The sequence below is a fragment of the Psittacula echo genome (genome assembly GCF_963264785.1).
Source record: "Psittacula echo genome assembly, chromosome: Z".
NCBI lineage: Eukaryota > Metazoa > Chordata > Aves > Psittaciformes > Psittacidae > Psittacula > Psittacula echo.
In genome coordinates, this window is record NC_137742.1 from 95,250,961 (window position 1) to 95,376,701 (window position 125,741).

The window sequence follows — 125,741 nt, forward strand, 5'->3', positions numbered from 1 at the left end:
TGCAGAAGCTGAAAATAGCCTCAGTAAATTAATGAGAAGACTCAGATCTCTCTGAGATCCCAAGAATGTGTATAAAATTAAGTCATGAAACTTGGCAGATACTATATTCAACTATGCATCCTGAAAGCAGAATATATACAGCTAATATAAAATACCAAGGATTTGTTGTAACAACATCAGCTGGGTATTGAGTGTTTCTTAGCCTCAGCAAGAAATTGGAATTTGAAGATGGATAATTCATTATTTTCAATTAAGAAGAAAAAGACTAAGGCCTAGATCCTACCTCGTACTACACCTGTGCAAATGAGGGACTGGGGGTCCCCACAAGTCCTTTCCTATGAGGCACACTCTGCCAGGCAGCACAGCAAGCAGCAGTGCTCAGGAAGAACCACTGGCTGAGCTGCCAGCCTGCAATCTGCTCTCCTGCAGTGTTTGGTCTTCTTCCCCAGCACACTGGTACCGCATCTTGCCATTTGCAGCATGTGCTGGCCAAAAGGTGGCATTTGGGTACAACTGCGCTACAGAAGTCCTGCAAAATAAATTGACTCAGCCTGTCTGTCAGAAGAAAGTCGTCTACCAAAGGATACCCTTCGTCAGACATTGACAGCCTTGCAGAGGACAGACACACTTAGGAAACCTGCTTTCACATCCTGCACCATGAGAAATTTCCTCTGTGACCTTGAACAAGTTATTGGCTTGTATGTGTCTTGATTTGCTGCCTTAAAAATATTTGCAGAGGTTCTTGAGGGTAAGATTGCAAAGCCCTCAAATACAATGGTACCGAGGAGCAGAAAAGTGGACAACTTTTTTTGGAAACACAGATTTCTACTTCAACTATCAAAAAACCCAACTGTCCCAGACTTCAAGTATGGGGGTCAAAAAAGGCTGTGATAACAGAGAGCCTTCCAGCTCTCCTCTTGGGTAATGAACATGTCTTCTGACACTTAAACAGCCGCTGCTGACTGATAAACAATGCAGCATCTTGCCCTTTTAGCCTACAGAAAGGGTCATCACCATGTGCAGGGCCTTTGAGTTGTTTTGGGAAGCACAGATCTTAGAAGACTACACGAACAACGATACGGTTCAGTGTTATATAATTATCATTTCTCCTCTAAGATACACAGCTCACAGACAGTGACGTTCTCTGACTTTCCTCACGTGAGAGTCACAGTGCTCTTTGTGCAGCATTGCTCCTAGAGCTCACGGTTCAGTAACTTTCTATCTGCCTTGATTGTAAGTGGCTGTGTCAACACTCATGCCAAGAATAAACCATCCTGTCGAATGACATGGATACTCCACAGGCTTAGAAGCATCTTTTTATAGCAACCCTTTGATTTAAGATACCAAACATTTGCTATTTTTGGCACAGAGGCTTGGAGAAACTTTGATGATCTTTAGCCTACACGACTACTTTTGCACATAGCTCAGGTGCTGTCAGAGGACTTGTGTTTTTTCTTAGAGATAGGGAAATATGTTTATTCTACTGGCTATTTGTACTCACTAAAGGAACAGCTGACCTAGAAAATAGAGACTGTGCTATCATGTGAGGTTTTCCAAATCATTGCAGGGGTATTAAGGACTTGTCACTTCAAGAAGTTCTGAGATGCCTGATGGTCTGATACTTAATGTAACTGAAAATACTTTTAATTGAATTAATTAGAAATGAAACATAACCATGGGATGACTCTGATACATTTCCTCATTTAATGACCTGGAGACAAGATATATATTTATTTATTTTAATAAGAAAATGTGGTACTAATGACAGATGCCAAATTCACCCTCTGGCAGATAGAAGCTCCCTATTTATTCATAGTGCAGATTGAAGATGTCCTTATTCAAACATATTTTTTTTTAAGTCATGATTTCCCACTAACACAACTTTACCAGCCATAAACAGCACCAGAAGCTAGTGCGTAGGCAGAGCTCCTGTTATTTTACCTCACATCATTCAGCACAACTAGATAACAGAACAGTAACATTTTGGCAGCACCACCCAATTTAGTCATTGCTATCAACATTATAGTGAATTGTTTTTCTGATATTTACTATTGTAGTCGGAGCCAAATCTCAGGGAAATGTGTATTGCTACTAAATGTTCTGTAGCTTAAAAAATGCTTCACAAATTAGACCTAGTTTACCACAGTACATACAGAATCTGGAAGGTAATTTAATTTTCCCATCCTTGTAAATCTTAATATCACTGGTAAGATTTTTCAAACAATCATTACCATTTTCATGATGATGGTGTCATTTGCAGCTGACTAAATGCAAGCCCAGACTATCAACTTTTACCTAGGAAAACAAAATACCAGGAAACGGAAACAAGTAGATACTGTGGAAGGACAACTTGAAGAGAGAGAAGAAGCCATGTGAGCAGCCACATCTGGCATATTGTGTCCAGTTTTGGGTCTTTCAGCTCTCTCCATTGGAAAGAGTAGAGTGGAGAGCCACAAGGATGGCAGAGGGCTTGAACACATAATGTGTAAGAAGAGGGTGATGGAATGGGGTTTGTTTAGCTTGGAGAAAAGAAGGCCATAAGGGAATTTAAGAGTTGTCTTCTGCTGTCTACAGGTGGGGCTTATACAGAAGACGGTGACAGACTATACCCAAACGAATGACACAAAAGCATAAAAAGCAGTAGTCACAGGTTGCAGCAAGGGAAAGGCATAAGACAAATATTCTTTATAACAAGGGTGGTTAAGAAAAGTAAGAGATTACCCAGAGAGGTTTGAAAATCTCCAAGGCCATGAATTCAGCTGGCAAAGACCCACATCAGCCTATAGAGTTACAGTAGTTCCTTTGTTGTTAAAACCTGTTAGTTGCCAAACCTGGTGATTTCCAACAAGCACTTTTTTAAATTGTGTCAGAAATTCCATGTTTTATGAGGTCTCATTTCAGCACTGCTTCAGTTCTATGGGACTGAAGATTTGCTTTCAGCTTGCCTTCAGACTTAGCTGTAGCGCAAGTTACAGGTATGGTTTGCTATTCTTTCATGCCTGCAGTTTAGTCTCTAGCCCTTGCACTTGGCGCCATACAGACCTAGAAGAAAGAGAGGAGTCCTTATACATCATTCAGGCCAGACAAACAGTGGGAAGATAAAAACAAATCCGTGGCTCATCATCCAAAAAAAATGGAACAGATCCCCAGGTCTCCTTTTAATGCTTTATTTCCATTGAAGTTTCTTGTTCCTGTTCTCTTTTTCATCAATATGACTTAACAGTAAATCTATGTAATAAAAGTATAGGGGAAAAAAAATCAGTGTATGGACACTTTACCAATATTTGAAATAATTTTAAAAGTTAATTTCACAAGAAATCTGTGAATGGAGACTTATTTCTTCTATAAATAAATATGGTCCTAAATACCAGTGAATTAAGGCTGCTTAAGCCTGCAAGTAGGATGATTCCAAATTGTCCTATTTTAGCAGGGCATACTCAAGGTACACTTTTTAAGACTACTGAATGCAATTCATTTCACAATTACTTTGAAAGGATTGAAAGCTGACCAGATTAGATTCAAAGCCTGGCAGCAATTGCTACAGCTGAATACGGACCTATCTATCTTAGTTGCTCACTGATGTTGATATCCACTGGTCATTAAGTAAAAATTCAGTCCCTTAGACTTTCCCCTCTAAGGCATGCTAATGAATTTATTCATTAATGTTAATCCATCTAGTAAATTGTTCCTCCTCTCCCCCTGTACATAATATCCCTTTCCTTTAGCATTTGACCATTTCAGATGCTGCAAGAGAGACTACAGGCTCCCATGGAAAGCTTTCCTTGTAAACACTAAAATGAAAAGAACAAAAGAAAACAAAAATATTGAAAAGTTACCATGGTTTTAGATGAGGCAAGTGAAAAGAGTGATTTTTATTTCTAAAAGCTGTCATACAATGCTTATGTCTATATACCTATGTTTTAGCAATATCTTCTTTGCCTTTTTCAGGTATCCACAGCCAGGCCTGACTACAGGAAACAGCCCATGGAAGACTATGCATTTTCTCGTACCATATCTGCGAGACTGCTTTATTTGAGAAAACAACACAAAACAGGCTCAAATAAAATTAATAAAAAGTCATAACTTACCTTGTCCACCAGAATACAGGCATCAGAAAAATATATAGTAAAACAATGAGCAGCTTTTATGTAGCAAAACGTTCCCTTCCTTTACCTTAGAAATTTAACAGTGATTTTTAATTCTGACACCTATTAGAAAAAAGCTAAAATCCTACTAAGTATCAGAGCTTGAGAGATGAAGTCATTATCAGAAAGGAGCTGCATTATCATACACCAGATCTCTCTCATTTTTGTTAATGTTATAAAATCTGAAAGTTAGAAAATTTAAGTACAATAAAACTCTCTTGCTGAACTCTTCTAGGGCAGACTGAGGAGTGACTAACAGGCTTGTCTACAGTATGATCACTAAGCCAGGGTAAAGAAATATTACTTCTTACCATTTTTCACTACCTCCTGTGTGCAAACACTTCAAAAAGAAAAAACAATCCACATGCACAAGGACGCTCTGAACTGAAAACATGCCTTCCCCTAAAGAATCTGTACTAAGAAATAGATGGACTAGAAACACTTTTTTGCCTTCCCCTTAAAATGAAAGTGATGCAGACCTCCTTCAGCAAGCTGTGGCCAGACACAAAGTCAAGCAGTCATACACAGCACTCTACAAAGGTCCCACCAACAGTTTTTTTTAACTAAGCAGCAGCATTGCACTCCAGTAACTATTTGCTGTATTTGGAGTCAGAGCTGGTCACTTGTTTAGTATATATATTATTCAGTGAATGGTGGTGTATTCCACTGCACAACACCTTTAACTGAAGAACTGTCTGTAGCAAAATAGCCAGCAGGCAATGAGTACCATTAACGTGCAGTAATATACTTTGTAAACAAACTCAGGTTCAGACTACTACTCATCTTACTATTGGCTTACCTGCCTACATACGTACTTTAAAGGATGACAGTTATAACCTGCTGCACATTACACTTGTGTGGATCAGTGATCCCAAGAATTTTCTGGACTGATCCCCAAACAAGAGGTCAAAGCCCTAATTCTATTCTCTTTCTACTGGCTTGGTTGTCTGTTTTTAACTAGAAACACTATTTGTGTATCTTAAACACATAAGGTTTATGATTACATTACTCAGCCTGAGTTAGATAAGCAATAAGAATATTGGAACAATGCACAGCTTGCAGTTGACAGCATGTTACCAGGTAGAGGGGAATTGTTCTGAATTCATTTCAAGCCTGAAATAATGCCGAAAATGAGGAATGACATTATACAAGCTACAGACAACTCATAATTAATACCTGAAATCACCTTGTAATTTAGTCTTTAAAGGTGAAGAATTGAAACAACTATCAATTATAAAGACCACAGGGCAATATTAGACTGTTTTTATGCATAAATGTTATTGGTTTACTTCTAAGGTTTTTTAAAAACCTTGGTGTCAAATGTGAGCACCGCCATCCCATGCAAATTGTCAAGTACATAATCCTTAGGGAGGCTTTTCTCATCCCCAGTTTGATGTGCTAGGTGGAAATGAGGACTCTGCTGACAGCAGGCCAGATAAAGTACACATCTAGCATTGAGTCAAATGCTCCACAATCCCAACACGCACGCTTGACAGACAGAGACATTTGTGTAATTAACATTTGGCGAGAGGCAGATAACTCGGCGGTTTCCCGGGAACTGAATAGTTCTGGTCATCTGTGTAGTATGTGCACCAGCTGTCAGTCAGAGCTGGGTGGGGTCTCTTTAGCCCAGTGGAGTCACATGTGTTCACCTTTTCTCAGCTCACAGACAAAAACCCTCCCTTTCCAGAAACAGACATAAATAGACTTTTCAGCAGACACGGGTGCAGTTGAGATTAGCAGATTTCTAAATACATAAGGTAAGGACTGGAATCACAGTGAACTTCTCCAGTTTAAAGTATTTCCTTAGTCAGAAAGTATCTGTACTGTAAAAGTCTAAAGAACCTGTACTAAAAAAATTAGATGCACTAGAAACACATTTTTGGTTAAAGTTCTCATTAAGGCTCCTTCCTTGTTTTCCCTTGCTAACAACCAAGAGAAGTCCTGTAGATGAAGCCCTACACACTGTCAGCAAAGGGTGCAAACCCAGAATATTTTTAGCTTTTCTTGGAGACAAGCATCTCTGAATACAGTAACTCTGCTCCTCTTACCTCCAGATTTCAACAGTAGATTTACTGCCTCTCTTCTGGAAGAGCTGTGATATTTTTACTGTAAAGCAGACAATGCTCAGCATCACATTTCAAACAAGCTGTCTTGCCCAAATGCTCTGAGCTGGGAGGCAAAGCAACCTACTTGTTTCCTGAAGCAAAAATCTGGAAAGATGCCTTTGTTCCAAGACAGTGAGGCTTTCTTCCTTTGATTAGCACATAGAGCCTAGAAACTCTACCCATCATTTACATGGTTCCTTTTTGTATCGTTACAACTTCGTATGCCTCCAGTTGTATTTTTAACTGAAACATACCTTCTGAACTGTAAACAAATTATCTTCTGTTTGTGCCATTTTCCTGACTTTTTCTGGACACCTGTTGATTTGAAACTGAGTTTGGCGTTAAATATAATGAGAACAACCCAAAACCTATTCTAGAATTAAGGTTTAAAATCCTTTGTCCATTAGGTTACAGGCACTATTAGTACATCTTACTACTTTGCCATTGCCAATACCTTGTAAAAGATAAGATTATCTCATTAATCCTATTGTGCGCCCTCTAAGAAGGTGAAACACTAGATAAAAGAACACAGAAATAAGGCAGTTGGTAAATGGTGTCTAATATTAAAAGTATTGGAGCAAAGCTGTGCGTACTGCCAAAGCATCTCTAAAGTTCAGATTAAAATCAGGGATCTTCACATTCTGCGGCTTCCAGCTGGACACAAACATAAGAACAGTTCTTTTTGCTCAGTCTAAAGTGTGGTAGAAAACAGTCTTGTTTCACTCACTGCTGCCGTTACCCTCTAACTTTTTTGATAAATGTTTCACAGTCCTCAGAGAAAACGATGCCTCAAGTCAAAGACAAACGATAAAAGATAGCTTAAAATACATATATATATTTATAAATAGATATGAGCCTGTTTTCTTTCCTACCCTCCTAACACTTTCATCTTGACAGCAATTACTATTTGAGAAGACAATAATGAAAGGTGAAACATCTAATATCAATTAGCTGTATTTACATAAAAGAAATGCAGAGAGGATTGTAAGAAAAGAAAGTTAGAAAGATGTAGACTGCATAGTTCCTGTCATAGGTACTGCTAAAGTAACTATGTGTTAAGGGTTACAACAATAGGAGGAGAATAACCTACCTTTTAAGCTTGATTGTATGGCCTTTGGACAGAAGTACATCCTGAAGACACAGTATCTGAAAGCTGATAATGGATTTACTTTTACCCATGAAAACCCCATGTTTTAACATTGTCTTTTCATCCACTCCCGACACATTACAACTAAGAAGAAACAGTAATTTCTAACAATCATTTCGTATCAATAGGGAAAGCTTTCTGTCCTAATGACCAGGACAAATCTCTTCTTAGATAATTACTTCACAGTACCATTGGTATAAATTCCATTAGCTCAAAACACAGTGGCTTCTGCAAAGTTGCTAAGATCTGTCTCAGCAGTCACAATCTCCAAAAGAGGTATGTTCAGTAAGGGAGAACTAATAGTTACTGCTTGCCAAAGACTATCTGAAAGTTAACAAAGCATTTTGGATGAAATTATGGGAATAACAAATGATAAATGTCAGATTTGCTTTTACAATCACTTTTCTTATTATGAATAAAAATTTGTAAGTCAGTTCCTCTAATCTTGAGATGCCAAAGAACATTCACAATCTGATGCCACTCATCAGCTCCGCTCTCCCAGCATTATGCCAGATCCCTGGAATTCTCAGACAATTCAGCAAAATGAGCACTATTTTACCCACAACAATCTCCCCACAGACCCCCTCACCATTACCTATTAGTGACCATTCATAAAAGGATTCATAAAGCAACCTTTCCATATGGAATGAACCAAACTTCTACTATGCAGGAAGGAAGCAGCACGTTTCAAACCCAGTTAGGGCACAAGCAGCAAGGTTCTTCACAAGGTAAGAAGGAACAAATGTGACCTTAAAGACTAATGGCATTGTGTTGTCATGATTCAACCTGAGTTGGTCTGCTCAAGTTATAGACAGTGAAACTTTAAAAATTAATACTTCATTTCATCTAAGCTGTCCCTGAATAAGTCATTTAACTTTAAAAGGTGCTGACAGAAGTTCTGAATTGCTTTTTCATAGAAATTAAGAGTTTTCATCCCTTCCCTGAGGAAAACAAAAATAATTGCAGGGTTTATTTTCTGGTAAAATTTGTTGATTACCTCCAAACATTCCAATTTTTATTGAGTGAAAATTAGTGTGTGAGGCTAAAATGTGTGACTACAAAACCTTTCCATTTAGCTGAATGAACACAAAATTATTGCATTTTTTATTTTTGAATGAAAGCTTGAGTCCTATATGCTACTGAAAAGGCTGTGAATGCTTTGAAACCTTTTCTTTATCTTTAAGGAAAACTTTTTCATAAATTAAAAATGACCACTTTAAATCACTTCATCTAGAGATTGCTCTAATGCTGTAGCTTAGCAGGTTATAGGTTTTTACAGGCAAGCTATAAATTCTCCAAGTAGACATCAATAATAGAAATAATTGCAGTCTTTACAAAGCAGTATGAACAATTATCCCACAATATAAAAATCTATTTCCACTGTAACCAGCGATGAATCAGATGCCCATTAATGAATAAAGGTTGTGAATCATCATTACTAAAAGATTTAAGACTATGAGATGTAACAGTTTCTTAAAATTGGCTTGCTAGCTTGTCCCTGTTAACAACTGCATGACCAGAGATGAGATGGTTAGTGCTACCCTTGGTGTTTGTCTCATGTGCACCAAGTTGTTTTGGTGTGGCTTTGAGATCAGCCAACTCACAAGGACACAGGCCTTCTGCTAGTGCATTGGGAAAGAGCTGTGCTTTCACCTAGACCGTGCAGCATCACACTTGTCAGCAAGGCTCCTTCACAAAGTGAAAGGGCCTAGTTCAACACAACAACATCTGTAAGCAGTTTCTTATTTTATCTCAAACAGTTCATTCATCCATCAGTATGCAGTTATATGCAGGATGAGTCAGATGATAGCACAATACCAGCTGCTGGTAACTAATGAGGCAGGTCAACATCTATACATCAAATTATGAACTAAAGGTGATTGGCAGCTTTGATTAGAGACAGTGAGCACAGTATATACTTTTTAGGGGTGTGTATTATTATATTTAATCCACTAACATTATATTTCACAGTCTTCTTATTTAAAGCACAATAATTTTAAACATGTAAGTTATTAAGAAAATCATGTCATTAATTTCTGTGATAAACTGTTGGTTCTAGAGGCAACACATGGACTCAACTGGTTTCAGTACACAGTAAAAAAGCTAAAATTAATATGTCTTGGGAGAACTGTAGATAACAGTGAGATAAATAAATATATAGAACAAATATCCTAGAAAAACTGTCCACAGCTACTTCTCAGTTACTTATTGTGTCTCACATAGGGTCTTCTCCTACCCAGTGTGCTTTGTTCCTCAGTAAGGAAGGAGGAAGTAGAGACATTAGTTAGGATGTTATTTAACGATAACAAAACAAACTGACTTAGCTTGGCATCCAACCATGTTTGAAGCCTGCCACTAAGGGAAGAATTAGGGCAAAGTCTTCATGCATGTCCCAATACCAGAGTTCCAGCTTCCGAAAGGCACAGTGTGCCAGACACTCAGAGCAGAACGTGCACACAGTTACTGTCAGTGTTCTCAGAGGACATATTTCTGGCTGAGGCAGTAAGCCTTCAGTCTTCCATGACACTAGATAGTTTGAGGATTCATGCATTTTCCATTAGTAATTCTACTTGAGATATTGAAATAGTCGCATACCCATAAATTGACTTGACCACTTCAGCACCAAGTGCTGATAGAGGAGACACGACTGCCTCTTACATATGAACAAGATAGCGGAGGTTGACAAGATTTTAATTTTCATCTGAAGAAGGTAGCTCAGAACACCAAAATATACCAAAGTCATTTGTTTACCCAATGTATACATGTCATATATTTTCTATAACTACCCTAGTTTTACTCCTTTCTTTCCAATGTATGCTGCCTTTAATCTCTTTTCCAGATGGTTTCTATCACCCTTAACAGAAATACAAAAATAGCCCTTTCATAACATAAAGGTTTAGAACCAGTTAGCTAGGTCTTTGCTTTTGTTTCATCAGCTCAAAACTTCTCTACATCAGATCACATTGTTCCAGATGAGATCCTAATGAGATGGAATTTCTTATTTTGGTGGCCCCTAAATTCTATTTTTAGAGTCCTGTCCAACAACGAATTCATTTGTTCAGAAAACAAGTCCTGACTGTGCTATAAAATAAGTTGTAACAAGCCATGTCAGCAAACACTAGATGCAGGTAGTGCTGAAAGAGGGAAATGAATACTTCAAGCTCATTTATGATTTATGAGGTCAGGGTTGAAATGGAAATGACACATAATAATGAACAATGGAAATACCTCTTGTTTGGAGAGTGAAGATGAATAGAACATTGAGCTTGAATAGGTTATTAATAGGTTATTGATCTAATCATTTCTGCTACAGAAACAAAAAGCAAAGTTCAAAAACTGGTCAGCAATAAACAAAAATACACTGTATCAGCCAATAGGCAAAATACTCCTGCACAGCTATAAGAACACAGATCTGTAATCATCAGCCATGGGCATTACACATCTAAAACTGCATCTCATTTGCAGTTAGAATGTACACGTCCAGGGGTTCACACTTTTTACTCCTTCCAAGTTTTCAAGGAGAGGTCAATTGCCTCTGGACTGAGTCCCAGGATGTTATGGTAGTGAAATCTTACTTGAGCTCAAGGAAAACACGACAGTGTATTTCCTATTCCAGGCCACGGAATCAGATGTTCCATAATTTTTCAGAGGTGGACATTCGGTTATTTTCTACTCTACCGTTTTAATCCACTGCCAGAACTCAGAGGATAATGATCCTATTGACCAGTGCCCCCAGAGATCTGACTTCAGAGGCAATGCTACATCATTGGCATGATTGGTTTTAATTCAACACTATCTTGAAAATCAGAGCCAGACTTTGACGTACTCCTGAGGAACGTGTCAGAAACATGCAGTCATGCCTCTGATTAAGGTCATGGAAGAGCTCTTGAAGCAGCTGAACTTTCATCTAGTCAAGTATAAAGAACTTTTTCAGATAGAAGTTTAACTGGATGCATATTCATACTTCTCCTTTCTCTTCACAAAGCATAAAAATCACATCTTCATATCACACACATACACTTAAAGTAGCAGGATCCTTGTACTCATGACTGTCCAGGACAGTAGTTTGCCTACAGTTCCTGCTTTTCATCTGTAGGCCAAATGACAGGGTTTAGATACACTTATATAGAATATATAAAGCTGCATAAATGAGTTGGTCTGGTTCAAAACCTGTTTCAAATGCATTTGGTAATGTTGTTAAATGTTTATGTAGATATGTAGGCTCCTGCAACAATTTACAGTTTTTACAAAACATGTTTACAAAATACAACCGGAGGAAGATTGTTTGAATTACAGAAAAGTTATGTGCTAGTTTCTAAATAAAGAGGTATGGCAATTAAAGCTGAGATCATGCTGTCAATAACTTGCATAAACTAGCAATTTCCACTCAAGCATAAAGAAAGAATTACCACTTAGCTGAGTTTCCACTGAATTTTCAGCTTGATTGAGCTGGACGCCACTGAATAGTGCTATCTCCCCAGGCTCCTACATAAACACACTCTTACCTTAGATAGAAAGAGCAGAGTCAGTATTGTGGGCCCTTCCTTTTTTTCCATTAATAAACATTGCCAAATAGTTTATTCTCAGCTCCAATTCCCAAGACAAAAAACTTCACAAGTACCCACGTGTGGTTCCACTGCCATAAAGCAAGAGCACCAGCAACTGTTGACTAAGGACTTGAGGTCCAGCTGCACCAATCCACACCTCTGAAGTTAGAAGGGTAGAAGAACAGCCAAGTCTTTATTTTGGTACAACGTTGGCATTTTTGCAAAAAGAACATAATAGCCTGTAATAAAAACAGGTTCAAATGTCGCTACATTGACCATGTTGCGTACTTTCTCTTGCTTTAATTAAACATCAGAACTTCATAATTCCTAACTTCAAAAGTGTGTAACAAGGCCATAGAAAATTCACGCTAAGCTGCTAAAGGATCCATTACTTTCATTGTTGGTAAGTTTTTGAACTCTTTTGGCAATGGAAGTTTCATGAGAGATTGTTTTCATCAGCAGGATGAATAAAAGATGAGTTGGCAGGTGAATAAGGTAGAAATATTTATTACCAGCATTCACTGAAAACAACACTAGAATGCCTCTAAAAGCCTGACTGGAAAAAATAGAATAGAAAATTAATTTGCACTCCAGAAAAGGGAATGAAGATACCCAAGTACACCTACTTTTATGTCGGGTGGTTGGAAAACTACATGGAAAAATGTCAAAAGGAAATTGAAACCCCTTTTGCTTTTAGTAAGATGGATGTCAAAGGGCAGCAATGGCACATAGCTTTTGCTGGTTTTACAGAGGGTTTTGCACTCTCTTACATCATGTCACCAAGGGAACTTTCAGGCTATTCACTACTGCAATCTGCTCTACTGTAGCCAAAGATTCCGAAGACACAGGGCCTGCTGTAAGCAAAGTCATAATAAAAATAAACTAACCTTTCCAGCACTGTTAGACATGTTCTTTAAAAAGGAACAGTGTCATTCGGGATTTACTCTCTACTATTATCACAGTCTGGAAAATACAGAATTATCTCCTACTTAAAAACATAGCTCTGCAAGTGAGAGACAGGTCCTATGTACATGCTGTAGGAGTTCACAGGGAATAGCACAGCAAGCAAAGCCACTGTTTCTTAAAGCATGGCACCATCAGAACAGCGGATGGATGCAGAGCTTTTATCTCCTTTACGTATGCTTGAGAACAGTAAGACATGACAATTCTGTTTTGTTTAAAAAAAATGATGCAATGTGAGCCCCAACCCTGGAAGATTTTATTCATGACCTAGTTTCTCTGAAAATCCAGCCAAATGACTACATTTCACGTTTAATAGATCAGCAAGGATTTGATTAGCAAATATACCAGATGGGTTTGAAATCAGAACCTGACCCAAGCCCATGTGTGAAGAAGGTCCGTGGAGGATCAGCTCTGTAACCCAAACACATCAGCTTTATTCTGCCCCACTACCACCTATTGTTCTAATCTTTCAGTTGAGTTGCCAGTATTGTCTGATTATTTCACTTTCATAGTCAGTGGCCTAGAAACAGAGACTCAAACATAGGCTGAATTTTTGGATTAAAAAGTAAAGTTGGTCTACAAGAAGGTTGCATCACTTACCTGTGATAACAACGAGGACAAAGCAATTGCTCTGTATCACCCAGCACTCCAGCAGTTTTGTTATTTGCTGTGCTGTACTGTATTGCTGGAAAAAGCCTTTTTGTAGCACTGTAAGATCACCCACATATGCCCCCAGCTGAAAGCACGTCTTGCCACGCTAGAGAATTCCCTCAGTGCTGTGTGTGGAAGACACAGTACCAAAATCGGGAGTACTAATAAATCACATAGAATTTTTAAGATGTGTGTAGGTGATTTGTGGGGTTTTGAAACTCAATTTTTCAGCAGCACCTAAAATTCAAGTTATAAACACCACATAGATAATATAGCAGTGTTCGCAGCACAGCTCGCCTCTTGCAAAGCTCAGATGACATCTTCTGGCCAACCTCGGTTCTGCACGTCCGAAATCAAAGATTAGTCGGCAACGCACTGAAACTGCTATCGTTTTTAAGAAAAACGCTGCAGAAGTGTGGAGCATGAAGAGTGATGCAAGAGCCACCTCAAAGCGACAAAGGCCATTTCGGAGAGCACGAAGCAAAGCAAACTGAACAAGAACAGAAAAGAGCACTCTGATGGCTCCATCGAAGGTCGGAAACCCCTGCCTGAGAGCAAGGTGCGTGTTTCTAGTGCACTTCATAGCCTGCAGGAAAAAGATTCTACAGGCAGCATCTTGGCTGATCAGAGAGAAGTCAGAGACTGAACTAACCAACCTATTCTAGAGCAAGGCCCTGTAGTGCTGGCTGCAAAATATCTGCAGGGAGGAAGGAAGTACACTTTACAATCCACTTTGCTGCCTAGGGTTCTCTTTAAGCATTGCTTGTTGATCACATTTTCCCCTTCTGGCTTGTTTCTAATTCAAATAAGCTCACCAGAAGGCAAAAAACATAGTTGGGTTTTTTTTTTGCTTTTCTAAAAGAAAAGCGAAGTGCCACCTTAGCTTCGTTTAACCCAAATAGAAAACACAATAGTTTTGCTTCCTTTCCACAATTGCTTGGCTCCTAGTCAACTTTCTTTCAAGTTGTTCTAGAGCTTCAGCCAAAGCACTGAGAGTATCCAATAGCACAGACTCAAAGCAGCCAAACCCTAGTAGCTGCCCCACTGCCTGTTAGCGTGGTGCTGTAGTGCAGACCAGGAGGCTGTAAAGTCCTTGAGCAGCAATTAACTAATGCAATGAGAAACAACAGGCTGACAGTTACATGACTAACAGCTGGAGAGATCTGACAGTAGCAGTTTGAGTCAGTTCTTCAGGATAGAGACAGAGATTTAGTGAAATTTCCTGTGTTTTATTTGGCAACAATACTTCTCTGAAGGTTAACCTCCCACAAGAGATATGAAGAAGGAAAACCTTTTTTTGATGTCACATCATGCTTTGTAACCCCAAGAGAAGCACACTTGGTTCACTACTGAACTATTAAGCCTGTGGTAATAAAGAGCAGACACCACCAGCGTGATCAATTGATATGTGACAAAACCAGAAAGCATGCACAGTTTACTTTCAGTTTTCAGTACAATTGTAGCTCTGAACAGAGAACCTCGCTTTGACTAAAACAGTACCAAAAAGCTCGTCCTCAATGTTTAGATGAATACATTCTTTCTTGGGGGAAAAAACCCCAAACAAACTAAAAAAAAAAACCAAACCAAACCAAACCAAAACCAAATCAACCAAACAAAAAAAGCCCCACACAAAACCTACAAAACAAGACAACAACCAGCCACACAAAAAACAACCCCAAACCCACTTAGAATTAATGGAAATAAAGTTTAGCCTCGAAGACTAAGGACCTGAACACTTGCCTTATGACTGGTCTGTTGTAGTTCAAGGATTTAATCAATGTTTCTATAGATGATGTATTTGTAGGGGGGGTTGCATTATTTTTAAGACAATTGCAACACACACCTGATGTGAATGTTACAGTGATGTTCTCACTGCTGATGAACACATACGTGTACGTGAACATGAACACGTATGTGCATGTGAGCCTATCCACACTAAAATGCAATATATATTAATGTAGATTGTCAAATTAACTGGAGCGCAGCTCAGATATTTTGGTGAGCAGACTCGTGCTCCCTCTACTGACTGATTAATTTGTTGGAACTTCAGTACTACCAAGATGCCCTTTCTTGTGCATATTAACAATGATTTCCATTGTGTGGAAACCACTGAACTAAAAGCCACAGAGCAAACTTGCAATGCCTCCTCAAACTATTCACTTTTACCTCAGTTTGAACATTCATGCTTTCTGAGCTGGAATCTAATGTCCTTTAATACGAGCATTCAGCAGAAAGAATGACAGATTCCAGTCCAGCAGCCAAAATACTTCCTTTTATTGATTTAATAAAAACTAGTTTTGAGTGTAAAATGAATGTTTTTGTAAAAACATTGTAAAAACTTGTAAAAACAAAGAAGTTATTAAAAAAAAACCCAAAAAAAGAGCAAACACCTCACCTCAAAAAAAAAAAAAAAAAAAAAAACAAAAAAAAAAAAAAAACACCAAAAAAAAACCCTCCAAATATAAGCAAGCTTCATAATTTAAGAATATGGAATAAGAGTTCTAGAGTAGAAAAAATAAAGTGATGTATTTCAACCCAAGGTTTAAGTTCTAAGAAGAAAATAGTCTTTTTTCTTCTATTCACATCAGTGCTTAACCTCAGATATTTTACGTCAGAGTCATAATGCCCGTAATTCCACTTTTGAGAAACAGAATTTGTGTAACTTTTGGACTATTGCTTTCTGGATTACTATGAAATAAAGAAAACAAACACCAAGCAGAATGATCTAACCTAAACCAAACAGACTGCCGCAAACACGTGTGCAATATTATCCCAATATTGCAGGACTTGGATCTAAACATGCTATCAAATCTTCACATCACTGTGCTTGCAGGAGCAGATTAATGCATTTAGTTCACTCATTTAAACCCTGTTGATTCTCCAGATCACAGAGTACTACTTTTATTAATGCCTATTAGCTGTGTTTACAGTTAGGATATGAAAATGTCTATGATCCAGAGCAAATGAGGGGAATCATTATTTTCCTTACCAGACATACAGATAAGTTGCTTTCATTGGCCTGCAACAAATTGCAGGGAGCATGCAGTCAAATTCGTTATTTGCAATTTAAAAAAAAAGAAACAAAACACAAACCCCTAACTAGTTTAACATTATCCTTATCCACGGTAGGATAATTATAGTGTTGTGTGTTAAGCTGGGCAAAACTAACATGAAAGTCTAAATAGAACCTTCCCTACTTTCAAACATGTTACCCAAAACTATCACTATCAAGTTGCAGTTACAACAACCTACAATCAATAACATATCCAGGAGTAACACTTAAATAATGCAGTGCCACAAGGACTCGTCCAAGAGACACCCTAGATTTCACCTCTGGGTGGTGAAAAGAACAACACAGCTTGTTTTTATTTTATTGCTAGATAAAAATGTAGCTGGTTTGCTACATTACTTTGGTAGCTGCATGTTTACATCAAAAGTTTTCTAGATCATCTTCATTAAAAATGTATCATTTCATATCAGCAACAGCGTGGGTTAGCCCCTTTGTTTCTCTAGCTACATTGTTAAGTAATTTCTCTATGAAGAGGTAGTCTTCTTTTACTGCTTTATCTTTATTAAGCATTGAGGCATGGAACTAATCGTGCGAAAGGCTTTGTAAGAGTGAATAGAAACAGCCCACTTAAAGCCACAAGGGTTTTGGAATGCTGCTCTCCCCTCCTCACTCAATCGCCTTGTAGGTAGACCAGACCCCTCCTGAGGTGAACACAAGGCCTGACCTTCATTCCTTGCTGCTGGCAGATGAAGCCTCTCATCCCACAGGACCAGCCTCACAGATGAGGGCACACTGTACAGTAACTCTACTTACTGTAAGAAACCCAACAAGAATTTCAGCAGCCTCTGTAACATCTTACACATACCTAAAGTCTTCCTGCAGTCCCTGTCACCAAGATCTGTCAGGTTTCTTGAGGCAATCCTGTTTTGTTGTTATCAAAGGGAACAGGCTTATTCGTTTTGTCTGAAAAGTAGCGCTACGTGCCTTCAGGCTGCTGGATGTACTCCAACATGTACTAGCTGAAAAAACTAAGAGTAAATTAGTTTTCCAGAACAGAGGGTTTTATAAGGATGCATTCAGTGATAGTAATTGTAGCACCGAATTACAAGTCAATCCTGACTAGTCAAAAACATGGCCACTTTTTCAGGTTTTAGTTTCCTTCTAAATAATATTTAAAACAAATTATTTAAATGCCTGAAAAAGCAGTGAGAACTTTTATCCAGAGGAAAAGTATACAAAAAGCCCCAAATCCACAACTGCTACCTATTTATGCCCCAAGATATCATCTACTTAAGATCTTGGGAAAAATTTAAGTACCCAACATACAGCAGAAGAAGTTTTTGAGAAAGGGAGGAAAACAATCCAAATCCTGCTGAAAGCTGGTTTTGCCATAAAATGGAGTAAGGTCAAGGGACCTGCACAGGAGATTCAGTTTTGGGGAATAAAATGGCAAGGTGGACATCGCCAGATCCCCACAGATGTGATCAACGAGATAACAGAAAACAACGACACCTCCCCATACTTGTACTTCAGCCATTGTCCTCCATACCAAAAAGGCTTTAACCATTTAGCTTGCTTAATTGCAGCACATGTTTCACAATCGTGAATAACCTGGGCAATAGTGTCCATTGTCAAGTCCACCCTCGATCACGGGCCCATCTGTATGTTGCATCTCTGCCCTGATGGCCTGAAGTGTCATGGGCCCACCAGGCCAAAAATAATTCACCTTTATGTTGCCAATCTAAGTCCATCTGAGCCACTTCAATCTTAGCAGCTTTATCCACTTGTTGGTTGTTCTGGTGTTCCTCAGTGGCCCGACTCTTGGGTACATGGGCGTCTACATGGCGTACCTTCACCACCAGGTTCTGCACCCGGGCAGCGCTATCTTGCCACAGTGCAGCAGCCCAGATGGGTTTACCTCTGCGTTGCCAGTTGCTCTGCTTCCATTGCTGCAACCACCCCCACAGGGCATTTGCCACCATCCATGAGTCAGTATAGAGATAAAGTACTGGCCACTTTTCTCATTCAGCAATGTCCAGGGCCAGCTGGATGGCTTTCACCTCGGCAAACTGACTCGATTCACCCTCTCCTTCAGCAGTTTCTGCAACTTGTCATCAAGGACTCCATACGGCTGCCTTCCATCTCCGATGCTTTCCCACAATACGGCAGGACCCATCAGTAAACAAGGCATACTGCTTTTCACTTTCTGACAGTTTATTATATGGTGGGGCCTCTTCAGCACGCATCACCTCCTCCTCTGGTGACATTCCAAAATCTTTGCCCTCTGGCCAGTCCATGATGACTTCTAGAATTCCTGGACGACTGGGATTTCCTATTGGAGCTTGTTGTGTAATTCCCATTTACTTCACATAGCATCGGTTGCATGATGTGTAGAGGAGACCCTGCCTTTGAACATCCAGCCCAGCACAGCCAACCGGGGTGCCAGGAGGAGCTGTGCTTCAGTGCCAATCACCCCCGAAGCAGCTCGAACCCCTTCATAGGCTGCCAGTATCTCTTTCTCAGTTGGGGTATAGCTGGCCTCAGATCCTTTGTATCCCCGACTCCAAAAGCCGAGGGGTCGACCTCGAGTCTCCCCTGGAGCTTTCTGCCAAAGGCTCCAGGTAGGACCATTCTCCCCAGCTGTGGTGTAGAGCACATTGGTCACCTCTGGCCCAGTCCGCACTGGTCCAAGAGCTACTGCATGAACTATCTCACGTTTAATTTGCTTAAAGGCTTGTTGTTGCTCAGGGCCCCATTTAAAATCATTCTTCGTCCGTGTCCCATGGTAGAGAGAGCTTACAATCGAACTGTAATTTGGGATGTGCATTCTCCAGAACCCCACAGCACCCAAGAAAGCTTGTGTTTCTTTCTTATTAGTTGATGGAGAAATTGCTGTTATTTTGTTGATCACATCTGTGGGGATCTGGCAATGTCCATCTTGCCATTTTATTCCCAGAAATTGAATCTCCTGGGCAGGTCCCTTGACCTTACTCCATTTATGGCAAAACCGGCTTTCAGCAGGATTTGGATTGTTTTCCTCCCTTTCTCAAAGACTTCATCTGCTGTATCACCCCACACAATAATGTCATCAATGTACTGCAGGTGTTCTGGAGCTTGCCCCTGTTCCAGTGCAGTCTGGATCAGTCCATGGCAGATGGTAGGGCTGTGTTTCCACCCCTGGGGCAGTTGGTTCCAAGTGTACTGGACGCCTCTCCAAGTAAAAGCAAACTGTGGCCTGCACTCTGCTGCCAAAGGAATTGAGAAGAATGCATTGGCAATATCAGTCGTGGCATACCACTTGGCTGCCTTTGACTGCAGTTCACACTGAAGTTGTAGCATGTCCGTTACAGCAGCACTCAATGGTGGTGTGACTTCATTCAGGCCACAGTAGTCTACTGTTAGTCTCCACTCTCCGTTAGACTTTCGCACCGGCCATATGGGGCTATTAAAGGGTGAGTGGGTCCTGCTGATCACTCCCTGGCTCTCCAGGCTATGGATCAGCTTATGGATGGGAATCAGGGAGTCCCGGTTGGTGCGACACTGCTGCCGGTGCAATGTTGTGGTCACTATTGGCACTTGTTGTTCTTCGACCTTCAGCAGCCCCACAACAGAAGGATCCTCTGAGAGACCAGGCAAGGTGGACAGCTGCTCATTTTCCTCAGTCTCCAAAGCAGCAACACCGAAAGCCCATCGGTACCCTTTTGGGTCTTTGAAGTACCCTCTTCTGAGGTAGTCTATGCCGAGGATGCATGGAGCCTCTGGACCAGTCACAATGGGGTGTTTTCGCCACTTCCTCCCAGTCGGCTGATTTCAGTCTCCAGTACAGTCAACTCTTGGGATCCTCCTGTCACTCCAGAAATATAGATGGGTTCCACCCCTTGATAGCTTGATGGCATCAGGTTACACTGTGTACCAGTATCTACTAGAGCCTTATACTTCTGTGGGACTGATATGCCAGGCCATCTGATCCACATAGTCCAGTAAATCCTATTGTCCCCTACCTCCACCTGGCTGGAGGCAGGCCCCCCCGATAGTGACCATAAGGTTGTCCACTTAAATCTTGTAGAATGGAATTAGTCTTCTTTATCACAGGAGCTGGAGTAAAATCAGCTCTTCCACTCCATCTGGGAACCTGCTCACCAGAGACTGAAGCCGCAGTTTTCAAGGGATGATCATCCTTGACCTTTGCTCCCCTCTTCAATTCACACACCTGCTCCTCCAAAGCTGAAGTAGGTTTTCCATCCCACTTCTTCATGTCTTCTCCGTGATCCCACAGGTAAAACCATAGGGTGGCCCATGGCATATACCTCCTGTATCTTCTCTCTCAGGCAGTAGGACACCTTTTGTTAATAGCTGAGATGTGTGTTGGTATATGTGGGGAGCTGGATAGATCAGATAGATTGTCTCTCAATTGTTTGAACTCCTGGGACAGTTTTTCCACAGATGAAATGATGGAAGGGGTGACACTGTCTTCGAACTCTCAGAGTTGACGAATCACTTCATCTGCTGTTGGTGGTGCTACATCATGCCAGGTTACTGATGCCAATGAGTGGGCATATGGTGATTGATGGTGCACTCTATGTAAATTTCTGCCACATGGGTTGTGTACATTTGACTTCATCTGGATCTACAGATGCATTCCCAGCATCTAGCCTGCAACAGATCATCTCTACAATGGCTGATGCCCTCACAGACTGGATGCCTTTCTCTAGAGTGGTCCAGTTGGCCGAACGACTCACATTGTCCTTGTACGGAAACCTTTCTTTCACAGCTGCCAAGAGCCGCCTCCAAAGACTGAGGGACCATTTCTTTTTTGCAATCGCTTTGTCAATTCCCCCTTCCCTAGCAGATGATCCCAGCTGCTTGGCTTCCCTGCCTTCTAGTTCGTGACTGTCACCCCCATTGTTCCAGCATCAGAGGAACCAGGTGATGATGTGCTCCCTTGGATGATGGGTAAAATCTTTTCGCATATTTTGTTGCTTGGTTGAGGTCCGGAGTCAAGAAGTCACCTCTTTTTCTTCCTCTTCCTCTGATCCACACACTAATAACTTGTCCAGATGCTGTCCGACATAGTAAGTGCATTGGTTCTTCATCTTTCTTCACTGTACGGGTTGCTTTTCGTGCTTCTTGTTTGCTTTTTCCCTTGCTACAGCGGCAACCAACACCGGCAAGAACTGGTGCTTTGGTTTAGCTGCAGTGATTATCACTGTGGTTGGAGGGGCTGCAGTATCTGTTGTTGGGGTTGGTGCAGCCGCTGTGCTTGGGGTTTGAGTAGCACCAGCAGCTGCACTATCTGTTGCTGTCAGGGTTTAAGTAGCTGCTGTAGTTGTCGCAGGGGTTGGTGTAGCTGCTGCTGTTGGAGGTGGAGTAGCTGTGTTGTCTGCTGCTTTGCCAGCAGATCCAGAGACATCTTCTTCCTTTGGAAGGTGCTGGATACTGTTGAACAGGGCTCTGTAAGCACAGGCCAAGCCCCAGCACTTTGCCATGATTTGTCCCTCTATGGTATGACCAGGATGACAACATACCTCATTTAAGTGTTTTGCTAATTTTTCTGGATTTTGCACTTGTTCAATGGTGAAATTCCAAAGCACTGGAGGGGCCCACTGGCCTAGATACTTGCCCATACTATCCCATACACACTGCCACTCATGGCTGTCCAGCCTCGGGGAAAATCTCCCGGTCCTTCTGTTGTCATCTAACTCTAGCAAAGACCCAAACCTGACTCTGCTTAACTTTCGAGATCAGGTGAAATGGTCGTGGGTAAAACACACTCTGTATGTGTGCCAACATGGTATCCCCATCACAATCAGCAGGCAGGTCTCAAGGGTACCCAAGGCCATTCAAAACCTTCAGAACTCTCAAGTGATGCTGTAAACGGTCTAGAGGGGGGGGCTGGAAGCGTAAGGGAATGTCTCCTTCATAGGTTGATCACCCAAGGAGTAAAAAAAAGATGTGTAATTGCTAAACACTTCCATTATATACCTCCCAAAGTATAGTGGTGATGACCACACTGGGAATGCAAGCCAGATCAGTTTCATGATCAATGAATGTATTGTATTACAAGTCATTACCATAAAGTACAGAGAAACAAGAACCTTAGCTCAAGCCCCCCCAGCTGATAAACACTAAAACAGCAAATACCAGCTGTAAGTAAGGTATGACATGCTGAAACTGTGAGATCAAGAGCAACAACTTTGAGAGCCAATGAATCAGCATTGTGACAAGTGACTATTGAGCTAAAACAATAAATGCTTATCACAAACATGCTTAGACACACTCTGGTCAGATCTGTCATTATCTCAACCCTTCGTGCTTCACGTTGGGCGCCAAAAAGAACTGAACTGTCATGGTTTAAGCCCAGCTGGTAACTCAGAACCATGCAGCTGCTTGCTTACTCCCCTCCTTCCTCCCCCCGCTCCAGGAGGGATGGGGAGGAGAATCGAAATAATGTAACTGCCATGGGTTGAGATAAGAACAGTCCAGTAACTAAGGTATAACACAAACCACTACTGCTACCACCAATAATAATAATGATAAGGGAAATAACAAGGGAAGAGAATACAGCCGCTCACCACCTGCCAACCAATACCCAGCCTGACCGAGCAGTCACCTAGCCCTTCCAGGTAACTGCCCCCAGTTTGTATAGTGGGCATGATGTGCTGTGGTATGGAATACCTCTTTGGTTATTTTGTGTCAGGTGTCCTGTCTCTGCTTCCTCCCGGCTTCCCCTCCTGCCTGGCAGAGCATGAGACTCAGAAAGTCCTTGGTCACAGTAAACATTACTGAGCAACAACTGAAAACATCAGTGTTATCAGCCCTGTTCCCAGGCTGAAAGTCAAAACCACAGCAAGAAACTAAGAAGGAGAAAAATGACTGCTACTGCTGAACCCAGGACAATGTCAGACAATCCCAGGGCTCTGTGAAGCAGTTTAGTGTTGTCTTCATATATATAAAGCAATTTGTTAAAGTATGTAACACATCAAATAGATGTTTGATAGTTTATTTATTTAATTCAATACAGTGCTTCAATAGGATGCTACTCATTTTCCACAAGAGCAGAGCCTTTCTTATACTCCATGCAGCTACAAGTATTATCCATCTCTTAAATTGCACCAGTCTCAGTATAATTTCTCTCTTTTGTTCATTTGGAAAGGTTTACCAGTGGTTCCCATGGAATCAGAACTGGGTCAGCAATCTTGAGTTCAGTTACATTTTGGTGAACTTTTATCAAAACTCTTTTCTTCAGTATGTACAGACCTGGAAAGCCAGGGAACTTTCAAATTCACTTCTATGAAGTTACTTTCAAGACTAGTAAGTAATAAAAAGATTTCGGAACTTCCAGACCACAACACTGGCAACAGCTTGACTATTGGAGAAAGACAGAAATGTATCAAAGTTGTGGTATAGAACAGCAACAGTGCAGGTCTACTTACTGTTTCTGTAGTAATTTTCAATTGTTTCTGAATTAAAATACACCACGGTAACTGTGATATCATCTCTGTACATTCTTGCAAGGTCTTCAGGCAGTGTCAGCATTGCGGCAAGTTTCTCTTGGTCCACCTCCCCATACTCATTACTTCCAATTGCATGCCTTATTAAATGAGTAGCTATGTTCTGGTCAAGTGAGGCAATGCCTTTGTTTTTCCTCTGAAGTAACAAACTGTGCATGTAACCCAAATTAACTGGTTTCTCAAAAGCCAGTTGTGGTTTCTGCACATTAAGCTCTGAAAGGTGTCCAGCAACAAGTTTTACAACCTTCTCATTACTTAACATCTCCCACAGTCCATCTGAAGCAATAACTAGAAACTTATCCTTGCTTCTTAATTTGTGGTATGTGACTTCAGGCTCTGCAGTTAAATATGGGGGTGTATGGTAGTTTGGAGGAACGTACTGGTAAATATTTAAATCCTCAATATCACAGCTATTCTCAAGAACGCTATGCTGCAATTCCTTACTCCACTTTAATTGCACATCTCCAAAAGCCCTGGAAGGCATAAGAATCCCCAATAACCTGTCATTCACAAATAGTGTTTTCTCCTCAGATCCAGGATGTTCCCTTTTCAGTCTTTTAATTTCAAACTCGTCAACGGCATTGTGGTCTCGGGTCAGAGGGAGAGTAGACCACGTCCCATCTTCTTCATGAACCCCTAAAATTGCTCTGCAATCACCGGTGTTTGCAACATGTAAGTGAACACCATCAATGTGTGCTACGCAGGCTGTTGCACCAGAAAAAGCTACTTGAAGGGCAACATTTCTCATCAACTCATTTTCCTGGGGTGCCTGAACTTCCAGTGATATGTCTGAATCTAACCTTTTGAATGCACATATCATGGCTTCTTCTAAACTGAACCCTGGCTCACTGTCTAGGTCCAGTAAATGCTGCCAGTAAACCCGGAGGTTTTCAAAATATTGTGAAGTTATTTCTCGATACTCTACATCATTAGGATGCTTGTGCCACTGCAGGATAGGCAGAACTGGTTTCATGCACTCCACAGCAAGCTCAAGCTCTTCCAAGGTTTGCCGAGACATGAGAGAAACTGCTATATAATGAAGGAGCCTGTCACTCACTGCCTGAGCACATGCAGAACCTGCATGACCATCAAAGACCCCAAACATCATCCCTTTGGTCTGCAAACAAGTGGCTGCACTTCTGCGATCTTCTATAGGGGTGTTGGATGCCAACTGGTTACTTTCAAACCTCAACACAGAATTTGCATTTTTACCATTGAAAGTCAGTATTTTATGGGATAATTCCCCTGCTCTGAGTATATCATTGATTTGTGATGGAGACAACTGGAAAGAAAAATGCTCTTCTTCAGTAGAAGTGTGTCGGAATGCTTTTAAGGAGAAGACATTGTCTAAACTGCTGCTTCCAGCAGGGTACAGCTGTGTTTTGGAAAAAACAAGCTTCCATTTTATCTTGTTTCTGTTTGGGATACAGATGGAGTACAAACGTCCTTTTCCTTGTAAAACAATGCCATTTCTTGCTGAGCTTAAGATCCAGGATGATACAGTTCTTGACATCGTAAGTCACTCCACAAACAGCAGCACTGTCCTTCAGTCACACAGAATATCCTGATGGCCTGGAATATAAGAAAAGGAAAGACATAAAACTTAGAAGGTTCACAAGAAGCTTCCTACATAGTGATACAAAACAAAACCTAGAGCTCACAGAAATTTTCAGAGCACTTTTTCCCCAGAAGACTGCTATAGAAGCATCTTAAAAGTGATACAACTTCCATCACATAATTATAACCTTAGGAAAGGACTGTCCCTCTCCAGTTAACTCATTGTGAAAGCTAACTTATCTTCCAGGCATATTTTTCCTCATTGTGGCAAGGCTAAGGAGAAATTGCAACATTACAAGGAATGTAATTGTAAACTGCAACAGAGAAAAGCCTTATCTAACAGAACAAGAACAAACAGATCCAACGAGTTTGAAAACAGGAACTTCAATGACAACGTGCAACCTCAAAAAGCCTGACAGAGCACAACTCTGTTAATACACTCCAGATACCAAAACCAAGAGAAGGTCAGCACTTAGATCCTCCGGAGAAATGGAAAGATGTGGGAAATTAATTATTTGTATGGATTGCCATGATCCTGACATCTAGAACAAGCTAGTCTACCTTTCCAGCTCTGTTCCAGCTTATAAGCTTGACTGGTTTTCTATTGTTGGCTTTGTTTTGGCTTTGGTATATTTTTACCTTCAAGGTCATAACCAACCTTGACACAGGTAGGACTTTTTGTGCAGCTGAAGGTAGACTCCACTGCTAGCTAATTAATGCATTTATCACAGCATTATGAACTTTGATGCAGTGATAGATACAGCACAGTTACATTGACAGCTTTTAGAATTTTTCTTGTCCATTAGGGGTGTGATTATTACAAGCAGCTGTGAAGAGCCCTGCTGCCAACATCACTAAAACCCAGGGCACTCAAACAGCAGAAAAACTTCAGTTGCCATGGGAGATGTCTATCATATTGTCTCCTACTTTGAATAAACTATTCAAGCTGTGGGTAATGGCTAAGTACAACCACATGGTTACTCCACAACACAATTTTGCCCCATTGATTTCAAAGCTGACTGTATAGTAACACTGCGAGTACAATTACTCCCAAAAGATCACTGCAGCAGCCAGTTAGAACAATACAGCTTTCTGTAAGCTCTGAACCACTTCCAGGTGGCCTGCAGTACAACATGCTCTAGGACTCTGGCCAAAGGTGCTACTACCACTGCAGTATTGTTCTTTTTAGCAGGGCATTTCATGAGAAACAAGCAGCCAGCCCTGCTGTTGCATTAAAGTGTTTTTCAGAACTCAGCAAGAGCTAAAAACAAACTTGAACTATTCTAAACAAAAGACCTACTGATAGGACCCAAGGACTTTACTGAAATTCCATTTGGAAAACAAAAGCAACGTGCAACAAAATATCCCTGAAGTGCATCACCCATGCTTCAGAAAAGACGAGCCATTCCAACAAGGATCCCACCACTACCATTCTGGGACCCTATGAGGACAGGCAAAGGCACAGCATAACTTTACTGCCGATGTCAAGAGAGACAGAAACAATGATGACTTCAAGGCTCCTGAATAAAAAAGCCAATAAAAACAGTGTTTTAAGCAAACTTATCTTGCTCACATCAGCTGACTGACAGACACTGCAAGATAGCATTTTTTTTCCTAGAAGCAGAGTTGCCCAATACCCCAGAGGCATGTGTTTGCCTAAGGTCAGGTAGCATTGATCAGTCCTGGAGCACATTTCTGAACTCGCTGCCATAACTACATCTTCACATCCTTGGATTCCTATCCAAGCACAGTTTGCAGACCCCACTGCTTCTGCTCAGGACACCCACCCGCATCCATTAGCCACTGCAGCACAAGTGTGTTAAAACACAGTAGCTCTGCTAATAAAAGCAATGTGCTAAAGACCATTATGTAAGTGCCCATTATATAAAGCTTATGCTCCCCACGCGTCACACCTACCACTTCAACACTTCCTCATCAGATGAATTAGTGTAATCACTGAAACCCAAACTGCCACCGCAACACAGCCTGCCAGCTGTTGGTTAGCCGGGGTACACACCGGGGGCTCGCAGGAGGGAGGCGTTCACGCTGTGCACTAAATAAAAGACACCCATTACATTCAGCTCTACAGCCCTGCAGCAACTCCCACGTGTAGCGCCCAACACCCCGTGCTCCCCTCGCTCCCGACACTGCCTACACAGCCCCTACACACCCAACCTTACCCCACACACATCCCACACGCACCAACCCCACCACACGATCTCCCACAAGCTGCTCACCGACCCCTCACGCCCCATCGTGCACACACAGCTCCAGCCGCACATCTCCCCGCAGGCTTCTCCCCACAGACCCTCCCCGCGGCCTCCCCGTCCGCACCGCTCCGCGCTCCCGCTGCCGAGAGGCTGCCCCTTCAGCAATCTCATCAAGCCAGGCCCTGCTCCGCTCCCTTTAGCCCCCGCTGCATCGCCTCCCTCCCGGCTCAGCCAGTGCCGCGGCGGAAGAGCCGGCGGCCACCGCCCAGGCGAGCCCCCGCGGCGCAGCGCTGGCCGGCGCGGCTCACCCGGCACGGCACCGACACCCACTCCCTTCCCGCGCCGCACTGAAGCAGCCACTGCCCCGCTCTTGCACTCACCGCCCGCAGCCGCCTGCAGGTTCCGGGGTGTCCGGCGCGGCAGGAGAGGACCGACGGCACTGACTGACGGCCCCGCAGCCCAACCCGCGGCCCCGCCGCCAGCCCCGCCCCCGGCGACCCGCCTCCGGTAAGTGCCGCGCCCGGGGCGGCGCGCGGGGTCCTGTCAGGACGCGGCCGGGCGCGTGAAGCACGCGGGGCCGAGCGCGGCCTCCCGCCCCTCCCGCCCGCCTTTCCCTTCCTCCGCCATGTTCTCCTCAGCGCCTGCCTTCGCAAGGCGAGCTCAGGCACGGCTGCGGAGCTGCCGCCCAGGCCCAGCGAGGAGCAGGGATCCTCGGAACGGGGCCCGGCGCCTCTTGTCACCTCAGCTGCTCGCGCTGGTCTGCAGAGCTTGACTGCCTCACGGCTGAGGTGCTGAGAGCCGGCCCCACGACCCCGACCTCCGCTTCTCCCTTTCCTGCGTGCTTTTAAGTAGGGTAATAACGTGAGTGATAAAAGCAAGCAGATGAGATGTGTTAAGGGAAATAAAATAAACCATTAGCATCATTTCTTTTCCTTATGGGTAAAGGTCAAAAACCGATATTCTCTTGAGGCAGGGTTCTTAGGATTTTTGTTTGCTTCGTTTAATACAATTCCACAGTCTTCAGTGCTGAGGCCACCAGATGATGAACCTCAAACTTGAAAAGGTCCTCTGGAAATGATCATATAAATTATCATAGAATCATAGAATAGTTAGGGTAGGAAAGGACCTTAAGATCATCAAGTTTCAACCACCCTGCCATGGGCAGGGACACCTCACACTAAACCATGCCACCAAAGGCTCTGTCCAACCTGGCCTTGAACACCACCAAGGATGGAGCATTCACAACCTCCCTGGGCAACCCATTCCAGTGCCTCACCACCCTCACAGTAAAGAACTTCCTCCTTATATCCAATCTAAACTTCCCCTGTTTAAGTTTGAACCTGTTACCCGTTGTCCTGTCACTACAATCCCTGATGAAGAGTCCATCCCCAGCATCCTTTTAGGCCCCCTTCAGATACTGGAAGGCTGCTATGAGGTCTCCACGCAGCTTCTCTTCTCCAGGCTGAACAGCCCCAACTTTCTCAGCCTATCTTCATACGGGAGATGCTCCAGTCCCCTGATCATCCTCGTGGCCCTCCTCTGGACTTGTTCCAACAGTTCCATGTCCTTTTTATGTTGAGGACACCAGAACTGCACACAATGCTCCAGGTGAGGTCTCACGAGAGCAGAGTAGAGGGGCAGGATCACCTCCTTCGACCTGCTGGTCACGCTGCTTTTGATGCAGCCCAGGATACAGTTGGTTTCTGGGCTGCGAGCGCACACTGCAGCCGGCTCATGTTAAGTTTCTCATGGGCCAACACCCCCAAGTCCTTCTCTGCAGGGCTGCTCTGAATCTCTTCTCTGCCCAACCTGTAGCTGTGCCTGGGGTTGCTCTGACCCAGGTGTAGGACCTTGCACTTGGCATGGTTAAACTTCATCAGGTTGGCATCAGCCCACCTCACAAGCGTGTCGAGGTCCCTCTGCATGGCATCCCTTCCCTCCAGCGTATCAACCGAACCACACAGCTTGGTGTCATCGACAAACTTGCTGAGGGCGCACTCAATCCCACTGTCCATGTCACCAACAAAGATGTTGAGGGGGGTGGGAACTAGATGATCTTAAGGTTCTTTCCAACCCTAAGTATTCTATGATTCTATGATTCTAAGACCGATCGCAACATGTATCCCTGAGGGACACCACTCATAACAGGTCTTCAGCTGGACATCGAGCCATTGACCACAACTCTTTGCGTGCGGCCATCCAGCCAGTTCTTTATCCATCGAGTGGTCCACCCATCAAATTGATGTCTCTCCAATTTAGAGACAAGGATGTCGTGTGGGACTGTGTCGAACGCTTTGCACAAGTCCAGGTAGATGACATCAACTGCTCTACCCCTGTCCATCAGTTTCGTAGCCCCATTATAGAAGGCCACCAAATTGGTCAGGCAGGATTTGCCCATAGTGAAGCCATGCTGGCTGTCACCAACCACCTCCTTGTTTTTCATGTGCCTTAGCATGCCTTCCAGGAGAATCTGCTGCAAGATTTTGCCAGGCACAGAGGTGAGACTGACTGGTCTGTAATTCCCCAGGTCATCCATTTTCCGTTCTTGAAAATGGGGGTTATATTTCCCTTTTTCCAGTCGTCGGGAACTTCACCTGACTGCCATGATTTTTCTAATATGATGGCCAGTGGCTTAGCAACTTCATCCGCCAGCTCCTTCAGGATCCGCAGATGGATTTCATCAGGTCCCATGGACTTGTGTACGTTTAGGTTTTTAAGATGGTCTTGAACCAGATCCTCTCCTACAGTGGGCCCAGGGTCTTCATTCTCACAGTCCCTGCACCTGCCTTCCAAGACTTGGGTGGTGCAGTCTATGGAGAGCAAAAGTTAAAGGCTCATTTTGAGGCTCCTCCTTTGGGGTTTGGTGGTTTGTTTTTTTTTTTTTTGGACGATTCATGCAACTGCTTCTCCCAGTTAAAATTTCTACCGAGTGGTTTTATACCATGTAGCAAGACAAGGTACAGGCCCAAAGTGCATGGTGGTTAATAAGTTATTGTGTATTATGGATTGGTTACTATGTACTCCTTGCTTTAACCTGGCATGATGTTTTAGGCAAAAACGGAGGCTCATAAGTCACAAGAGGCTTTGATTTTAATAGTGCATTTTTTTATTCTCCTGGCTTCTTGTACTAAAGATTGTTTTATCCGAATAACATGTTGCAGGTATCCTAGATTAGATCAACGTGTTCCCAGGCTATCTCAAGTGGAAGGACGTGCTATCATCTCCATGAGTCTGAGAGTTCATTTGTTTCTTGTTTTTATTAACACAATGAAACATAGTTTCATGTCAAATGGAAACCCAAACCAAGGAAAGAAAATTAAATAGAAGATCATTTTAAAGAAAAATTCGAGGACAGTATTTTAACACACATGAAAAAAAAATTAAAATCTTAAGTTTGACATAATTATTTTGTCTGACAAATCTGCTGAACTAGTGCAGCCCTTAACCTGCACCTTTTCGCTTTGCTCCACTGCACAGGTATAGGAGCAGTCATTTCTGGGTCTCAAAGCACTCCTTACTCTCACCTACTAATTATTTTCAGCTTTTGTACTATTCACAACAGTGATAAAGCCTCACAGAGCGGCCTGAAAACTAACTTGACTGCTCAGAGGTTTTGTGCTCCCAACATGTTTAAATGCTTATTTTCAGCTGAAAGCTATTACTTGTCTCTCACTTCATGCAGTAATTCCATAAACTCATATGCATAAGCTGAAGTGATTTTGGAAATGTGTTAAGAAGGTGAAACAATTAACAGTCCTCCAGAAGAAGGTGTTGCTTTCATTCCCTGTTTTCTAAACACAAAAAGGAATACTGTATTGGAGGCTTCCAAGAAACTTAATGTATTTCAGTGTTAATATCCAGTACTTGACAGAACTGGATATGAAATTGAACTGAGACTTAGATCCTGCTTGGGAGTGTTTGGTTATGCTGATGAGCCAGAGCGACATGTGATTAAAGATTTTAAAAGTAGAAATGCTACTCCTTGTATGATTTGAAGAAAGAAACAATATTGCACAAGCTTTTAATATTTGTGTCTTCAGGAATATCTAATTAAAATGGTAAATTTCTGTGGCAACAGTGTCTTGGTTGCCATAGTGCTCTATCTTGTTAGTTTGTATCGAAAAAACTGTAACTCAAGTTTCTTTAAATAAAACTAGGATTTGGCTTTGACTTCCCTGTTTATAGGTAAACTAACACTCAGTATTGAGTATCTTCTGCCAGGAGAGAAGTTCTTACCAGTATTTATAGGCAAATGACCCTAATTCCCAGGGCATTGCACTAAGGTGCAGGGATAGGTTAAAACATAGAAATGCTATATTTAGATTTTTTCGAGGTTTAATTTTGTCTGTGGACTTGTAGTGTCAGCAGCTTTGATTTTCCTTGCAAACACATTTTCATGCTTATTTCTGTGTTGCTTGTTTAGGCCATGATCCAGCTCCTAGTGAAGGCTTCAATGGGGTCCAGACTAAGTGAAATATTTATTTGAGCCTAAGAGGTCTGCATGACACAGGTTGCAGTGAGGACACTCAAGTACATGATGACTTTAATTCTGACCTAAAGTTACTACCTCAGGAGTTGCTAAGCAGCTAAATTCTACCAGGTGTCTGAGGCAGGAGTACACTGCTTAAGTTTGTTCAACCAACTTGTAAGTCTGTATGAATGGAGAAGTGTGAGACTGTGAAAGAGACTTCATTAGTTTCATTGCATGTTTTTAATTTTTCATGTACTTTAATAAAAGGAGGCTAATTCCATGACTAACCTGACAGGGAAACCTGAAGTTTTCTGTCTGACTTTCCTTACACTGACACTGCACTATTTGGGACTTCCTTGGAAATTTCCTTCCATGGAACATTACCTTTTTTTTTTTTTTTCTCTCCACTTGCATGCTTGGGCAACTGGCTGTGGCTGATTTGGTGTGATACATACCGCTTCTGCTACCAGAAGCTGCAGATGCTTCTCAGTTCTCGCTGCCTTCACAGCAGGTGCTATGATGGCTTACTTTCCATTAATTAATTTATATTCATTAGAGGTGGGGGACTATTAGTGCTTTGTAAACATTTCTTCTTATGGGGACCACAAAGAGCAGAACTGTTAAATAAGCCTGATGTTCCTAAGAAATCAAGTTAAAAATCAGAATAATATTTCTATCAAACAACTAATAATTTTCGCAAAAGCTGACTAGTAATAAACACAATTTGAACTCAAAGAAAAGTAGTTTACTAGAAGTTTTCCTGAAGTGGAAAGACTTAGTCTAGTGATACACATCAGAAAATGGCCATAGATTCAAACATGTGCCTAACCACCATGCAGAGGAAGGCAAGTCTCTGGAATGAATTGACTCATCCAACTTAGAAAATACAGATTGAGTTGGAACTTGCCTTTGACAAAGAGCACAACAATCTAGCTAACCAGCTTCTGAACGGAAATGAATTTAACAGCAGCCTACAAAACACTTAGATATCTTCCTGCTGAAAGCCTTTTAAAAGTGTCAGCTGTTTACTGTGTGCATTGTGCCCTGTGAATAATGGCATACATTTAATTTGCTGTATATCATATTTCGAATTTTCACAGAAGGCTGATTAGCACCTTAGATCCAGAGATTTCTTGTTGAGACAGAAAAACAGATTTCCTCTAAGTCTGACAAAGCAATTGCATTTTCCTATTTTGGTTACAGCAAATTCCAGTCTTTGATCTGCCTATATAATCTAAAACAAATACTCAAGTGCTAGGAAAGCAAACAAGCTGCAAATGTCAATGAACAGAGGTAAACACAATGAACAACTGTAGGAAAAATGCCATTCCAAATCTCCAACTTCCTTTAACCTCTGCTGCAACAGCAGAGGCTGTTAGTGTGTCTACATACAAAGTTGCAGGGCTTAAACTGAAGATCCAGTTTAAGTTAATGTAATTGCACTAAGGAAAAGGCCTTTCTAGTTGCTGTAACTGGATCTGAACTCCATATATAAAATTGTTACTGGACGTTGCTTGCAAACTGGTTTGTTAAACTGAGATACATGCTCAGTTAAGGTTCTGTACCACTGTAAAAGTAAGTTTTCTTGAGGAATTTCTTGGGGACAGCTTACAAGTGCAGGGAAGTCTCATATCTTGGTCTAAAGTGCTCATGTGTAGAAAAGGAATTACATTCCTTTCCTCCCTGTCCTCCTTCCACCTTCTTTCCTCCAGCAGATGAACAGGCTGAGTTAACTCCTGAATTGCTTCATTTAACATTCCACTATACTCATGTGAAATGAAGCAAAATGATGGTTTGCATTACTATGTTGCTGTTCACTACCTGGAGTGAGGGGCTGAAATTTTACAAAAATCATAGAATTACAGAATAATTAGAGTTGGAAAGGACCTTAAGATCATCAAGTTCCAACCCCCCTGCCATGGGCAGGGACACCTCACACTAAACCGTGTCACCCAAGGCTCCCTCCAACCCAGCCTTGAACACTCCTGGGGATGGAGCATTCACAACTTCCTTGGGCAACCAAAAATGTAAACACAAAATTCAAATGTAATGCAAGTAATAGTATAAATGGAACATCAGAGGAATAAGCACTATCTGCCTTACAGCCATGTAAATTGAGAATATTTATGTTAAACTCAGTCAGATATCATCAGTATACAGTAGTTCCTTTAGGGTGAGGAAAAAACTTGAGACCCTTCTTACAGGCAGCATAGAGCAAGATGCTTCCATACACAGTGTCTTTACTAAATGGTCACTTATACATGAAGAAGAAATTCAGAGAGGAAAACGGCTAAGGTATAAGATAACATCCCTCCCCCACTTTTTTTTTTTTTTTTCCCCCAAGGTTTATCTTTGCCTTTTTTCCCCTGAAATCCTCCCTTTTTTTTTTTTTTATCTTTTTTTATCTTTCTGACCTTTGAACACCACCAAAAGGACCACCCAGTGACAAGACACCTTGCAACACTTTTTCCCTGATGCTTATATTTGAGTTAATTTGCACTCATAATGAAATTATAAATAAAATCATTATGAATGTATCATTATAAATCACTGCTACATCATATCAACTGTATCACTGAAACAGCCTAAAAAAATTTCTGTTTGCAGAGCATGGGAAAAAAAAAAAAAAGGAAACCCAAGCCAACTAAACTCAAAACCCAAAACTAAGTTGGACCTTAACTATAGCTATTAAAGTTAAGATAGTGTGCAGTTTACCAAGCAGATGCTATCTTCACTCTATCAGCGAAGAGAGGAATAAAAAATTGGAACTAATTTGTTGAGTTTCTTTTCTAAGATTAATTTTTATCTAATAAAGGTATTTTAATGAGTGGATATGCAAAGCCAGGCCAGGGATTTAATTACACTCACCTGTACCTTTAAAACTGATTGTTGTCAAAGGTAATTTGCCCATCTGTTGTGTTTTGACTGAATCGGCCTCAGAAATTGTTCCAAGCGCTGCGGTAAACAGACAGCCACTAGATGGCATGTCTATCTTGCATTTACAGCTGTGCAATTTCCGTCACTGCGCTAAATACAAGGCCTCGTGTTCTCTTAGTCGTGACAACTGTGATCTTATTAGAAGTTGAGCTAAGTCTTGCTGGAGTACTTAAAGTCAACTGCTGTTTTTCCTTTAACGTAGCTGGTAGAAGATGGATGACCAAGGTTTCAAGAAGCTAAGAATCTAAAGGGCTTCCTTTTATGTTTTGCTTTACCATGATAAAAATAGATCATGTTCCTTGATTCAAATGAAAAACAAAACAAAAGAAAACACACACACACACAAAAACCACCAACACAACCATAAAACCAAAAACCCACCCTGTAAACAAGATAAAATTTATTTCTGAAGGAAGGTATAATCCAGTTTCTCCCAGGAGCTGCACACCTTGGGAGGTTTCAGCATTTAAAGCTCCTTACAGTAGCTAAGCTTTTACAATAACTTTGAGAGCTAACCATTATCCTTCTGTTATACATGATTAAGCCACCCTTAAGGAAACTTAAGTACTGCGTTCAAGATCACAAAATGGACACATTCTGTGGATAAATAAGATATTTACTTTATTAAACTGCTTGTAGCTGGCAAGTAAACGACAAAGTGTTGGTATAAAAACTCTCTTTACCTTTCATGAGAGGGTGAGTGAGCAGAAATCCCCTAATACACCTAGAATGAGAAAATTTAAAATATTGACCAGTGACTTGTCCTGTGAAAGTGTGTACTCATACTAATGCAGCAGTACACAATTAAGCTATCTATGGTGAGTAATATTAGTTACACTTTAATAAGGAAAGTATTTTAATTTACCCCTAATAAAATGTATTTGGATTATCCAATATGTAGAGATTCTTTTAAAAGACCTTTTACATTTTACAGTTTGTCTCTTTGTGAGGTTTTAATTTTAACAGGGACATAAGAGTCATGAAAATCATAATCTAACTGACCAGGCAAGAAGTCAGAATCTCTTGAGTAAAAGCTTTAAGCTGAAAAAAATATCCTGTTTAGCCCAGAAGATGACAACACTATATAGATGAAAAATAGTTTTTAAACAGAGGTAGGGTTTGTGGAAATTAAAAAAGCCCAGAAGTTTTGAGGGCATAACTTATCTGTCCTTGGATCATTCTACTGTAGCATAATCAAGGCTTCCATGAAACTGAAGGTAAACAATCAAAGCACTTGATCAAAATTAGATGCACCAGTTGAAGATACCAAACAGTGTTTCTGTTAATGAAAGTCTGAGAAAAACAGTGCTGTAACTAGGGAGAGGTAGGTTTAATCAAAACAAAGGACAGAGATGCTCACTCATTTCTTTCATTTGTAAAAGAAATTAAATTGATTTTCTGCAATATCAGTTTGCATTACTAGCAAATTTACATTCATAATAGCTAAACACATTGCATTTTGTAATGATTTTCTGTTTCCCTTTCATCTACTATGTAAGAATTTTACACTTAAAACAATGCTGGATTAGCCCTCACAACATCTTTGTGAGGTAGGTCAATATTACCCTCCTTTTCACAGAATGGTTTGGGTTGGAAAGGGCCTTGATATCATCTACTTCCAACCCGTCTGCCATGGGCAGGGACACCTCACTCTAGACCATGTCACCCAAGGCTCTGTCCAACCTGGCCTTGAACACTGCCAGGAATGGAGCATTTACCACTTCTTTGGGCAACCTGTTCCAGAGGCTCATCACTCTCAAAATAAAGAACTTCTTCCTGATACCTAACCTGAACTTCCCGCGTGTAAGTTCGAACCCATTCATTAGCCCTTGTCCTGTCACTATAGTCCCTGAGGATGAGTCTATCTCTGTATCCTTGTAGGCCACCTTCAGATACTGGAAGGCTGCTGTGAGGTCTTTTATATAAAAGGAAACTGAGGAACAGGATGATTTAAGTCAGTGTACCAGAGAAACTGTAGAAGAGTTAGGTCTAGAATTCTAGTTTTCCACTCCTTGCACTGTGCTTCACATCTAGTGTCTTTTTCCCTTTTTGAGAAAGGAGGACAGCCCAGATTAGCTCTTATTCTCATCCCTCTCCCTTTCCCCTTGCTTTGCTTTACATTGTACATCTTTGATGATTTCTCCATCTAAGCTGATAAGAATTGATAAATATCAATTTCTATCTGAACTATATAAATGAAGTAGAATATTTAAAGCTCAAAATTAAAGTATCTGAAATTAGACTGTGGGTAGTTACAGATAACATCACTGTATTTAGGATACAAATCTGAATTTGTCACACAGCTGCAGAAGCAGCAATGCTAACACATAGATTTCTAAATCAACTTTCTTTCTAAGAGGTGAAAGGATGAAGCCTCACATCTGCAGGAAGTATCCCTGACAGGAGAGGTGGCCATAGTGAAGGGGGGATTGTACAGTGATGTACATTCAGTGCAGTCCTTACAGTAAACAAAATTTCTGCTTTTCTAGACCAGATAGTGAAGGAGGTCGTATTGCAGAGCAAATCACATAACTGAGGTAGAATATGAACAACTGAGAACCACAAAACATACCTGACTTGCCAGAGATGTTATTTAAAACAAAACTAACAAGGGCATTATAGATACTTAGGCTGCATGGCTAAAAAAAAAAAAAAAAAAAAAAAAAAATGAATATCTGAACAACACTGTGCAATGAAGTGGCCTGCTTTTAAACACAGCATTCATATTGTTATTTTAAATTAGTTGTAAATATATATAGTTAAATATATATGTGGTTTCCATACCAGTGGCTACTTGAGGTGAGTAAAAAACATTTTGCTAGTGCTATTCACGTGCACTCTATAGGTCGACAGACAGCAAGAAAACAGGGAAAGCAATCTTGAAATTAAACAGAGCTCAGAAAATGCTAACAATCAGTAAGGAAAACTTCAGTGCAATTTGCCCAAGATTGACTATTTCATGATGTATTAAAGGAGACAATTAGGAGTTGTGACCATTGGTACTACATTGCTACGTAATTTCCCATTTTATATAAAGTGGGACTTGAATTTCATCTTAATTTTTAGAGTTTCAGGTCTTGGAGACATGGTGGTTTACTCAACTATTCCTTTTATTAAAAATATGCCATTTCTGAAAAGAATGAGCAATTCAAATAAAATATAAAGTCAGAAGATTATCCCCCTCCAGGTTGAGTGTTCATGGAAATGGTTATCTTGTGTGTTCCAGAAGTAATCTGAAGACCAGAGTTCTTGTTTAAAGAATCTCAGATGCGGAAGCTCTTGGACATCTCAGTGCCATTATCAGTTTTCTTCAGGCCTTGAAGGAAGCTCGAACTACTCTCCCCTTAAGAGGCTGAGGGGGGCGAAAATTATTCACCATTTGGATCCTCTGGTCTTCCTCACTGGTGAAGAGGAGCATGCGAAATTTCTCCAGCTGTAAATTCAGGAAAAATAATTCACTGCTCAGGAAGGCAATCAATACTAAAGTCTTGTTTTGTTTTTAAGGACAAAAGGGAAGCATTCAGTACATTTTAATCTATTAATAGAACAGGTTCAAGCAAAGATCCTATAGAGTATTGACAGAAAAATCAAAAAATCTGGTTATTAAGCAGCCTGATTATTCACAGGTTAATGGTCTTTCAACTTAGCTCCACTGCAAATCTAACCAGTCACTGCCTGTTTATCCAGCCTTGAGTCCTACAAGAGCTAAGAGAGTATCAGAAGTTTACCTGTTTCTCAGAAATGCTGATAGCTTCTTTCAGCACTATCCATGTTACACTTTCATTAAGGGGTGGTGTTGTCAAAGAACCAAGGTATGTCCAATAATCTAGATTCAATGGCAGGAGACATTTAGGGTTGAAGCTACTAAATTGAGCTTTTGTTCCCTGGGGGGGGAAAAAAAAAAAAAACAAACACTTGAAATTTATCTTTTTAAGTACAAACTAAATTTAATTATTTATTTTAAAATAAGAAATACTACAGTAGCATTAAAAACTAGCAGAAAGGAAAAGTCTACAAAGCTTTGGCTGCCTTATAACAAGTTTTACAAGAGTAGCATGGCAAGTCTGATTCCTGCTCCTGGCTTACTGGACTTTGAGTTCTTGCCCCATTGCCCCTACCAAAGTTCAGCTCTTGTCACAAAAGGTCTAAAAATAGTGCAGGAAGCATATTCAGCATATAGTGTTCTAGAGCTCTAGATAATATAGCAGAATTCCTGTCTCATTACCTGCTATTTTCTATTCTTCCACATCTGTTTTTGTAGAGAATATATACTGTGGAAAACTTGGCCTCAAACAGTCATGTCTGCTAGGACAACTATGTGCTTTAAAAATCAAATATTCAAGTCTAAAATTAGAGGCAGGTTGGTGGACCTAAAGACCTGTAGAAATAGGAGTTATTGTCTGAAGTCGTGATTGCCTTAACTACCATAGTCTAGGGCAAGATTTTTCAGCTTGTAGGAATATCTGAAAGGTACTTCATCACTCAAAAAGCACTGTCCAATTGTCTGTAAAATCACTTATAAGGAGCAGAATATGCAGCTTATTCCCAGTGACAAACCTGCAGAACTTCCACCATTACAGCTGAGGGATAACGATTTCTTTCCTACAAGTGGAAGAAATCACTTAAACATCAAAGTATCATTAGTGTGTCTGCAGCCTACACACTGCTGTGTTCTTGTCCTTCATAAGCATTATATGGAGGAGCAAGAAATAATATGGCCACTCAAGCATTAGATATAATTTTGCATAATACAGCATATGCATGTTATAGAATGCATTAGCATCATGTAAATCCAGAAAGGATAACATTTGTAGCAGTCTAATCATGCTGCACTTGAGAAAGCGCAGCAGGTATCAATCTTCAAAGCTCTCAGATACATGTGGTTAAAGACCACCTTCAGGTATCACTACAAGATAAGACTGCTCAGGACCTCTGTCCTAGGTTCAGCAGTAGCAGCCATTTTTTCTCCTTCTTAGTAGCTGGTGCAGAGCTGTGTTTTTGACTTTTGGCCTGGGAACAGGGCTGATAACACCAATGTTTTTAGTTACTGCTCAAACATTTACTCTGACCAAGGACTTTCTGAGTCTCATGCTCTGCCAGGCAGGAGGGGAAGCCGGGAGGAAGCAGAGACAGGACACTTGACACAAAATAACCAAAGAGGTATTCCATACCACAGCACATCATGCCCACTATACAAACTGGGGGCAGTTACCCAGAAGGGTTAGATTACTGCTCGGGTTGGGCTGGGTATTGGTTGGCAGGTGGTGAGCAGTGGTATTCTCTTCCCTTGTTATTTCCCTTATCATTATTATTATTGGTGGTAGCAGTAGTGATTTGTGTTATACCTTAGTTACTGGACTGTTCTTATCTCAACCCGTGGGAGTTACATTATTTTGATTCCCCTCCCCATCCCTCCAAGAGCAGTGACAGTGAGCAAGCAGCTGCATGGTTCTGAGTTACCAGCTGGGCTTAAACCATAACAACCTCATAAGATTGTCCCCCAAGAGAGCTTTGCAGCAGAAGACAGCCAACTTGAACTTGTTCAAGGTGAGGCTCAATGGAAAAGGAGTATTTGGCCAAGTCTGAAAGCTGAGCCTGAAGGGTCATGGAGCTTTTGATTTTTAGACACTCTGGGAAAGGTACAACCTCTGAATGACCAGTGGGGCCAGCACAGATTTGTGAGGCACTTGAGATTAGGCAAGTGAGATGAACTTTGGAGGGGAAAAGGAGAATATAACTACAGTGATATTCTAATGATGGGAGATTTGTGGTGGGTGTTCTTCCATTTTTGTCTCAAACATGTACATGAGCCTGATTTTTAAAGGATATCCCAAAAACAAATATAAAGAGCTTAAGACTTACTTTAAATTTTACCATGTAAAAAGCATCAGTGAGTCTGTTCATACTGGCATGTTCTTGCCCAATCTAAAATAATGGAATAGACAAATTAAATAAGAATTACTATAATTATGCTTTGAATAGGTGTTGTTTTCTTATCTGAATCTCAACATTCCTACTAACATAAGTTTAACAGCAATTTGCAATGAGTTACTGCCTCCAATAAGTCATCTGTTTTCCTTAAGCACTTCTTAAATATTCAGCTTGGTTCTCAAACACTTGACAGCATAATGCTTTTCATCATCTAAACATGCTATTTTTACAATTCTTACCTCCAAGAAAACAGCAACTACTGCCAAGCCATCTGGAGCTGCTGCTGCTTCTCCAAATGTTGCATATTTTCTGGCATTCCAGTGAACTAAGTGGAGCTTTAAAGAAAAATAACAAACAGGAATTAAACAAATTAGTAATAGAAGTTGCTAACATAGCTTGTCTCATGCAAACTGGCACTAATAGTCATTTATAACATAATGTAGGTTTTACTCCAAAGGCATCTTTGGAAAGATTAAAAAGTTCAAACTTTTGGACCAGTCCATCAACACAGACAGACACTGGACAAAGTTGCTGTATTGGGCTTGCATGGCACAGTCTTCATAGCAGGTGGGCTATAGAGTGCCTTGTGTAAGAAGCTACTGGAAGCTCTGCCTATGTGCAAAAGAGCCAATGCCAGTCAACTCCAAGACAGACTCCACCACTGGCCAAGGCTGAGGCATCAGTGATGGTAGCACCTCTGGGACAACATATTTAGGGGGAAAAAAACCGATGCAGCTTCAGCTGGAGAGAGGAGTGAGAATATATGAGAGGAACAGCTCTGCAGACACCAAGGTCAGTGCAGAGGAGGTGAGGAGGAGTTCCAGGCACTGGAGCAGAGGTTCTCCTGCAGCCCATGTTGCAGCCCAAGGTGGGGCAGGCTGTGCCCCTGCAACCCATGGAGGTCCATGGTGGAACAGATATTCACCTGCAGCCCAGAGACGAACCCACTCCAGCGCAGGGGGATGCCCAAAGGAAGCTGTGACCCTGTGGGAAGCCCAGGCTGGAGCAGGTTTGCTGCAGGACTGGTGACCCCGTAGGGGACCCACGCTGGAACTGTCTGTTCCCGAAGGACTGCAACCTGTGGAGGAGACCCACGCTGGAGCAGTTCATGAAGAACTGCAGCCCATGGAAAGGGCTCATGTTGTGGAAGTTCATGGAGGACTGTATTCCATGGGAGAGACCCCACACTGAAGCAGGGGAAGAGCATGAAGAGTCCTTCTCTGAGGAGGAAGGAGCAGAAGAGAACTTGCAAGGTTGTGACCACAACCGTTATTCCCCATACCCCTGTGCCAGGGGTGGAAGGAGGTAGAGAAAATCAGGAGTAAATTTAAGCCTGAGAGGAAGGTGTTTATCAAAGATTTAGCTTAATTTCTCATTATCCTACCGATTTGTTTGGTAATGAATTAAACAGGTTTTCCTCAAGTCAAGTTCTATTTTGCCCATGACTAATTGGTGAATGATCTCTCCCTGTCCTGATCTTGACCTCCTTCTTTCACCTGCCCAGCTGAGGAGGGGACTGATAGAGCAGCTTGGCTGGACACCAAGTGCCCACCAAGACTCACCCCACCACACAGCTTTAATTGAAACAAATCAGGCATTAGCCTGTGACCTATCTTCCCTGGTATAAGCCTTCATCCCATGAAGCACTATGCTCTGCTACTCACTGGTAGACTACAGGATGCCAGGCTGCCATAATATTTAGGATAGACTGAGCTGGGAAAGGTCTGTGCCTTGTCCTTGCTTTGCAGAACTTTTTCAAGAGCCCCCAAACAAGGACATTTCTAAGCTATTTATAGCACCGGCTCATTAATGTCTGTGCTGACCTAACCATGGTGAGTAAGCAATCAGAATCTTAAAAGACATTCAGTCCCCACTGCAGACAAAGTCATTTGTCAACAGCACTTGCATGAATTAATCCAACTGTAAAAAACACATTGTTACCTCACAGGGAAAAGGCTTGCCATCAATTGTGTGCTCCGATCCCTGGTTGGGATTTGTACCCCAGTGAAAGTGAAACTGCTTTAGCCGAAATGGATTCTCAAGGGGACCACCGCTGATAGCTAGACAAAAAAACAAAGGAAAAAGCTTAAGCATTCTGCCTTTTTAGCTCCTATTAGTAAAGACTAACTATTGTTGGCACAATAGTGGGAAAAAAAAAATCAGCAGCATTTCCTAATTGCCAAATTAAAAAGATGCATCATCCAGACACTTAGAAGGGCTGCATTCCTTAATGGGAAGAACCTGAATTCATATGAAATTTTAGATTAAAAAGACTGAGTGGCTATTTGTACAGAATTTTGTGGCTTTTTTCAAAGGTGACAGATGAAGATGTGACAGCCATAGTTATGGTTATGCCTTTCCTGTTAAACATAATAAATACAAGTTGAAAAAAAACCCCAACCAACCAAAAAAAAAAAAACAACCAACCCAAAATCCCCCAAAAAACAGCAATTTGAAATTTGTGTAGCTAAAGTATTTTTGACAGGGCTACTTGGGAGTTCATGCAAAAGACTGTAGATACCTTCACATCAGGTAGGTAATTCAGCTAAGGCTTTCCTTTTTAGAGTATCTTTACTTCCAGTGGATGTTATCCATATTCTGTTTCCTTTAAAAACCTGATCCCATAAAAGAGGTAATATAATAGGCCGTACTTCACACAACACCATTCAGAATCTCAAATTGCCTTATAAAAGTGAGGAAATGCTGCAGAGAAACCTCATACATCATTTAGAAATAACACTTAAGAACTGATGAATGTCTAAGATGCCACCTATAGAAGATACTTTACCAACAGCATCAGTTATCCTCCTGTAATTTTATATGGCACTAAATCAAATGAATTTTGCTCAACAGACATGAAAACCTGATCAAAGTCTTATTTCAAGATAATTAGAAAGACTTTTAGTTTCTGTAAAATACTCATCTTTGGTGTAGTCAGTAATATTTCATTTAAAAAATTAAAGCTGGGGCTTGCACAGAGCTGCCACATGTTAATAGTTCCAGCTGGTCTTTATGCAGGAAACTGGTGTTGCCAAATCAAAGGCTTTAGTATTAATTGGGAATCTAAGTCTCTCCTCATGCATTTTTCTAAACTTAGTAATAAAATGCATCACCTGTCTTAAATATTAAGAAATCTAGCTATGATGTCTTACTGTCAAAATGCTGTTGTGCCATTTATGCAGAGCTGTGAGTCACCAGATCTATTTCAACACAACTAAAACCACTTTAAACCATGTCTTACACTCCAAGCAGCCTTCTTCCTTAAAAGCATTATTGAAACAAGGCATGTGGTTAGTGTAGCAAGGGCAGAGGTCTTGATTCCTACGTGCTCTGAGTCTGTATCATTTAATCCAGCTTAATGGATGTTCTCAAGCTGCATAAAGTTTACTGTTATGTAGATAAAGTTCAGGTTTCAATCACATTAATGTAGTTAGCAAGCTAAGATAATACTTCCACACATATTTTACAAATTTTCTTTCATAGGGTGGCATGCTTAATGGATCTGTGTAGTAAGATTTTTGGGAAAATGCACATCCAGTCTTCTTTTCAAAGTCAGTAATGATGCTTGAAAACCTGATCATTTGGCTGGGTGGATTCATTCAAGAAGAGAAATTTCAAACCAGAATGGCTGGAATTTTAACCCCCAGCCCTTATTTCAAAGGGTTACCAGCACAGACAAGTCACTTAAAACACGTTACTTTCTGTGATCTAGGGTATCCTATTTAGCTAGAATCAATAAAAACACCCAAATAAAATCAGCTTATAGGCATAAAAGTTATCATCTCCACTAGAATGCTCCTCTCCTACCCCTCAGATGCAAAACCAAGCTCTACCATGGAAGTAGGATTAACAGAAGCGATCAATCACTTAAGCATTTATAATCTCTGGCAAGAGCTCAGAGACAAGAATAATACACAGCTGCAGATAGTCCAACATCCACAAGCTGCTGCCAACTCAGAATTGGCTGAAGTTTTATAATTTCTGAAGAAATTGAATTGCTATGAGGAAGGGAAGAAAGAAGGAAAAAAACCCACAAGGTAACAGTGATTGGTCCAGATACAACTTGGTGTAGTGACTATGATTATAATGACCCCATCTCTGCTAATGCTTTTTTCTTCCCTACCCCTGTCAATGGAAGCTGGGCAGAGAGCCAGACAGGACTGGCACGCCTGTTAGCATCTTTGATTTGGATAATCATGGAAGGAGGGTAGTGAGGTGCTTAGATATTGCTCTGCATACTGATGTGGTCTAGGAGCAATGGAGAGATGCATGGATTCCTTGCCTAGCAAACTGACAACCCCCATTTAAAAGGTAAGCACTGCAAACGATCTTCTGATTTCCCAGATGCAAGAGCTTTTCCAAACACAGAGTTCTGATGTGCAATATTGCATTGCTAGTGTCTCAAGTGAAGGCAAGAAACATGGGGCTCAAGAAGACAAAATATAAAGGGCTCTGGTCATATGCCCTGTTCTAAATTAAAATTATGTATCATAAATACACCACATAGAAAGTACTTACTTGTTTCCCTTCACTAAGTCACAAAACAGTACTCCAAGTTAGTTGGCTGTGTATTAGTCTCACCTGTCTTGTCATCGGTATCTTCAAACTCAACCATAACTGAATGGCCATTGTTGGAGATGTTAAGAGAGGCACACGATTCATAGGAGAAAATGAGTGGCTTCAGATTAGGGTCATAAACTGCTCTTGCAGAAACTATATCAATAGGTGACTGGCGGTTCCCTTGGGCAATAGGATAAGATCTATGCCACTCTGAAGGTCCTTCAAAAAGGAAAGAAAGGAAAGAAAGGAAAACACCATTATTTTCTTCCTACTATACACAAAATAAAGATTACCAATTTTCATGAGGTTTGAAGTAAAGCTTGGTGAGCAGGAGCGACTCAGAAGTTTGGTCTCTAAGGAGTTAGATTCTAAGCTGGTGTGTTTTTATTAGCCCAAACAGGCTGCAGCAAGATGGGGGATTCAACTATCTTGTACAAAACACACTAAGGGAGTCAAAACATCCACAAACTGCTGTATCTTCAGTTACTTGTGCCACTCATTCTCTGTGGAGTTTGTAATTACATTGCTAAGGTATCTGAAGACCATCCAAGACAGAGCAGGTGTAAACTCACTTGTATGCACACATACACTCCTGAAAGAAACAGCATTTAATTCTTCCTGGGAAAGATAGTGTAAAAGCTCCGGTGATTCAAATTAGATGCAGATGACTCAATCTCTTAGCTACTGACTATGCAGTTATTTTTAAAGTAATTTTATGACTGCAGTAAATCTTTGAGGCACCTTCATTCTTTACTCATGCCCATTATGGTATCTGTCTACCCTGAGTGAAGGGTACAGTGTGATAATTAACATTTTTGGACTTCCTGACCTCAATAGAGTTGTGAGAAAGACCAATTTAATAATGGCTCTCTGCCATCAGAGCTGGAACATTCTCATGCTGTTTGAGATAATAAAAACCTTATCTGTATCAAAGAATTAGTTATGGCTTTTTCTACTTCAGTATGGTAATGCAAGAAGCAATTAAGATCTTCTACTGCTTATGTTCATTAAGTATTAAGAGTAATAACTTAAAAAAGCAGAAACTTTTTTAAATCAAGCACATGTGTTTACCCTCCTTCAGTTTACGTAACAAAACAAGTGATCTATTATGCTTTTATTTGTCTTTGGCATTTTCTGAAAAGCTAAGCTGATAAAATAGTATCTTTTCTCAGCCTGACTATACAGCAGATTCAGGATTTAAGCACTGTTACACAAGCTTAGGCAATATAATTTGCCTCTTATAAGCTTTGTAAGACTGGCTTTGTTACTATAATCTATATGCCCAAACACATAACACTGTCTAATAGCACTAACCAGCTTCACTTAGCATTCAAACTTGCTTTTGGACCCACAGAAACTCAAGCAATGGCTGTTAAGAGAGACTGGCTCCTGAATGTTATGCAAAAGACTGCCTTATTGGACATCAGTCACTCATCCATCCTTCTCTGTAAAGGACACAGGTGCTATAAAACACTGTTGTAGGAATCGCTCAGTAGCTTCACGTATCCTCTCACTGTGACATACATTCTTGGAGGTGGGAAGCAAAGGAGGATGACTAAATTAAAAGCTGTCAAATCAGAAAGTATAAGCTGCTCTGTAGAGATCTCTGAAACTCATCTGTTCAATTTACTCATGTTCTAGAAATATAACATACACCTTACTTTGTTCACATCTGTGGAAGCATAGATATCACATTTCAACTGCTGTGCTTGATCAGAAGATCTATTACTGCTCTATTAAATCTTCTTTACTTAAAAGAGTTGCTTTTAGAGACACAGACACAGTTAAACCTTTCCCTAACAGCTTTTCGGAAAGGGACCCATCTGTAATAGCTGCAGCCTGGAAAAAACACACTCAGCACTGTTTCCTTCAGTTTAGGGACATTGATTCCAACAACGAAAGGCAGCAGTCACACATTTGTGCCTCTTTCTGGGCCACTTTCTGGGTGCTATTTATTATCAAGAAAGTAATTAATTACCTGCTGTACATACTTGGTGCTTGCAGACATCAAAATGCAGAGGAGCTCTGCAGGGCTTAGGCAACAGCTCTAGAAAGAAAACGAGTGGGGGAAGAGAGAGAGATGCAGCACGGAAATGCTAAGACCTACCGTCATCCTTCCCATATCCCCAAATGCGGTGGCCAGTCATTATAGAGGAGCTGCACCCCGCTCTGCTGCCAGCTCTCTGCTCAGGGCACAGTTTCTCTAACTGCCCTTATAACAGCTCACCGCGGGATAGGGTCAGCCCCTTAAAGGTACAGAGCACCAAAGCAGCTCCTCCCTACAGGAGAAGCACCTGTGCTCCTCCCGCTCACTCTGGTAACTCAGCACAGGAGAAGGACAATGTAAAACTGAGGTAACTGAAGTCCCAGGACGTAGAGAAGAATGAGTCTGTCCAGCTGGCATTTAGGGAAAAGTGGTAGTATTTTCTCATTCTGCACCACGTGGGAGCAAGGGCCATAACCTGCTCTGAGCACGAGAGCACAGTAATGTGCTTTTATGCTCTGCAAGGAGAAACATTGCTGCCTCTCTTTTCTTCAACACTCCTTCCAGCTGCAAAAAAAATAATGATGTTTCCACCTGATTTGTAATTAAAACTTCAGAATCGGCTCTTAGGTGAAAATAACATTCTCATCTTAGAAAAATTACTTGCGCTACTTTTAAACAAGGTAAATCACACACATTAAGGACAAATCTGCAGGGTTTTTTTTTTCTTTGTAACTAAAGAAACTTTTCAAAAAGACAAAAATAAAACTGGTTACGCTAGAAAACAGAACACAGCAGACTCTAGGGTAAGGAGCTGATCTGTGAAACCTCAGTTATTTGTATGATCCGGTAGCTGCCTGCGCCCTGCTAAACCAGTGGAGAGGCTACAATGCAATACTCAATCTGTAGCTGTAAAATGTCTTAAGACATCTTTGTGGCAAGAAAACCTCTCCTTGTTAGGGATTTTGTTAGATCTGAGGAAAAGCTGTCAGTCAAGGCTACGTTTTATAAACATATTGATTTTCACAAAAACAGCAGCGCACAGAAATAGGGATCCTCCCATTATGCAATCAATGAAATAGAAGGGAAAAAAAAAATCGATGAAAGCATTTTATGCAACTTTTAGATTGTAGTACTGCATTGTAAGAATTAACTTCCTTTTCCATAGGAGCTTTCCATAGGAGTCAGCTATAAAACTTTTGAGATTCACTAATGCAAGCTAAATCACTCAGGGATGTAAACCGCTGTAAAAGTGTCCACAGGAGAATTCTACAGTGACTCATCGAGGCCAACTTCTCCATTTGCTTCTGTTTAACTCCTGTGATCTACTCAGGTCCATGTAGGCCTGACACATGTGCCAGGCACTGACACTGCAGGTATGTCTGTGGCCAAATAGTCTCTGCACACACCTCAGAGTGACTCATGAATAGGAAGGAGTTACAGCAGTACTGCCATCGGGTTACCTTGCTGCTCAGTAGGACAAATGAGCTGGGAGAAGTTGTTATGCCTTGGTTCTTATTCTTGTGTGGCTCTGGATTGTAGACAGGGAAGCCAGATGTAGACAGAGCCAGGCAGACGCAAATAGTCAAGAAAGCTGTTCTAGATCATGGGAAATGATCAACTTGCCAGTGAAAAGATGAAATGGAAGAGGAATTTTGTAAGTAAAAAAAGCAAAGTATACTTTGGGAAAAAACATATCCAAGATAGAGAATACAGAGCAACTGTTTTCAAGAAAAACTTGAAAACTGAGGCTCAGCTCTTGCTCACAGGGCACAGTTCCACTGAAGTGGCCCTACATACCACTTTTGATACCATTCACTACTTCAGTTAAATATTCAAAACCACACAGATGTCTACACATGACATACTATATGCTAAGGCGAGGCACAGGAAGAACTGTAAGACAAGGGAAAACATGCTGAATAGGCATACTTGGTGCCTAGTAGACTCCACAAAATGGATGTTTGATTGGTTTGATTTAGAAAAGTGAAAAAGGGGGAATGACAAAACTGGTGAGGGAAAAAATAGCTTGAATAAAATTTTAGCTACAAACGACAACGTGTGTACATGATAAGTTTAATGCACTCCCCCACCCACTCACCCTTCTTTGTTTTTAAGGAAAATATTAAGTTTTCCTTAAAGTGAGAGTAAAATGGCTGCTGATACAAGTATCTCATTATTCTGTAACTCTGATGCCTCTTGATACTGACTGCCTCTAAGAAAGTATTTTCACTGATTCTGTCCTCAAACTACCATTTATCACTTCAAAGGTTGTGGTAGCAATCTAATTCTGATTTCAGTTTTACTAGCTTGAATCAAGGATAATTACACCACATTCATATACTTCTGGAAGTGAGAAGAACAGAGTGGTAAGTGCTTAAAGGCTGGATTTCTCCAGTGCTGAGCTAAAAGTGAAGTACTCCCAATATCCACAGATTTCTCACAGGCTTTGACTACACCTCGAAAGTGTCTGCTTGGCGGTGAATGACAGGAAGGTGTAATTCCATCCACTACAGTGTAGCGTTTCAATCCATCTTAAAGAATAATTCTGTCTTCCCTCATCTTCATAATTACAGTTTAATTCCTCTTTGACAGTAATAATGAGTGGAGAGAACAGCAGCCTAGGACAAATACCTAGGTTCTTCTGGACCTGTCACAGTGTTAAGTTAGGAACTAACAACAAACGCTCCAGTTCTCCCATCCTTATATATGGAATACTTTTATGATTTAATTTGGGCTCTCTTTATTAAAAATGTTGTACAGAAGTGAGCATTATAGTGACACAGCTGCAAGTAAGATTGGAATGCGGAACAGAAGTTGAACATATTAAGCTTCACAGGTTTCAGGAAATTGGATTTTTGAATCTTTAAGGCAAGTTATCTCTATAATGCAGACCTGGAGTCATTGGGAGGTATTCACACAAGGACATGATGTCTCTTGAGGACAACGCTGTTGGTATGTAACTGCATCACTATAGAGGGGCAGAGCATTTTAGGAGATGCAAAATGAAAGAATAGTTGTTTGGTTTCAAGATGAATGGCTAAATGGCATTCAAAGTGTATTTGCTTAGGTAACTTGGCAATTATCTTTGATGAGCATTTGTATGTAACGGCAACATACATTTGAAAGAGGTGTCATGTGCCTTCTTTAATGCATATAAGTGTGTCTGATGTGTCATTGCCTATTAACAAAAATATGGCAGAAATACCACCAGTACCATCAGGCTGCTCACTCTCGAGCCTTTGAAGTACAGTAAGTAGGAGCAGATTAAATGTTAAAACATTCATCACTCCAGAGCGTGCCTACACCTCGGGTTCTTGAAAGAGTATCTTGTTTATCCAGGCAGCTAGTCTCTCTCCTTACATTGCTGTTACGAGTGCTGGCAGTTTCCAACTGGGAGTTACAGTAAGATGACATCTGTTCTTTGTGTTAAAATAACATACAACGAACCCACAAATGGCACAAAAAAATACTGCACAAGGTAAATACAAACAGGAGGGTGAACTGCCAACGTGGAACAGTAAAAAGCAGAATTTTTCCAGGTTTTTCTTATAACTTTTTTTAGTATTTAAAAAGTGACTGCCTACACTTGGTGATTGATGATAGAAATTTTCATGTTATATTCTTATTTTTCTTTGCAAACACAAAACCACCAGAAATGAGGACTTATATTTTGGAACTAAGTCTGAAATACTAATTCTTACAATTTATGGCTTATCCATTTGAAACTGTGTAATAGTAGCAGATAGCGAGAACCGAATGAGACAACTTTTGACTTATGTAAAGAGAACACTCCCACAAATATTGCACCAGGGGTTGAGATTTCAAGAGAAGGAAGGATTTACTATGAGAAAAAGGAACTTTGGAGAAGATAGAGTGTATGGGAAAGCAGAAGAGGAAGTGCACTTTTGTATTACAATGTCATCTGCAAATCAGATTGCACTGAATTGCACTGTTTTGTAAAGTTGGGGCTGTTCAGCCTGGAGAAGAGAAGGCTGGGTGGAGACCTCATAGTAGCCTTCCAGTATCTGAAGAGGGCCTACAAGGATGCTGAGGAGGGACTCTTCATCAGGGACTGTAGTGATAGGAGAAGGGGTAACAGGTTAAAACTTACACAGGGGAAGTTTAGACTGGATATAAGGAGGAAGTTCTTTACTGTGAGGGTGGTGAGGCACTGGAATGGGTTGCCCAGGGAGGTTGTGAATGCTCCATCCCTGGCAGTGTTCAAGGCCAGGTGGGACAGAGGCTTGGGTGGCATGGTTTAGTGTAAGGTGTCCCTGCCCATTGCAGGGGGGTTGGAACTTGATGATCTTAAGGTCCTTTCCAACCCTAACTATTCTATGATTCCATATATAACAAATCAAATTTATACTAAAGAGAAGCAGATTAAAAGGATGACAGAACAGCATCTCACAGGCTGGAACTATGCACGTATTTCCTTTTGCTGTTGCAGCTTTGTGCTAGAGACACTGGTTGTGATTTTTAACGATATGATTTCTCTTTTTTTGTACACTTTGACAGTTCAACATGTATTGATCCTGTATGGGAAGCACACACCACCTGCACACACATCTAAGCCTCTGTATCAGAGCACAGGTATCTGCAGGGCTTCTGTGAAATGGTTCAAAACTCTGTATCAGGGATGTGAAGCGTGCAGGCATGTGAAGCGAAATGCCACTTGAACACGAACTCCCAGAACGGCACATGCTTCAGAAGCACCCTCCTGAAGGGCATGGCATCCCATCCCGCACCGGTGCACGCCGTGAGCCCCACAGCCGCCCGGGCCCGCCTGCTCAGCACAGGGGCTTTGCGCCGCCTTCCAAGCCTTCTTCTTACGTTCCCGCAGCACGATGGCAGCACTTCCCGCCCTGTCCCGACCGGCGATGGTGCCAGCTCTGTGCCAGCACCACGCCCCACCGCGGGAGCCACGCCCAACCCCGCTGAGACAGCCGCGACCAGACACTCCGGGACACCGTACCCCAGCAACCAGGCATCCCCGCGCATGCGCCGTCCCTCTAGCGCATGAGCAGTGCGCGCGGTGAAGAGCGTGCGGCAATGGCGGAGCCGGGCAAGGCGAGCATGAAGGAGCAGCGATACGACCGGCAGCTGAGGTAGTGTCATGGGCTGAGAGCTGTTGGGAACTGCCAGGGCTTTGCGGGGCTGCCGTCGTCGCAGCTGGGCTGCCAGCGGGCTGCTGTCGTGGGGGGTCCTGTGTCTCGCCGCAGGTCGGGCAGCTGCTACCGTCTCTGGGTGCTGGTTCTAGCACGGGCCTCTCCTGGGCTCGGTTGCGAAGAGAGGCGCCGTGCTGCGCTGTGCGGGCAGGGCCGCTTGGCGCCGCCTGCTGAGCCCCCGCGACGGCGGCTGTGTCCGAGCCGAGCGCTCTCGGGTTCGCAGAGCGGCTCTGTGAATGTCTGTGCCGGCAGAGGGCAGAAAGGCAAAAAAGAGACAGGTTAAATCGGAGAAGGGCTGCAGTGGAGAGCCCGGTGTGCCGGGTATGGCATGGGTTAATTCTCACAGGCTTGTATACATTTGAAAGTCTTAGTAGTGGTTATGCTTTTCTGCATTTTCAGTAACTTTCTTTTCTGCAGCTGAAGAGGCTAAAGTTACTCCCCGTGTGAAATTAGTGGGGTGTTTGTGACAGAGTACTGTCAAGCCCTGATTTCAACCTGAATATTATTTTATAGGTGTCTTCAACACGTTGCCAAACTCATCGAGACTGATTTCTATCTGCTTGTGCTGTTCGGTGCCGCATAATGCAAATTATATAAAACCAAAAATTATTTGGAGTAAAACTTAAGAGAGCATTCAGTTTCCATGCCACAATTTGTATAAGGAATGTTTTGATCCTTACTGGCTTTGAAGAAGTTAAACGTTAAAACAAAAAAAGGTGTGAATGTTTGCAGCGTGTAACAGTGGGAAAATGAAATTACAGAAACATTGGGCTGCTCTTTAGAAAGCTTCAGGTTTGTCACAGTGAGTTTTCTTAAGGAAAGCTTATTTGGTTACTGCTGTTTAGCTTCTGTCATCACTGAATGGAAAGTAGTATGCTAGCCTCCAGTGGTGACTGTTGACTTTTATTTCTTTATATAGGCTTTACAATCTGAAATGAAATCATTTCATCATGTTTTGGTTTCCATCCCAATATAGGCTGTGGGGTGACCATGGACAAGAAGCATTAGAATCTGCCAATGTTTGTGTGATAAATGCAACAGCAACAGGAACTGAGATACTCAAAAACTTGGTGCTACCAGGTAAGTAGATAGCTATTCTGTATCTTCTTTGCAATGCCTCTGGTAGCTTCATCATGCCTAAATATTAATGATAGGTTTGTTTTTTTTTTTTCCCAAGGTATTGGTTCTTTTACAATTGTCGATGGGAATCGAGTCTCAGGAGAAGATATTGGCAATAAGTAGGTTTTTATTGATTTCTATTACAAATAGAGAAGTAACAGGGTTTCATAAGTAGTTCCATCTCTATACTTGTTAATCCTATAAAATTATTCTAAAAGCCTCTATATTTCTCCAAGTCTTTTGGGGTTTTGGATGTTGGTGACATACAAAGATGCACGATCACTTTGGAATTAGCTGCTGAATTTGGCATATATTTTCAGTTGCTGGTTTTATACTTTACAGGTTTATTTGCTTCACTCAATATAAAAATATTTTTAAAAAACATGCTCACTGCAGTCTTGAGACGTAACAGTGCAACGTTTGCTTGTTTCAGCATGGCTAAATGTACTCTCTTTAATTTTGGTGATGAAGACAACTTACTCTTCTTTAGTTTACCATTGTGAAACTGTGACTGAAAGCCATTTATTGGCTTTCATAGCTTTGAGAGAGTGTGTGCAGCAGGAGAAAGGATGAGAAGCTCTTTAGACATGCTATAAAAAGAATTTGTTTGCTAAGTCTAGATCACTTTCTCTTACGGCTCAGGTAGATACCTACAAAAGTATCTGTGCTTACAGGGGTTGTATGAGGGGGAAGAATATTCCATTACATGATGAAATTAGTACTTACAAGTCTGCAGTATGATTTTGGCTTTCAGAGGAATTTGGCAGGCCTTATTTGACAGATTTATGGCTTGGGTACCAAAAAGTTTTTTTCTTAAGAAGCTTTTCTTAGGAAAATATAACAGTGGTGGGGAGCAGAAAAGAAGATTTAAGGAACAGCTTGGTTTGTTGTGTATGAGTCGACAACATGTTCTGCACCACAAAATGTAGCTTTAATGTTGTTCTGCCGAATAAAAATTCATGTATAACTCTTTTTTTCCTTTTCAGTTTCTTCCTACAAAAAAAACATATTGGTAAGGTAAGGAGATAATAAATGTCACTTCAGGTGTATTGAAAGCATGGAAGTATTGGGTAGTGCTAAAAAACATGTATGTGTAGGTTATTAAAGTCTACTTGTTTTTTGACAAAATTCCCCATGCTTACTTTTTAGTTGCCTATAAATGAAAAGATAAACTTAATTCTGGCTAGACTGAATGGAAAAAAATTATTGGGTATGGTTAAGAAAATCTTTGTAAGGATAAAGTGGAAGGGTATTGTGGTTTAAAGAGTGAAGCTAAGAGTAGAGATGTAAATGGGGGGAAAAATCACAGAAACTGCAGGGTACAAGAGACAGATTTTGGGGGATTTTTTTAGTTGTTTTGGGTTTTTTTAGCATGTAACATATGTATTACTGATGTACTGGATAAATCACATTTGAAGAGGCTAAACATTGTTTTTATTCTTGTGAAACAGAATCGTGGCCAGAGTGCCACTGAGCTCTTGCAAGAATTGAATAATGATGTTTCTGGAAACTATGTTGAAGAGGTTTGTTTTCCTAAATTAGTTGTATGTTTCCTTGTTACACAATGTGATAAAAGTATGAAATGATAGCTGTATGTTGTCTTTGTAGTATTGTAATTTAAGTAGCTTCATGATAAAACAGCATTTGAGGAAGAACATCTTAATTTGTTTGCAAAAAGTCAATATATTTATTTTAAACATTATTTTGTAACTTCTTCATTTTATAACTTTAACTTAACACTTTATATTCACTATTGAACAGACTTGCTGTGTATTCAGAAATTCTCACAGTGTTTCCTGGTGTACTTTTTCTCGATTTTTTAGAGTCCAGAAGTACTTTTAGACAATAACCCTTCCTTTTTCAATCGTTTTAACTTGGTGGTTGCAACACAACTCTCAGAAAGGTATGTTTGTTTTCCTTCAGTTGTAAAAGCAGGTTTTAACTGCAGGCATATTCTTGCAGGAAAACTGATGCAAAACAGAACTGTGCCATTGTGAAGGAATGTTGCAGTAAATTATGGCATTTTCCCATGGACTTTTTTATAGGTTAATACATAGTTTAAAATCTCCTTCAGATCCTGACTACTAGATGCTGTCTCCGGGTGTAGTTTTCTATGTCAAGTACTCCTCTGAAGTGAAAGATATTTCTGGTTCGAAATTACTATAACAAGTATTATTCTTATGTAAAACCTAACATAGGGTCTGTGATACCTTTAGATTTTTGCAAATGCATTTTGTTGTTTGTATAATCCTTTCCAGTTTACCCAAGAATGTAATTACATGTCCCATATGAGCTCTGTCAATTCCAGAAGTTCTTTATTTTTTGATTTTTTTTTTTTTTTCTTTAACCGGCTAACCATGCTGAGAGGCATTTTGCATGCTGCTTTCTGGTAGAAGATGCAGATAGAAAATTACAGCTCTCAGCGGGAGAAGAGCATGTATCTGTTTCAGTAGTCAAACTGCCTCCACACAGGCTGGATAAATGAATAGTTAAAATTGCTCTGTAAGGAAGTGGCTGTTGTTCATACTTTATAAATTTTCTCCTTCCACCTACTTACAGAGGAGTTAGAGGTACTCTCTCTTATAGAAGTAAGAGCCAACTTGCCTTTCTGAAGAGGTGATTCCCTAGTGAATAGCATATTTCTTACGTGCTATTCAGGAGCCTCTGATAGGAACTGCCTCTGCTGGAACTTACCTTGGGGAACACACAGATCTAATTCTTCTCTTTCTTTCACAATTCGTTGAAGGTTTTAGTTAGATATTTGAAGCATTTGGGAGGGTGGAGTGAAATATGAGTAAGCTAATGGATAGACATACTCCTAACCTAGTAAATTTACATATAAAATTACCTTATATGTGTTTAGAATCATAATAATATTAGAGTTCTCTGAGGAGACCTTTCTTAAGTAACCTGTATAAGAGTTGATTTTATAGGTAATTATTGTCCTGAAAAAACACCAAATCATAAAATGTTTTTCTTTACAGTGTGTTGCTGCGCTTGGCTGAACTTCTCTGGAATTCTAACATTCCTCTGCTGGTCTGCAGGACTTACGGGCTGGTTGGTTATATGAGAGTCATTATTAAAGAACATACAGGTTAGAGGATCTTCTGGGATAAAGACTTTTCTAAAAGGTTTAAAGCTTCAATATGTAATGTCCCTTTGATTGTTTTTTATCTTGTTTTTTTTTCATCTTGCGATGTATTTAGTATTTGTTAAGTTTTATGTAGTTTGCAGTTCATCACCACGACCATTCTTTGAGAAATGTATAGAAATTACGGACTGCAACAAATAGTAAAATTAGAGATTATCCTGACATTAAATGTAACTTACACAAAACACTCATATTGAGAATCAAGCAGTTGAACAAGCAGGTGATGCACTGTGTTTGATGTATAGCTCTGTTCTGAAGCTGGACATAAAACTGAAAAGTATTGTGTAATTTTTTTTTTCACAGTTGTGGAATCTCATCCTGACAATAAGTTAGAAGATCTGAGACTGGACAAACAATTTCCAGAGCTGAGGGAACACATTCAGTCTTACGACTTGGATCATATGGACAGAAAGGTTGGTATGTGGTTTGCACTATGTTCTTGAAGACAGATGAAAACATAGGACAGGGATTCTGTGAAAATGACTCTTGACAGATGACTTTTTTTGATGCCTGAACACAGGTAACGGTAGAATCACTTGTGAAGTACTATTTTTGGCCTGTGCCTGAAATGTTACAGTCTGCATTTAAATCTTAAGCAAACAGGGGTCTTGGGAAGTAAGGAAGTTCTTGAACAACTTGACTTTTTTGTTAGATTGATTCCCCTTAAATTTCCCATCTCTTTCATTTGTTTGGGGTTTTTTTTCCCTTTTAATTTTTATGATTACCTACTGCTGCAGAACTTTACAGTGTGGATATTTGTGTATAGCATTAAGTTCCACTTTAAAGAAAAATACTGGGGAGCTTGGCTCAGACACCCTTATTTTAAGTAAAGGAATAGTAATTTGATGATTTGTTTTATAGTAGTTAGAGAACATTATTTCTGAATCGAATCTGGAACATGTCCTGTGTCTTTAGAGTAGTGGAAGGGACGTTAGTTTACATTTCAAATAGGTTTTTAATTTGTTTCTTGTTTTTTATCTTTTCTTACCTTGACAAAGATTTCTCTGCTGTTCAATTACAGGACCATAGCCACACTCCATGGATTGTGATTGTAGCCAAGTATCTAACAAAATGGCTTAATGAGGTATATTGCAAAATTGGATAAGTCATCAGTCTTACCATAATTATTATTATTATCATAATTATTACTTTTGATACGTCTTTTCTAAACGAGGTTGTTGTTTTGGCAGTGTGTTACAAATACAGAAAATAAGCTGGAATCGTTAAAAAACAGTTACTAATTGAAGTACAAGTGAATGTATATGAACAGTGACGGACTGGTAGAGTTCATCAGTCTGAATGCTCATGAGGCCAGAAGTAGATATTTTAAAGACAAAATCTGTTTAGTGTGGTTTTCCTTTTTTTTTTTTTTTTTTAATTTAGAAAAATGATCAGTTTCCTAAGAGTTACAAAGAAAAAGAAGCCTTCAGACAACTGATTCGGCAAGGTATGTCCTAGAAGTCACTTACTTGTACTGGCAGAAATGTGTAAGGCAGTATGTGGAAAATAATCAGAAGTTCTGTCAGGGTTAAGTTATGAAAATTCTTCTGGCATATGCAGAATGACTCCTCCACTAAATTATTGTTTTATACAGGTGGGTCTCAAGATCCCAGACTTGCTTATAAATGCACTTTGGCAGTGTTTCATACTGTTTGCTTTTTAAGATCAAGAGTATGTTTTCTTTTGGGTGGGAAGGTATTAAGAACCAATCTTGTGGAAAATGTTGGTGTTTAACATGGAAAATGTGATAGACAGGAAAGCAGATGGCTTTTTGACACTTTAATTGTTAAGAGCTGCAAGTAGATGATTGGTCAGTTGACCCAACAAGACGTGCTGATCGTTGCCTCTCAAAATGACCAGTTCAGAGGGAGAGAAAGATGGTGTAGCTGTTCAAATAGACTGTAATCAGTATGTGAACAGACTTAATTTTTGCAGACACTTCAATCTAATACCTTTTGTGGGTGCTAAAATTAGTGAGGCATTTTTAAGATCTAGAAATACATTTTCTTTAAGTGACTGTAGAATAAAAACATGAACTGAAATTTAAGTATTTGCTCTCTTAATGCTGAACTGTGTGCAAATTGCCAAGTAATTCGTCCCCAGGTTGGACTAGGGAGCTCACTTGAGCTGTAGTAATTACCTCTGGCTGGATTAGGTTTTTAGTGGAGTCCGTTTCTTGGTCTGTCTTGCTGTGTGTTTTCATATGTGTTTGCCAAAATTGAGCAAAAAACCCCAACAAAACACAAGTGGGGATGGGAATGAAACTTGAATTGCCTCTTTACCACCATCTATGCTAATTTAGTGATTATTAAACTTTTTCTCAAACTGGTATTTTTGTGGTAAATAGCTTCTATTTAACATCACAGGAAAATTAATCATATGCAAAATGTAAATGTAGGTAGTTTTATCAGTACATCTTATTGGTAATTCAGGTCTTTGCTGATTAGCTGTTATGCCACAAATACATTCAAAGCCAGTCTGCTCTGCTGGTAAGACCTAAAGAATGTGTAAGTCAGGGGATTGTGTATTTTTAATTATATTTTTTCAATAAGGTATCTTAAAGAATGAGAATGGGGCCCCAGAAGATGAGGAAAACTTTGAAGAAGCTATAAAAAATGTGAACACAGCATTAAATACTACAGAGGTAACATAAACATATGATAAAATCTAACTGCTTTGGTTTTTTTCAGGACATACTATGCACATATAGGGAAGGAATTCCATTTGCAACATTTGTATTTAGGTAAAACAGGATTAGTGCAATTTTTAGAATTGAAATAATGTAAACCAGCCCTAGACTAGGTGGCACTGTAGTTTATGGAAATTCTTCTGTTTCCTTGCTCATGCAAGGAAGCTACATTTCCTTCCTGAAGGCTTGAATTCAAGTATAGAATGATTCAATAATCAGAGTCCATTAGTAGTGTGTTCCTGTTGTAGACTTTTACAGTTTACTTCATAAAAGAAGATCTGTGGAGTGCTTGGTACAATTGTGAAGAATTACCAGTCACTGGTGTGGGTGATGCCTGATGTAAATACATGGCCAGGAAAGAGACTCGGAAAGCATTTGTTGAAATTCTGCTATATTGAAGCTGGTTGCTATAGTATTTACTCTGTGTAGAAATGAAGGGCTTTAAGGGACTTCTGACTCAGCGAACTCAGTACCTTACTCTTGAAGAAACATGTTACGAAATTCCTTCCTAAACTGATCAAGCTTAGAAACATTAAAAGTGAAGTCTTCATTGTTTTTCATTAATCCTGAAATAGTAACTCATGGTTTAGTATTGAGCTCTGATTTTTCTAACCTCTCATCCATGGTAAATTGCTAAAGCTACATGGAATAAAATCATGTTATGTGGTTCTTTTTAATTTACATTCCATTTTTATTTGAATTGTGGTTATCCTTGCTTTGACAGTCACATTAAGTCTCCCAGGAAAGCAGCAGGTAAAGCTTAGTGCTATCACCTGAGCCACTAGAAACTGTGTCCCAGGATATTAATGGTTTATTTCAATTTATGTGCAAGACTGAACTGCAGCAGGAGTCAAAACATTCTTACTTTTTCAGCCTCTTTTTACTTCTCCAGCCTTTTTGCTACTCTGTCTCTAACAGGTAGGATGGCAGCTGGCACTGGTAGTACCTTTTGCTGATGCTGCTACCAGGTTTTTTTTAAATCTTCCCAGTAAAAGGTGGAAATAAGGTGAGATTTTGTGTGTGATAATCTTGATCTGAAGTATGTGCCTTCTTCTCAGGCACTGCTACTATTTGAAATATTAAAAGCAGTGACTATGTAAGATTCAGAGGAAATTTTGGTATGAAACTGAAGTCGTTTAGGGTTGGTTCACCTATGTAATGAGTGTTGAGATAATTCAAGAAATCAAAAGTCAGGTACATACAACCTCTTTTTTTTTTTTTTTTAATTATTCATAGATTCCAAAAGGCATTGAAGAGATTTTTAATGATGATCGCTGCATAAAACTCACAGAGCAGGTAATGAGTAGCTAAGGGTAAAGGGTAGGACTTAAATATAGACAAAGCATCATAAATAACATCTCTGTACATGATTGTCTCTTGTGCATTTGCAGTCACCTTCCTTCTGGATATTGGCTCGAGCTGTAAAGGAATTTGTGGCAAATGAGGGGCAAGGAACCTTGCCTGTCCGAGGCAGTATTCCTGATATGATAGCAGACTCCAGTAAATTTATCGAATTGCAAAATGTGTAAGTATACCATTTTCTCTTTAATAGTTACTAGTGATGATAAATGGTGATGACTTCAGACCTCACAAAATGTGTGAATTCCTGTATTTAAAATAAGAGTGTATGTGGGCCTGGGGTGAGGAGGGGTGTGGGAAGCATGACAGCCTGGAACTATGCTCCCTGTATAGATTGTCTGCTGTTTGGAACCAGGGCAAAAGCCTTCAGTGTATCCCTGTTTCTTAAGGTTGTGTAGTAAGTGACCAGTTCCCTTACTTACAGATCTAGTAAAGACCTTGCTATAGGTAGTAGATACCATAGCCCAGCTAATGCTGTCCAAAGCAAACTGTTGCTTAAACACAGCCTTTGTTTTTTGTCTTCAATGTGTATGTTTACCTGGCTGCAGGAATTCTATTTTCCTCGGTACTTAAGTCTAAATACTAATGAATGCCCTTTCAGGGGACTGCCTGGTAGATCAGGAAGGGCAAAGACTTTGTGGAGGAACATTAACTACAGATTCTAAACAGCATCAGTATGGATCAATATTTTAGGAAGGTCATCTTTGAATGCAGGTGTCCTCAACATGAACTTAGGATTCCTATGCGTCCTGGACATGATGCAAATAGCTGGGCCCAAAAGTCTTTTACAGTATTATCACATTTTCTTGGCAGCTTCTTCCTCCTTCCTTTTTTTTAATCTCTAAAATGAAGCAGTATCGTGCAGAAGACTTGAATTTATTGTCTGTGCAATTGTGCTGTTGAATTATTAAGACTTCTTTACTATTAACAGATACCGTGAAAAAGCAAAGAAGGATATTGCTGCTGTGGGTAACTATGCTGCTAAATTGCTACAGTCCCTAGGCAAGGTAATTACAAACGTGTGGCTGTTCACACAGGATACAAATATTTTTTCCCTGGCATTCTGTAGAGAAATAAGTCACTGGAAACAGATATGAGAAGGCTAAATTACCTCGTTCTCTTTAAAAGGCTTAAGTAAGTTGTAATGAAATTTAGTATTTGTGGTCTGTTTTCCCACTTTTGGTTTGGTCATGTAAAAGGCATACAGTGATAGATTATTTACAATGTAAAAAGTACTTTTTTTACAAGAATAAGTTATTTCACAATAAACATATTAGTAACTTTGAAAATATAAATTCTCTGGTCATTGTATGTACTGCAATTAAGTATATGCTCTCTTTTAGGCACCTGAGTCCGTTTCAGAGAGAGAATTAAAATTGCTTTGTGAGTATACTTGGATTCTGTTGCTGTGTTTATGCAAATGATAATTAAAAAAAATTGAATGATTGTGTAGTTACTAATCAGTAATTCAGTATCTGAATTTTTCAAATAAGTTCTTAGCACTTGCATCCATCATCTTGAATGGAAGTAGCAAATGTTCAGCACCTTTCAGTAGTGAGTCTATAAAGGTTGGCTTTTAATGATACTTTTTCAGGTCGAAACAACAGGTAGCAGATATCCTCTACTTTCTGTGATTAGTACCTAATCACTTTTGCCCATTCTGTGATACTGACTTTGGAGTGTGGGCCTTGTAAAGTGGTAGTCTGAAAAGGTAAAACAGTAATGCGGTGAGTAGTACTGGTGGTGGCATTTTAGGTTATGTCTGTTCTGGATGTGTATACATGTCTGCAGTGCAGCCTTGCTAAGTCTCCTTGCAACTGGAAAACTTCCCTATAAGCCTATAGAGAAGAGCATGTTGCCTCTGTGTTCATAGATTGTTTGCTGGGGGTTTGAGAACCTTGCCGTTCGCCTTTTTTGAGTGGTAGGCAGTAGCTGCACTTCAGGTTGTTTCATAGCTATGACACTGGAGAAGAGCGTTTTCCCTCTCATAGCTGCACTGTTAGAATATTAATTGAGAGTATGTTGAGGCAGCAGTAGGTATTTCAGGAGATTAAAAGAACCCATGTTCAGTTGCAGCATGGAAGGGGAAAATGTGAAGTTGCTGGCTGTGGCTGATGAATTGCTATAGAAGGGCTATGCACTTTGTGAGCTGTTTCATTAATGTGGCAGATATGTGTAGATTCTGGACATAAATAAGCACAAGGTATTTCACGAACATATTTGTGATCATAGACCTAAATGTAGCTTAATAGATTTTATTACTGCAAGCTACTGGAAGAAACAGGAAAGTGTTAAATAGAATTATCATGAGTTTGCCTTTCATGTTTAGCACAGCAGAGATACAGACTTAAAAAGACTTAGTAATTGGTGATGCTTTCAAGTGAGTAAAATTCTCCTTTCTGCACTCTGCTTAGGCAGCAATGCCGCTTTCCTCCGGGTACTGCGATGTAGATCTCTGGCTGAGGAATACAGCTTAAACACTTTTAATAAGGATGTAATCAGTAAGTACACGTTTTTGGTGCATACTTTTAATTGAATTTTCAACTTGAAATGCTTTTGTGATCAGAAAGGATTGTATGTTGAACATTCTATTTCATCATGCAGTTTCAGAACTTGGCATCAACTAGAAGTATGGGGTTTTTAAGTCTAGAGTGTTGAATTCAATTTGATTTTGAAAGACTTTATTTTTGATAGAATATAAGTAAAACATTGTTTTCTGCAAACCTTTCTGTATCTCAGTTATTTCTGACAGAGCTGGAAAGGTGCTTTCACCTGACTGAAGATACGAGAATAATTCTCTTGCCCACTCTCAGCTTACCTTTTCAGTATGTGAACTAGCAAACTAGTTACTTAATACTACGTTTTCTTTTTTAACCTGCATAAATTAATAAATAATACTAATAAAGCTGGAAATACTTTTATCAAAGTTTATATTAAGCATATATAAGTTCCTTGAATGTTTTGGACAAAATGGATATGCAGAGTGTATTTTATAATATTTATAATTTAAAGTGAAGGCGCCTTGAATAAGTTGCTAATATGCAATGTGATTTAAGTAGTAGTTAGTGTTCAGAAAGGCTACTGAGCTGTATGTATGTTAAGGGAGTTAAGACCTCCTTTATAATTACTGTAATTACAGTTAAATGTATGAAACATGCGTTTCAAATCCCAAAATTATGACTAAGCATTATTGTATTTAATCTTATAGCAGCTGTCAGAGTTGAAACATGAGTATCTTCACAGAACAGTATGTCAAATACATACAGTATGGTGTGTCTTATGCTATGGAGTCCAAATCATATCTGAGAGTTGACTTACTGAGATTCTTAGTTGCAGGGGTTTTTTTTCATTAAAACTTCTTTTTACTGTGGATATTACAGTTTAAGCACATGAGAAATACTTGATTTTAGAGTAATTAAAGTAGTTTTCTTTTTCCCCCTCCATTTCATCTGTACCAGCTAATCCATTCTCTTGCTGTTTTCAGTTTCCCATATGGATAACCCAGACAGTGAAATAGTTCTGTACTTGATGCTGCGGGCTGTAGACAGATTTTATAAGCAGTATGGCAGATACCCAGGTATGTGAATACCAGAGTTACTTAACATCATCAACAGAAATATAAACATCAAATACTTACCGTAATACTAGTTGTAAACTATATTCTTAGCTGAGGGTTTGTTTACATATTAATGTAACTTTAAAAATGTGAAAATTAAAGTGAGAATTTTATGTCTTTGGGAATTTAAAGGATGTATCTGACTTGATACTACTGAAATGGGTTGCATGGATTATGAATTGGTTCAGCTATGCAGTGATTTGTCATTATCATGAGTCACATCAACAGAATATTCAATTATTATTAGTCTCATATTAATATAGCAATTGGCTTAAAAACTTTTCAGAAAAATACTGTGCTGCCGTTTAAATCCATTAACTTTGAGTATGGCGTTGCAATTGTGTGATGAACCAGTTAACTTATTTTCTAGGTGTCTGCAACTATCAGGTAGAAGATGATACTGGAAAACTGAAATCATGCCTTGCTGGTTTCTTGCAAGAACATGGGCTGTCTGTAGTGGTGAAAGATGAATATTTTCAAGAGTTGTAAGTATTCTATCTGAAGTGTCACTTTGTTGGTAAAACTGACCCCAAAATACTAACTGTTACTTTGCTATCCAGTTGTCGCTATGGAGCTGCTGAGCCACATGCTATTGCTGCCCTTGTGGGAGGTAAGAATGCCATGATATTTCTAAGGTACATACAAACAAACCAGCCTGTTGCAGTACATGCTTGATTCCAAATCTTCACTGTTTTAATTACTTTGTAACTGTAGTAATCACAGACTGTTGTCAAGATAGCATTACAACAAAATCCACCCACTGGGTTCTCCAGATGTGACCTCCTTTGATATACAGGAAAAGTGGAAACAGTGAGGGTTTAAAGTAGCAAAATAAACCAAATAAATAATCTTAGTATATCAATTCTAGTAACTTAAAATTGTCTTTAAAAATAAAATGTTTGAAAAAGCCTTTAATACTACTACAATTATTACTCTAACACAGTACACATTTTTCTTTAACATAATACACTTATCTAAGTGTCTGTTAAATGTAAATAGACTTGATTGCTTACTTGCAGGTATTAAAACAAAATGTTTCAGTTCATGCTCAAAATTGATATATGTTAGGTTCTTTATTTCATTTCATGTGGTGCTGAAGATAATTATATGTTAAATACTCAGTGGATGTAGGTAGGAATCTTCTTCTGATGAAGTGAACTTGGTATTTGCAGTGCTTTAGAAAACATGTAAAGATAACTTCTGAAGAAATTGCAGAGTATTTCATGCTACAGGAGAACACAGAGATCACAATTTATTTTACAGTTCAACTGTACATGTTTTTTTAATTGAAACTCTTAATTTGATGTAGCGAGGTCACAACTTGCATAGATCTCACACATTTTTACTCTGTGTGTATGCACATGGAGAGGAAGTATATACAGCAAAGTATATGTAAAGCTGACTTCTGAAGTAAGTTGTCTGAGCCTCTTCTATATGGGAAGTATTGAAAGGCGTTTTTTCCCCCCCTTTGGAGTTGTGTCAGGTGCTGCTGAAATAATTCCAGTGTAGGGATTTGTCTATAAATAACATTCTTCTACTGGCTTTTAAACGTAAAGTGCTAACCACCTTTTGGTTTATCTGTTTTTCTTTGTTTTCCTTTCTTTTGTTTCTTTTACAGGAGCTGCTGCACAGGAGGTTATCAAAGTCATTACAGGGCAGTTTGTAATTTTTAATAACACTTACATTTACAGTGGTATGTCACAGACTTCAGCGACTTTCCAGCTGTAGGATAAGGATCCTCCTTGCCACCAAGCGATGCTGCTGCAATGTTCTGTAAATACTGTGGTGTTCTGCCACTGACTCTTCCCGATTACCCATCAATCAAAGGTCCTTTATTTGTAATGATTTACCTTCACACCCACCCACAGGCCCCCCGGGGACAAAAAAAAAATCATACAAACCCTAAATTATTAATTTATTTTTTTTTTTAATCTGGAATTTTCAGATCCACCTGTGAAAGAAAACAGCAATAGCTGTTCTCTGTTATGGTCCATGAATTTACAAACTGGTTGGATTGATTTTCAGCAGAGCTGATTTTTACAGGTTAATTTTCTTCTTGTAAAAGCTGTTCTTCAGGTTGAGAGGGGAGGACTCCCAAAAGTTTGAAAAAGGCCACTGTAACCATTAGAGAGTAAGGATCCAGCTGTGAGAGGAGCTAGGGGAAGCTGCACCGCCTTTAGAGAGTCCAAGGAGGTTGTGCAGAGGGATTGCATTCCAGAAAGCGTGGTTTCCAGCTCTGTTCACCTACTAAAAGGTTCTTTTTCCTACGCCATTGGTGTCTGGCGAATGTCAGATGATGGCTCACTGCGGTTTGTGGTGTTGCTGTAGTTTCCAAGACACAGGGTATGAAACACTGCACTGAAACCGAGTGATTGCGCCCCGGCCCGGGCCTGAAGCCGCGCTCCGATTCAGGTGGCGGAGCAGGAGGCAGGAAAGGGCCGCGGTGCCCGAGAGGAGCCGCCCGACCGCACCCCCCCTCAGAGCGCTCCTGAGAGGCCGCGCGGGGGGGCGGGAAAGGCGCGCGAGCGGGCTGTCTCCTCAGGCCGGCGGCGGGAGCGGCCCGGAGCACCTCGGTGTGCAAGCGGAGTCACTGCCATTGCCGGATCGACAGGTAGAGGTGCCCTGTTTCACATCCTCTTGATACTCCCCACGCTTCCCGAAAGGTGGCAGGAGAATGTTGATTGACCTTTAGACAGTTGGCTCTTCTTTTTTAAAAAACATTTAAATATTTTTTTCCTTTTTGTATTTGGGGTGATCTAGAGTACTTGTTAAGACTTCAATGTGAGTTCTGAATCGTGTATGGGGAGGGGGCGTGGAATCGTTGCTAAAATAGTGGAGGACTTCAGAGGTCTGTCTTGCTGAGGCTTGTTTCACCAAAGGTAGCAGTGCAGCCTCAACTGCTGGTATACATTTGGATTTCAATGGGACACCAGCTGTCAGGACTTCTTCCACTGCATGGGCTTTGACCATAAAATTTTAAAAGGAAAAATCCCCCTGAGACTGGCTGTTCCTAGCCTGGTGTGGCTGTGCAGGGTCTTGAGTTTATCTGTGCTGCTTTAAAAGTGGATTTCTTTTGAGTTCTGAAGGGATGGCATGAGTTATTTTCCGTAACTGATGGGGAAGAGATTATCTATTTTCTTGTACACACAGGATTTGCCGGAAGTCTGCTGCAGCAAAGCGTGTTACTTAATCTTTCCATCTTTGCCCTGTGATGCAACAATGGAGTTTAGCTATTTGTATTTTAATGTAGGCTGGCTTATATTTTGTGTACCTTCTATATGTTGCAAAAGATCAGCTGGGGTCAAGACATCTTTCTATGGTGTTTAAAAAAACCTTGTTTTTCTTATGTTAAAGGCTTTTTAATTGTATGCATGTGTATTTAATTAAACTTTACAGAAATGAACAAAGTGAACTTGTTTTTGCAGCCTTTCTTTTGTTGAGGAGTATGTGGATAGTTTTTGTTTTAGGCCAGCAGGGTGGTAGCCATAGGGGCAAAAGAGGTGAGGAAGACTTACAAGCTTTCCACTGTTGTGGCAGGGTTAGATTTGCAAGAAAATGAAACTATCTGTATTATCACTTCTGAAAGGGCAAAGGAAGATGAACTCTTTAAACATTCCCTCTCAAAATACACACTTCAATGTCATTTTAAGGATGAATACAGAGTATTTGAACTAATGGAAGCAGGAAAAGAATGGGAACAATCTGACTAAAGCAGATCTGTCTGTCTTCATTAAGATGGCAGTGATATTTTCTCAAGGCCTTTGGTCTACTTGGAGAAGGATAACCAATCTGTTACTAAGCTGGATTTATAACTCATACAAAGTTTCTACCTGAAGCTAGATAATTTTTGAGAGATTGAAATAGGTTGCTGTGGTGCTTGCGTCAGTCTTTTGTGTCTGAGTCCTGGGGGATGCTTAAGGGACCATCTTCCTGTTTCCAAACATCAGTTTCACTCTGCTGTTCAACAGTCTTTCAGATGCTGGCACATTAGGTTTGTGTAGAATCCCTGTTGAGTTTTCTAGTTTGCATACTTAATGTAATGTGATAATTTCTTTGGTGAATTAAAATAAATACTTAGTTTAAGAAATAACAGTTCATGCTTGTTGTCTTTGGTTTTGATCAATACTGATGAAACAACACAATTATGGTTTAGTGGCTCACTGAGTAGCAGTAGGAGGCTGCAGGTTTTATAGTGGATATCGGACACAAGTGACTATACATAACATTACTTGGTGGTCTTACTGCTAGTTGTTGGCTGATGACAAAGTTGGCAACCTATTGCAAGGAAAATTGGATCACATTTATTGTGATGATGACATAGAACTAGGTATATGTTGAATGGCAGGGACATATTTGGTGCCCACATGGAATCATTTGATCTCTGCAAAATGTTGACTTTCAAAAGATAGTGACACGATAGTTACAAATGCAGTGTTGCCATAAAATATGGTATATCCAAAGGAAATCTTTGCCATGCAAAAGCATATTAAACTGTGTGTCAGATGACAGAGTAAAACCATAAAACTGGAAAGAGTGTATTTAAGAAAAAATACTTCGTTTATACTGCATATGGTGTTACAAATGATGCTAATCTGAACAGAAAAGAAAACGCTTTTTCCTTGCTGTTGTAGAGCAAGAACAGAGATACAACCAAAAATGGAAACTCAAAAGAGGCAGAAAAAACAGTGTGGTAAGATACTCAACATAATTTGTCATTTTTTACCTGCCTCAATTTTACAAAGTTTTACTAGGCTGTGATAGATTCGTCATGGGTGATGAGGTGTTGGGGAAATGTTTTTTTTCCATGTCAAATTTTGTGTTGGAAAATCTAATGGCAAACTTTCAGACAGTAGACAATACCACAACAAAGTCACTTCTTGTTTTGCTAATAATAACCTACATTTTTATTGTATTTAAACTTCTTTAAGAAACCCCAAGTCTTAAAAAGGTTTACAAATCTGCGGTTGCTGTCACAAATAATTATCAAGTAAGTCTGTTTATTATACCCATGCAACTAAGAAACAGATTCTCAAACGTGTCTGCCTACCTAGGCTTGTGTGTAGGTGCCCAGAAAATGTTTTGTCTTGACTTACTAATATAACAACTCAATTTAAGATTCTAGCTGCTGTGGTAAGGGATTAAGTTTTCTGTAAGTAAATACCATATAGTGAGCCTTGCTTTGTTGGATTCCTGCAATTATTTTCACTCTGAATATTTTCATGGTTCTGTTTTACTCACTTAAATATCCTTAATGCACCTTACAGTTGCATCTCATTTACTAAGACTGTTACTAGTAATTAAAGGTCAGAAATATGAAAAGGGGGCTGTAACTTTAGCAAAGGACATCATGCTCGAATAACAAACTATGGAAAGGTATATCTTCACATGTATGTTTGTTATTTGTGGATAGAGAGAAATGGTGTAGGTCCATATTTGCTCACAGTTTTTTACTTGAAAAACACATACTACTTTTTTGGGCAGGTTTATTGTAATACTAAATAGATCATAAATTAGAGCTAACAATTTTCATTAATTTTTTTTGTGTTTGCTCATAGATGTGAAAACAGATCTGAACTTATTGCTTGAATGCCTTAAATATCAGATGGACTGCCCTCTATCTCAGAAAGACACTTTGATCACTATTTACTCAATTTGTCAACAAAACAGTAAGAAGAGTTTTTCCTTAGAAAAAATACAGTCATTATGTTAACAATATATGTTAAGAAGTTGATTGTCACTTTAGAAAAAAAAATACCTAAAGGATCTTGAAAGGTTTTAATTTTAAAGAGAAATAAAAGCAAAACTTTAATTTTTGTTCTTTTTTTTAATGTTACAGGTGAAGCAAGTGAATATTTTCGAGAAATTGGTGGTTTGATGTTTGTAAATGATCTTGCAAAGTCAAGTATTCATGGCATAGTAAAAGAAGCAGCTTTGTTTACATTAGGAATTACAATGGAGAGTAATGGTAATAAGTAATATTATTTGTATTTCTGGGTAATTATTACCTCTGCTGTGCTTAGTCTCTGTTACATTTTTGTCTCAGAAAATCTCATAAGAAGATTCTTGGATCAAGCAAGGAGGAGTAGGAATGCCACTGTGTCACAGTCTATACCCAGATTTGGAGAAATACCTTGCTAAATTGTGTAGGCAGCATGCCTTGATGATAGCAGACAGCTGTACTCCTTATCTTCCTCAGCAGCAAGTGTTAAATGACTTGTAAATTTTTCTAGAGTTTGCCTAGGTCCTGGCTGGTTTAGCACTGACTACAAGAGAAGCCCTTAGCCACTCTGTAGTTCTGATTTGTCTTCACTCACCACATATTGGATGCAACTGAGACTCTAGTTAATATATTACAAATATAATTTAGGATTATGAATGGCTTGCTTTAGGACTTAATGATTTTTATTTTCTGGTTTCAGTTTATTGTCAACAAGCTTTGTGTACTGCTGCATTGTTCGAAGACCTCATTTCATTTTTAATTAATAAAGATTCTGGTGTGAACTTGAAAAGAATGTCTGTTTATGTCATCTTAGCACTAGTTTCCAATAATAGTAAGTTCGCTTCGTTGTGGGTTTTTTGGGGGTTTTTTTCTGTGTTACACCATTTTTCTTCTATTTGACAATCTGCAATACAGAAGCTTGGAACATTCAATAAGGAATGTTTTGGTAAAGTTAATTTCTAAAGATAAATGATTGCAGGTAACTGAACCTGAATTGTGTAAATAGATCATCACTCACTGGGATTTCCTTAAATAGCAGAAAGTGGTTTAGTACTAAAAATGAAATTATAGTTAAAAAATAATGCAAACCAGTAGTTACTGACAATATATAATAAAAAACAGACATAGAAATTGAACATTTTTGCTAATCTGTTGGCATTTGTTGTGATTTTGCATTTGATTTTTTTGGGGGCAGGATATATGCTTAGGAAATGGGAATAGAATATATACATGTAAACTAAACTTGACATTAAGATTTTGTCTCAAGTTGCGTATGTCTTAGGAGTCTTGCATGTGTTCTTTTTTAGTAAGTGGGCAAACCTATGTCAGAGATACAGGCTGCATTGGCCTACTGCTACAGTTATTCAGGTGGGCAGTTGCAATTCAAACATAAAATGATAGACTATTCAACACTTAGGTTTGCTTGACTATTTGGGACTTGTTTGCATTATTCTTAACAGAACAACTCTTTCCACATCTGAGATCAATCTGTCAGATGAAAATACTAATAAGTGCTATCAGCTGTGGTCCTCAGTCTGCAGTACTCTCTGTGCCTGTGTTAACAATCCCCAGAATGGTAAGTGTTGCTGTTAAAATTGTGACAAAAGTTTAAAGTATTTCTCCAAAGTGATAACAGTTTGTTTTAATTTTTGTTAATAATTGTTGGTTTTAATTTTTTAATGTTCAACTGAAATTTAATAATACATTTTGATTGGGAGTCATTTGTTTTTACGTTTCTAGAATATAATCAAAACATTTGCTCTTCAGTTTTCCCATATGCCAAAGAGTGGCTGGAAAGTTGCACAAAGCCTGAGATAGTTCGTCCTATTTGTTCGTTTGTTGGTCTCACAGTTGCAAATAACTGTAAGTGCAGCTCGAGCTCTAAGTAGTTTTTTATTTTTGGAAAAGTAAGTTTAATTTGATAGTTAAATGTTTGATTTTTTTTTTTTGTCTTGTCAATCTCTACAATTTTGCTGTTCTTCCAACTTAAACTGTGGAAACTGTATTCTACCATCTTAATTTACAGTGTATTCATTGTGCTTACGTCCACAAATAGCCACAAACTGACTACATTTAGTGAGGTTAGTAAAGAAATTTTGGAAGCTGTTTTGACTGAAAGTATTTTACAAATACAAGACATTGTTACATCTCTGAAAACAGTGACTTTGATAGAACTCGGGCATAAGGTTTGCCATTTGTATGCAAGCATTAGGGCCATGTTTTCCTTGTAACTATTTTGTATGACAATTACTACATTTCTTCAGAGTAGCATATATTCAACTTCAGTTGCATCGGTGGAAATATGATGATTAATACATGCACAGAAAAAATTGTGATGAGCCTAATTGCTAAAATGCTAAAACAGTTTGCAACTCGTATTATTTAAGACATTTTCAGGTTGTTTCCTGTTTTTTTTCGCTCAGCGTATGTGCAGAAATATTTTGTTTCTGTTGGAGGACTGGATACATTAGCTAGAGTTCTCACCAGGCTTACTCATGATTCCAGTATGAGTCACTCCAGCATAAAACTTGCAATAGCAGTAACAAAGACTCTGGATGCCTGCATTGCTAATGAGTGTGAGTGAAAAGACCATTACCATTTTTTATATATGCTAATTTTAAAACGAAATTTTTCAAGTCTTTTTTTCATTGAAAAGTGATAAGAATGGATACTGAAGGGCATTAGGTCACATACATTGATATTGCAGATTTTTTTTAAAATTCAAACAAGTATATGGGGAACAATTCAGTTCATCTGAGGTGGGTTACTTTTCCATTATTGCTAAAATAATGAAATTTAAACAAGACTGAAAATTAAAAATAAGACACTAGTTTTGTGTTAGTAAAGCTGAGAACTGTGTGTGTGGCAGTCAGCTTGGATCCTGAAGTCAGAGGGCTGTTTCTGTAGGCCTGTGCCTAAACTAATAAGCTTTGTTAGCTTTGGAAGGCTTTAGTAACTCAGGTGTGGAGCTGAACACAAAAAGATGGTTTTGCATAACCCATCTTCACTTTGATCTACTGTCTGGAGAGTGTTATCCTAACGAGGTCTTTGTGTATTCCATCAGATTTTGAGAACCCTGTGAGCCTGATCAATCTGTACTGTTGGCCATGATTATTAAATTTGACACTTGTGCTCAAAGTGCTTGTGAATGGAAGTTCAAAAAGTTTAAAAGCATATACCTGCACTAGTTTTGAGCTTAGTTTCAAAGAAGTTGATGTGGGACAGGATTAGGTGTCAGGATGTATGTACTAGCCAGTGGTGGTCCTGGTTTCAGGAAAAAGTTGACCTGTACCAGAAACTTTCTTAGCTCTTTTTGTGGCAGATAGTCCATGTGTCAGACCTTATTCTACTCTTTTTGCTCTGTTCTGGAGCTGATAAAAGATGTGGACAAACTGAGCAGAGGTCTACAAAACCTGCACATTGCAAAGGCCTTGTTTGTCAGGTATTTTGCCACATCTCTATACCACACAATCTGGGAGAAAGTGCAGCATTGGCTATGGGGCAGAACTGCTGCTCCAGGAGGGATGTGATGATTTGAAGTGTTAAAATGAAAGGACTGTGCAGGCCCAAGGCTTTTAGAGGGCTGCAGAGTTCCCTTGAAAAACAGCATTTTATATTTGGATGATGCCTATATACTTATTATTGTGTTTATTTTTCTTCAAATTATTTTTTACATAATAGCTACCATAGGTGTTGTCTTGACAAAGTACCACACTGTGTCAGAGCTACTAAAGCTGCTGTCCAATGACACTCTGGATACAAGAGAAAAAATTAGTATTATTCTAACCATTGGACACTGTACTGAAGTTTGTGGTAAGATTTTTTTTTTCTTTCTATCAGTCTTTATTGAATTGTTATACACTAACAACTTCAATGGTATTATTTATCAAGACTGGAAAATGAAGGGAAATTCTTTTAAATAAGGTAATATTAATATTTAGAAAAAGCAGACTATTATGCAGGAATTTGGAGCTGGTCTTAGGTATCACAGGATAAAATTCATCCAGACCTGAAAACTCCTACAAAACATACATACCAGACAAGTCTTTTTGAGCTTTGTTTTAATGGTCTTTGATACATACAGCTTCTGTCCACTGTTTACATAGCTGTTATTTTCTTTTAAAAGCTATGTAAAAGTATTGGTGTTGAAGTAATGTAAGCATTAGGTAATCCTGAAGTATTTTTGTCAAGCTCCTCGGGGCTTTCCCAAGGATGAAAACATTTAACACTTCAGTTAGTATTTTATGGCAGTAAAAGCAACAGAATGGGAACTTGTGAGATACTGATCATTATTTATACTACTGGTTTTTCACATGTATTTCAGAGAAGCAAGAAAAAAGGATTATGTTCAAAAATCCTCATTGATTATCATCCTTTGTCAATAACAAATTAAGTAATAAGCTCAGTAGATCATAAATCAGTTTTAAAGATGCTTTTTCATGAAGCATTATTAAAATAGCTTAATGGAAAATGTCTTTCAAATAGAAATATGATAAAACCAACGGAATGAAAGTTTCTGTTAAAATGCCACCACTGACAAAATAACCATATTTCATTGTTTTTCTGATTCTCTTGTTTTATTTAGACAACAAAGAACTAGTTTTTAGGAAGTTGTCAGGTGTATGAATATATACAGCAAATGACATCACAGCAAAAAATATAGCTAATTACATAGTTAACAAGGAGGAACAGATTAGCTACATTGGGGTTAAACTACTAATTTTATTTGAATTTTGCCAGTTACAAACTTTTGATATTTCTGCATCTCAAGATCTACATAAACATAGTGTATATCCTTTAGGAGTGTGTACCAGAGGAAAAGAAATACAGAGGCCAGAATTCAGATATTTTAGGCAACAGTTAAAAGAGTTTGTATCTCTATCACAATTCGTCTCAGTCCTCCTTCAATTTTCTTACAATAACTTGAGCTATGGTCAAATCATCCTGTGTGATTGAAGGTGCTTTTGCTGCAACCCAGGTAAGAGGTCATTACAGCATGCTTGGATCCATAATGAAACTGTGTATGAAGCTGAAAACATCTGTTTTCCTTTACAATATCCTGTTTTAGAAGAAAACCAGTGTGAGCTGCTCCAGAACAATGGTCTTCCACTTATGATTCAGTTATTAACCGAGTCTCAGGATGAGGAACTAAACAAAGTGGCTACTTTTGTGCTTAAAAACTGCAAACAAATGAGTAAGCTTACTGTTACTGCTTTAAAAATTACAGAGATTATTTCGGTTTTTAAGTTCTGTTGACTTTCTAAGTGATTTTCATTGTAGCAACTTTGTAATTCTCTGTACTCCAAGTGATGTTTGTTTTCTGCAGAAAAGTTGCATGTTTACTGCCATGGACTGATGACAGCATTTAGGCACAAAAAGGAAAAGTAAAAATTCCAACAATGTTGCAATGATGCATTTGTCAAATATATATATGTAGGGCCAGTTCTTGAAAGCTTTCCCATCTATAAATTGTGTAGCATTGTCATCTAACACACAGTTGGTACTCTATTCCTTGGTACGTACCCTTATTTATAAAGGCTAAGCTGGTAGATAATCAAGCCCAAAATCACCACAAATACAATTATTTTGCAACATGAAAAAAATACTTTGTGTTTTTTGTTGTTTATTTTTTAATAAGGTGTATTTTGAAGTATCCTTTTTAATGTTTTTTGATGCTTTTTTTGTTTGTTTTTAATTAGCTGTAGAATACTACCAATGAAACAGAAAGACGTGTCTTTTAATCTCTAAAGCGTGGAAGTATTATGCAGTTGATAATTAGTAAAAAGCATGTATCTACATTTTTGTACTACAAACATAACTAAGAGTTTTGTATAAGATTGAGGGGGTGTAGTGATTTTCAGTGCCTGTTAACATGGAGTTGTTTCTTAAAAAAAAGCAGAGAGATATACAGGTGAAAGACCTATAGAATGAGGATTAAGGCCATGATAAGAGTTTTTTAAAGCAGAGCATTATTGTATAAAAAACTTATAGCAGCTATTATTGCAAGCTCACCTCTTGTAACTGCACTATATATTTGAAGTTTGTTAACATTTACAGGTACATTAAGTTATATTGAGATGATTATTCAGAGGTTATATTTTGCATTAAATTATTGGGGCTGTCCCTCAGCATACTAAAATATAATAAATGCTTATTGAAGTGTTCATTTAAAAAAGCTTGTAATATTAATATTGTTTTATTTTTTATGATTTATAAAGCTAAACAATTGTTCCTGAAAATAAATTATAATTCATTAAATGTAACCAATACAGAGGAGTTGGACATGCAAGTCAGAAAAAGAAGTCTAGAAGACTACTGGAAGGAAGCAAAAGAAATTTTGCACAGAATAAACTTGCTTGAAAAACAGTGTAATGAGGTTGGCCCATTTACCAAAGTAGATAAAACTAAGCAATTTTTTCCAGAGTTTAGGGTTAAATAAAATGTAAACCCTTAAGATTATTTCAGTGTAAGCTAGAAAAGTAGGGAAAACATTGGATGTGTGTGAAACTACAACCTGCAACTTCTACCATTATATCATACAAATTTAGAAGTATGCAGGGCAATTGGAGAATATTGGCATCTGTGTTTTTATGAAGCATTTTAATTTATTGTAAAACCAGATTTTCTACAAATTTGAAATAATTTCGGTTGGAGAAAAAAGGGTTGGATTTATTTTTAATCACCAAACATTTGAAGCAATAATTTTATTATTTGCAAGCATGTCATGCTCATGATTGTACAGCTATAACATAGATGATAATGGAAAATGGGGGCATAAGCTAAAATAAAGTTGTTGCGTATTTTCGTTGTGCTATATAACTGCATGTTATCTCTGGGTGTGGAACTGCAAGTTTTTTAGTTATTCAGCTGGATCTTACTTAAATATTTTCATTTCTAGAAGTGCCTCATATTAGTAGCAAATCCAGTGCTTCAGCCTGGAATTATCACTTAGTAACTACCTTTCAACACCTTCAGCAGCACTGCTGTCTTGTGGGCTCTCAACTAAGGGTTTCTGAAGCTTCTCTGGAATTTCTGTTATCTCCAGAGTTAGACTTGTCTATCCTACTTAATCTTATTACTAGAATTATTTAATATTTTTATAGAGCTTGTATAGTCACTGACTAGTATTTTTCAATATAGGAAAGTGTGAAAGAAGGATTATTTGTAGAAAGATCCTCAGAAGCCAATACTGAAGCATCCAAATACTATGAGGTGAATCCTGCTGATCCAAAAACTTACATAGCAAGAACACATAAAGAAATATATTGTCCACAGTCAGATGATCATGTTCTTTCTCCATCTGTAAATTCTTCTGCACTGAAAAATGAAATAGTTAACCCTATGAATCTAGTAAATGCTTCTGTGAGACAAGGTGAACAGAGGAACAGTCTGTGTCCAGTTAATGAACTGCAAACAGACAGTGTACTACAAAGTCACACTATGAATGAAAGAACTACTTGTGTAAAAAATCAGTCTATTCAAGTAAGGTAAGTGTCTTAAACCTAAGCAGAAATACTAACTTGTTTTTCTTTAGTAATTTTCAAACTGAATGTCAGCCTTTTACATTAGCTTTTACTAAGTAGGGTTTTTTTCTGATAGTGAAAAGGTGGCTTTTGGTGGCTTATGAGAGAGTATTTTATGGAAATGTTTTTGAAGTCATGAATTAAAGATGATAGGCATGGTAGTAATAAAGTACCATCTTTTTCTCTGAATGATAGCTTCTGACATTGTATAGCAAGCCAGTACAGACCATGTTCTAATGTCTTCAACATAGTGATGAAAAATCATCCGTTGTTTTTGCCTCAAAATTCTCTCTGATTTAGTAGATCAAAATTTCAACCATTGGTTTGGATGAAGCCACAAAGAATTCTGTTATATGCACTTCCTAGGAAAACAGTTACAGATCTGCTCTGCAAAAAAAATCAGAGTGCTTACCAGCTATAGAAAAAAGCCTCCACTCCCTACTTTTCTCCCCTCGTATTCAATTGCTTCCCTCCATGGGAAGAGAAAGATAGAGCCTTGTTTAGTCATTCATTGTTCTCTTGCTCATTACGCTCACACAAATGTGGCTGGCTGGACCCTGCTCATGTGCAGCTTCCTTTCATGCATTATATTGTAACTTTGCAACCTCCACAGAAATTACCAAAAGCCTACGATATTTTCCATGGTACATTCAGATAAATTTTGCTTTGCTACTGATTAGCATAATTTGACAGAGATTATTTGTTCTTCTGGACTCTGAAACACAAAACTATTAAGACCGGGGGGTGGGGGGGATGATGAGGAAAGCTCTCTGCTTGCATATGTATTTGTGTGGCAAAAGGAGTTAACCAAGGATAACCATGGATTAGGCTCCCTGTCTTGCAGCATTTGGAGGTCGTCAATGACATAGAAAAATGTATGATCACCATATCACAGGAGTATGTAGGTAGCATATAAATTAGTGTAAGAAAAATATCAATTGCCTTTTAGAACAATTGCTACATCTATTGAAGGCTACAGTATTTGGAAGAGATTGTGAAAGTTTTATGTGCACTAATTAATCTTTGTGTTAATCAGGATTGCAAATGAGTCAGCATCCCTTGAAGGCACTGCACTCCTAGTGCTAAACAGCACTGCAAGGAGTGCTTATCACAGGTCTCTGGTAAACTGAGTTCCAACACACAGTGATTACATGCTGGATACTACAACCCCAGTAACTTGGAATAATCAGAATATTTTTTTTAAGTTTAATCTTTTATATGTTTAGTATGTGTTTTGTTTTGCCTTTGGAATGTGTGTATTGATTTACAGGTAAACATATGTTCAAAAATGTGATTTTTTTTTTTTCCCCACTGTTTGCATTCTGATCTTCCCAGTGAACACTTATTTAAGAAACCAGCAGAGATCATTAAAAACATGAAACAGGCATGCACATCAGGTACAAATAGATAGACATATTCCTTTCTTAAATAATCTTGTTCTTAATGAGATTTTAATTAGGTTTGTGTGTTTTTATCACTATTTTTTTTAATCAAAATTTATGTATCATTAGATGACAGAGTACATTGTGTAATGTATCACTTAACTGTTTGCATAGTTTGGGGATTTTATAGTGTGTGCAATTTTACTAGGAGAATATTTATTTTCCTTCTAATACATATTTTAGCTTTTTTTTTTTTTAATCGATTTTAACTATTCACATGAATGTATCACAGATAAATGTTTTAATTTTAGTCTGAGTGCAGTCTATACTGAACAATGAAAGCCAGTAATAGAAAATGGGTAAGAATCTGTCATTGTAAGACCCGGGGATAGAACCTGCCTGTGAGCATGACTTGCCTAAAGCTTTTCCTACATGTTGAAGATGTGGTTAAGATAAATGTTTTTCAGATTTGCATTGATCTTTTTAGTCTGATACATTTATTTCAGAACTGGGAGGTGTCCAATCAAATCTTTATTCATAATTTAGTTTCCTATTAATTTATAAAATTTATAATTATTGATTAGATTAGTATTTGTCAAAATGGTAACTTTAGAGGTGTCCAAGCTTATCTCCAGGTTATACCTATTTAAATTGAGAATAAGTATTATTCCAGCACATCACATTTTTCAGCATCTGAGTCCATATAGAAGAAGTAAAGTTTATAAAGCTTAGTTAAGCGATATAAGTTTACAGGGTTGTTTTGCTCTGTTCAAGTGGAAGCAATATGCTTTGGGAGAATGATGAAAAAGCACTGAATTAAATGTAATTATTCTGGATTTGCAAAAATATAAATGCGATCCATTTAACTTGAGGAATTTCATTTGGAGTTTTTGCTGTTATGTAAATTAAACTTTAATAACCTAGAGATAGAAAATACAGTTGAATATAGGTGTGCTGATGCATGATTGCCATGGGAAAAGATCGGTTGCATTTTCTTAGTGTTTTTTTTCCTTCCTAATTTGGATCAACACTCAGAGATAACCAAAGGAGAAAAAGGTACTTCAGGTACATCTGCATCCCAGAAAATGGCAGATTTCAGGTGTTCAGGTAAATATTATCCTAGGTCCTTCTTTCCTGAGTCCATAAAAGAAGGCTTACAGAGATTTTAACACATCTACAGGGTTACCCATTATGTAATTCTTAACAGCTTCCTTTCCTTTTTCTGCCCCTCTAAGAAAAACTAAATATTGAAATAAAGCGTACATATTCCAGTTTCAGTCTAGGTACCTTTTAATGTGGGTTTACTAACAAACATAATACACAACAGCTTAAAAGATGACATGCTATTACAAGGGCACTTAAGAGTGCATGCTTTCCTCCTTTTTCTGATTGGAAAGAGGGAGGAAAAACTTGGAGCCCTGCTCAGTTCCCTCATGTATTCCTCTTCTAAGCCTCCTAACTACTCTGCAGCCCTTCTATTTTCTCTGTGTTACTACTATTAAGTACAGTCAGTCAGTTTTATAGTAATCCATGATTGCAGCCTTCAGTTATCCCATCTTCTAATACCTAAACACAGTTTATCAGTAGGTTCTAAGAATGCTGCTGGCACTCAGGATTTGTAAGTGTATTTTGTAATTAAGCCAGTGTATCTTAATTTAAAAAGAAAAAAAAAAAGAGGGGGTGTGTGAAGCACCATAAGCCACCTTTGAGCATCATGTAGGCATACAGCTGTCAAACTAAATTCAACTTGATCTTTAGCACTGCTTATTTTAGGCTGGAATATTGTAGTTATGTTCCAGTGACCTTCTTGTAACTCCACACAGTGCAAAGTTCACCTTCAGCCGATGTAACTAACTATGAGAACATCCAAGAATAACTAAACCATACATTACCCTAGGAATGTCCCTGAAAACGAACAGGAAGGCTTCCTGTGAGGAAATTCGTAAGATAGACATTGTTTATTCAGGTTAATATAGGTAACTGTTACAACACAGAGAAAGTTTCAAATAATAACAAAGACATCTTTTATATTTTGGCTCCTGGATAAATCTGCAAAGGGAACTAAAGGCCCTTTCTTCCAGTCCCACTAGTATTTTCACTTCCCTAGAGGATCCATGCCTCATTTAGTGCTTCTGGAGTTGAAGGGCAATGTAAAAGAGCAAGTACAAAACAAGAAGGCACACAAAAGTGTAACCTCTTTTGAGATGTATGTATGGAAAATGGAGGTTAACTTGCAGATCATCGTGTCAAAATAGCACGCTGGATTTTGTGATGGCTTCTATAGCATTCATGCCTGCTGTTTCTACAATATCCTGCTGTTTTTCCAGGTTGTAAAGCAGGAGGACTGTCCTTCAATAGTAAAACCTTTACCAAGATGTTGCAAAGTTGTCCATACCAGTGTGACCATCACAAAGTCATTCTGGAAGCTGAAGAAAGACGTAAAAAGGGGCTTCGTAAATTGACTGTTTGTAGCAACAGGAGATATGCAGCTTCTGAGAGTAATTATGATTGTATTTTTTAGTAATTGTAACTATTGTTTTAAATAGTATTTAAAATTCTGAACTTATTTTAGTTTGATTCTGATTGTCCTGCTCCTGTAAACTCACTCATTTAATTTGATTTACCAATGATTTGTACTATGCAAGATGAGAGCTAGGCAGATCTGTTTGAGGGTATTGTGTTTTTCTTATATTGTTATATAATCTTATATTGTTGTATAATATATATGTTATAACAAGGTAATTTCATTCTAATATTACATATTTATGGATGCGAGAGGGTTATAATTCTTAATGGATAAAAGTGCATCCTGTATTTATTTGATTTAAAGGAGGCATTTTGAAAATTAAACAGTTATTAATGGCATTTGTACTGCTGTCCATCTTATATTTTGCAGAAATACTGCTGACCCCTGAGGAGAAAGAAAGACTGCATGCAGAAATACCAACTTTTAGGAGCAGACTGGATAGTTCTCAAAGTAAGGGCTTGTTTGGGAATATATTAAGTTGAAGTAAGTGTGAATGAATGTATGACATTATAACAAGATAATTTCATTCTAATATTACATATTTGTGGACATGAGAGGCTTATAGTTCTTAATGAATGAAATTAAAGCTCATCCTGTATTTTTTTTTTGTTTAAAGGAGCATTTTGAAAATTAAACAGTTATTACTTACTGGCATTTGTACTGGTGTCCATCTTATATTTTGCAGAAATACTGCTGACCCCAAAGAAGAAAGAAAGAGTACATGCAAAAATACCAACTTTTAGGAGTGAAATGGATGATTTTCAAAGTAAGGGCTTAGTTTAGAAATTAATGCAAAAAAGCCTTTACCAAATAATTCTTTTGCAAGACTTTAGCATGAGAGGCTGTGGATAGGGAATTATGCTGTGGTTTTTTTTCTGTAGATTCTGTGAAAAAATCTGTATATCAATAGGCCAGAAAAATGCTATTTTGTAATCCTGATATTGTGTTATGTACATTAGTTCAGAATGAATTTGGCACTTGCTTTGAAGATACTTCTTCGAATCCTACCAGGGCTGCTTCCTTGCCATCTGCTATTCCTCAGTTTTGTGGTGTTAATTTTTAAAATAGAGAGGTATAGTCAGGACCAGAGCACAGTACAGTTCCTGTTCCTGGATTCAGAATCACTCTATTATACATTTATAGCCATGTTATCCTGTCATACCTCTTTCTGTTCGAGCTTGGAGCTCTGATAAGGATTTGGGCCTCTGTGTCCTGAATAGCTAAAACAGTAAACCTTAACATATACATCAATACTAGAGCAAGTAACTGAAAGTAACTTGTCAGAAAATTAAGTACTGGAGATACGTTTACCTTTCCTATATGATGAGGTGTTGAATAAGATGCTACTAACAAAGTAGAGTTGTGAATATCATTATTCTATTTAATTAATTTCTGGTAAAAGCTAGTAGACTTTTTTTCCCCTCCAGATTCAGAAATTAATTAATTAATTTAACCTTGGCTAGGGATGTGAAAGATAACAGGAAGGGATTCTATAGGTACATTGCGAATGAAAGACAGACTAGGGACAACATGGGCCCTCTGCGAAAGCTATCAGGAAAACTGGCTACCCTGGATTTGGAGAAGGCTGAGGTTCTTAATGACTTCTTTGTCTTCACTGGCAAATGCTCTGACCACACCACACAAGTCTTGGAAGGCAGATGCACAGACTGTAAGAATGAAGACCTTGGGCCCACTGTAGGAGAGGATCTGGTTCAAGACCATCTTAAAAACCTGAATGTACACAAGTCCGTGGGACCTGATGGAATCCATCCGTGGGTCCTGAAGGAGCTGGCAAATGAAGTTGCTGAGCCACTGGCCATCATATTTGAAAACTCATGGCAGTCAGGTGAAGTTCCTGACGACTGGAAAAAGGGAAATATAACCCCCATTTTCAAGAAGGGAAAATGGATGACCCGGGGAATTACAGACCAGTCAGTCTCACCTCTGTGCCTGGCAAAATCTTGGAGCAGATTCTCCTGGAAGGCATGCTAAGGCACATGAAAAACAAGGAGGTGGTTGGTGACAGCCAGCATGGCTTCACTAAGGGGAAATCCTGCCTGACCAATTTGATGTCCTTCTATGATGGGGTTACGGAACTGATGGACAGGGGCAGAGCAGGTGATGTCACCTACCTGGACTTGTGCAAAGCGTTCGAAACTGTCCCACATGACATCCTTGTCTCTAAATTGGAGAGACATCAATTTGATGGGTGGACCACTTGGTGGATAAAGAACTGACTGGATGGCCGCATGCAAAGACTTGTGGTCAATGGCTGGATGTCCAGCTGGAGACCTGTTATGAGTGGTGTCCCTCAGGGATGGGTGTTGGGACTGGTCTTGTTCAACATCTTTGTCGGTGACATGGACAGTGGGATTGAGTGCGCCCTCAGCAAGTTTGCTGATGACACCAAGCTGTGTGGTTCACTTGATATGCGGAAGGGAAGGGATGTCATCCAAGGAGACCTCGACACGCTTGTGAGGTGGGCTGATGCCAACCTGATGAAGTTTAACCATGCCAAGTGCAAGGTCCTACACCTGGGTGGGAGCAATCCCAGGCACAGCTACAGGTTGGGCAGAGAAGAGATTCAGAGCAGCCCTGTGGGGAAGGACTTGGGGGTGTTGGCCCATGAGAAACTTAACATGAGCCGGCTGCAGTGTACGCTCACGGCCCAAAAAGCCAACCGTATCCTGGGCTGCATCGAAAGGAGCGTAACCAGCAGGTTGAAGGAGGTGATCCTGCCCTTCTACTCTGCTCTTCTGAGACCTCACCTGGAGTATTGTGTGCAGTTCTGGTGTCCTCAACAGAAAAAGGACATGGAACTGATGGAACAAGTCCAGAGGAGAGCCACGAGGATGATCAGGGGACTGGAGCACCTCCCGTATGAAGAAGACAGGCTGAGAAAGTTGGGGCTGTTCAGCCTGGAGAAGAGAAGGCTGCGTGGAGACCTCATAGCAGCCTTCCAGTATCTGAAGGGGGGCCTACAAGGATGCTGAGGAGGGACTCTTCATCAAGGACTGTAGTGACAGGACAACGGGTAACAGGTTCAAACTTAAACAGGGGAAGTTTAGATTGGATCTAAGGAAGAAATTCTTTACTGCGAGGGTGGTGAGGCACTGGAATGCGTTGCCCAGGGAGGTTGTGAATGCTCCATCCTTGGCAGTGTTCAAGGCCAAGTTGGACAGAGCCTTGGGTGACATGGTTTAGTGTGAGGTGTCCCTGTCCATGACAGAGGGTTGGAACTAGATGATCTTAAGGTCCTTTCCTACCCTACCTATTCTATGATAGCTATGGAGGTCTCTTAAGATAAATAAATAAACTCTAACTGTATTTCATTTCAAGAGCCTACTACACTAGTATGTTATCTTTAGCAAGTAAATATTTTCTGAAGTAAACTGAATTTTCCAGTCTTTCTTCAAAGACCAGATAGCAGTTTGGCTCAAAAAAATGGTTCTGTCTTAAATTTTAATTCCTACAACATTACCCATGTTTTGTTTTTTTAAGAAGGATGCATGTTGTGGTCTAAACTCAGGATGTTGGGATGATGGTCGGAGGGAAGTCAGGGCCAGTTGTTGGTGACCTGAAGACATCTAGTTGGTGTGCTATAAAAGTGCTACGTAGCGGGCAACAGTGTTCAATTGAGTTCATTGGCTATTTTCCTCTAAAATCAAATCCCCTTGAGGTCCCATCTGGAGAACAAGTCTAGGTCACTTTTCCATCCCACTTTGTCATGTCTTCCCCATGATCCCACAGGTAAAACCATAGGGTGACCTGTGGCGTATACCTTCTATATCTTCTCTCTCGAGCAGCAGGATGCCTTTTGTTAATAGCTAAGACATGTGTTGGTACATGTGAGGAGCTGGATAGATCAGATAGTTCGTCTCTCAATTGTTTGAGCTCCTGGGACAGTTTTTCTACAGGTGAAGTGATGGAATGGATGAGATTGTCTTCAAACTCTTGAGGTTTATGAATCAGTTCATCCACTGTTAGTGGTACTACGTCCTTCCAGGTTACTGTTGCCCATGAATGGGCATATGATGACAGTACATTCCGTGTAAATTTCTGCCACATGGGTCATGTACATTCGACATCATCTGGATCTATGGGTACATCCCTGTTATTCGGCTTGATATGATAGATCATCTCTACAATGGCTGATGCCCTCACAGACTGGATGCCTTTGTCTACAGTGGTCCACTCGGCTGAACAACTCATAACATCGTCCTTGTCTGGAAACCTTTCTTTCACAGCTGCCAAGAGCCGCTTCCAAAGGCTGAGGGACTTTTTTCTCTCTTGCAATTGCTTTGTCAATTCCCCCTTCCCTAGCAAGTGATTCCAGCTGCTTGGCTTCCCTACCTTCTAGTTCGTGACCATCGGCCCCTTTATCCCAGCATCAGAGCAACCAGGTGATGATGTGCTCACCCGGTTGACTGGTAAAATCTTTTCACGTATACCGTAGCTCAGGTGAGGTCCGGGATCGAGACGTCACCTCTTCTTCCTCTGATTCACATACTAATAACTCCTGGTCAGATGCTGTCCAGAGTGGTGAGTGCATTGTTTCTTCTTCTTGCTTTGTCTTTCTTGCCTGTTTTTGGTTTTTCCCATTATGTACAGGGGCAACTGATATTGGCACGAATTGGTCCTCTGCTGTAGCTGCTGTACTTGGAGTTGGATTAGCTATGCTGTTTGTTGTGGTCGAAGTTTGGGTAGCTGCTGTACTAATTGCTGGGACTGGTGTAGCTGCTGTATTTGGAGTTAGAATAGCTGTGCTGTCTGTTGCGATCTAAGTTTGAGTAGCTACTGTACTTGTCGCTGGGGCTTGTGTAGCTGCTGTGCTTGGAGCTGGAGTGCTGCGCTGCCTGTTGCTTTGCGGTCAGATCCAAGGACTTTTTTTCCTTTGAAAGGTGCTGGATAGTGTTGAACAGGGCTCTGTAAGCACAGGCCAAGCCCCAGCAATGATTTGCCATGATTTGTCCCTCTATGGTATGACCAGGATGACAACATACCTCATTTAAGTGTTTTGCTAATTTTTCTGGATTTTGCACTTGTTCAGTGATGAAATTCCAAAGCACTGGAGGAGCCCACTGGCCTAGATACTTGCCCATACTATCCCATACACCCTGCCACTCATGGCTGTCCAGCCTCGGAGAAAGTCTCCTGGTCCTCCTGTATTGTCTTCCAACCCTAGAAAAGACCCAAACCTGACTCTGCTTAACTCCTGAGATCAGACAAAATGGTCGTGGGTGAAGCAGACTCTGTATGCGTGCCAACATGGTGATCCCCATCACAATCAGCAGGCAGGTCTCAAGGGTACCTGAAGGCCATTCAAAACCTTCAGAACTCTCAAGTGATGCTGTAAATGGTCTGGTGGTGGGGCTGGAAGCGTAAGGGAATGTCTCCTTCGTGGGTTGACCACCTGAGGAGGGAATAAAAGATGTGTAATTGTTAAACACTTCTGTTATATACCTCACAAAGTATAGAGGTGGTGACCACACTGGGAACGCAAGTCAGATCAGTTTCATGATCAATGAGTCTATAGTATTATAAGTCATTACCATAAAGTACAATGAAACAAGAACCTTAGCCCAAGGCCCCCAGCCAATAAACACTAAAACAGCAAATACCATCTATAAGTAAGGTATGACATGTTGAAATTCTGAGATCAAGAGCAACCTCCCTGGCAGAGCATGAGACTCAGAAAGTCCTTGGTCAGAGTAAACATTACTGAGCAGCAACTGAAACCATCGGTGTTATCAGTGCTGTTCTCAGGCCAAAAGTCAAAAACACAGCACTGGACCAGCTACTAAGAAGGAGAAAAAATGACTGCTACTGCTGAACCCAAGACAATGCATAATGTTTTATTGTTTGGGGTTTTTTCAGGTATTATTTTGACTCCAAATAGAAAAAAACAATCTAATACTTCAAATAGAGATGGTCATAGTAAAAATGTGAGTTTGGCTGATGACTGTAACTTGATACCTACGTATAAAAAGTGTGAGTATTACCAGAAAATTAATTTTGTAATAAGTGTAACTTAAAGATCAGGCTTTGCATTTAGGCCAGGGCTTTGAGAAACGCAACTGTGCTTGCTACTGAAGACAAAATGGCTAATAATTAAAATAGGTATGTTCTAGTACCTTCAGTCATAGTATTATTGATGTTGGAGTTAGTTCCTACAATTTGCTAGTTGCTAATGCATAAACAATCCTCATGTGTTAATGTCAATGATGAGAAAAAGAGCTAAAGAAAATGAGATATTACTAATAAAACAACATGCTCATATTGAAGTTCATTAGAATAAACATTCCTTTGCAACGCTGTATTCAGTTTTGCAGTAGATTTCAGTTAGTTTAATGTAACTAAGAGGTGGCCTTGTTCACAATTTCATAGCTTTACAAAAAAGCTAAGATGCTAACTTGAACAGGCAGAGAGTCAAAGAAATGTGCAACCAGGAATGTCCGCGCTTGAAAGAAAATCACCTGTATTCAGTGGACAGAGATGAGGTTAGTTATGCAAAGCCTAATAAAACACTCACATATTTATAAATGTCTAAAGAAAATCTCTGAATTGCATAAATTCTTTTAAAGTCACCTCTAACAGGAGTCCCGTAGTAAAGTGGACTTTGTTAGAGATATTCCTCTGTTAATGGTGCTCCAGTCATATTGATTTATCCCTGAAATGAATTCAGCATTTTCAACTGACAGTCGTTTCTGAATAATAGATATGGAGGTATGCTTTTTCCAGCATTAGTGAAAATGTGCATGGAAATAACATAAATATGCTAAAGATGTAGGCATGACAGAAATGAAGGTATGAAAAAATTGAAATGAAATACTGTATTTCAGTAAGTGGGTAACAGTGGAGAAACTTTGAAGAACCATTGTTTTCTTGGCAAAGTGATAATTTCTTTAGAACTACTTCAGATTGTATTGCCAGTAATAATGTGTTATTTCCAAATGCAAAACAGTATGCAAATTGATATAATTTTTAATTTCACCAAAATAAATATTTGGAGAACAATGAAAAATGTTCCCTGAAGACAAACGCAAAAACTTTAAACAACAGAAGAACCCGAAAAGATTTCACAGCTGAAGAAATAAACTGTCTTTTGAGTGGAGTGAAAAAAATAGGTAACCACTGGAATGTAATTTTGTTGTCTTATCCGTTTCAGAAAGGACGGAAAAATGTTGACCTTTCCAAGAAGTACTACAGGTTACAGTTACAAGTAATCATATTTTTTTTTCTACTATCACATATGCATGTTGTCAGTTCTGTTCTCAGCTTTTGCTCCTGAACTGACTGGGGAAAAAAAAGACGGGCTATCAGAATTTGGAACCCATGGGATTGTGCTTGGTGTTAGTTCAGTGCTATGCATGCTTGAGCACTGGAACAGTATCCAATGTAATCCAACCAGGGCTGGTGCTTGGAGAAGGAGAACTGAACTAGGGACATATTAGAAAGCATTTGAACCCTCCAGTGCCACCTGGCAGGATACAAAGGGTAAGGTTTTCAGTTAAGGACTCTAAATTAATCCCTGTTTTTATTAGGAAGTTGATCTCTCTGTTCAGTCCCTTTTCTGAAGATGGTTTGTGAAAATCTCTCTGGCAATTTTTACTATCTTTGACATGCACACTCTGTACAGGGAGATGCTGCGTATGGGTTGGGTGGGCGACATTTCTGCTGTGATTCAGATGTGTGGGGCAGTGTTCATTGGGATGCCTTTCTGTACTGCAGTGTTTTGTGAAATTGTGCAGTGGTTTGTGTCAACATTTGCACTGACATTTTCACAGAATGACAGAATCCCAGGGTGGTTTGGGTTGGAAGGGACCTCAAAGACCATCCAGCTCCAACCCCTCTGCCACAGGCAGCAACACCTTCCACTAGAGAAGGTTGCTTCAAGCCCCGTCCAACCTGGCCTTGAACACTGCCAGGGATGGGGCAGCCACAGCTTCTCTGGGCACCCTGTGCCAGTGCCTCACAGGGAAGAACTTCCTCCTAATACCTACTCTAAATCTCTCCTCTTTCAGTTTAAGGTCATTCCTCCTTGTCCTATCACTGCTTGCTTGTATAAAAATTTTATGCAAATTTTCTTTTATCTCCATTTTATAGAGGCGAGAAAAAAACAAAGCTGAATGACACCTTTCAAGAGTATTTTGGATCTTGTTGCAGTATGTTGAAGAACGGCATTTTTGACAGTGATGTGCTGTTGCACAAACCCTTGGAGAATTTAGATTGGCTTGGACTCCTGTTTTCAGTGATAACATTCATTGACAGAGTTGTTCCACTTTGTAAATTGAAATTATATGTAATTGCCTAAGTTTGTTATTTTGGTGCTTGGTTTTTTTTTTTTTTATTATTATTATAATTTTTTTTAGTAATGCTAATGTGGCTAACAAAATACCAGTAGAATTTATGAGGTTCTCTGAACCTTCTTGAACGTTATGTAATATTTGATCTGCCTTTTTGTTTGAAGCTCTCTATAGTTTGCTTTATAGCATTTGTAAGAAAAGGCTCTATTGCTAAAATTAATATTTTATGTCAGAAACTGGTGTTAAATGTTTTGTCTTAATTTGTTTCCTCTTAATCAGTGAAATGTTTAAAGTAGGTAAAATATTTTGTCATGGGTTTAATGTGCTGTATATGCAGAAATGTATCTATGACAGAAAACACCAGATGTATGTAGTAGCATGTAGCAGGCATTTTTTTGTGTATTACTCAAGTAAATAGGCAGAACTGCCATTTCTGTTAATTGCACAATTTTCAAAGAAAGCTTTTTTGAAACCCTTAAGCACGTGATTTTTCAGTGATAGCCTTAGTATTTCATTTGCATATTTTATCTATTCTGATAAAGGGGTGATTAATTAATTTGTTATGGAAAAAGTTTAGTTACCTTTTTAGCACTAGGGTTTTACCTTTCAGGGAGCTGTAGAGAGTGACAAGGTCCCCCCTGAGCCTTCTTCTCTCCAGACTAGACACCCCAGGTCCCTCAGCCGTTCCTTGTCACATTTGAGCTCCAGGCGCTTCACCAGCGTCATTGCCGTTCTGTGGCCCCAGTCCAGCACCTCAATGTCTCTCTTGTAGTGAGGGGCCCAGAAGTAAGCACAGGATGCAAGGTGTGGCCTCCGCAGTGCCCAGTATAGGGGCACGATCACTGCCCTGAGCCTGCTGTCTACACTACTGCTGATACAGGCCAGGATCCTGTTGGCCTTCTTGGCTGCCTGGGCACAAGCTGCTGATGTTCAGCTCCATCAGGTCCTTTCCAGTCACTCTTCCCCAAGCCTGGAGTGTTCCATGGGGGGTTTGTGGCCCAAATGCAGGACCGGGCACTTTGCCTTGTTAAATTTCCACAACTGTTTCCAGTGTTTCAGCTGCTCTCGTCATGCAAGTTGCTGAAAACGGCATCATTAAAAAATTACTGTGTAATCAGAAGGGAAGAGTCCTGGATCAAAGTGAGCAGGAACCTGTTGTGTGCGTCTGTGCAAGTCAATCTTTTTCTCTGTTTTTGATTGACCGTGCATTCTCGATACTTATTATCTTGCATGAAGTGCTTTGGAATCCACACATAACGGGCATTATGAAAATATAACTGCATAAGAATAATTAATGTCATTTTTAGTTGGCTTTAGCTACTCAGCACAGCAGGCTGCAAGGAACGGCGGCGAGCATTCCTCCCCGGCGCCAGGGGGCGCTGCGGGACGTGGTCTTCTTCTCCGCCTTTCCAGGCGTGGCAGGCACCGCCCAGGGCGGGGCGCGCTGCAGGGGCTGGCCGCGCTCCGCCTGCTCGGAAACCAGCGCGGCCGCGGGGGGGCGGGGAGCGGCGGAGGGTTCGCGTGGAGCGGCGGCGGGTCCGGCAGCACGGGGTGCCCCCGCGGGCGGGCGGGACAGGGTGGAGCAGGGTCCTCGCGGGCCTGGGTGAGGTCACTCTTTGTGGCTGCAGCTGGCAAGATGGCGCGGGTGCTGGTGGAGAAGAAGCTGCTGGGGCCGGATGGGCCCGGCGGCGCCGACCTCCCCAGCGAAGAGGAGGAGGGGCAGAACCTCTGGTGAGTGCCCGCGGGGAGCAGCGGGGAGGCCTCCGGGGGCGCGGCCACCCCGGCAGCGGAGCTCTGCGACTGCTCCTGGGAGTCTGGTGACTGTCACGGCGGGGTCTCTCTGCGCTGTTGGGTCGCCTCAGCCCTCGCCCCACCCTGACGGGCAGGAGGACGGTGGGCGCCGACTGCGGGCTGCACTCGGGTTCCGCTGACAGGGCGCAGCTGCCCGCGGCGGAGGTCGGCCCAGGCAGCAGGGCCGGTGAGGAATGCTGCCCTTCCTGGCTGCGGAGGGAGCCCCGCGCCTGCGGGATGAGGCAGCATCGCTGCAGGGTGAGGAGGACAGGCGTGCAGGGTCCCTGAGATGTGGCTTTGCGGGAGATCTGCAGGAAAGGCTCTACGGGACTAGGTCTCTGGTGTTCCCGTCGCTTGTTTCTGAGTTAGCGCTTTTGAAAACAGTAACGGCAGAAAATGCTATGTGTAAAATACAGTAATGGATTGTGGGAAGAGTTAGTCATCAGTTGAAAAGTAGTGTTTCGCAGTAGTCTGGCCTCTTACAATGGGATTAAAAATCGTTACTGCATGCATTTTAGAAACTGTAAAAGCTTCTCTTGAAAAGGTGGCATAGTTTTGGCCTTTTATAATGAACTTAAATCTGTAACTGTAACATCATATCCAGTTCGTAAATAGCCTGAATATAACCAGATTGGTCCCTGTGGATCTGCTGAGCTCATCGGTGCTGTCGAATGGGCAGTGTGTGGGTTGTGTTTATGCATATGTGCGGCCTAACAAGAGTGATGCTGTTTTTCTAGGTCCTCAATACTGAGCGAAGTTTCTACCCGGTCAAGATCTAAATTGCCATCAGGCAAGAATATTCTCGTTTTCGGTAAGTCACACGTGTGGGGAGTTCGGTGGTTGGGGCTGGTTTTTTGTAAAAACAAAGGTGTTTAAAGCATAAATTAGGTTATGCAATATGATCTATGCTGTTATTGTCTTCAGGCTCATAGATCTGCTCTTTGGTTTGCGCTGTGAGATTTGTAACATTCAGTTGACACTCTGTTTGTTTAAATATATGTAATAATTACATATAATAATAATACATGTAATAATTGCATATAATATATGTAATAACTAACAGAGTGTAGGTTTAGATTAGCTGTTAGGAAGGAGTTCTTCCCTGTGAGGGTAGTAAGGCACTGGCACAGGTTGCCCAGAGAAGCTGTTACTCCCCCATCCCTAGAAGTATTCAAGGCCAGACTGTTACCCTGACAGTCTGTTGGAGAAGCTCTCTTAGAGACTCAATTTGGTGTTTTAGAAAGCAGCATTCTTTATTGCACCACTGGGCGCACAGGCGAATTGTTTTGCAATGGTGAGTGCACCCTGTACTTGCCGACAGTGGCTATACATTTAGCATACTCACGCACATTCATAGCTTTTCCAGGAATTAATTATAATATTTGCATCCTGATTACACATGCACTTTCTTGCTGAGCGGGGGACTTTGGTGGTCCTCGATAATCTTCCTCACTGTGTTTACTGAATGACCTCAGTGCTTACACATGCTTGCAAGGTCCTAGTGCCGAGTTGGCAGTTGGTATGTCCTTGCTTCTGTTCTGTTCCAGTCTCGCTCCACAGTGGGTGCCACTGTTATTTTGAAGGCTGGCATCCTTTGTCTTCTTTACTGTCTCGTTAGTTATCAGTCCCATGATGTTCCTTCCCCCATCTGCTGAATATTCCTTTCTCTCTACGTGTCACTAAGTTATAACAGTTTGGTTTATTCTATTATGTTAAAGGCACACACACTATTGTTAGTTTAAGACTTAAGGTTGCAAGACCATTCTGTGATTCTATAAGAGAAAATAATTGAGTCATATATAAGCCATTGGATTCAGCTGCAGTACTTAAAATAACAAGTAAGTATGGTCTGAAAATGTACAAGGATACTTCTGGTTACTTAAAGATTTGAAAAATCTTTTATTTTTGGAAGTTAAAAATTGTTCAAAAAGTGTCTTTTTTCCCTGTAAAAACTTACTGGCAGGTGACGATGGTTCTGGTAAAACTACACTTATGACCAAAATACAGGGAGCAGAGCATGGCAAGAAAGGAAGAGGGCTGGAATACTTGTATCTGAATATTCATGATGAGGACAGAGATGGTAAGTTCATTTTATGTGCAATCTCTACTGTAATTAAGTGGTTTCATTGGTGTATTTTGGGTTACACCCAAGTAACTTGTTCCAGAATTGCTCTGTATCTTTTAGGTGTTGTATCAGTCTCTTAAGAAGTGAAATGCATTTTACCTTCGGTATGCATTCTTCTCTTGTCCTTCTTACAGCTTGACCTGTGTATAAGGGAAAAGTATATTTGAGCAGCTCTTGGGATTCATTTACTTTCAGGGTAGATACATTTGCTGATTCTGACTTACTAGCAGGTATCTTGTCATTTAGTATGGCAGCTTGTTAACTATACAAAGTAAGTGATACATCCATGAGAATTTAATTTCAGTATGGATTTCTGGGCAAGGAGTTTTGTTTCCTTGTGGGGTTTGTGAGCAGAACTGTGACTGAAATGTTTTGTATGAATAAATGAGTGAAGAACAGTACTTGAAGTAAAAATCAGAGTTTCCCTTTCTCAAATTGAAGCTTGTCTTTTTGTCCCCTATTTTTCTGTTTGTTGATGATTGCTCATCTTTACTATATGGGAGGGGGATAACGACAAGAGACTGTTTAAAAACAGATCTGATGATCAGAACACCTTTATTGTTAGGAAGGTTAGGGACAGGAAGAGATGGGGAGAGACTTCTTGGCTCATAAATCTGCCTCTGCGTGTCTCATTTTGGGCAAACTGATGAGACCTATTTTGTGATAGTTTGCATCTTCAGAAACTGGGAATGACAGTCTTCCTGTTCATGACTTCCTTCTGAGTTTTCAGTTCAGAAAAGGGACACAATGGTGGCAGTTCATCCATATTCCTGAAAACACATCAACTAGGAAGATCCTCTAATGGTATTCTGGAAGTGGAAATGTACTGAAGGCTTGCAGGAGTGGTTAAGTACCATATGTAACTGGTTGTTATGGAGATTGGTCCTGTGCTCACATGATAGTAAACTGCCTTTGAACACTAACTTAGGCACAATGAAAGGGTGAGTACATTGCCTGTGTCTTCAGTGGCCACCTGATCTTGCAGTACCTAAAAATCTCTTTTGCTGTAACTTCAAGTGCTTGAGCCATTCTTGACTCCTTGAGGTTCTTGGTCTAAGTGCTTTTTCACCATGTACAAGCTTCTTTTGTACTGCAGAATACTTCAGGGGAAGAAACTGCTACGATTAGGAGTGTTAAGACAGCCTGTGACATCAGGCTTCTTGCAACATCAAAGGAGATGATACAAGCAGAAAAATGTTTGGTGTGCTATTTTTCCTGGTGCTGTCTATCAAACCTCAAGTATGTCCCTTTGGAAACATTTTGGGGCTGTTCCTGAGTATCTGGAGGCGATGAGTAGTCAAGATGATTAGGAGAAGCCTGTCATAAGAACTCAAGCAGCACTAGCAGGAAAAAAAAGACCTTTTTGACTACCAGACTCAGCTGGAGAATTCAGGTCTTCATGCATCCCTTTAATGGATGTGTTAGGATCTAATCATACATGCATTTTTCTTTTCTGTCTCATTAGTGTCATCAGCAAGCAAAATAAATAGCAAAGTGGGTCAGGACCTCCCAGCAGGCAAAGATAGCACTCTTCCTTCTCTGGGGTAGGTTAGGGTTTGTTTCTTTAAACTCTTTGCATTCTTAATGTGTGTGTTTGCTCGGATACATATTTGGGAACAAAACCTTTAGAACTGACCCGCAATTCTTGTAAGCCATAAAGAAACTCAAGCATTCAGGAGCTTGCTGTCACATGTTAGTTTTTGAGGGCATCTGCTTCTCGTCATGCTCCAACCTGTTCAAGACCAGCAAATCACAAGGATTTCCAGGGGTGTCAAATCTGTGCTGATAACTGAAACTCTGTAGTGGAGTGAGATCTTTTCAGCTTCTTTCCCAGGTGCTGGAGGACTTCTTTGCTCTCTTTGCCTTTATTTTCCTCATTTCAGAAGGGTTTATTTTGTCCAGGAAAAATGTTTTGGTCATAGGTCTGAAAAACTGAGGAAAATCTGTGTTATTACTAGTTACCCCTGCTTCCTTCTTAAAGGATAATTGAATCTGGCTCCTCCTACATTTAAAGTAGAATTAATTATTCTAGATTGCTAGGTGTTTATCTTAGTTTACAGCTACTTTTGTCTTTTTGCCTAAAGTAGTTAAATATTGTTTTGGTTTTGGGGGGAGGTTTCCTTTCCTTGTCCATCCCTTGTCCCTTTTTCCTTGTCCCTTTCCCTTTTTCGTTGTCTCTTGTCCCTTCTCCGCCCTTCCTCTCCTCTCATCTCCTTTCTCCCCACCCCTCCTTTCTTTTCCTTTCTTTTTTTTTTTTTGGTGGGGGGGAGGGGTGTGTTTGTTTGTTTGTTTGTTTTTAGGAAACTTAAACACATGGAAAGCACCTCTTTAATGAAGGGCCCCTGTGGCTAATAGAGGTGCCCACTAACATCTTAGTTTTCACTGCCATCTGCTTGTTTTTTGACAGCGGTTGATACCCAGCTTAGATGGCAAGATACACATCACCACTGTGTTGGTAATTAGCTGGCTCAGTTCTGTTAGATATTTGTTCACTGTAATGTGCAGTAGTTCCTCAAGTCTCAGGATAGCTTAAAATAAGTCCACTACTGAATTTCCACCTGAAAAATCTCCTTTGTAGGATACTATCCCAGATTCTGCCTTGGGTAAGACATTGCTCAAGACGAGGTTTGGGGATGCCTGAGAAGCAATTCTGAGAGAGATGATTCTCCTAGATCATTAGCCCCAGGTACAATATCCTTGAAACATATGGCTTTTTCTGCTTACATGACACCATAGTTCATCTGGATAAAACCACTTAACAGCAGTACCTGTAAAGTTAACTGGAATGTTAAAGTGACTGTGCAGCCCAGGCCCAAGAGTCTTCTGTTAGTGGAACTTCCCAGGGAGTGTGGCCAGTTTTTAGTTTTTGCCTTTCTTTGTGATGAGCAGATGTCTTGTGTCTGTGCTGGTCAGTCTGCTTTTGGGAGATGAGAATCTTAATTTGTAGGAGGTAGAAGAGAGGCTCTGCATAATTTTCTTAAAGTATATGTTTTTCTAGAGTAGCTTTTAGAGCCTCTTGCAGAGTAGTTAAAAGTGAGGATGTACAGCAGGACAGTGAGACAAACATTGACTGGTTTTGCAGCAGTACTGTGTGGGCTAGTTGCCAGTTACATACATCACAGAGAACTTTGGGTTGAACTGCGTCAGATTACAGATGCAGTACAGCTGTTCCAACTGTGCCAAACGTGGCAGTGAAGTAAAGCCGTTCTGTTATGTTCTCACTTGTCACAAAGTCAAGTAGTCTTGGTTTTTGCCTCAGGTTTGGACTGGCTTCAGTCATACCATATGCATATTCCAGTCAAACTGGTTGTTCCAGATTGAGCCGAGTGCTGGTACACTGGTTTCTAATGGGAAAATTGTCTTTTTGTCAACATCTTAAAGTAGTTTTCTTGGAAATTATTTTTCCCCGTTTTGCTTCTCTTCACTGCTTGCACAAGGGTTGTCTAGTTACCACTGATACCTTTTGAGTAAATACAGAAGTTATAGTTGCAGTTCACAGAATCAACCATCTACAGTAAAATTCATCAAAGGTGGAAATCTTTCGTGGCTAAAGGGATAATGAAATATTGATAGTTCAGAAATGTAGTTTTAGCACCTATTGAAGTAGTCTTTAATAAGTGGCACCTGCTTTTCCAACAGGATCTGGTAGCTGTTTGCCGTTTTGGCATCTCTGTCGTAGCCACTGTGAAAGGTTCAGTTACCGTTCAGATAATATGACTAACTGGGAGCTTAATGTGGTGCTGACAAAGTTGAGTTTTGACATCAATTCCGTGCCAAATCCTGAACACCTAGTACTGTGTGCGTAAGTGTAGCGAATGTAAATCACAAGCCATACTACTTTACTGTAGGAAAGGAGCAAAACCTTTGGTTTTTATACAATTCTATATTATTCTTTTAAAGTATATTTAATGTGAGTGCTAGGCTTCCAGTCTTCCTAGCAGATTGATTTCATTTGAGTGGTAGTTCCAACTGCATTCTAGTTCTGCCTCTGTTCTAGTTGCAGTCTGTATTCTAGGTGTTAAGCAGAAATGAAATCCTTAAGTAGGACAAACTCTACAATAGTGCTGATGAGAGTTGTAAGCATACATAGCATCTGGGTAGACTTAAGTTAGATTTTGGAAATTTGCACGTTTGCTTCAAGGAGGCAGTTGTGCGTAGAGATAGTTAATGTCTATTAATAACCTGTAACTCACAGAAAGCTCACAGATTTTGCATTCACTGGCACTGGTAGATTTCTGCTTTTGGGAGTACACAAAGGATGCTTCTGGAATGTGGAGGATAACAGACTCCTGCAGAAGTGTTTCATTTACTGTAGTGTAGTAGTAAATATATATGTGCTCACATTATGTCCTAGCTTCATTTCTGTTTTTTCCAAAGTTTTACCAGACTTCCCTTTGCCCTTAGAGGTCTTCTAAAAGCTTTAGATTTGTATATCCAGTGCTGTGAGAATCCTGTGTGATACCAGTGAGACAGTTTCCTGAAGTGGGGTGGAGGGACGAGAAAAACAATTGACATATATGCGGAGGTACATGTCTTAGATACACAACCATTATCGTCACTTGTTTACTGCAAAGGATAGATTTGAGATGCGCAGTTGGAAGTAAGATCTTTCAAGGCGTAACTGTTGGCCCGTTTGTGTGATGACTGATGGTTGAATGTCTTATGACAACGTAACAGTACTTAAGTAGGAGCATGACAATGCTAAATGAAGACTGCCCATGTATAGCATCTTGATGTAATCTATCTGTAACTTGGCTGCTCAGTAATTTTATCCAACACCTGATCAGAAGGGTGGTATGTGTATCTCTGTACCCTTTCCTCCTTTCAGCTTAGTCAAGTTTTTGCCTTTTTCTAGAGGCACTGTTTTTGATCTTGATGGATTCTTTCCTAGAGTAAAGCTATGATAGCCACAGTGACTGGATTTACTTTGTGAAGTTGAAAGATTCGGAGCACAAAGCAGAGAAATATAGTGAGTCAGAGTCATGACAAAGCTCAGTGGCTGGTTTGAAAATCTGGGCTCTGCAGTGACTGGTTTACTGAATTCACATACCAGAATTCATGTATCTTGTATTTAATACCTATGGAGACCCATTGTTCCGTCTGGACAGCTGTAGTAGAATAGGGAATCTTTTGGAAGAGGTACTAGGAAAAGTCTAGAAGAAAGAAACAAACTAAATTGTTCCTTTTAAGGAGGAAGTTCTGCAATACTGTAATTTATTTATTTTATTCATTTGGATAGAATCGGTTGTTCATTGTACCTGATACATCATTTATAGTTGATGCTTCATTTTCAGTTTCTTCTATTCTTGCTAAAGTTCAGGTTTTGGGTAAAACTTCTCATGCCAGCTGTCTGTTCCAGATGATTTTTCGTACTGCCCACCTTGCATTTCAGCAAAAAGTGTCCAGTCGCTACCAAAACACCGGGAGGGGGGAGAAACACAGAATTAAAATTCCAAATGGTTTGTCTGGTATTCATTCTGTAAGAAGCCTGCAAGTAGAGGCCAATGTGAATTAAGAGCAGGTAGAACAACTTTAAGGTTTGGTCAGTTGTAAGTTTATGCTGTGTTTGCTCCTCCTACGTCTGTGCTAGAAACTTAAGCTGCTTATGGCTTGTATCTTGTTTGCAGCTTATTTCTCTTGTGAGATGTCTTTAGTATGTTAAACCAGCTTACGTGTCTGAGGGACATCTAAGGCTTCCCCGCTGGACTCAGCTATAACCACCCCTTTGGAACTTGAAGTTAGATGTGGCACATGTATTCTGGTTTCACCTGTAATATATGCATCTTTCAAATTCAAGAATACTGTGCAGTGTCTAAAAGCTGTTGTGCCAGCTGTCCTTACTGAAAGCCAAAGAACAGAAATTACTATTTTTTTTTTAACTCAGAGAATCTGAACCAAGAAACAAATCCTGTTAAACAAAGCATCTAATGAGTAGTGTAGGCATGTACACATGCCCCTGTCTTAATAAACAGGCAGGATCTGCTGGCAGCTGGGCTTTGGCTTTCCATTTAACACTAATGTATTTGTCTGTTCACTTGCAGACTAGCAAGGCAAAAAGTGGCATCTGTTGAATTATTACTGTACCTTTTCCTTTCAGATCATACTCGCTGTAATGTTTGGATTCTGGATGGAGACTTATATCATAAAGGGCTATTGAAGTTCGCAGTTTCTGCAGAAACCCTGCAAGATGCCATTGTAGTCTTTGTTGCAGATATGTCTAGACCTTGGACTATCATGGAGTCTTTACAGAAATGGGCCAGTGTCTTGCAAGAACATATTGATAAGATGAAAATTCCTCCAGAAGAGATGAGAGACATGGAACGGAAGTGTAAGTCTTTGTGCATCCATACAGTCTTTTGTAATGATAAATTTCTTCAGATGAGAGTTTTGAGAATGGGTTGGATAAGAATTACTTTGAAGTTGTGATTATAACTCTGATTCAGATAGGCTATATTAGGCTTTAAAATAACTTTTCCAGTTTCACTGTGCTAACAAAACGTCAGGTGAATTAATGGTCTACATCCCATGCAGTAATGAGGTTTTGGAATTTTTTTCTTTATAAAGGCCAATTTTTTATAAAATGTGACTCCATACAGAATCACATTTTTAAAAATAGTGGCAAATTTCAGTAGCATAGTGAGTTGTCTGCTTTTCAGTGGTATCTAAGCCAGGTCCCATTCCCATACTGTGTGTCTTTTCCAGTTGGTCTCTCTGCCCTTGTTTTTCACAAGGCTCAGACTGTGATCCTGGTACATCTAATTGTCTCTCACTACAGCCTCTCCTGTCCTGTGACTTTAGGAATGCTGTATAAACTGACTTTCTTTCCTGGCATATCTGTGGCAGGAGAGAATCTGGGACTGGCAAGCAGGTGTAGCTGCAGTATTACTATTTCCTGCAGCTTCCGTTCTTTTCTAAAATAGTTTTGAATGTTTCTTGAGCGTTTTTTCTGTTTGTTTTCATATTGAATTACTCCAAAATAAAGTCCTTCAGTGAAAAATACCTTAGCCCCATGGATTTCTCTTCAGCTGAAGTATAGATTCATACTGATTGTTGCTGGTTGCTGCTTTTGTTCAGGGCTGGTGGCTGGCTGTACTGGAGTATTTCAACCTTGTAAATACTGTCCAGTAGCTTCCTTGGATTCAGTGTAAAGAACAGTGTAATCGGTTTGGTCTGTGAGCATTCAGATATAGTTGTGTTGCTGATATTCTTTCTGAATCTTAAATATTACTTTCCTGAAAGGCTTGTGCCTACAGCATGCTAGCTGGAGTTTAAACATAATGACTGAAACCACCTGGGTTCGATCACCAGGTTAGATAAAAAGGTAAAGTCTGACAATTTTAAGAAAAAAAGCACTCTTTTTCTTTTTTTTTTTTATTTTTTTCCTTTTGTGTGAGAGATTTGGAGGGAATGGGAGGTGGAAGGGCAGTTCTAGTCTCACAATACAGCAGCTAACCTGATTTGCACTGTTCTGAGTTACACTAGATTTTATGGCAATCTGAATAAATGCGAGTGTTTTCAGCCTTCACTAAGACTGTACTGTGTGAAAGAGCCAGTTACACCTGTGGCAAGGCTAAACCACCGTGTTTGGGGAGCTTAGAAGACATTCCAATAATGTTGTCTCAAAGATTTCTAAATTAAAATGTTGTGGAAATTCCTGGTTTCTCTTGTGCTTCGATAAAAGATGGGGAAAAGGAAAATTTGAGAGCCGCTTCACATGCTTGCAGAACTCTGCTGCCATCCCATGGCTGAGCCGTGAACTTTGGTCCAGTAGTAGCATCCAGATGAAACGGGGGCCTTAATGTCTCCACTCCCAAACTTCCATCTCGCTCCTTTTCTCAGTCACTGTGTAGGACATTGTGTCATCTCACATATTTTTCTTCTGACTTATTGCAGACTCTCCCTAAGGCCAGATCTGTGCTCAAACTTTGGTCACCATACCTGTAATTCTTCTAACAACAAGCTATGCTAAAAGAAGTTCCTATTGTGACTATGGTTGTATTAGTGTAACTGCTTAGATAATATAGAGCACACGTGGCTGAAGAATGCCTTGTGACCACAGTCCATCAGTAAAGCAACACCAGCAAGGTTTTCCTTACCAAAATCCTGCTTTATACACTGTCTGATATCAGCTGCCATATAGAAAATGAAGAATCACTGTGTTGCAGTAGCCTGGATGTGAAAAACCTGGGATAATAAAGTGTATCTGCAAAGCAGGCAGTCAAAACAGAGAAACTGGCTGCAGAGTGGAGAAATGTCCTAAATTCACTCCAGTAAAGCCCCAGTGCAGCATAACATTGCATGAGTGCATGTTCAGCCTGCACAACCATGTTTCCTTTATGCTTGTTTCTAGATACAAGCTGTGGTGTGTGGACCAAGCTGAATGGCTATGGTGCTTTCTGGTACCAGTACCTACTAGTTCTTGTTGACCCTGAAGAAACATTTTTTGTCACATTAGCATCCATTTAAAGTGCTGCTAGGTTGTTCTTTGTTTATTACTGAGATTTTACTAACAGTTTCCAGAAGTCCTTTTGTTAGCTTACCATTCGCAATGGAATTGAACTTTGGTGTGCTTGTCTTTGCCTTCAAGGTTTTCATGGCTTTTCTCCACCTAGCCTTTTTTCTTGTGTTTGCTGTTTGAGATGTTTACTCTTGGCTTTACTGGGTGGATGATGCTAGGTTCCATCTGATACAGGAGCAGCTTTCCTTTTGTGCTTAAAGAGCTTTCAGAGTGGGAGGCAGGACACACATGTGGAAGCAACAGGTTCCTTGAAAGAAACTGAATTATTTAGAGTACGCCAGCAGCAGTGTTAGTCTGCACTCACTCCTGTTACTGAGCTGCTCTGGAAATTCCTTGCTAAAAGCTTGACCAGTGTGAGTTCAGATAAATAATGTCAATTTAAATGTTCTAATTTAATTCAGGCTCAACTATGATAAATAGTTGTTTAAATAACACATGCTTGAATAACTATTTCAGGGAAGATCTAAGTTTTGCCTTCCCATTTATGACAGCAAAGCAGAAGACTGTCAAGAATCAAAAAATGCAGAAAGAAAGTATACTGGTAAAATGGCTGTTATATTAATGTCCTCTGGAGCGCTGGAACATAAATACATGAAACAGTAGCATATTTTCCTGAAAATTAAGTACTGCCCCATTCAAGCTGAATTAGTTACTAGTTTTGAGTTTGTTTTTTTCTTCTGTCTGACATATGGCTGGAAGAATTCTTAAGCTAAAAGAAATTTACTTTGCCCAGACATCTGTTGTTTAGGAGTTCTTTTCACAAGACTAAAACTTATGATCAGTAAAGATAATGCACAAAAAAATAAAGCCAAAAGCTGCATGAATGTGAAACTAACAGAGTGTGAATATGGAATGATTGTCTCGGGAAAAGAATTAATCATTTTTCTTGCTCTGCTGCTCAGGCCTTTGTGAGCTGTCTAGTTCAGTAAGTTATAGTGTTTGCCGTTTCCATACTGCAGTTATACAGTAATCCAAGACTGAGGATTTTATTGTTACTAAAACAATTAAACCCAAAGGTAATTGTGAATTGATTTCTTAGTGGTACTTGAAGTCAATTGTCCCTGTGACATGAGTGATTCCTGTTACAGTTAGCTTTCAGGAGGTTGTGTAAATAAGCAGGAACATATGAACAAACCAGTTAATTGGAAATTTCCATTAATTTGCTGTGTTAAGTGCAAAACTCTGAATAAAAGGCTTTTTCCTAGATAAGCTGCAAGTCTGGTAGATAAATGAGCACACTGATTTTTATGTGTGATTTTTATGGCACATCATCATGTGGTGATAATTTTTCAAGTTTGCTTTCTGTGAGATAATCAGTAAACATATTTAATGAGCACGTGTAATGGAATTTTGATTTCCAGTTGCTGAATATGAGACAGTACTAAAGGAAAGCATCTCTCTGCAAGCACTGTTGTTTCCTCTCCACCAGAAGGCACAGTCTCCCCAAGTTCAAAAGCAGCTGCATTTGATTTTTTAAAATTTAAATTTATTTCCTTGGGATATACTGAATTGGTGATCAGGGTCTTATAGTCTATATTTAATGTAGGGTTTTAAGCTTTTCTCTGACTAAGGCACTTGTTTGCCCCAAGAATCACACAAATCTATATTTCAAATAAAAATCGTGGATTGTGCAGCTTTGAACAGAAGTGTTTTTCTGCTTTGTTCTTCCTTCCACATGCCCATTCTGTTGCAGGAATGGTTTCTCTTTTGAAAAAGTACAGTGACTTCATTTTGCAAGATTTGTATTATAAACCTTTCGGAGGTTTTACCACTTCTTAAACCTGAGAAGGTACAGGTGGCCTGCAGAACAGTTGTAATTCCTTCCCTGTCGCATGGATAGATGTGCTGAACAACTCTGTCTTTGTGACCGTACTGGAGACTGGGAGCTTTTTTGGAGAGTTTTCCTTACCGTACATACAGTCGGCCTGCTCCCACTGTTTCTAAAATAAAGATGTTTTCATGGGAGCAAATCATGGAGCTTTGCTTGCCTCTTTCCTGGGAGCTCCTCATGGCTGAGCAGGAGGGAGGCTTCAGGGACGGTTGTCGTGTGAGGGAAAGCCCTGGGCCTTTGGGAAGTGCTGAGCTGGGAGCAGACACGTTCAATAGGTAGATTGATCTGTGGCTTTCTCTCTGAAAAAAAGATACAAAGGCTGTAAGTTGCAGCCCACTTTTGATAAAGCATGTGTGGGGTCACAGTGTGCTTCCAAAATGGTATTAATACTATTTCTTAGGCAATTTAATATCTGATAATATTCAATAGGGAATGCTCATTGTTGCCATGAAATTACAAAACTGGAAATGTAGAAAGCATCTAGTTTCCTCTGAATTCCACTGTAGTCTTCTAAAATATAACTGAGTCCTTGCAGATAATATTTAGAAGTGCTTGAGTCTGCATGCAGTGTGATTTTTATATGCCTAGCATTGGTCTCCTTCAACAGAAATGTAGAGTAATAGAAGCTTGAGTTATAGTTTATAAGAAAGAGTGGCTGTTTCAGCTTGGTGTTTTCTGTGTCCGTTTACATTTTCACCATGCTTTCTTCCCAAACCAGGTACAAATTCCACTGAGTGTGAGCTATGTTGCTAAACTACTTTTATGTTTTCTGTTTTCAGCTCCCTAATAATGAAATGCATTGAGTTGTGGTATGTGCATTTGTGTATACTATAGCTCTTGCAGCTATAAATGCACTTAATTTAGCTTGCTGCAAGTTCTGCTGGAGGAGAGTTGGTTTTGAAGGGGCTGCAAGGCTTAAGTTTGTGTTCTGTTCTCATGGAGTGCCTCATTATGAAAGGAGAAAAAAACCAAAAAGTTGAGACTTCTAGTTAGTCATGGGTTAATTATGGTTTGAGAAGAACTAGTTCCTTTGTTGTGCCTTAAAATTTCTTTCTTAATAGTTATAAAGGAGTTTCAAGAGTATGTAGAACCTGAAGAAGGCTACCAAGGATCACCGCAGAGAAGAGGCCCTTCTGGCCAAGAGGATGAACATGTTTCTTTGCCACTGGGAGAAAATGTGCTGACTCACAACCTTGGTATTCCTGTGCTGGTAGTTTGTACAAAAGTGAGTTTCTAGTTCTGTTTGCTACTACAGAAAAGTTTAATTACTTTTCTTGTAGAAGATGTGCTTTATACAGATATGCAGAATGAATTCTGGATTAATAGTAAAGGGATTTATTTTTAAAGTAAGTAAATTTTTAATTCTGCAGAAGGGTAGTAACCTTATCAATTATCTGTTAATTACTTTCTCTTTTGAGTTATTGGTGGCATTTTAAAACCAGAGGCTCACAGTAAATGTGATATGTGTAATATTCAGGAAGATGTTTTAGGATGTGCTGGAATTAAATGATTGTGTTTTGTGGTTTTTCTCTCTTCCTTTCTGCCAGTGCGATGCAGTGAGTGTACTAGAGAAGGAGCATGATTACAGAGAAGAGCACTTCGACTTCGTTCAGTCACACATTCGTAGATTCTGCTTACAGTGTATCCTTTCCTGTGCTGAAGAGATTTGCTGTAATCTGGAAGCAAGAAAATATGTTTTAGTGTTGAATTGCACATAAAGTTAATCTGAGAAGTTGCACTTCAAGATTGCTTGGTATTTAGTTATTTACTATGTAGCATTTGTTGTTTTGAAGTTGTTGATAAATATTTTTAAATTGTGCATGGGATTTGGCACTTATGTTCCTTTACAACAGATTTGTCTTGCATTGTATGAGTTTTTTTCTTGGTTTTCCCTTCAGAACATGCAATTTCCATGTAAACCTGAGATCTCAGCTGTCTCCTAATACTAAATGGCTTTGACTATTGCCTTGAACTGCTTCTCAAAATTAGGTCTGGTCCTTATATCTCCATTAGCTTCTGTTCTGAAATTCTTACTATAATTTAAAAACCGTATGTTCCATAATTTTCCTTAAAGAAATAATCAGATGGGGCTGCCTTGATTTATACATCAGTTAAGGAGGAAAAGAACCTTGATCTGTTGTATAAGTACATTGTACATAAAACATACGGTTTTCAGTTTACCACACCTGCCTTAGTGGTAGAAAAGGATGCAGTTTTTATGTAAGTCAATTCTATGAGCGGCTTGGTTTCAGATTGTTTTCTGTTAAGCGCTATACTTCATGTAGCACGTATGTAAAAATAACTTGAATGGTTTGTGTCATTCAAAAGCTTAGTATGTGAGTCTTCTGAAATTTTGAGTTAAGAGAAACAACTTAGTACATATTATTTATGTTACTTAGGGTATACCATTCCAACTTTTTAGTGCCTTTGGAATTTAGCTGAGAAGTAGGACTGACCTATAAAATTGCCTTATGGAGGTAGAGGGCAGTAAATAAATGGTCTATATAGAAGTGGGTTTTGTGACTGAAAAGCCTAAGCTTTCCTTCCTTTTATAGACCTGCTGGTTGGGACAATGAGAAGAAAATTGCCATTTTACATGAAAATTTCACGACAGTGAAACCAGAAGATGCATATGAGGACTTCATTGTAAAACCTCCTGTAAGAAAGGTAAAAAGGAGTAAAGTTTTCCCTCTGCCCTGACAAATAAGTAAAGTTTGCTTGAGTGGCTTCTAATACCTGTTAATATTGAAGAACTCTGAATTAAATATTGGGGGGTTTTGTATCCAAATGTGTGGAACCTGAGGCTTTCATTTTCCAATTGTTTAAAATACTGCAAGCACTAAGGAGTATCTCTTTGTGTGTGGATGTATACATATGTGTATATATGTGTGTGTGTGTGTACGAGATGAGTGATGGTATATTGAAAAATGTGGGATCTGAGTATGATGCGAATGGTATGGACTAAGGGGTGGATACTGTCCTAGGTTCATCAGTAGATGTCATTTTTTTCTCCTTCTTAGTAGCTGGTGCAGTGCTGTGTTTTTGACTTTCAGCCTGAGAACAATGCTGATAGCACCGATGGTTTCAGTTGTTGCTCAGTAATGTTTACTCTGACCAAGGACTTTCTGAGTCTCATGCTCTGCCAGGGAGGAGGGGAAGCTGGGAGGACGCAGAGGCAGGACACCCGACCCAAACTAACCAAATGGATATTCCATACCACCACCAGTGCAAACACAAAAATCATTCACTTCAGTGAATGAAAGGCAGCCCAAAAATAACCATTTCACATGAACCTCTCTGCATGTGTAGGGCAAAATCACCTTTTTGAAAAGGGAGAATACCTTTGTAGGACTTCAGCAATTTACATGTGTATATATACATGCATGGCATTGAGGTTACCATGTAAAGGCAAATGTTGTAAAACAAGATAGTCTGTCACTATTGCATTAATGTACTATTAATAACAGATTTCTTCATGTAAGGCAAGAGCAGTAAATGATCCATATAAATTCTGTTTATTACTAATTTTCCGAGTATAGGCATACAGGAGTAGGATAAGTGTAAAATGGATAATATGGAAAATTGTAAATGAAATTTTCTGGTTTATATTGGAAAGCTTCTTTTACAACTTCTGTACACACCTAATGTTTCTAGATCAAGCCCCAGTCTTTGGAAAAGGGAAGAGCCATTTGAAGCCTTCATGGAAGGAAAAGGTTTAATCCTATTTGTAACTCATGGAACCTATAGGAAATTATCATTGCCTAATAGCACTGTTAGGACTGATAAGAGCTAATGTAATGCTTTTGGGGCTGAGGGATTGAGTGTGAGGTTTTACAGAGTCTTGAGTCTTCAAAGAGATGCTGATGAGATTAATACTTAAAAAGATGAATGAGGCTACTTACCTCATGTAGATGAGGTAAGTATATAAGTAGAAAGATGAGAAGTACTCATCTTTCTAGGAGAATACCCACAGGCTGGCATCAATGCTAGTCTACTCCATTCACTTAAAAAAATTTTTTTTTAATGACAACTTCTTTAATGTTACTGCTTTTGAATGTGAAAAGTTTGGTTTTGTTGGGTTTTTTAAATGATATTAAATATTTGCCTCTTTTTCTTCCCTTCTGATTACCAAAATGCAAAAACAGTTGCAGTAGTTTCAGTTTTTACTTGTAATAACAAGATATGTTGTTCCACAGTTAGTCCATGATAAAGAGCTGGTAGCAGAAGATGAACAAGTATTTCTTATGAAGCAGCAGGTAAGAATGGATGAATAAAATAGGTCCTAACTAAACAGGATTTGACTTTAAGCTCTCCGTTGTTATTGCCTTCAGTTTGTCATGCCTCATTTAAACCACTAGAAAGTCACTTTTCAGCTTTGCAAATTCAGATGTAATTGTGAAATAAGACTTTATTTTAAGAAATACGGGTAGAAAATATGGCCATGTGCCCTGGCAAGTTGAAAGGAAAATATGCTGAGAACAGAAATAATTTACGTTTTGAAGAAGAGCAAGAAGATAATATGAGATTTTGCAGCACAGCTGTATTGATCTGTGGAATATAAATACTTTTAAAACATCTTAGGGTTGTGGTTTTCTTACAGCCAGACACTTGCAAGGCTTTAAGGTGTCAAATTTGGCTGTTCTGTATCTTGCCATTTTCTTTACTGCTCTGTTATTTAAAAAAAACTATTAATACTTTCCTGTATAGTTGATTATAAATGTTGTAGAAGTTACAGACTTGGGTGTCTTAGGGTTCTGGTTTATGGTCTGGAAAGGCTGTGTAATAAGACAAAGGACTGATTTATTCGTTTTAACTCTGTCCTCTAGTGGTGAAGTCTGGAAGTATATAAATGTCAAAGAGGAATCCTGTAAATATCAAGGAAAAAATATAAAATAAATATTGCTGTATTTTATTCCTTTATAGCTTTTAAAATATATTTATTATTTTTAATATGGGTTTTTTTGCAGTCATTCCTTGCCAAACAGCCAGCAACGCCTACAAGAGCATCAGTAAGTAAATCTAAGAGAAGAGTAGGAGGTGTTTTGTTTTCTTCTAGGGAAGAGGGAATGATGCTAACCTGTAGAGGTTCATTTTGTAAACGTAAGTGTGAAATACATAATCTCCCTAAAACTGCAGGAAATAAAAACAAAAAAGGTGTTAATATTTTAAAATGTTTACTTATGAATTTCTTCATTCTAATTTGCTGTGGAAACATAGAAATATATGATGATTATTGAGCTGAAAACTTTATGCAGTGGAAGAAGATTCCCAAAATAACTGGTGGGTTTTTGTTTTCCCCAGTGTGCATACACTACAGTGCTAATATAAAGGCTTAAAAAGTAGGTTTTATGTAGTGTTACGTTTGCATTATATAATTAATCTATTTAAGTTCTTCTCTGATTTATGTGATTTTTGACTTGTTTTAAGGAATCTCCTGCAAGAGGCCCTGCAGGATCCCCAAGAACTCAAGGCAGAGCTGGTCCCACCAATGTACCCAGTGCCTCACCAATAGCATCAGTTAAGAAACCAGATCCAAATATTAAAAGTATGAATAATCATTGTACTGTTTTTATCATGTGTTATTTACATTTAAAAAAAATCCTTTTTTGTCGGAAGATTTTGGAATTTGTTCATGAATGGTTTAGTTTAATAACAGGAATGAATTTATGACATAGCTTCAGGTCTGATTTTTTTTTTCTAATTTTTTGTCGTTCATATGACTTGAAACATAGCAGAGTTCAGAAGACATAATTTTCTTAAGTTGCCTAAACATACTTAATACTTTGTTTCTTAGCTACTACATTTAGAAAAAAAAAAAGCACACAAACAGGTTCAAGTTTTGTGACAGCCACCCATTCCAGAAGAGCAATAATATGCTTTCAGTCATCTTTGGCTTTGACAAAGAGTACAAAGGACTACTGTCTTTAAATTGAACAAGGAGAGACTCACATATTTGAGGTTTATTTCCTTGATTGGTAAGAGTTAAGTATGTATATAAGGAGTAAGTTGCATCATTTACCAGCAATAACTATTTTGTAATACTATTTATCTATCTATTTATCTATTTACTTTTTTTTTTAATTTATTTATTCAGATAATGCTGCGAGTGAAGGTGTCTTGGCTAGCTTCTTTAACAGTCTCTTGAGCAAAAAGACTGGCTCTCCTGGGAGTTCTGGTGCTGGCGGAGTTCAAAGTACAGCCAAGAAACCAGGTATTGGACTTGTTATTGCAGGCTGTTTTGCACATTCTCAATAATTTATTAGGTCCACATTGGTCTAACTGCATCTGTCTTTTAAACTGGTCAGTGAAGTGACAGACCTTGACAGATGACAGTGCCAAATCATGTTGTCTTTAATAAAGAACTAAACTACTGCAATTTCTAAAATACTGCAACTGACAACTCCAGGGATTCTGTCAAGCATGTTATAACTTGATTCTTTGAAGAAGTTATGTTGCTGGGATATAAATAACATCTGAGTCTTGATCATATTCAGAAAGTGCTCGTTTCCCCTTTTACTTTAGAATTCCTTCCTTTCTTGACACTTAGCTGTTGCTTGAAGGAAATGCAGTTTATTGGGTTTGGACTGCAGTTTCTAGTCAAACTATTGAGCTCTCTCCAGGGTTCAAGTTAAATGAATTACTTCTTATCACAGCTTAAGGTTGTTCTCTCATTAGTTAGTATTTTATTGTGATCCAACACAACTGGATTTGTTCTGTATATGTGCCTGTGACTGCACTGTATGAGGTATTTGCTGGTAAGTAATTGCACTGGTCTAGGTGAAAATAAAAGAAGCCGTTGGAATACTCAGTACCTTTACAGAACTCGGTGTTGTAAAATATGTGGTTGTTCCATCTGATATTGGCAATTTAATACTTGCATTATTTAACTGCTGCTTTTTGTTTTGGCATTCCCATCACACTTAATGTTCAGGAGCTTTCTTTCCAGAATTATTTCACTATGAAATTATTGATAGCCTACTTCTGATCCCAGACTTGTGAAACCGTGTAAAATATAACGATGCTGCCAAACACACTGTGTCTGATGCTTAGAGGAGAGTGTAAGGCCGAGGCGTTCTGAACTGGAAATGAAAAGTATTTGATGCCAGCCTCAGTGATGACATTGCCAGTAAGAAAAGCAGAGCAGCTGCTGGAGTGGGGGAGTTTAAACTGAAACTATTCCTGGAGAGGGGAAGTAAGGATTTTTATTTCTTTTAGGAGGAAGGTTTTTACATGACATTCTGTGCTCTGAAAGCTCAAAGCCGGCTAGAATTTGACTAATGGCAAGGCAGTATTTTGTTGTTGTTCTGGTTTTTTTTTTTTTGTTTTGTTTATCATGATGAATTCTGTCATTTGTCTTTAAAAAAATATTTATTACAAAGATAACAAAGAATTACTTGTGTTATTTACATAATACTACTGTATCTACATTATAAAAATACTTAATTCTTTCTTAATCCAGAATGCCCTCTTCAGTTAAACACTGAAAGGTGTCCCCTGCTTCATCAAGTGCAACCTTGTGCTGTTACTGACCACAGTGTCAAATTACCTGTTTTAATAAAAATAGGACTAGAAATAATTTTTAAGATTATTTCATGCGTGCTCGTTATCTAAAGCAGAATCAGTTACGAGTTCCTGGCTACTGGTTAGAACCAAATGGAAATAAAAGATGTAATGTCATCTCACCAGGAAGTCTATTCTAATACTTAATTTCTTGGTTACTTTTTTTTTTTTTACATTTAGTATTTCTTAATCCCAATACTATTTGTCTTGTTCAAGTAGAGACAGAGATGAGTGTAGCCCCTTTGTCTTTGCAGCAGTCTTGCATATTTGAAAGCTGTTACCCTTTTGCCTGTGACTTTTATCTGGACTATAAAAATACATTTCTGTTGGCCTTTCCTCATAGGACTTGTGTTTATGGCTCTTACAGTTCTCACTAGTCTTCTTTGTTTATGGCTCTTATAGTTCTCACTGGTCTTTGCAATGTCTGCTCACATGAGCTGTTTCTTTTGGTACTCAGAAGTGAATGCAGTACATCAGACAAGGCTTTGTCTGCCCTTAATAAGGGTTACTTAATCTGTGTTATGTATTGTGCTTTTGTTTTGATGTCTCATTGTGATGCTAGTTTTTATCTCTATGATGTTAAACAGGATTTGTTATAACAAGACAGCCAGTTTATTACAATTTCTGCCTCTTAGTAGGAGGTTTTCTAGTCTGTATCAAATTACCTTAGTATTTCAAAAGGTCATACAGTTGTTTAATCATTGTTTTACATTCTATTATTATGGCCCATTTTGATAATATATATAAATAACTTTTATCTTTTAACCTGTCTTTCAAAATCCTTTGTATTCCCTTCATGCATGCTTGCCTACATATCTGATATCTTCAACAGCTGGACAGGGTAGATTGCTGACTAGTACTGACTAGTACTATGGATAACAAATAGGTGATTTTATGAATTACAATACATTAATTCTTCTGCAATATCAAGACTGTTTTATGTCTAGTTTATTTATACAAAGGTCATGTAAGATGTGATATCAACCACTTCTCCTTCTCCACAGGACCTGTTATCCTATCATAGAAAGAAATTTGGTTGGCTTGACAGAACTTGTTGGTAACAGATCCCTGCTGGTTGTTGTGCTGGTAGGCTGTTTGTAAGCACCTAAAACATAATTGCAATTTCTGGAAGAAATACTAGAGCAAAAACTAACTGGTTTGTAACGGGCTTTACTCTTTCCTCTCTGTCTTCTAGAATATCATGTGCCTTTCAGGAGTTTTTCAAAGATAACAAATTGCTGTGTGTACTTTTTTTTTTTTTCCATGTGTCAGCATTAACTTCTAATTTAAATAGATTATTTCTCTCCTGAAACATCTAGACACAGCAATCGTAGATCCTTCCTTAACTTTCTTGTTTTGTTAGACTAAATAAGAAAGTTCTCTCTTAGTCTCCTCTTCAAGGTTGAGCTCTGTTTTCCCTACTAGTTTCTTCTTCATTAGTTCTTATCATTGGCTTATCTTTTCTTGAACATGAGTGACAAAATTGCGTGCAGCACTCCAGATATCTCATTGTAATGTCTGGTACAGCAGTTCGCTTTCTTTGCTGGAAGAACTTCTGAGTGATCTCAAGATCGCAGTCGACTTTTCTTGGCTGCATCAAGTTGGCAGCTCACGTTTGTTCCCTGACTTTCAGAACAGAACAACCATCTTTCACTTACAAGAGAATATGCCTGTTCCTTATCAGCTGATGTGCTCATGACTTATATTCAGCCAATGTAAGATTAAACTTTCCTGAGAAGGTAAGGGCTCCTAACACTGGTTTTTGGAAAGCTCTTGTTGAGATTATAGGGTAGCTGGTGCTGATGATAAGGGAAAAGATTGCTTGCTCTTTTGTGGAAGAGTTGAGGAGGATATCTTGGAGAAAGTCTTATTTATGGCAGCATCCTCTCTGCAAGTAAATGTGCTAAAATGATCTTTGTAGACATTTAAAATGTCTAAACTGTTTAAAGAGCCCTAAGTTTTCAGAAGGTTGACACTAAAAATATTTAGCTTTAAAGAAACCATCTGTTTCTCCCACAGCTATGAATATCCTGTGGTTGAAATGTTAAGATTCTGTCACAGGATGAGAGAGACATTGTGGATCTTAACATCCTGGTCAGCCTTATTGGTTGATTGGTTTCTGCTATGTTAATGCTTACTTGAGAAAACTCTCATCTGCGCAGATGCTGCAATGTCATGTCCATTTTTCATGCTGTGTCATTCGTCGCCCGTCTTATTTGCCTCTACATTTCTGGACTATTTCTTCCATGTGTAGACCATGATATTTCAAAGAACTTCAATTTGTGGTTTCTGTGGGGGATTGTTTTTCTTCACATGAACTTCTAGACTTGAAAAATTTAATTTATATTAACAAGAAAGTGCTTGCAAATTCTAGGATTTGCCTTCACCCATCTATTCCTGTGCAATAGATAAAGAAGTAAGGTTCCTTGCTGGCACTCTGTTTGAGAAAGAAGAATGCATACAACTGTATAAAACACATCTAATTGACTAAGGTCATTACTGTCCTTGACAATATGTTGGTAGGAAAATTGAAAGCAAGGATCAATTCATAATAGAGGGAATTTATTTTTTTTTTTCAAACAGCTCCTTATATTTCTTCTCCTTTGAAAAGTGCTCACCTGTGATGGTGGTTAAGGGCAGTATGTAAACCTACATGTCATTGAACAGCTTGGCAATGTTTTTCTGTCCACCTTGCGGTAGTTGCAGGAGACAGCTGCTTGGTATTATTTTGGAGGCTGAAGGGTCCACTTCATCTAGCATAAAAAAACTACAGTTTTTCAGTTTTTATTTAGATCTGCTTTTGTTCGAGCAAGAAGTTTGTGTGGTTTTTATAATTTTACCGTTTTTAACTCCAAGCTACGATTAGTCTACATGTGAAGTGTTTTGTATTGCAAGTTATAATACAGTTAACGGCCTAATCTTTTAATTTTGTTTAAATACTCATGCTTTGAATACATGCTATTAAGAGTACTATGGCTTATGACGTACTTAAATCTAAAACCTTTATAGTGATTAAAGGTAACCTTTTAACTTAGTTATGTCTTTGTACTTTGGAAAAAAACACTTAAATCTCTAACAGTCAAATCTTGCCTTCTTAATGTTTTCAGCATGTACCCTGGAAAAAAATCCACCTAATATTTCACACACATTTGAGCTGGAAAACAGATGCTTGTTAAATTCTTTGGCTATGTAAGGAAGCTGTACATGGTTATATAATCTACTTTTTGTCTAAAAATATAGCTTTCTAATCTTAAATGCTTGCATGGTATAAGCATTAAAATATATTGTTCCAATTCTAGTGATTAATTTGTCTGTGGGTTTATAATTTTCAGAATAAGAGAATTAAACTGGTGGTTCAGTTACAGTATTGGTAAGAAGTTTTGAGTCTAATATAAAAATGTAAGATACGCCTTACCATGAAATACTTCAGTGTGTCTGTTTCCAATTGAAGAAGTCCTTTGAAATGACTGCTCTGAGATACTACATGAATATGTAATCATGTCCTCTTTTTTAAGGGAAACATTGTCTGCAGACATAAAAGAGTTCTTCTTTCTTAGTTGTTTAATATTAAATGCAGCAAGTATAAGTGTGACCAAACAAATGTGATTTTTGTAGCAGGTGTCCTACATACCTTGCAAAACTTGTGGTTAAAATCTGGGTTTAAATAAAGTCCTTGCTAATCAGTACCAGTAATAGAATGTGGTACTGTATAGATCATATACAGTTGATTTTTATAGAAAATTCTAAATGTGGTAGTTGCTGTAAAATATATCACAGATATTTTTGTGCTTTATGCTGCTGTATAATTCAATATTTCATCTCTTTAAAGTTAATCAAACCTTAGTATTTATCAGTCTTTACCTTGCATTGTGTCAGGCCCTGCATTCTTGGGTAGATGGTGAAATAATGAGAAATAAAATAATATAGTGCCATATAAAGGTGATTTTATGAATACTTGTGTTCAGTGATTAAACCATTCCATTGAAATAAGATTGCTTTAACCTTGTCCTCTTTCTTTTCAGGGCAAAAACCAGTTTTGACAAATGTTCAAGAGGAATTGGATAGGATGGCTCGCAAGCCAGACTCTATGGTAACAACAAACTCTCCTCCAACAGAGAATGAAGCTTGATAATGCATAAAAAATACATATGTAAATGACCAAATAACTATGTATATTGATCTGATAAGACCAGGAATTTTCTGCTATGGCAGATGCTATCAGTTTTCTTGGGGCAGGGGAAATGAGCTTACTACATCATTGCCTTGTCCCAGTAAAAAGTGCACATTCAGGAAGTTTGCATATAAAATCCCTCTGTATAAGATAACCATTTAGAGTTTATATAGGGCAATTCTTTTGGTTTTGGAGGTAAGCAGGTGCAGCTGACATTTCCTGTCGTGAAGAACACAGAGAAGCAAAATGGAGAATTCTCATTGAAATACTACTACTGACTGCACGCAAAGCAAGAAAGAGAAATGAGATCCTCTTTGGGAGTTTCTGGAATTGGCTGCTTGTATGTTTGCAAATGCATTATATTCTTGGAGTGGTGGTGGTGATATAACAGAGCATTAATTATGTGAAAGAAGCCTAGGTAGGGAATGGAGCCCTAAAAGGGGAAACAGATTTGGGACAGTGAGAAACTAGTATGTTGGATTGACTGGAGAGGAGCAATGTTGTTAAATCCTGTGTTTCACATAGGGTAAATAATCACTGTTTTATTAAAAAGACTACTTTACATTAGAGAATTCCAGGCCAAACACTAAGCATTGTGGGAATTTATTATTGTTTTAACTCTTGTTTTAGTTTTAAAAAACTCTTTAAGAGAGTTGATGCCCTTTCTGGTGTAGCTGACAAAGGGACGAACTATAACTTGTTTAGATACAAGTGCCTGGCACAGTGTGTGGTGTGTCTTTAGAAGGTGCTTGAACTTGTGCACTGTAGTACAAACGGTCACTGTTTAGCTTAAAACAGTAGTTTGGCAATTTGTATTTAATTTCAAATCCTATTTTCTGATAGCTTCTGCCTTTTTTTTTTATGCCAAGAGGCTAGCCTATGAAGAATGGTGGGTGACGTTATCATTTTCCCATAATGAAATGTGCTACAGAACACTCTCTGTATTCTTTTTTCTTACTTTTTATAACTAAATATTAGCTGTCAAGCTAAAAATGATTCCTGCCTTACGGCTATGGAGGTTTTTAAACAAAAACTTTCAAGGCCCTAGTTCCAACCACATGTGCTGCAGGTGCAGCCAGCTCCAGTTCTGAAGGTAACCTAAAAAAGCATGAATGTGTACATGATGAACATAGTCAATAACTTGTTTTGTATTTTCTTTAATGTAGCATTTCATTTGGAAAGATGGTTGTGGTTGTCCCCATTGCTCTAACAGAGCTCTGTCCATGGTCACGTAAAACCATCATTGTGTAAGAAACAGAACTGCTATGGTTACTGAAACGGCACTTTGATCTTATATACAGTATGCTTGTTTTACATGTGCACACTACCAGAAGTTAAAAATACCAAGCATATTCTGTGCTCTTAATGCTGAAGGGAAAACCACAATTTGAATTATACAGAGTTTACTTTTTATTGATAGGAACTTGTTGTACTAAATCTGATGTCTGGGTATAACTTCCCTAATATATGCTGTTACTTAAATATACAGAATTAGATTGACCACTAACACAGTACTGGATGTTAATTTCAAATCCTATGTTACATCAAGAGGCTGTTCTTGTAAGTCTGTCTAAACATCTAGAAAACTAAGAGTATTTACTTGCCTCTCTGACAAACATTAACATGAGTATGTTATTTGTGCCAGTTGTTGAAAATACTATATTTTTTTTTGTTATTTTTTTTCAATAAATGCTAGGACCTGAAGTTGGACCTACACTGTTGTCTAGATAACAGTTAGACTAAGACTGTGGATGGCTGATGGGAAATGCGGATGTACTTCCTGGTCTAACAGATGCCAGAAGAAGTAATTACACACTGGCCTTCCTGACACTGAGAATTGAGATTAGAGACTAAAACATCAAGAACTCGGCAGGAAAATTGAACAAGTGTGTGATCATAATAGAATATAGTTTGAAAATCTCGGTCTGAAACTGCATTTTTTTTGTCATCTAATGATAAGCACTTTCTCTAGCAACATGGCAAAAACGTACAATAGAAGTACTTTCCAGATCTATAAAAATGTTAAATATACTACAGTTGATCACAACTGATAATGTATGATAGTTTACCAGCTTTGCAGAAAGATGCTTCTGACAAAACAGAAACAGATTTCCGTTTTTTAATTGCAAGTGAATGCTCCTAGTTTATGGGAAGTAAGTTGTAAGTAATGTAGCATCCGTGGTTGCCAAAGTCTGTCAACTTTGGTGAGCTGCACAGTTATTCTGGTGTCTTCAAGCATTGGAACCAAAGGCCAAATTGCAAACAGCCTTTACATTTTCAAGTGAAACTTCATTTTATTTGCAGATGCACTTGTATGGTAGACTGTTTAAGCTATTATATGACTATATTTATATGCATTACAGTGACTGCATCTACTGTTCATGTTTAAACTAAGAAAACAAAAGATGAAAGCATTCAACTTGAATTAAATAGGAAAGTTTTAAGATTGGGCCTCCATAAAAATGCTGTGGTTATGCTGCTTGATTTTAAGTTTGCACTTTTTTCATTGGCATTAAAAAATATAAATAAACCAACAAACTCTTTAAACTGAACAGAATTTCATATTTTATTTAATTTAACTACATTGAAAGTGACTGCTCTGTACATCATTAACTTAACAATATACATGCTGTAAATGAAAGTTCACTGTCCTGTATACTAAGTTTATTGGGTTTTTTTTCCAACTTACAATTAGGACTGCAATGTATCAAACCAACCTTAGTCCAGTTGTATGGCTTTAACCAGGTGCAGTATGCAGTCATGTGGAATCTTGCTTTCTAGTGCTGGCAAAATGAGGACGTCTTTACTGGCTTCAATAAACATGAATCCAGACTGCTTTATGCTGTGCTTTTTTCTGGTTTTTAAGATCCCCCTTCAGACCTGTTTCTGTGGGAGCAGAGTATTAGTAAGTTCTCTGAATAGGAGGAATAAGTTGGCTTGCGTAATTGTGTACCTCAGTGAAAACCTCCTTCTTCGGAGTTTTTGTACCAGCCTTTGCTAATGCAACTCATGTCTGGACTTCAGAGCATGCACCTTGTATAAGTAAAGGGAAGTTGATGTAGCAGAGAGAGGTGTGCTCATGATAGCTTACAAATAAACAGTTATGTCAGCAGAACTGCTTTTGATATAATACATTTCATGAGAATGGGGAAACAGCTGTATGGTTTTCCCAGGCTAAGATAGACACTTTCTAATATATTTTGTGGAATGCTGTGTCCAAGCAGAGCACTGGTCCCAGATTTGCAGCATTAAATTCCAAGTTATGGGAAGTTCAAGGAGTAAATTGCTTTAGTGATGCAAATGCCTCTTCTCTGCCAATAGCAGAGCTAAGTTTTCTCCCTTTGTGGGTGTAACAAGTTCATCCTAGTAAGCATAGAAAAAGTAGACTGATTTAATGAGGATTCTGCTCATTCATTGTTACTTTAAGTGGATGCCTGTATCTTCCTCTGCACAGATTGAAGTTCTAGTTATTAATGTTTCTTGAGTCCCTCTGCTTTTGAAATATAAATCAATTAAGCTTTTGGTTTCTAAAATATGTAGTTTCTCTAGAGGTGAATCATTATGAGGCCACAAAACAATTATCATTTTAGAATTGCCGTAATGCTTTGTTTTAATAAGTTTGTTAATTTAAAGAATTAATTGAAGTCCTTTAAGATGGGATTTCAGAAAATATATTTTGAATATATGAAGAGAATTATCTATTATGTTAATTTGGGAGGAAACTAAATGAAGACTTCAGACATACTGGAGTTCAGAGTGTCTTTCTTCAGAAAGACGGTAACTGGATGAAATGGAAGAACACGCTTGGAACTCTTAGGTTTACTTCGCTGTTGTTCATTTGTAATTTGGGGGGGACTTTTTAAGCAAAAGATCTCCAAATCTAAATTAGAAAAATTGGGATAATAAAGTTTTGGTGTGGAAAACATCTTGCTGGAAGCTCTAAGCTGCTCTTACAAGATATATCTTTCACTGCTGTACTGTTCCAGATGATGGTGTTAACCCTTCTGGTGCTTCAGCCATGGCAGGGTTTTGTTAGAGAAGCTTCTCAGGTATGAACCTTTGCTTGAATAAAATCATTGATTTCTGAGTCTTTGTAGGTCAAACACATACAAGGGAAAGGCTATAGATTACTAGGTTGCTATTCCTGACCTAAACCAGACTGTTCTATGGGTCTGTATGTACAGCAGCATGGAATATCTAAATTGAGTATATAACACTAAAAGCAGAACATGTCTGCTATTCAGTCTTTTTAATTAAAAAATAAATAATATATTCATAGGATAGAGGCAGGTTAATTCCAGAAGCACACTTTTGCTGGAATTCAGTTTCCCCTTCAAGGAAGCATTGAAGCTTAAAACTTCCAGACTGTGGAGAAGATTAATATAAACACAAATAATGAATGGCAATAGTCTGAACTAATGCTTTGGGACACCATGTGGCTCTGGTCTCACAGACATCTGAGGTTTCTGCAGTGAAATATTACTGTAGCTTACAAACAGCTGTTCCGTGTAGTGGGAATTGCAGTAGTGCAGGTGAGTGGAGAATATGATCTAGCATGCCGCTTTTTCTCTGGAAAAGTGAAATGAGGCAAGCTCTGACTTGCATATGTACATCAATGCCTCTTGAAACTCAAATGCTTTAAAACAGCCAAGGAAGTTAATTTTTGTAAATGAAGCGCTCTACAAGTGGTGGTATAAATGTGGTGTTACAATGCTTCAAAATCATGCATGTCTCCATAAATCATAAGTATAGGGCACCTAATTCTGCCTTAAAAAAAAGTTACTATTTTGCCAAATACAACAATGCACCCAAGAGCGTGGTGCTGACGCTGTTTACAAGTTAATGATGCAAAAGCCTTGACTTGTCAGTGTAAGTTGATACGTAGCACTGCTGGCCTCTGAAACAGCAATGTAATCACTTTGTGTTCCAGAATTCCTAGTCGGAGACTTCAAGTTACTTAAGGGGTCATACTGAAACCACACTAATAGTCTCATGGAAGAGGTCTGTAAGATAATGTCATAAACAAGAGAAGCAATTAATTTTCTCTGTTACCCTTCTTTGCAGATTTTCAATGTGTCAGAATCAACATTGTTAGTTGTAACTATTTATCTGAAGAAAAAGCGCCTTGACTCCCCTTTCCCTGGCAAATAATTATGTTTTGGTGAAGGTCTCTGGAGATTGAATGTTCCAGCTCCAGAAGATAGCAGGATTGGGATACATGACTGTAGATAATGCTGCTTAATGTGCCATTGCAAGATGCTATATGCATTGCTTGTGATGTTCCCCTAATAATTCTTGTTCAGTAGATTATTTTTTATTATTTTTATAGGCCAAGTATCTTTCAAAGAGTTAATCGCTAAATTTTTCCCAGCCAAGAGTAGTTTCATTCAGGTGTCAGAATTGTATTGATATGGGTCAAGTTTTTTTTCTTTCCAGTTTTGAGTTGCCTTAATTATGATGCTCCTTCCTTTCAGAACAAAAGCTGGAATAGCAATGTCCAGCCCTGAAAGAACACAGTTGTATTTTTACACAAGAAAGCTGAATTGGGTTGCACAAAGCTACCATTGAAAAGTGTTTGATTTTTCAGTTATGAATATTCACTGATGAAACTGTTGGTACATGTTTATATTACACTTGGTGTAGCTTTATGATGCATGTAAAATGTCATCCTTGTCTGAGGCTTGCCAAAAGCTTAAAAACAAACAAAAAAATACATCAGAATGTCCCAGAAAGGTGATTGCAACTAAAAGGTGTTAAGAATAGTCTTGCATGGATATTTGCAAGAATGCGCAATAAAATACTTTTCTTGAGAAAAGGGAACATGCATTTGTAAATCTCTGGCACTCAGTTTGCCAGATAGACAGTGTTCCAAAAAAGAGGGACTTTCCTTTTAGAGAGGGAATGAAATGATGGCATTAGATTTGAGTTAATTGACAGAATAAAGTGAGTAAGACTACTGAAAAGATAATAGATGGAGGTGGCTACTGAGGCTCGGATGAGGTCAACTCTATGTATAGTTCACTGGACTGACAGCCTGAGGGACTAGAGAACAGAGCACTCTGTGACTTTCATTCATTGGCCCAAGTAACTGGATAGTTTTTGTCTTGCCTTTTGTTGCCTGCTTCTCTTTGTGAAAGAGCCCAGCCAAGCTTTTTGTCACACACCAGCCTTTCAGCTGTCCTGCGAGGCAGGCTGGGATGGGTATGGCGAATTCCCAGCACAGTCACAGTGCAGACAGGAATGGTGGACATGTGGTAGGAGGACCAGTGTATGCCCAGGCAGAGGGCCAGTAATTAAAGTCTCTATCTGAACAGAGACTTAACATGCATTTTGGTTGCAGAGTAAACTTAGATGTTGCACTCAAGTTTAAATGACTGTATTGATCATGTATGTCTTAAATGGTAGGATGAAGGTGGGAATGAATGTTACTTGCTGTAGTTGGTTAGTAAAAACTGTTTCCCATTGATATAAATCATCATGTACTATCAAATTAAAACCTCTAATTTCCAGAGGAATCAAATTATTACCTTTGAAAGGCTCAATATACTGACTGTATTAGAAAGTGAGGATGTTTGTCTCTAAATTGGAGAGACATCAATTTGATGGATGGACCACTCGGTGGATAAAGAACTGGCTGGACGGCCGCACGCAAAGACTTGTGATCAATGGCTCAATGTCCGGCTGGAAACCAGTAACGAGTGGTGTCCCTCAGGGATGGGTGTTGGGATCGGTCTTGTTCAACATCTTTGTCGGTGACATGGACAGTGGGATTGAGTGCGCCCTCAGCAAGTTTGCCGATGACACCAAGCTGTGTGGTTCGGTTGATACGCTGGAGGGAAGGGATGCCATCCAGAGGGACCTCGACACGCTTGTGAGGTGGGCTGATGCCAACCTTATGAAGTTTAACCATGCCAAGTGCAAGGTCTTACACCTGCGTTGGAGCAATCCCAGGCACAGCTACAGGTTGGGCAGAGAAGAGATTCAGAGCAGCCCTGCAGAAAAGGACTTGGGGGTGTTGGTCGATGAGAAAATGAACATGAGCCGGCTGCAGTGTGCGCTTGCAGCCCAGAAAGCAACCGTATCCTGGGCTGCATCAAAAGGAGCGTGACCAGCAGGTCGAAGGAGGTGATCCTGCCCCTCTGCTCTGCTCTCATGAGACCTCACTTCGAGCATTGTGTGCAGTTCTGGTGTCCTCAACATAAAAAGGACATGGAACTGTTGGAACAAGTCCAGAGGAGGCCACGAGGATGATCAGGGGACTGGAGCACCTCCTGTATGGAGACAGGCTGAGAAAGTTGGGGCTGTTCAGCCTGGAGAAGAGAAGGCTGCGTGGAGACCTCATAGCAGCCTTCCAGTATCCGAAGGGGGCCTACAAGGATGCTGGGGATGGACTATTCATTAGGGACTGTAGTGACAGGACAAGGGGTAACGGGTTCAAAATGAAACAGGGGAAGTTTAGATTGGATCTAAGGAGGAAGTTCTTTACTGTGAGGGCGGTGAAGGACTGGAATGGGTTGCCCAGGGAAGTTGTGAATGCTCCATCCTTGGCGCTGTTCAAGGCCAGGTTGGATGAGGCCTTGGGTGCCATGGTTTAGTGTGAGGTGTCCCTGCCCATGGCAGGGGATTTGGAACTAGATGGTCTTAAGGTCCTTTCCAACCCTAACTATTCTATGATTCTATGTTCAGTATTTTCAGATGGTCTGAAAGACTTTAAGGTATTGTGCCGATAGGCAGAGAGGGAGAAGTAGGAAAAAACTCTACTTTATTAAGATCAGTCACTGACTGCACAGAAAATCTCTTAAATCCAGAGGCACAAAGGGACAAGGCTGGGGAGAGCTCTTGGCACCTCCAGCCAAACCCAGAGCTGGATTTATCTAGTTTAGGTGTGGAGGCTGGTAAGGAGAGTGATAAAGACTTTTATAATCTGTGCTGTGATCTCACTGTGTGACCCAGCTCACAAATACTCAACAGTTGTCAGCTGGCAATATCTGGTGGTAATAATTGTTAGTTCCTTTTGTAATGGGCTGGTTTTGAAACAAGTGGTATATTATTAGCCTTTGGTGTATGTTAGCAATTGGGGTTACTGAATTAATACTGAGATATGTGTGTGTTATAGACCTGGATTGTTACATACAGGTTTATTTTCCTGGGAAAAGCACATATGCCCCAGAAAAATACTGCGTTTGTCAGTAGGCAGCTACAATTAGCAGCTATTTAACTACCTGTATTAGGATGTTTTTACCCATACCTTGCAATGCAGGGCTGAGAAGGTGCCAGTGAAATCAGCACAATCTGATAGTTTCAGACTTAGCAAAAGCCTTGTCAAAATCTCTCCAAGTCACCTTTTAGCTGAACAGAAGTGCAGCACCACTATTAAGAGAATGCTGTTGTATTTAAAATATTTTTAGCATGGTTTCCTCTGCTTTTGCATTTGTGCTCTGTTCTGTTCTCTTCCCTCCTCAAAAATAATGTAAATCTTTTGGCCAACTTCAGTAACAAGAAAGAGCTCGCAGATAGCTGACTTAATACCAGTTGCATGAAAATTAGTGCCTTGGTGGAGACAATAAATCCAAAGACTTCCTCTGCTTTAGGTAGGGATTGCCAAGTAAGTTTGGCTAGTTCATAGGCGAGACAGGCCAAACAACAATCTGTCGGTCTGCACACATGGAACCTGGCATAGCGCTTGCTTCCTTTTGCTCAAGCAGTAGTTTGAGGACATAAATAGGAGCTAAGCCTGCTGTGTGTGAAAAGGGACCCTTGGGAGGGTGCTGGGTTGCTGGGCTCAGTGGGAGGGGTGAGGTGGGGAAGGTAGTAAGAGAAGACATAGTTCTGCAAGGAATCAGGATTTATTAGTTCCGCTGTGTATGGCTTTGTAGAGCTGGGGCCATATGCCTGCCTTAAGTTTATAGCCAGTGATGGAAGACTTGAAATTATTTTTCCTGTTTAAAAAAAAAAGAGAGAAAGAAAGTAAAAAAAAAAAACCACCAAACCCAAAAGGCAAAACTTTCCTGTACATGTTGAAGACCCACATAACTGAAGAAATACTCTGCAAGGAAACGAGCCAAATTAGCTGAGTATAAAGCTCTGCTGCATGGAGGAATTAAGTGCTGTTGAAAAAAAGGCATATTCTTTGAACTGTTGTCATGCTAGCTGATGTTAGCAATAAACTGCAGTTTAGCTGCAAGTGAAACAGATTCAGAAGGATAATTAAAAAATGAACTTGTTGAATGCTTGCAGCTCCCCACCAGGAGTGCAGGGCACGGATTGGATCAGTTAGGTAACAGCACACACGGTATTAAACCAGTTGAGGTCAGTTGTTTTCACTGGCCCATTTCGTCTGTGGAAAGAAAGAATGTAGTGAGTGTACTTCATCTTTTTCTTTATATATTTCTTTCATTTAAGCCTGCTAAGGGACCTTTAAAACTTTGCTTATAAAACATGGCTTATACAA

At 39.4% G+C, this 125,741-nt stretch overlaps 5 protein-coding genes across 12 annotated transcripts; 3 read left to right on the forward strand and 2 right to left on the reverse strand.

The window, feature by feature from the left end:
- Positions 1 to 23,996: 23,996 nt before the first annotated feature.
- Positions 23,997 to 27,619, reverse strand: PDP2 (pyruvate dehydrogenase phosphatase catalytic subunit 2; the record flags this gene model as incomplete). Its single annotated transcript, XM_080636776.1, has 2 exons — positions 27,557 to 27,619; positions 23,997 to 25,654 (listed from the first exon to the last, which is right to left on the reverse strand). Exon 2 carries the CDS (start codon positions 25,593 to 25,595, stop codon positions 23,997 to 23,999), a length of 1,599 nt encoding a protein of 532 aa, XP_080492902.1. The 5' UTR covers positions 25,596 to 25,654; positions 27,557 to 27,619.
- Positions 27,620 to 38,567: 10,948 nt separating this feature from the next.
- CA7 (carbonic anhydrase 7) lies at positions 38,568 to 47,895 on the reverse strand (the record flags this gene model as incomplete). Its single annotated transcript, XM_080637235.1, has 7 exons — positions 38,568 to 38,690; positions 38,986 to 39,141; positions 41,120 to 41,182; positions 41,428 to 41,523; positions 43,130 to 43,248; positions 45,770 to 45,967; positions 47,856 to 47,895. 7 exons carry the CDS (start codon positions 47,893 to 47,895, stop codon positions 38,568 to 38,570), a joined length of 795 nt encoding a protein of 264 aa, XP_080493361.1.
- Positions 47,896 to 52,767: 4,872 nt separating this feature from the next.
- On the forward strand, positions 52,768 to 68,929 carry NAE1 (NEDD8 activating enzyme E1 subunit 1). 3 transcript variants are annotated; one of them, XM_080637016.1, is made up of 20 exons: positions 52,768 to 52,843; positions 53,880 to 53,983; positions 54,081 to 54,141; positions 55,009 to 55,039; positions 55,474 to 55,545; positions 55,846 to 55,925; positions 57,007 to 57,116; positions 57,477 to 57,586; positions 58,195 to 58,257; positions 58,557 to 58,620; positions 59,726 to 59,817; positions 61,099 to 61,158; positions 61,254 to 61,387; positions 62,153 to 62,228; positions 62,565 to 62,604; positions 63,636 to 63,722; positions 64,706 to 64,798; positions 65,208 to 65,322; positions 65,398 to 65,447; positions 66,456 to 68,929. In XM_080637016.1, exons 1-20 carry the CDS (start codon positions 52,788 to 52,790, stop codon positions 66,563 to 66,565), a joined length of 1,608 nt encoding a protein of 535 aa, XP_080493142.1. In that variant the 5' UTR covers positions 52,768 to 52,787; the 3' UTR covers positions 66,566 to 68,929. The 3 variants fall into 3 exon arrangements, with proteins under 3 accessions (XP_080493142.1, XP_080493144.1, XP_080493143.1); XM_080637018.1 differs by lacking the exon at positions 63,636 to 63,722; XM_080637017.1 differs by lacking the exon at positions 55,474 to 55,545.
- Positions 68,930 to 69,035: 106 nt separating this feature from the next.
- TERB1 (telomere repeat binding bouquet formation protein 1) lies at positions 69,036 to 90,880 on the forward strand. The gene is made up of 21 exons (XM_080638385.1): positions 69,036 to 69,527; positions 70,393 to 70,503; positions 70,674 to 70,802; positions 71,257 to 71,388; positions 71,864 to 71,924; positions 72,017 to 72,132; positions 72,297 to 72,419; positions 72,980 to 73,132; positions 74,238 to 74,369; positions 75,625 to 75,750; positions 76,775 to 76,932; positions 77,697 to 78,043; positions 79,415 to 79,476; positions 80,497 to 80,568; positions 81,789 to 81,959; positions 82,358 to 82,438; positions 82,674 to 82,754; positions 87,866 to 87,979; positions 88,394 to 88,488; positions 89,001 to 89,210; positions 90,095 to 90,880. The coding sequence occupies exons 1-21, from the start codon at positions 69,494 to 69,496 to the stop codon at positions 90,119 to 90,121; spliced, it is 2,535 nt and encodes an 844-aa protein (XP_080494511.1). The 5' UTR covers positions 69,036 to 69,493; the 3' UTR covers positions 90,122 to 90,880.
- Positions 90,881 to 91,901: 1,021 nt separating this feature from the next.
- On the forward strand, positions 91,902 to 119,128 carry DYNC1LI2 (dynein cytoplasmic 1 light intermediate chain 2). Of its 6 annotated transcripts, none has more exons than XR_013958699.1 (14): positions 91,902 to 92,025; positions 92,823 to 92,896; positions 94,049 to 94,165; positions 100,308 to 100,538; positions 105,621 to 105,784; positions 106,107 to 106,200; positions 106,644 to 106,779; positions 107,115 to 107,226; positions 108,756 to 108,815; positions 109,527 to 109,568; positions 109,987 to 110,104; positions 110,654 to 110,770; positions 116,142 to 116,630; positions 117,987 to 119,128. XR_013958699.1 is itself a non-coding variant. In XM_080637086.1 (14 exons), exons 1-14 carry the CDS (start codon positions 91,931 to 91,933, stop codon positions 118,026 to 118,028), a joined length of 1,470 nt encoding a protein of 489 aa, XP_080493212.1. In that variant the 5' UTR covers positions 91,902 to 91,930; the 3' UTR covers positions 118,029 to 119,128. The 6 variants fall into 6 exon arrangements, 4 of the variants coding, with proteins under 4 accessions (XP_080493212.1, XP_080493213.1, XP_080493215.1 ...); XM_080637086.1 differs by having other exon boundaries at positions 116,142 to 116,209; XM_080637088.1 differs by having other exon boundaries at positions 91,997 to 92,025; positions 92,823 to 92,900; positions 116,142 to 116,209.
- The last annotated feature ends 6,613 nt before the right edge of the window (positions 119,129 to 125,741 follow it).

Coding starts and splice junctions, on each gene's coding strand:
- NAE1 (XM_080637016.1), top strand. CDS start 52,788: ATGGCGGAGCCGGGCAAGGCGAGCATGAAGGAGCAGCGATACGACCGG. Junction 53,984..54,080: donor CAAAAACTTGGTGCTACCAG/GTAAGTAGATAG, acceptor TTTTTTCCCAAG/GTATTGGTTCTTTTACAATT. Junction 58,621..59,725: donor CAGACAACTGATTCGGCAAG/GTATGTCCTAGA, acceptor TTTTTCAATAAG/GTATCTTAAAGAATGAGAAT.
- TERB1 (XM_080638385.1), top strand. CDS start 69,494: ATGGAAACTCAAAAGAGGCAGAAAAAACAGTGTG. Junction 72,133..72,296: donor TGTTAACAATCCCCAGAATG/GTAAGTGTTGCT, acceptor TTACGTTTCTAG/AATATAATCAAAACATTTGC. Junction 74,370..75,624: donor ACACTGTACTGAAGTTTGTG/GTAAGATTTTTT, acceptor ATCCTGTTTTAG/AAGAAAACCAGTGTGAGCTG.
- DYNC1LI2 (XM_080637086.1), top strand. CDS start 91,931: ATGGCGCGGGTGCTGGTGGAGAAGAAGCTGCTGGGGCCGGATGGGCCC. Junction 108,816..109,526: donor TATTTCTTATGAAGCAGCAG/GTAAGAATGGAT, acceptor GTTTTTTTGCAG/TCATTCCTTGCCAAACAGCC. Junction 109,569..109,986: donor CAACGCCTACAAGAGCATCA/GTAAGTAAATCT, acceptor ACTTGTTTTAAG/GAATCTCCTGCAAGAGGCCC.